A 144,179-nucleotide genomic window follows, 5' to 3' on the forward strand; every position below is an offset into this window, starting at 1 on the left:
GTATACCCACTGGATTGTGGCTTGAGTAAATGAGAGCACTAGGTAGTGGAACTAGTGTGTAGTTTCGCAGGATCGCGAACACTTTGGAAAAGGGAGCATTGGGTTCTGCAGGCCCGTGTGTAGACGCACCAGATTGTGTGTCAGATCTGCCCTAGGGTAGAACGGTCTGGGTCAGAGTGGCCGCGAGACCAACTGATGTGAATAAGTGTGGTGTAGGGTATGGATATCCCTAGTAATCGGTGAGTATTCTTAGTATCCCTATAGATTTAGTGGTGTTCTTAATAATATGAGCTTGTATATTGCGAGTTCCCTATCCTCAGGTAGGTACCAGGTGCCTGGATATAGAGGAGTCCTGAGGACGGAAGGTGAGTACGTTTTGGCTGGGTCACAGGGGCCCCTGGGGGCTGATCCCACCTACACAGAAAATCCAGCCATTACATTTTGGCGTAGTCGTCATCTTACGAATCCTGTGTGACCTCCATGTGCTTAGAGAGTTTCCCATGTGTTCTGAGGGAATGCCCTGAACGCTAGTTCCATCTGGCGTAATGTTGCAGTTTATGTAGCCTGTTAGACCCTTTGGCTTGAACAGTTGCAGCGTGAGGAGATTGTATTACATCATGGCATTTGGTTTATTCAGGGTGGAAGGAATGGTTTTCATCTTGGTGTTTAAACTGTCAGAGTTGAAGGATGGCATTACATGAGGAAGCCAGTTACATCTATGTGATGGTCCAATTGTATAAATGTGTGTAAAATATGCTTTTAAATTGCCCATTCAATTGCTTGCTGCATCTGCTTATGCTGTGCAATGTGAAATGTGTTCATTGTTCTATGATCTGTGGAGTTCTGTGAATATAGCTCCTTGTAAATATGACTTGTGAATAGCGCCATATTAATGTGGCTTGTGAGGTGCATGTTCTCATGTTGATCTATTGTGTTCCTTGTGCATTGCGCCTTGGAAATGTTGTTTGTGAAAAGCTTGTCTTGTAAATATGACTTGTGAATAGCGCCATATTTTTGTGACTTGTGAGGTGCATGTTCTCATGTTGATCTATTGTGTTCCTTGTGCATTACGCCTTGGATACATTGTTTGTGAAAAGCTTGTCTTGTAAATATGGCTTGTGAATAGCGCCATGTGGTCATGGCTTGGACAGGGCATGTTATCATTACGTTTGGCAGGAGAGAGCTGGATCTTTCTCGGGTGCTTGGGGATAACGTTTTTGAAAATATGTACGTGTCATTTGTAAACGTGAAGAAATGTGCTAATGATTTTCCCATGTATAAATGGACGTTGGGAAATGTTTCTATTTGAGCTGCCAAAGGGTTAATATCTTGAGTTGCGATGGCAGCCTTTATTTTTTACATGCTGTCAACATGCATGGTTATCTGACCTGACTATAAAAGTCAGTGAATTATTTTAAGGATTTTTGATGGTTTGATTTTTTTTTTTTTTTTTTGGTTCCTTGGTCAGCCTACGTACTTTGTCAGTTTCTTGACGGAAAGGTAACATCTTGTGTTTTGAGAAGGGTTCTGTTCATTTCACATTCCTTTTGAAATGCGTCTACGAATTTGTGTGGGTTCACCTTGGAACTGAAGTGGTTATAAATCAACCAGTCTGTTTACGGAGAAAGCTGTGTTCTTTTAAAATGAGAGAAATGTTACAAAGATAGCCCGTTAGAGTGCACGCTACGAGCTGTTTTCATTAATTATTTCTGTGAGGGGTTTCCATCTAGACAGGAATGTGTTGGTTTAAGAATAATAAATCTTGCCCGACGGTGCATGGTAACATGTGCTTTTAATTAGTGGAATGCAACCATGTGCCTTTGAAAGAGGGAAAAAAGTTAAAATGCAACATTATTATTTTCCCAAATGTGAATTAAAATGTATGCTTTTATAAATGTGTCATAAAAAAATTAACTTAAATACAATGTTGAAATGTATCTGCATTTTATGTTGTTTTACAAATTATTTCTCTTTGACAAATGGACCATGTTAATTCGTTTCTCAAATGCAACATGTATAATATTGTATGCCAAAGGTAGTTTCCCCTTTCTAAATAAGTGACGTCTTTTTAAAAAAAAAACTGGAGCTTTTTTAATTGGCAATACACTGTAACAGAATTGTTTTTTGTTAAATTCGAGCTTCCGTTAGTTACAAAATAAGGCATGTGAAATTTGTTTTTTGACCTTGGCGGCAGACCAGCTGGTTTGTGCCTTCATTCTGCAAGTTTCGATCACGTCCCAGTGTGTTATGATTGGCTACAGTTCAATTTTCTTCCGCGCACGGCTTGTTTATTTAAGGGCGGGGTGGCCTGGCTCTTCCCTTGGAGTTAGTTAGTTTGATGGGCCTGGGCGGACTTCTCTGACCAGGGAAAATGGGAGGCTTGCAGTGCCCTGCTGATGCTGTCACCATTTGGGCGGTACTCCAAAATTTTTTTTCACACTGTAGCCTAGCTCCTGCCCTGAAGGGTGGGACTGGCTTAGTTAGGATTAGGGTATGTTAGGCCCTGCGCTAAAAGTTATTAAAAGTTAAATTTTGAATGTTTTTAATTAATTAGGATATTTTTTTTTTTTTTTTTTTTTTTCAATAATGAAAGGCACCCGGGGTGCTTTTTAAATGGAAAATTTTATTTTACAAGAATAATGATACTTGTTCTCTTGTTCCTAGGTTGCTGGGGTGTGCGTCTGCCCACTCCCCTCCCACTCCTTTTATTTGTTTTAGCTTTTTATTTTCATGTTTTTATTTTAGTTTATTATTTTTGGATGATGGAACCAGACCAGACCAGACCAGACCGGGTGATGGATGGCCGCATTGGAGGAAGTGTCCAGGATGCAGGGTGGTGGCCTACACTGAAGAATTTGGACATTGAATAATACCTTGGACAATCAGGCCCCACTTTTTAAAAAAAAAATACATGTCACCTATTTAATTTCCTAGCCTGCATTTTTTGTTGACATCACTACGAGCAGGCCCCACTTTTAAAGAACAAAAAAAAAAAAACTAAAACATGTTTTATTTGTAACAGTATTATAAAAGAATTTGGACATTGAATAATCCCTTGGACAATCAGGCCCCACTTTTAAAGCAAAAAAACGTGCCACCTATTATAGTTTTTCTGTTTTCTTCAAAACAGTTTTTTAAGGACTTTTTTGAATGGCGGTGCCCACATGTGTTCTTAAATGGGGTTGTTGTAGTTTTTTACTGTTTTTACATTTTCACCTTGATTGATCAATGGGTGGTTACCTTAAAATTTGGATTGTTCTGGGTGGTGTGTCTTTTAGTATGATTATGTATTAATGTTTGCCCAGACCTTGCAACTGTATTTCTCAGATTTCACTTTAAATTGACAAATGTCAGCAGGTAGGCCTCATTTAGGCCTATTGTTATTTTCATCTCACATACTAGCACCTACACCAATAGTTTCATGTGTCATCATTAGCTTAAGTTGCCTATAGTACGTAAGGCTCATTTAGGCCCTTTCTTGTTTTCTCATTAGAAGTTGTAACACATTTAGTTCTTAAATTGACATTAGTAGGTAGGCCTCATTTAGCCTTAAGTTGTCCGAAGTAGGCCCCATTTAGGTCCCTTGCTGTTTTCATTCAACACATAAGTCCCTACATCACTAGATTTCACCAGTTATCATTAGAAGTTGAGGAACATTTAGTTTGAGGATGCTTTGGTTAGTTTCTGTTGTTATCAGATCCAATCTCAGATATGTTTCAGCATTCAAGTCAAGGGTGCTTTGATTTGTTTTTAGGTTTTTATTCCCTACAATTGAGTTTCAGGTGGAATTTCCTTGAGTTGTCATTCTTTTTAGGGAGTTTTTTTTTTAGGTTTTGACTTGTTGATAGATTGTGTTGATGTTTGTTTATTTAGATGTTATTGTTTGTCAGATGTTCGCAAGATAGGGATCTAAGGGTGGATGGCAGAGATATTTGGCAGTGATATAGATCTTAATCTTGCTCACATCTAGGATAGGTATTTTTAGCCTATGTTGGATAGATTATGTTGATGTTTGTTTAGATGGTTGTTGTTGTTTATAAGATGCTCGCAAGATAAGGATCTAGGGTGCAGTGTAATGGCAGTGTTTTTGGCTCTATTTAGCAGTGATATAGATCATTATTCTTGCTCGCATCTAGTATAGGTATTCTTAGCCTGTGTTGGCCCTTTTAAGCCCTTTTTCCAGACCTAGAAGAGGATAGCTGCTTAATATGCCTTTATTCTTGACTTTAACCTGTCTATTGCCTATTGGCTTTGACATATTAGACATATTGGTATGGTTTATGTAGGTATTCTGACAGAGCTAAGGAGCATTTCACCCCTTTCAGGCCTAAAGCTAGAGAGACTCCATCTTGATGGAAGCAGAGAGGCTTTTTAGGGCAAAAGCAATGTTTATAGTTATAACTGTTGTTCGCCCTAAGCGGACCGGAGAGAACCGGCCAGAGCTGAATCTAATCAGGAATTGTTCCCGGGCTCAGTTCTCTAGACGAAACAAGCAGACTGGTCACTGTGGGAGCGTCTAGCGCAAGGAGCCTGGTGCATGGGATTGGTGGGAAGAAGCTGCTGGCTGGAACTTTCCATGAGGAAACAGCATTCTATATTTGTGAAGTGCAGAGGCGGAGTCAGTCAGTCAAGCAGAGGGCAGTCGAGGAGAGAGTCCAGCAGTGGAGTGGAGTTGGCAGAGAGAGAGAGAGGGTTCAGTCTGGAGAAGAGCTGAGTTGAATAGTGAGCTGGAACTGAAGGAAGCAGTCAGAAGCAGTTGCTTATCAGGAGGAGGTGTGAATAGCTGGAGTCTGAAGTAATGCCTTTTAGAAGAGATAGAGGAGAGCTCGTGGATTAACCTATGGGAGCAGATGGAATTGGACATTGGCGCAGAGACAGAGTGAATAAGATAGTGGAATGAACGGTGATCAGAGCGGCAGGAACCATTAAGATTGAAGACGGAAGGTGGAGAGACAGTTCGTGTGGGGGAGAGGAGTCCAGAGACAGAGCGATCAGCGCAGAGGTGTACCCAAGAGTGCAGGAGAGAGAGGAGAGAGAGCATGAGATGAGCCAAGGCACAGACGAGAGAGGAACCCAGATGACAGCTAGAACAAGACTTCACACTAATCAGGTGATATTGTTTTCATCACATTAGCTACACTTTATGTCTAATCTTTCCCCTTTTAGCGGAGTGTTCCTGTTATGTGTAATCCTTCTCTTTTAAGTGGTGTGTTCTACCTATAGCCTTTGTTAGATTTGTATAAATGTTTATATTACTAAAATAAATGATCCCCAGTTTATAACAAACTGGTGTGTAGCCCCTATTCTTGTTCACTGAAGGTAAATGAAGCTTCTAGGTGAGTACTAGATATGTGAATGGATGAGTAATCCCAATCAGGTAAGTGGTGATCACATAAATAGGGAGTGAGTGGACCTTTGATGCCAAGAGCAGGTAATACACAATAATCTGGAACCACATTCAAAGTTATTATTGTAGTTTCATCCCGAGTAGACAGCTGAGATAATATCCCAATATATATATATATATGTATAGGTGTTCATAGGAATGTGGTCGTCGTTGATATGCGGCGTTAATGAGAGCACTGGGGGGTTGAACCAGTGTGTATACCCACTGGATTGTGGCTTGAGTAAATGAGAGCACTAGGTAGTGGAACTAGTGTGTAGTTTCGCAGGATCGCGAACACTTTGGAAAAGGGAGCATTGGGTTCTGCAGGCCCGTGTGTAGACGCACCAGATTGTGTGTCAGATCTGCCCTAGGGTAGAACGGTCTGGGTCAGAGTGGCCGCGAGACCAACTGATGTGAATAAGTGTGGTGTAGGGTATGGATATCCCTAGTAATCGGTGAGTATTCTTAGTATCCCTATAGATTTAGTGGTGTTCTTAATAATATGAGCTTGTATATTGCGAGTTCCCTATCCTCAGGTAGGTACCAGGTGCCTGGATATAGAGGAGTCCTGAGGACGGAAGGTGAGTACGTTTTGGCTGGGTCACAGGGGCCCCTGGGGGCTGATCCCACCTACACAGAAAATCCAGCCATTACAGGGGCTTCTCGACCCTTATGGATATGGGCTTCTTGACCCTTATGGAAAGAGGCTTCTTGACCCTTACGGATAGGGGCTTGTTGACCCTCATGGATAAGGGCTTCTTGGCCATCATGGATAGGGGCTCTTGGCCCTCATGGATAGGGGCTTCTCGCCCCCTATGGAAAGGGGCTTCTCGACCCTTATGGATAGGGGCTTTTTGACTCATATGGATATGGGGCTTAAGGGTTCTTTCCCCCTCTGTATAGGGGATTCTTTACTTTTATGGATAAGGGCTTCCTGGCCCTCATGGATAGGGGATTCATGGCCCTCATGGATAAGGCCTTCTTGACCCTTATGGATATGGACTTCTTGACCCTTATGGATAGGGGCTTCTTGACCTTTACGGATAGGGGCTTGTTGACCCTCATGGATAGGGGCTTCTTGGCCCTCATGGATAGGGTCTTCTTGGCCCTCATGGATAGGGGCTTCTTGGCCTTCATGGATAGGGCCTTCTTACCATAATGGATAGAGGTTTCTTGGTCCTTATGGATAGGGGCTCCTTGACTCTTATGGATAGCGGTTCCTTAAACCTTTTAAATATGGGCTTCTTCACCCTTATGGATAGGGGCTTGTTGACCTTCCTGAATAGGGGCTTGTTGGCCCTCATGGTTAGGGGCAGCTTGGCACTTATGAATAGGGGCTTCTTGACCCTTCTGGATAGGAGCTTCTTGACACTTCTGGATAGGGGCTTCTTGACACTTCTGGATAGGGGCTTCTTGACACTTCTGGATAGGGGCTTCTTGACACTTCTGGATAGGGGCTTCTTGACACTTCTGGATAGGGGCTTCTTGACACTTCTGGATAGGGGCTTCTTGACACTTCTGGATAGGGGCTTCTTGACACTTCTGGATAGGGGCTTCTTGACACTTCTGGATAGGGGCTTCTTGACACTTCTGGATAGGGGCTTCTTGACACTTCTGGATAGGGGCTTCTCGACTCTTATGGAAAGAGGCTTGTTGACCCTTACAGATAGGGGCTTTTTTACCCTTATTGATAGGGGGCTTCTCGACCCTTATGGACAGGGGCTTGTTGATCCTCATGGATAGGGGCCTATTGACCCTTCTGGATAGGGGCCTATTGACCCTTCTGGATAGGGGCCTATTGACCCTTCTGGATAGGGGCTACCTATGAGAAGCCTCTGCTGTGGTGAGAGCGAACGTCCCTGTGGCTTCAAATGGGACCTCTACAGTGGACCCACCACTACCACCCCAAGGAAGTCTGTCCCAGGTGATCCATCGACAGGCGGACTTGTCAAGGAGCTGCAACGTTCCATGCAGATTCACGAGGCACGCTGAGGTTCTTTTCAAGTCAGTAAAGACACTTCCTAAGGTGCAGCCACACTCTACCTGCAGCGCTGCCAGTTGTGGTGGCGTCTGTCTTATAGGGACAGCGGCATGTGGCCACGCCTCGTTACCATATGTAGTTTATAGGGTTTCCTCTTCTCATGCCTCTGCCAGAATATATCTGGGAAGACTGCTAGGGTGTGGTCATAAGGTTCTTTGCATTAGACAGCAGAGCTATCCAACAGATTCCAAGGATCTAATCTGACAGTCTAACCTTAGAGACAGAAGAGTTGTCTCACAGGTTAGATTGATCGTGCAGGCTTTGACTTGGGGCAGCAGTGCTATCTGACAGGTCAGGTGGACTGTACGGGCTCTGGCTTTAGACAGCAGTGCTATTTGACAGGTCAGGTGGACTGTACGGGCTCTGGCTTTAGACAGCAGTGCTATCTGACAGGTCAGATGGGTTGTAAGGGCTCTGGCTTTAGACAGCAGTGCTATCTGACAGGTCAGATGGGTTGTAAGGGCTCTGGCTTTAGACAGCAGTGCTATCTGACAGGTTAGATGGATTGTAAGGGCTCTGGCTTTAGACTCCCGACATCGCCATCGCCATCCCAGAGGGCTACAAGATCGTCCGGAGGGACCGAAACGCCAACCAGATGGGAGGAGGCATCGCCATCATCCACAGGAGCACCATCCGTCTCACGACCAGCACCGACAACTCCCTGACCACCGCCGAACACCTGCATTTCCAGATCCACACCAACCCGAACACCACCCTCAGAGGCACCCTGATCTACCGACCCCCTGGACCACGCACACAATTCAGCGAGGACATCGCCGACTTCGTCAGCCCACATGCCCTCCCCTCCGCTGACTACATCCTCCTGGGAGACCTCAACTTCCATCTGGAGAACAACAACGACCGCAACACCAGCACCCTGCTCGACAACCTCACCAACCTGGGACTCAAGCAACTGGTGTCCACCCCCACCCACCTCGCCGGACACACACTCGACGCTGTCTTCTCATCCAGCAAGGACATCAACTTCAGCCGCACCACAGAGCTTCAATGGACGGACCACAGCTGCGTCCACTTCACCTTCAAGAAAACAACGACCCACCACCACCAGCAACAGACCGCCCGCAGAAGCTGGAACAAGATCACAGCAGACCAGCTCGCCACCTCCCTGAGCCAGCACCCTCCTGCCAGCTCAGCGAACCCCAGCCAGGCCGCCGACAACCTCACGAAGTGGATCAGCAACTGCGCGGACGAACTCGCCCCACTGAGGACCCCGCCCAGCAGACCCGGCAGCAAGAAAGCCCCATGGTTCACCGACGAACTCAAGAGCTCCAAGAAGAACTGCCGAGCCCTCGAGAAAGTCTGGAGAAGGGAACCGACACCGGACAACAGGACCTCCTTCAAACTTGCCACCCGGAAACACCACCAGCTGATCCGCGCCGCCAAGAAAACAGCATTCAAGGACCGGTTGGACAACAACGCACACAACTGCAAGGAACTCTTCAACATCGTCAAAGAGCTTTCCAACCCCAGCGCAGGAAACAACGACATCACCCCATCGCAAGACCTCTGCAACTCCCTGGCTTCATACTTCCACAACAAGATCGCGGACATACACAACAGCTTCAACAACCAACCAACGCACACCATGACCGAACAACCACCCCCCACCACCACCCTCCGCGCCTGGACCCCGATCAGCACCGAAGACACCATCCGCACGATGAACTCCATCCACTCCGGATCACCGACCGACCCCTGCCCTCACCACGTCTTCAACAAAGCCGACGCTGTCATCGCACCCCACCTGCGAGACATCATCAACACATCCCTCGACACCACCATCTTCCCCGAGAGCTGGAAACACGCCGAACTCAGCGCCCTACTCAAGAAACCAACAGCGGACCCCACCGACCTCAAGAATTACCGCCCCATCTCGCTCCTCCCGTTTCCAGCCAAAGTCATCGAGAAGACCGTCAACAAGCAGATGGCCGCTTTCCTCGAGACGAACGGATCCCTCGACCCCTCACAGTCCGGCTTCCGAGCCAACCACAGCACCGAGACCGCCCTCATCGCCGCCACCGACGACATCCGAGCCCTGATGGACAATGGAGAAACAGCGGCCCTCATCCTCCTAGACCTCTCCGCGGCATTCGACACGGTCTGCCACCGCACCCTAGTACGGCGCCTCAGCAACGTCGGAATCCAGGACAAGGCGCTGGAGTGGATCACCTCCTTCCTCGACGGGAGAACACAGAGAGTCCGCCTACCACCGTACAAGTCAGAGGCCACCGAAGTCATCTGCGGCGTCCCCCAAGGATCATCTCTGAGCCCCACCCTCTTCAACGTCTACATGAGCCCCCTCGCGGCCATCGTACGCAAACACAACCTCAGCATAATCTCCTACGCCGACGACACCCAGCTGATCCTCTCCCTGACCAACGACCCCGCCGCCGCCAGAGCCAACCTGCACGAAGGGATGAAAGAGGTAGCCGAGTGGATGACGACCAGCCGCCTGAAACTGAACTCGGACAAGACGGAGGTCCTCATCCTGGGCTCCTCTCCCTCCGCCTGGGACGACTCCTGGTGGCCTCCCGCCCTGGGCACCGCACCCAAACCGACACACCATGCACGCAACCTGGGCTTCATCCTGGACTCCTCCCTCTCCATGACCAGGCAAGTCAACAACGTCTCCTCGGCATGCTTCAACATCCTACGCATGCTACGGAAGATCTTCTGGTGGATCCCCACCGAGACCAGGAAGACCGTCACCCAGGCCCTCGTCACCAGCCGACTGGACTACGGCAACGCCCTCTACGCCGGGACCACCGCCAAGCTCCAGAAGAGACTCCAGCGGATCCAGAACGCCTCAGCCAGACTCATCCTCGACATCCCACGAACCAGCCACATCTCCGGACATCTGCGAGACCTTCACTGGCTCCCCGTCAACAAAAGAATCACCTTCCGCCTCCTCACCCATGCACACAAAGCCCTACACGACCAAGGCCCGAGCTACCTCAACAGCCGAGTCAACTTCTACGCTCCCAAACGCCACCTCCGATCAGCCAACCACGCCCTCGCCGCCGTCCCCCGCATCCGAAGAGCGACTACAGGAGGAAGGTCCTTCTCCCACCTGGCCGCCAAGACCTGGAACTCCCTCCCGACCGACCTGCGCCTGACCCAAGACCACCTCTCCTTCAGGAAGAAGCTGAAGACCTGGCTGTTCGAGCAGTAGCGGCTCCCCCCCCCCAGCGCCTTGAGACCCCACGGGTATGTAGTGCGCTTTATAAGTGTCACTGATTGATTGATTGATTGAGACAGCAGAGCTATCTGACAGGTCAAATGGGTTGTAAGGGCTCTGGCTTTAGACAGCAGTGCTATCTGACAGGTCAGGTGGACTGTACGGGCTCTGGCTTTAGACAGCAGAGCTATCTGACAGGTTAGATGGATTGTACGGGCTCTGGCATTAGACAGCAGTGCTATCTGACAGGTTAGATGGGTTGTAAGGGCTCTGGCTTTAGACAGCAGAGCTAACTGACAGGTCAGATGGGTTGTAAGGGCTCTGGCTTTATACAGCAGTGCTATCTGACAGGTCAGATGGGTTGTAAGGGCTCTGGCTTTAGACAGCAGTGCTATCTGACAGGTTAGATGGATTGTAAGGGCTCTGGCTTTAGACAGCAGTGCTATCTGACAGGTTAGATGGATTGTAAGGGCTCTGGCATTAGACAGCAGTGCTATCTGACAGGTTAGATGGATTGTAAGGGCTCTGGCTTTAGACAGCAGAGCTATCTGACAGGTCAAATGGGTTGTAAGGGCTCTGGCTTTAGACAGCAGTGCTATCTGACAGGTCAGGTGGACTGTACGGGCTCTGGCTTTAGACAGCAGAGCTATCTGACAGGTTAGATGGATTGTACGGGCTCTGGCATTAGACAGCAGTGCTATCTGACAGGTTAGATGGGTTGTAAGGGCTCTGGCTTTAGACAGCAGAGCTAACTGACAGGTCAGATGGGTTGTAAGGGCTCTGGCTTTAGACAGCAGTGCTATCTGACAGGTCAGATGGGTTGTAAGGGCTCTGGCTTTAGACAGCAGTGCTATCTGACAGGTTAGATGGATTGTAAGGGCTCTGGCTTTAGACAGCAGTGCTATCTGACAGGTTAGATGGATTGTAAGGGCTCTGGCATTAGACAGCAGTGCTATCTGACAGGTTAGATGGATTGTAAGGGCTCTGGCTTTAGACAGCAGAGCTATCTGACAGGTCAAATGGGTTGTAAGGGCTCTGGCTTTAGACAGCAGTGCTATCTGACAGGTCAGGTGGACTGTACGGGCTCTGGCTTTAGACAGCAGAGCTATCTGACAGGTTAGATGGATTGTACGGGCTCTGGCATTAGACAGCAGTGCTATCTGACAGGTTAGATGGATTGTAAGGGCTCTGGCTTTAGACAGCAGAGCTATCTGACAGGTCAGATGGGTTGTAAGGGCTCTGGCTTTAGACAGCAGTGCTATCTGACAGGTTAGATGGATTGTAAGGGCTCTGGCTTTAGACAGCAGTTCTATCTGACAGGTTAGATGGGTTGTAAGGGCTCTGGCTTTAGACAGCAGAGCTATCTGACAGGTTAGATGGACTGTACGGGCTCTGCCATTAGACAGCAGAGCTATCTGACAGGCCAGATGGGTTTTAAGGGGTCTGGCTTTAGACAGCAGAGCTATCTGACAGGTCAGATGGATTGTATGGGCTCTGGCTTAAGACAGCAGAGCTATCTGACAGGTTAGATGGATTGTAAGGGCTCTGCCATTAGACAGCAGTGTTATCTAACAGTTCAGACAGTTCGGGTGAGCTTTGGGTCTAGACAGCAGAGTCATCTGACAGGTTAGACAGATCGCACAGAGTTTAGATTGGGTCAGCAGAGCTATCTCATAGGTGACACTGAACTTAGGGACTTTGGCATAAAATCGCAGGTCTGCCTGTCTGACAACGGAGGGCCTGCATGCTCGGACCTCATACAGCAGAGCTACCCCTGTAGGGACCCCGAAGGTGGGATTTGGACTACAGACAGCAAACTATCGCACCGACGCAGGTCTCGACAGGAGAGCTATCTCTGCACTCGAGGGGGTGGAGTGGCGTGTGTGTGTGTGCATGTGAGTGTCTACACTTCTACGCCTGTGTGTCTGTCTGTGTGTGCATCTGTGTATTGCTCTATGTTGTGAATGTGTATGTGTGTGCATAAATGCGCGTTTGTTATCTGGTAGAGAACGGGCAGAGAGGGGTGCGTGTGTGATGTATGTTTGGGCATCTGATTTTTGCTCTGTGTGTAGACGCGTGGGTGCAGCTGTGTGTTGCTGTGTGTGTGTGAGGGCACGCGTGTGTGAATGTGTGTGTTTCACGTGTGAGTGAATGTATGGGGGGTGTGGGGGTTGCGCCAGTGGCAGACTTCCTCTCTTTCCACAGCCGCCTGCATGGCACTCTCCTCACACATCCTGTTCCTTGAGAGAGAGGTGTAGGTGTGGGTATGTGTGTGTGTGCGTGTGCACGTGTGAGCGTGTGTGCGTGCGCAGCGCACACTTCCTCTCGCTCCACAGCCGCCCGCATGGCCCTCTTTTCACGCGCCCTGGTCCTGGAGAGGGAGGGAGGTGTGTGTGTGTGTGTGTGTGTGTGTGGGTGCACGTGTGCGCGTGTGAGGGTGTGTGCGTTCGCAGCGCACACTTCCTCTCTCTCCACAGCCGCCTGCATGGCCCTCTCTTCCTGGGGAGGGACAGGTGAGGGCCCGGACATCCTGCCAGGTGCGGGCTGGCTGCATTCCACCCGCACACCCCACGGCCCCCTGAGCCCAGGGTGGGCTGTGATCAGCCTTGTGATACACTCTGGAGGTGAGATGCGTGGGCACAAGCTCACACAGAGCCCTGCAGCCTCAGAGGGGCGCTGTGACTGCGCGTGCGTTGCCTCCTGGGTGGGTACACCCCTCCCCCAGCCCTCACTGGTGCCTGGTAGGGCAGGGCTGGACTGGCCTCCGGGCACTGCCCGGTCGGCTAAACGAGCAATGAATGTGCTGTGATTTTCAAAGCAGAACAAAGTGCCCACGCATTGCCCCTTTGAAGCCGCCCATCTGCAGTGAGGTGGGTCGATTGGGGTAGATTAAAGTGGGGGATATTGTAGCGGGGTAGAGTGGAGCAGATTTGGGTAGATTGTGGTAGGGTGGTGTAAACTGGAGTGGGTTAGACTTCAGTGGGGTAGATTGATGTAGAGTGGAGTAGGGTAGATTTGAGTGAGGTAAACTGGGGTAGATTGGAATTAGAGTGGGGTAGATTGGAGTGGGGTAGGGTGGAGTGGGTTAGATTGGGGTAGATTGGGGTAGAGTTGAGGTAGATTGGGGAAGGGTGGAGTGGGGTAGAGTAGATTGGGGTAGGGTGGAGTGGGGTAGAGTAGATTGGGGTAGGGTGGAGTGGGGTAGAGTAGATTGGGGTAGGGTGGAGTGGGGTTGGGGTAGGGTGGAGTGGGGTAGAGTAGATTGGGGTAGGGTGGAGTGGGGTAGAGTAGATTGGGGTAGGGTGGAGTGGGGTAAAGTAGATGTGGGTGCAGTAGATTGGGGTAGAGTAAATCAATCAATCGATCACGGAATTGTGAAGCAAGCTACTCACCGAGAGGGTCTCAAGGAGGCAGCTCCAGGTCAGTTATAGAACCAGGTCTTGAGGCTCTTCCTGAAGGTGTGCAGAGTGGGGGCGTGTCTAATGTTGATAGGGAGCTCGATCCAGGTCTTTGCCGTCATGTAGGAGATGGCTCTTCCACCCGTTCTTGCCCTGTGGATGCATGGGATTTTGGCGAAGGCACGGTCGGCAGATCAGAGGTTTCTCTTGGGTACGTGGATGGAGACTCTATGGTTGAGATATTGGGGTCCGGTGTTGTGGAGGCATTTGTAGGTGTGGGTGAGTATCTTAAAGGTTACTCTCTTCTCGAAGGGGATCCAGTGGATGTCTTGCAGGTGTTGTGTGATGTGTTCATGTCGAGGGATGCCGAGGATGAGTCTGGCTGCGGTGTTCTGTATAGTCTGGAGCTGGGGGGCGGGGGGGGGGCAGAGATTTGTTGCTTCCGGCATAGAAGGCGTTTCCATAGTCCAGTCTGCTGCTTATGAGTGCGTGGGTGACGGTCATTCTGGACTCGGGGAGGATCCATTTGAGGGTCTTGGGAAGGATGCGGAGGATCTGTCGGTTCATAGTGAGGGAGGAGTCGAGTATGATACTGAGGTTGCAGGCGCGGTCTGTGCGGGTAGGGGGGCTGCAGAGGGCAGAGGGGAGGGTCCGAGCATGAGGACTTCTGTCTTCTCTGAGTCGAGCTTCAGGCAGCTGCTGCTCATCCAGGATGCAACGTCCTTCATTCCTTCCTGGAGGCTGAGTTTGGTGGTGTTGGGGTCCTTGGTGAGGTAGAGGATGAGCTGGGTGTCGTCGGCGTAGGATACTTTGCTGAGTCCATGCTGTCTGACAATGGCGGCAAGGGGGGCTATGTAGATGTTGAAGAGCGTTTGACTGAGCGACAATCCCTGGGGGACTCTGCAGTTGATCTCTGTGGATTCAGAGAGGAAGGGTATAAGTCTGATTCTTTGGGTTCTGCCAGTGAGGAAGGAGCGGGGCGAGTCGAGGGTGGCTCCCTGTATGCCGGAGTCAGAGAGTCTGGCGGTGAGAGTGTGGTCGGAGATGGTGTTGAAGGCTGCAGAGAGGTCAAGCAGGATCAGGGCCACGGTGTTGCCTTGATCAAGGAGGGTGTGGGTGTTGTCTGTGGTGGCGAGTAGGGCGGTCACGTTGCTCTGGTTGCTGCGGTTGCTGCAGAATCCGGATTTGTAAGAGTCGAGGATGGAGTTCTTTTCGATGAAGTTCGTTAGTTGGGAGTTGATAATCTTTGGCCGTGAAGGTGAGGAGAGAGTTGGGTTGGTGGTTCTTGAGGTCCGTCTGATCTGCTGAGGGCTTCTTGAGGTAGGGCTTGACTTCTGCACGTTTCCATTCATTGGGGAATGTGCCTGCTTCGGAGGTGGGGTTGATGGTGCATCGTAGCTCAGGTACCTTTAATGGTTGATGCAGTGTCTTTGGTGGTGACTGGGGTCCAGGAGGAGATGGTAGGCTGGCTGTCATTGCTCGGGGGAGGAAGGGGTTTGGTGTACGGAGTTTGTTTGTTGAAGTTGTCATAAAGGGATCTTATCTTCAGGTGGAAGTAGGAGCCGAGTTTATTGCAGAGGCCTGGGAGGGTGTGACATCCTTGGCCTTGCTGGGGGGCTTGGTGAATTCCTGAATGATGCTGAAGTGTTCCTTGGAGTTGCTGGTGTCGGAATGGATTTTGTTTCAGATGAAGGTCCTTTTGGTGGATCTGATGAGTTGGTAATATTCCGTTATGGCGTTCTTGTAGGTGGGACGGTCTTCTGAGGGTTTGCTGTTTCTCCATACCTTCTGGAGACATCTGCAGGTGTGTCTGGATTCTTGGAGGTCGGCGGTGAACCAGGTGGCCTTACTGGTGCGCTGTCTGTCAGGATTGTGGAGGGGGCAAGCTTGTCTGCGCAGTTGGTGATCCATCTCTGCGGAGTTGGGGTCGGTTGAGGTGGGTGGGGGATCATGGATGAGGGTGGAGTTGAGGTGCTCCTCGGTGACCATGCTCCTGTTCCTTCGCAGAGGGTGTGGTATAGGTTTGGGGGCAGTGGCTTTGTCAAAAGAGAAGTGTACGCAGTGGTGGTCCGTCCAAAGGGGTTGCGTGGTGTGACTGAAGTGGATGTTGTTACCTCCTGCGAAGATGGGGTTGAGGGTGTGTCCTGCCTTGTGGGTGGGGGTAGTGACGAGCTGTTTCTGTATGAGGTTGGTGAGGTTGTCCATGAGGGTGGCGAAGTTGGGGTCGCTGAGGTTGTTGAGGTCTCCGATGAGCATGTAGTCCATGGAGGCGATGGCGTGGTGCACGGAGGTCAGCGATGGTAATGGTGAACGAGGTTTAAGGTCCAGGGATCTGTAGGCGAGGGTGCTGCGTAGGGTCATTCTGGGGCTTGGCTGGATACTGGAGTTGGAGGTTTTTGGTGCTGGATAGGGAGTCACTCGTGCGATGGCGAGTCCTCCTCCTGGTCGGTTGGGGCGGTCCTTCCTCTGGATCTTGTATCCGTCGGAGATGATGGTGGCGATGTCAGGGACAGAAGTGGGGTTGGTCTAGGTTCTGGTGAAGAAGGCGACGTCTGGCGTGAGGGTGTCGAGGAGGTCCCAGATCTCTACAGCATGCCTGTGCAGGGAGCACACGTTGAGGAGGATGCAACTCAGGACTTCGAGGGTGCTGGCATCTGGCAAGAGTGCAGCAGCCATGGGGGTGCCGAGGATGGTGAAGGATTGTCAGCAGTGTCAGCAGGAGAACTGGGCGTGGATGGTGTTCGGCGTAGACAGCTGGTAGTTGTTGTTCCTTCCGGGGTTGAGTGCGTGAAGGTTAGCTGAGTCATAATGGTGTGTGGTCGGAGAGCCAGGGTCCCTGGTGCTGGTGGCGGCCGGGTCACGGCCAGGCACAGACGGGCTTGCCGTTGGCGCACGGCTGCCATTAAATAGGGAAGGGGGAGAAAAGCGCGGCAGGGAGGCGGGAACCGGGGGGGGGGGTCGATGGGGGCAGCAGCAGTGGGATAGGAAACGGGCATAAATAGGCAAAAATATACAGAAAGACAGAAAATAACAAATACAAAGGCACAATAACAAAAAGATAGATGAAAGACAGAAAATGGGCACAAACACAAAGACAGACAACAGCGGACCAGCAGAAGAGCAAGGCTCTCCCACTGGACCACCAGGGATGAGGCGTAGCAGGAGTCTGCGTCCTGAGCTCCTCAGAAGCGGTCGCTCCCCACGCTGCTCCCTGCTCTGGATCTGGTAACGTAGCGCTATACTGCCAGACTGCTCTTTACCTCTGAAATTGCTCTTTACCTCTGAAATCAGTTGCGCTTTGCTCGCATTGCTCCTGCATTTATTTGTGCCTAATTGTAATTGTATCGTAGCGCTATACTGCTGAGCTGCGCATTAATTGATACTCGATTGTGCATAGCTGCCTTTACCTGCTTGATTAATCTGTGCCGGATTGTGCCGGTGACGCTTCCCTTTTCATAGCGATTGTTGGGGTCCCAGTCTCGTCCTGTTTGGCCTTTGGCTTGCTGCCATTTTGTTGTTTGTTGTTGTGCCTCCCAGCCCGGCCCTCCACCCCGCTCCCGCCTCCCAGCTGACCCACCCTCGCTTCGCCCCCCCCACTATCCACTTATGTCAGAGCAGCTTACGCGCAGCGTTCACGCGCAGCGTTCACGCGCAGCGGACGCGACCCATGCGCGCCGAAGGTGCGCAAAAGGTAAGCCCGTCTACGCCCGTCCGCGCCTGGACCGCACCCAGCGCTAGACCCCCTGGACCCTGCAAAATCCACTCCTCCCGCATAACGTACGACGCTGCAACCCTCTCAGCACTTAACCCCGGCCGACTCCCAAATTGCTACCAAGCTGCCCCAGGACTCACCCATGGACCCTTCACCTGCCACTCCTGCAAGTTCGACTGCATCAGGACCCGCACCAAATCCACAAACTCCAAACAGAGCTCCGACACTAACCACCTGAAGTGCATCCTGCTCAACACCCGCTCGGTCCACAGACACGCCACTGAACTTTGGAACCTACTCGACACCACTTCGCCGGACGTCGCCTTTCTTACAGAAACCTGGATGAACGCCTCATCAGCACCCGACATCGCCATAGCCATCCTGGACGACTACAAGATCATCCAAAAGGACTGCATCAGCCAAACAGGAGGAGGCATTGCCATCGTCCATAGGAACACCATCCGCATCACAACCAGTTCCGACGATAACCTTGCAGCCGCCGAACACCTTCACTTCCAGATCCACACCGACCCCAAGACCACACTCAAAGGCACCCTCATCTACAGGCCACCAGGACCCCGCACACAATTCAACAAAGACATCACTGAATTCATCAGCCCACACTCCCTCCCCTCCGAGGACTACATTCTACTGGGAGACCTCAACTTCCACCTGGAAAAGAACAACGACAGCAACACCACCACCCTTCTGGACAACCTCACCAATCTCGGACTCAAAGAACTTGTTGACACCCCCACGCACTATGGCGGACACAAGCTCGACCCAATCTTCACCTCCAGCAAGCACATCTCCTTCAATCACACCACAGCTCTCCATTGGAAGGACCACAGCTGTTCACTTCAACTACAAAAAGACTACGTCCCACAACCACCCACAACCAATTCCCCGCAGAAACTGGAACAAAATTACCACCGACCAGCTCTTCACATCGCTCCACCAAAATCCTCCTGCCAAATCATTGGACCCAATCCAAGCAGCCACCAACCTCACACAATGGATCACCCACAGCGCGGACGAATTAGCACCCTTGAAAAACCATCAAATGAAGAAAGGCAGCAAAAAAGCCCCCTGGTTCAATGATGACCTTGAGAAATCCAAGAAGATCTGTTGCACCCTCGAAAAAGCCTGGCGTAAAAACCCAACCACTGACAACCTGGCCACCTTCAAGAATGCCACCCGCAAACACCACCAACTGATCCGATCTACCAAGAAATCAGCATTCAAGGATCGACTCGACAACAACGCCCACAACAGCAAAGAACTATTTAACATCGTCAAAGAGTTTACCAACCCCACCGCCGGCACCAACGACATCACTCCCTCCCAAGACCTCTGCGACTCTCTAGCCTCGTTCTTCCACAACAAAATCGCAGACATACATAACAGCTTTGGAGACCAGTCCACCCCACCCACCTCCGAACTAAAACCCCCCTCCAACAACCTTTACGCCTGGAACCCAATCACCACTGAAGACACCATCCGCCTGATGAACACCATCCACTCAGGATCGCCAACCGACCCATGTCCCCACCACATTTTCAACAAAGCAAACTCCATTATCGCACCCCATCTCCAAGAAGTCATCAACTGCTCCCTCAACTCCGCTACCTTCCCGGAAAGCTGGAAACATGCCGAACTCAGCACCCTCCTGAAGAAACCCACAGCAGACCCCACTGAACTTAAGAACTACCGCCCCATTTCGCTCCTCCCATTCCCTGCCAAAGTCATTGAGAAAGCCGTCAACAGTCAGCTCGCCGCCTTCCTCGAATCCAACAAATCCCTCGACCCTTCACAGTCTGGTTTCCGAGCCAAACACAGCACCGAGACCGCCCTCATCGCAGCAACAGACGACATCCGAACGCTACTGGACAACGGAGAAACAGCTGCCCTCATCCTACTTGACCTCTCCGCAGCCTTCGACAGTCTGTCATAGCACCCTCATACAACGCCTCGGCAACGTCGGAATACAAGGAAAAGCACTGGACTGGATCATCTCGTTACTCGCCAGAAGACCCCAGAGAGTACGCCTCCCCCCTTTTAGATCAGAGGCCACCGAAGTCATCTGCGGCGTACAACAAGGATCATCACTCAGTCCCACCCTCTTCAACATATACATGAGTCCCCTCGCATCCATCGCGCGCCAACACAACCTCAACATCATCTCCTACGCAGACGACACCCAGCTGATCCTCTCCCTCACCAAAGACCCAAACACCGCCAAAACCAACCTACACGAAGGGATGAAAGAAGTAGCCGAGTGGATGAAGAACAGCCGTTTAAAACTGAACTCGGACAAAACGGAAGTCCTCATCTTAGGATCATCCCCCTCCACATGGGACGACTCATGGTGGCCACCGGCCCTGGGAACCGCACCCATACCAATGGATCACGCACGTAAGCTGGGCTTCATCCTGGACTCCTCCCTCTCGATGACCAGACAAGTCAACGCCGTATCATCATCATGCTTCAACATCCTACGTATGCTCAAAAAAATCTTCCGTTGGATCCCCACCGAAACAAGAAAGACGGTCACCCATGCACTGGTCACAAGCCGACTGGACTACGGAAACACCCTTTACGCTGCAACCACAGCCAAACTACAGAAAAAACTCCAACGCATCCAAAACGCCTCAGCAAGACTCATCCTAGACGTCCCCCACCAAGCTCACATTTCCGGTCACCTGAAAGACCTCCACTGACTCCCCGTCAACAAGAGAATAACGTTCCGTCTCCTCACCCACTCACACAAAGCCCTCTACGACCTAGGACCCGAATACCTCAACACACGCCTGTCCTTTTACACCCCCACCCGCCAATCAAGCCCTCGCCGCAATTCCACGCATCCAAAGATCCACCATGGGGGGAAGATCCTTCTCCTACTTAGCGGCCAAGACCTGGAATTCTCTCCCCCCCCACCTCCGCCTTACACAGAACCACCTCTCCTTCAGAAAACAACTAAAAACTTGGATATTCGATAAGTAAAGTACCCCCCTTCCCTCAAGCGCCTTGAGACCCTCTGGGTGAGTAGTGCGCTATACAAATTTTAAACTTGAACTTGAACTTGAGGAGGGCCTTGAACGCCTACCTTCTCAGAGAGGTGTAGGGGGCAGCGGCAGAACAGAGGAGCTGCGGAGGCAGAGAGTAGAGTCCCGGACCAGGAGGACAGAGGGCTTGCTTCACTCCAATCTACCCCAATTTACCCCACTTCAGGTCTTGCTGAAGTGGGGTAGATTGGGGTAGATTGCAGTGGAGTGGGGTAGATTGAAATGGGGTATATTACAAAGCAGCAGCTGTTACAGTCAGGGCCGGACTGGCCGTAATGGGCACTGGGCATCTCCCAGGTGGGCCACCAGGGTGGGGGCTGGTTTTGGGCCTCTGGGGGCCGTTTTGTTACCGGGGGCCGGTAATATCGGCCCCCATAACAAAATCATCCAAAACCACCCCCCGGGCCGGGAGCCTGCCTAGCAGTTTGCCAGGGCCGGTTTCGGTTCCCAGTCCGGCCCTGGTCACTGTGGAACACGCAAACATGCAGCATTCATGATAACCGCATGTAATGACCAGGTCACATAGACGCATCTGGTCCTACAGCAGGGTGCCTGCCGGCGACCCTGTTGTTTCTCAGTTCGATGCAGTCTCCATGCCGGGATTTGTAATGGGAACAGTGAACGAGCGTTTACGGCTGCTGATTGAAAACAGCACCGCCTGAAGCCCACCCACAGCGGTGCATTAATGGCTCAACAACAGCAACAATGTAGCGGTGTCGCTTAACATCCTGTGATTCTGGGAAAATTACTTATTTTCCTGGCTTAAATAAATGAAGGTGACCTTGTGTATTGTCACTAGTGCTCACATAAGGCGTCCAATACTTTCCGGTCAGGTTGAGTTTCTGCTATATAATAATGCACAAAAATATATTCCTCAATTTTTAGTGGGAGCCGCTGGCGGACACTTGTTAAGTTAACTCAATGTGCACTTCATCCTTGCTCCAGACAAACACAAGGAAGTCACGCAGTAAGTGACGACTGCAAGTGCTGCCCAATCAGAAAGCAGCAAAGAATAGTGATAAGGGTGCCAACGAGTAGTAAGTAATGGGCGGGATTTAAGCCGCTTTTAGTGAGTTTTTTAGATACAGTAGGTCGTTGCCAAGCGACATTGCATGCGCTGCCTGCAGGCTCAACCTAAAAAATACTCCAGGATTCGTAAATTGAGGATCAATATGTGGCAACAGAAAGCAGGTGGATTCACAAGGGGCAAAGCCATAAAAAGTGGACCCTGGCAGTCAAGTTACGCATTCATTTGTTTTAAAACTCTTCCCCAAAGAAATGGGCCACAAGGACCATAGTGACAGCAAATCTGTTTTGGCTTAATTGGTGACAAAGAGGCTGTAGTCTGAAAAATCTTAGAGGCTTGACGCACCTGAGGCATGACCTTTGTGTGCCTAACAGTTTTTAGGGGATAATTATGCCAAGTTAACTGTTGTGGTTGTTAATGCACTTACTGGACAGATCTGGGTTTTGTCTAGTCACAGTTTTGACTCATAATGTAACATAAAGGGTCAATGTACTTGCTGCACCGCAGATCACGCAACTTGCAGATTACAGATTTTTATTTTATATAGGTAGCTCAGTGGGTTACTGCTATTGTCACAGAAGTCTCTTTGTTACTTGAAGTTTACAAGTTACAATCCTTTAATATGACACAGCAAGGTGTGAACTGGTATCAAGAGCTGCATGAAAACTGCAAGGCAGGGGTTTAGAAACATGTTATTTTTCTCAATATTTTGTTATTTTACGGTTGCTAAAAAGAATTCCTTTGGGTAGTAATAAAGTGTTATTGGAATAGACAACCCCAGTCTATGCTGTGCTTTAAATCCTGACTTTGAATCTCCCCGCTCACCACAAGCTGTCAACTCACCTTCCCCCTCACACCACAACCTGCCCACCCACTACCCCCTCACACCACAACCCGCCCACCCACCCCCTCTCACCACAAACCTTCTACTCATTCCCCTCTCACCACAACCCACCCATGCACCACCCCTCACACCACAAGCTGTCAACTCACCTTCCCCCTCACACCACATCCCGCTCACCCACCACCCCCTCACCACCCCCTCACACCAGAGCCCACCCACTCACCACTCCCTCACACCACAACCCACCCACCACACACTTACACCATAATCTGCCCACTCACACCACAGCCCACCCACTCACCACTCCCTCACAGCACAACCCACCCACCACCCACTTACACCATAATCCGCCCACTCACTGCCATCTCACACGACAACCTGTCCACTCACCGCCCCCTCACACCAAAACTCATCCACTCACCACCCCATCATACTACAACCCACCCACCCACCACCCTCACACACCACAATCCACCCACTCACCCCCTCACACCACAACCCACCCACTCACCACCCCCTCACACCACAACCCTCCAACTCACCATCCCCTCACACCACAACCCACTCGCTCACCATCCCCATCACACCACAACCCACCCACTCACCACCCTCTCACACCACATAACCCACTCACCACCCTCTCACACCACATAACCCACTCACCACCCCCTCACACAACATGCCCACTCACCACACCCTCATACAACAAGCTGTCCACCCACCAACCCTCTCACACCACAAGCTGAACACTCACCACTGCCTCATGCCACAACCCGCCCACTCACCACCTCCTCACACCACAAGCTGTCAACTCACCTTCCCCCTCACACCGCATCCCGCTCACCCACCACCCCTCAAATCACAACCCGCCCACTTACTACGCCCTTACACCACAACCCATCCACTCACCACCCCCTCACACCAAAACTCATCCACTCACTACCCCCTCATACTACAACCCACCCATCCACCACCCACTCACACCACAATCCACCCACTCACCCCCTCACACCACAACCCACCCACTCACCACCCCCTCACACCACAACCCTTCAACTCACCATCCCCTCACACCACAACCCACTCACTCACCATCCCCATCACACCACAACCCACCCACTCACCACCCTCTCACACCACATAACCCACTCACCACCCTCTCACACCACATAACCCACTCACCACCCCCTCACACAACATGCCCACTCACCACACCCTCACACAACAAGCTGTCCACCCACCAACACTCTCACACCACAAGCTGAACACTCACCACTGCCTCATGCCACAACCCGCCCACTCACCACCTCCTCACACCACAAGCTGTCAACTCACCTTTCCCCTCACACCGCAACCCGCTCACCCACCACCCCTCAAATCACAACCCACCCACTTACTACCCCCTTACACCACAACCTGCCCACTCACCACCCCCTCACACCACAACCCACACACTCACCACCCCCTTACACCACAACCCTCCCACTCACCACACCCCCTCACACCACAGCCCACCACTCACCACCACCCCCTTACACCACAACCTGCCCACTCACCACCCCCTCACACCACAACCCACCCACTCACCACCTCCCCCTCACACCACAACCCACCCACTCACCACCCCCTTACACCACAGCCCACCACTCACCGCCCCCTTACACCACAACCTGCCCACTCATCACCTCCCCCTCACACCACAACCCACCCACTCACCACCTCCCCCTCACACCACAACCCACCACTCACCACACCCCCTCACACCACAACCCACCACTCACCACACCCCATCACACCACAACCCACCCACTCACCACCCCCTCAAACCACAGCCCACCACTCACCACCCCCTTACACCACAACCTGCCCACTCATCACCTCCCCCTCACACCACAACCCACCCACTCACCACCTCCCCCTCACACCACAACCCACCACTCACCACACCCCCTCACACCACAACCCACCATTCACCACACCCCATCCCACCACAACCCACCCACTCACCACCCCCTTACACCACAGCCCACCACTCACCACCCCCTTACACCACAACCTGCCCACTCATCACCTCCCCCTCACACCACAACCCACCCACTCACCACCTCCCCCTCACACCAAAACCCACCACTCACCACACCCCCTCACACCACAACCCACCACTCACCACACCCCATCACACCACAACCCACTCACTCACCACCCCCTTACACCACAGCCCACCACTCACCACCCCCTTACACCACAACCTGCCCACTCATCACCTCCCCCTCACACCACAACCCACCCACTACCACCTCCCCCTCACACCACAACCCACCACTCACCACACCCCCTCACACCACAACCCACCACTCACCACACCCCATCACACCACAACCCACCCACTCACCACCCCCTTACACCACAGCCCACCACTCACCACCCCCTTACACCACAACCCACCACTCACCACCCCCTTACACCACAACCTGCCCACTCATCACCTCCCCCTCACCATACCCACTAGGAGAGGATAAAATGTATAAAGCGCGCCTATACCCGAGGGTGTCAAGGAGCTAAGCTGGTGGAGGGGAGGAGTATAAGAAAGCCAACTAGGATGAGAAAAGCCATGTTTTCAGCAGCTTTCTAAAAGGCAGAAGAAAGTCTGCATTAGAAATGGAGGAAGGCAGAGAGTTCCAAAGTTTGGCAGCCGCTACCGAGAAGGAGTAACCACCCACCTGGCCCTGCGGTATCTTGGAGAGATGCATTTTTTCTGGGAGGAGGATCTCAGAACTCTCCTGGGGGTATACCATTGGACAGGGCCGGACTGGGAACCGAAACCGGCCCTGACAAACTGCTCGGCCGGGCCCCCCTGCGGGATGGGGGGTGGGGGGGGCAGCCAAGCTGTTTGCTTATAGGGAGCTAATATTGCCAACCCCTGGTAACAAAAACGTCCCCCGGTGGCCCAAAACTGGCCCCCACCCTGGGGGCCCACTGGGGAAACGCCTGGTGCCTGCTACGGCCAGTCCGGCCCTGCCATTGGAACATGGTTTGCAACTGTAGCGAGCCTTTACTATGCACAGCTTTGTATATCGTTCTCAGAACCTTGAAGGAGATACGTTGCTTAATGGGAAGCCAGTGCAAGGCGCGAATCCCCTCCCTGGGAGATAGTTGCTTTGGAATGTTCAGGATCAGCCTTGCTGCAGCGTTCAGAACAACCTGGAGTTTGTTCATTGAAGTCGCATTGAAGTTGAGGTATAAGGCATTGCAATCTCAAAACCGGGAGGTGATAAGTGCGATGATGTTGGACCGATGCAATTCAGGCGGGATGAAGGGTAACACCTTTCTGAGGATCTTTAAAATATAGAAACAAGTAAGGACCGTACCCCTAGATTTTTAACTAACCGAGCTGGGGCAGGAAGGGACCACATTCTGTAGGCCACCTGGCACTTGACCAGATAGAGTTCTGTACGCCAAAAACCAGTATCTCGGTCTTATCAGCCTTGATCTTGAGGGAGGTACTCTTCACCCAGCAGATGATGCTTGCCATACACTGGTGGAATTTCTCAGCAACCAATTGTGAATCATTAAAGATGGAAGCAATGATTTGAGTATCGTCCGCATATGAGACCACCTGGAAACCAAATTATCTCACCGGCTCAGCCAGGGGGGAGTCACATAAATGTTAAATAGGGTGGGGCTCAGGGAGGAGCATGGGAGGTGGAAGGCCTTAGCTCTAAAACCTCTGCAGCTAACGATATTCGTTCTCCCCAATGCTGGACCATGCACGTTGGGGAGATGTTCTTGAAAGCTGCCGGGACCCCTTCACACCCCAATCCACCGACTCACTATCCCTCACACTGCAACCTGCCCACTCACCACCTCCCCTCACCATACCCCCTCACACCACAACATGCCCATTCACCACCCCCTCACACCACAACATGCCCATTCATCACCCCCTCACACCACAACATGCCCATTCACCACCCTCTCACACCACAACATGCCAATTCACCACCCACTCACACCACAACATGCCCATTCACCACCCCCTTACACCACAACATGCCCATTCACACCACAACATGCCCATTCACCACCCCCTCACACTACAACCCACCACTCACCATACCTCCTCACACCACAACCCACCACTCACCACACCCCCTCACTCCACAACCCACCACTCACCACACCCCTCACACCAAAACCCATCACTCACCACACCCCCTCACACCACAACCCGCCACTCACCACACCCCCTCACACCACAACCCACCACTCACCACACCCCCTCACACCACAGCCCACCACTCACCACACCCCCTCATACCACAACATGCCCATTCATCACCCCCTCACACCACAACCCACCACTCACCACACCCCCTCACACCACAACCCACCACTCACCACACCCCCTCACACCACAACCTACAACTCACCACACACCCTCACACCACAACCCACCAGTCACCACACCCCCTCACACCACAACCCTCCCACTCACCATACCCCCTCACACCACAACTCACCACTCACCACACCCCCTCACAAAACAGCCCACCACTCACCACACCCCCTCACACCACAACCCACCACTCACCACACCCCCTCACACCACAACATGCCCATTCACCACCCCCTCACACCACAACATGCCCATTCACCACCCCCTCACACCACAACCCACCACTCACCAAACCCCCTCACACCACAACCCACCACTCACCACACCCCCTCACACCACAACCCACCACTCACCACACCCCCTCACACCACAACCCACCACTCACCACACCCCCTCACACCACAACCCACCACTCATCACACCCCTTGACACCACAACCCACCATTTACCACACCGCCTCACACCAGAACCCACCACTCACCACACCCCCTCACACCACAACCCATCACTCACCACAACGCTCACACCAGAACCCACCTCTCATCACACCCCTTGACACCACAGCCCACCACTTACCACACCGCCTCACACCAGAACCCACCACTCACCACACACCCCCTCTCACCACAACCCATCACTCACCACAGCCCTCATACCACAACCCACCACTCACCACACCCCCTCACACCACAACCCACACCCCCTCATACCGCAACCCACCACTCATCACACCCCCTCACACCACAACATGCCTATTCACCACCCCCCACACCACAACCCACCACTCACCATACCCCCTCACACCACAACCCACCACTCACCACACCCCCTCACACCACAACCCACCACTCACCACACCCCCTCATGCCACAACCAACCCCTCCCACCACAACCCACCATTCACCACACCCCCTCACACCACAACCCACCAATCACCACACACCCTCACACCACAACCCTCCCACTCACCATACCCCCTCACACCAAAACCCACGACTCACCACACCCCCTCACACCACAACCCACCACTCACCACACCCCCTCACACCACAACATGCCCCTTCACCACCCCCTCACACCACAACATGCCCATTCACTACCCCCTCACACCACAACCCACCACTCACCAAACCCCCTTACAGCACAACCCACCACTCACCACACCCTCTCACACCACAACCCACCACTCACCACACCCCCTCACACCACATCCCACCACTCACCACACCCCCTCACACCACAACCCACCACTCATCACACCCCTTGACACCACAACCCACCACTTACCACACCGCCTCACACCAGAACCCACCACTCACCACACCCCCTCACACCACAACCCATCACTCACCACAACGCTCACACCAGAACCCACCTCTCATCACACCCCTTGACACCACAACCCACCACTTACCACACCGCCTCACACGAGAACCCACCACTCACCACACCCCCTCTCACCACAACCCATCACTCACCACAGCCCTCATACCACAACCCACCACTCACCACACCCCCTCACACCACAACCCACCACTCACCACACCCCCTCATACCGCAACCCACCACTCATCACACCCCCTCACACCACAACATGCCTATTCACCACCCCCCACACCACAACCCACCACTCACCATACCCCCTCACACCACAACCCACCACTCACCACACCCCCTCACACCACAACCCACCACTCACCACACCCCCTCATGCCACAACCCACCCCCTCCCACCACAGCCCACCATTCACCACACCCCCTCACACCACAACCCACCAATCACCACACACCCTCACACCACAACCCTCCCACTCACCATACCCCCTCACACCAAAACCCACGACTAACCACATCCCCTCACACCACAACCCACCACTCACCACACCCCCTCACAGCACAACCCACCACTCACCACACCCCCTCACACCACAACATGCCCATTCACCACCCCCTCACACCACAACCCACCACTCACCACACCCCCTCACACCACAACCCACCACTGGCCATTTCAGTGTGTATTTACTTTTGCCCGTGTCTCCTCCCCGATCCCGCCTCCCAGCTGACCCCCCCACGCTCCGCCCCCTCCACTCTCCATTTATGCCAGATTAATCAACGTGCAGCGTCCACGCGCAGCGGTCACGCCGAAGGTGCGCCAAAGGTAAGCCCGTCTACGCCCGTACGCGCCTGGCCCGTGCCCAGCGCCTGTCCCCCTGGTCCCCACTACTCCCAACCCACTAAATTCACATATGATGCTGCTACTCTCCACGCCCTCAACCCCGGACGCACACCACTATGCTGCGAAAACACTCCAGGACGTACCCACGGCCCATTCGCCTGCCTCTCCTGCAAGTACAACTGCTCCAGAACCCTCACCAAATCCACTCCCTCCATACAAAGCACCGACTCTGACCGCCTGAAATCCATACTGCTTAACACCCGCTCAGTCCACAGACACGCAACTGAACTCTGGGACCTACTCGACTCTGCGTCACCGACATCGCCTTCCTCACAGAAACATGGATGAACACATCTTCAGCACCCGACATCGCCATAGCCATACCGGACTCGTACAAGATTACCCGTAAAGACCGCACCATTCAGACAGGAGGAGGCATCGCCATCATTCATAGGAACACCATCAAAATCACGACTAGCTCCGACGACAATCTTACAACCGCCGAACATCTCCACTTTCAGATCCACACCGACCCTAGGACCACACTCAGAGGCACCCTCATTTACAGGCCTCCAGGCACCCGCACTCAATTCAGCGATGACATCACAGAATTCATCACCCCACATGCCCTCGCCTCCGAGAACTACATTCTGTTAGGAGACCTCAATTACCACCTTGAAAACAAACACGACAGCAACACCACCACCCTTCTGGACAACCTGAACAACCTCGGAGTCAAACAACTTGTTGATACCCCCACCCATATAGCCGGACACACGCTCGACCCTATCTTCACCTCCAGCAAGCACATCTCCTTCGACCGCACCACAGCTCTCCACTGGACGGACCACAGCTGTGTACACTTCAGCTACAAAACCACCCTGACCCACAACCGCCCACAACCTATTCCTCAGAGAAACTGGAACAAAATCACCTCCGACCAACTCCTCGCTTCACTCAACCAAAACCCTCCCACCCTCTCATTGGACCCTAACCAAGCGGCCACCAATCTCAAGCAATGGATCACCCACAGTGCTGACGAATTAGCACCCCTGAAAAAGCACCAGATCAAATCAGCAAGCAAAAAGGCTCCCTGGTTCAATGATGACCTAAAAAAATCCAAGAAGCTATGCCGCAGCCTGGAGAAAACATGGAGAAAAAACCCAACCACCGACAACATGGCCACCCTCAAGGCAGCCACCTGCAAACACCACCAACTGATTCGATCCACCAAGAAATCAGCATTCAAGGATCGTCTCGACAACAACACTCACAATAGCAAGGAACTTTTCAACATCGTCAAAGAATTCACCAACCCCACCGCAGCATCCAACGACATCACTCCCTCCCAAGACCTCTGCGATGCGTTATCCTCCTTCTTCTACAACAAAATCGCCGAAATCCACAACAGCTTCGAGAATACTCCCAGCGATCAACACTCCCCAGCCCCCTCAGATCCTACTCCACCAACTAACATCCTTTGCGCCTGGAACCCAATCACCACTGAAGACACCATCCGCCTAATGAACTCCATCCACTCTGGCTCGCCAACCGACCCCTGCCCCCACCACATCTTCAACAAAGCCGACTCCATCATCGCACCCCATCTCCGTGATGTAATCAACTGCTCGTTCAACTCTGCCACCTTCCCAGAAAGCTGGAAACATGCCGAACTCAGCGCCCTTTTGAAGAAACCCACAGCAGACCCCTCTGAACTTAAAAACTACCAACGCATATCCCTCCTCCCATTCCCGGCCAAAGTCATTGAGAAAGCCGTCAACAGACAGCTCGCCGCCTTCCTTGAATCCAACAACTCCCTCGACCCCTCTCAGTCCGGATTTCGGGCCAAACACAGCACCGAAACCGCCCTCATTGCAGCAACAGACGACATCCGAAACCTACTGGACAACGGAGAAACAGTGGCCCTCATTCTACTCGACCTCTCAGCCGCTTTCGACACAGTCTGCCACAGCACCCTCATACAACGCCTCAGCAACATCGGCATTCAAGGCAAAGCCTTGGACTGGATCACCTCATTCCTAGCTGGGAGAACTCAGAGAGTCCGACTTCCCCCATTCAACTCAGAGGCCACTGAAGTCATCTGTGGAGTCCCACAAGGATCCTCACTCAGTCCCACCCTCTTCAACGTCTACATGAGCCCACTCGAATCCATCGCGCGTCAACATAACCTTAACATCATCTCCTACGCTGACGACACCCAGCTGATCCTTCCCTCACCAAAGACCCCAACACCGCCAAAACCAATCTGCACGAAGGCATGAAAGAAGTAGCCGAATGGATGAAACGCAGCCGCCTAAAACTCAACTCAGACAAAACGGAGGTGCTCATCCTAGGATCTTCCCCATCTGCCTGGGACGACTCGTGGTGGCCTTCCGCTCTGGGCACAGCACCCACACCCACAGACCATGCATGTAACCTTGGCTTCATCCTAGACTCCTCTCTCTCGATGTCCAGACAAGTCAACGCAGTCTCATCCTCCTGCTTCAACGTACTTCGCATTCTCAAAAAGATCTTCTGCTGGATCCCCCTCAAGACAAGAAAGACCATCACCCACGCACTGGTCACAAGTCGACTGGATTATGGTAATACATTATACGCAGGAATCACAGCAAAATTACATAAAAAACTCCAACGCATCCAAAACGCATCAGCGAGACTCATATTAGACGTCCCTCGCCAAGATCACATCACCGGACACCTAAAAGACCTCCACTGGCTTCCCGTCAACAAAAGAATTCCGTTCCGTCTTCTCACCCACTCACACAAGGCCCTCTACAATCTAGGACCCGAATGCCTCAGCACTCGACTGTCCTTCTACAAACCCACCCGCCAACTAAGATCGTCCAATCAAGCCCTCGCCGCAGTCCCGCGCATCCGAAAATCCACCATGGGCAGCAGATCCTTCTCCTTCCTGGCTGCCAAGACCTGGAACTCACTCCCCACTCACCTCCGCCTTACTCAAAACCACATCACCTTCAGAAAAGAACTTAAAACCTGGCTATTCGACAAATAATTAACCCCTTCCCCAAGCGCCTTGAGACCCTCTGGGTGAGTAGCGCGCTATACAAATGCCCGAACTTGAACACCACAACCCACCACTCACCACACCCCCTCACACCACAACACACCACTCACCACACCCCCTCACACCACAACATGCCCATTCACCACCCCCTCACACCACAACCCACCACTCACCAAACCCCCTCACACCACAACCAACCACTCACCACACCCCCTCACACCAGAACCCACCACTCACCACACCCCCTCACACCACAACATGCCCATTCACCACCCCCTCACACCACAACATGCCCATTCACCACCCCCTCACACCACAACATGCCCATTCACCACCCTCTTACACCACAACATGCCCATTCACCACCCCCTCACACCACAACATGCCCATTCACCACCCCCTCACACCACAACCCACCACGCACCATACCTTCTCACACCACAACCTCCCACTCACCACACCCCTCACTCCACAACACATCACTCAACACAACCCCTCACACCACAACCCGCCACTCAAATTCAAATTCAAATTCAAATAAAGCTTTATTTCGATATAAAGTTTTCATATCATAAAAGCATACATATTAAAATACATCGAAAGCACAATACGGATTTCATTATATGTCACAAACAGCCAGTATCATTACAATTTTGGATGAAAGAAGGGGAAATAATGATCATATTCATACACAAAAAAAAAAAATAATAATAATACAATAAATACTTTTAATTTTTTTTTTAATTGTAGTAATCAGAGAGCCCTATGAGTTAAAACATTTTTTAAAAAGATATATACAGTCAGTTCATTGAATTTCTAAATTTCACCAATAATTTCAAAAATTTTATTAGAGTAAAGATTAATTTCGGGGTTTCCATCCTTTGTAGTTTAAAAAACGCCTCTCTACAAGAACGGATCCCCCACTCTTTGAGAATTGGTTAATTTTTCTGGGAACATGATAAAATTTACAGAATAAAGTGCAGTGCAAATTTGATTGGATGGCCACATCATCACAGGGACAGGGCAGCATTTGTCTCGACCAATGGTGTTTTTATTTGTTTTAGACCTCTCTATATGTTTTCTTATTTTAAACATTAGAGTGTAATGGTCTCCATGCACATCGTCCATTGTTTTCCATAAGGAGAGCAAAGTGGCATGTGATTTAGAAAAAAGGGTAAAATCAACCACAGAATTTGAGCCTCTTCCATGGAAAGAAGTTTGAAAAGGTAGTGACGGTGAGCATAATTCATTTACAAAATCTAAATTAAAATAGAAAAGAAAACTATTTAAAGTATCTCCTAGTTTTGAGTGGCTAAAGTGATTCTGGGTATCATCCATTATACAATCTAGGCCACAAAGTTCCTTTCTCCCATACTGGCAGATATTGCAATTAAAATCACCCAACCAGGCAATCATACATTCCTTGTTAGTACGTTCTTTCAATGTAACAACTGCATGGGTTAGGCCATTTAATACTTGGTTTAAGGCATCAGGAGCTAAATTATTGTAAACATTTATTATAATAAGGTTAAGGGAGTTACCCCATCCGAACATAACTATCTGGTAGGAATCTTTTGGGATGTGTGTCAGCACAGTTAGTCCACTATTGATACTGAGATATGTTACCAAACCGCCCTTGTTTCTGCCATGATTTGTCACCAAGGCCGGAGCGTGGAAGGTCTGGTACCCTAGTAAATGCACTGGGTTTAAGGCCCAGGTTTCTTGAAAACAAAGGATTGAATGAGTATTCACCATATCCAACTACGATTGTGATGCAGTTTTCGTCGCAAGGCCGGCCACACTCCAACTAAGTATGGAATGTACAATATAAGCAGGGGTAAGAATGGAGGAGTTGGAGAGGGCCTCTACATTTATCTGACCACCAGGGGTACACTTTTCAGGCAGGGATGCAATATCAACAAGTTCTACAAATTCTACCTTCCCACCAATACCCTCCATTACAGTTGCAGGGTAGTTAGTAGGAAAAATTAAACACTTTCCACTATCCGTGTGCATACAATTTGAAATCACAGATTTGACATCGTGCAATGAATCCTCCGCCCTACCCCAATCATCCTTTGTATCAATGAAAGAGGAAGTGGTCTCCATATCATACAAATTCAGCGAACAAAGAGTGACATCATTACGAGTCCCACTAATCTCCGCTAAAGGAACACAGCCATTCTCCCACATACTGATTTCTGACTCAAAGGGACTACTTCTTAATGGAGAAGTAACAATGGAAGGGACAGTTCTGTTGACTTCATCTAATGTAGCAGAAACAATCAGACAATCTTGAGTAACCTCTATATCAAGAGTTGGCATAACCAGTCATTCATTGAAGTCGAGCCCAGAGAGGGGTTCATACAGGTTTTGTAAGGGGATGTTCCAGAACTCATTAGGATTAACAAGGTGACCAAATTGGTATTTGGAGGAAAATATCTGGGGGGAAACTGACGTCCAAGAGAAGGGGAAAAAGTATTTGTATAATTTGCAGAAAAGGAAGGATGTGGAAGATGGTGTACCAAATTTAAAGGATGTGAAACACGGTGTACTACATTTAGGGGGTTAAAGTGTCGACGATTTGGTGGTTGGTTAGGGGGTATTAACAGAGCTTCAGGGTAAAAATAGCTCAGATTACGAGTAGAAAGGCCCCCCTCCGTTCTTCCCGGGAACCAATCACTTATATGTGTGACCACTCTGTGATCCCTAAAATTAATCATCACGACATCCCCCTCGATGTCTTTGGGTCTAGGGCCCACCCACTTACATCGTCTAACGGAGATTATGTCTCCGTTTAGGTGTGGGGGAAGGGGCCTATTTTTTCCCAACCAGAAAATAACTTTGTTTTTAAGATTTGCCACAACCCACCACTCACCACACCCCCTCACACCACAACCCACCACTCACCACACCCCCTCACACCACAACCTACAACTCACCACACCCCCTCACACCACAACCCACCAGTCACCACACCCCCTCACACCACAACCCACCACTCACCACACCCCCTCACACCACAACCTACAACTCACCACACCCCCTCACACCACAACCCACCAGTCACCACACCCCCTCACACCACAACCCTCCCACTCACCATACCCCCTCACACCACAACCCACCACTCACCACACCCCCTCACACCACAACCCACCACTCACCACACCCCCTCACACCACACCCCACCACTCACCACACCCCCTCACACCACAACATGCCCATTCACCACCCCCTCACACCACAACATGCCCATTCACCACCCCCTCACACCACAACTCACCACTCACCAAACCCCCTCACACCACAACCCACCACTCACCACACCCCCTCACACCACAACCCACCACTCACCAAACCCCCTCACACCACAACCCACCACTCACCACACCCCCTCACACCACAACCCACCACTCACCACACCCCCTCACACCACAACCCTCCCACTCACCACACCCCCTCACACCACAACATGCCCATTCACCGCCCCCTCATACCACAACCCACCACTCACCAAACCCCCTCACACCACAACCCACCACTCACCACACCCCCTCACACCACAACCTACAACTCACCACACCCCCTCACACCACAACCCACCAGTCACCACACCCCCTCACACCACAACCCTCCCACTCACCATACCCCCTCACACCACAACCCACCACTCACCACACCCCCTCACACCACAACCCACCACTCACCACACCCCCTCACACCACACCCCACCACTCACCACACCCCCTCACACCACAACATGCCCATTCACCACCCCCTCACACCACAACATGCCCATTCACCACCCCCTCACACCACAACCCACCACTCACCAAACCCCCTCACACCACAACCCACCACTCACCACACCCCCTCACACCACAACCCACCACTCACCAAACCCCCTCACACCACAACCCACCACTCACCACACCCCCTCACACCACAACCCACCACTCACCACACCCCCTCACACCACAACCCACCACTCACCACACCCCTTGACACCACAACCCTCCCACTCACCACACCCCCTCACACCACAACATGCCCATTCACCACCCCCTCATACCACAACCCACCACTCACCAAACCCCCTCACACCACAACCCACCACTCACCAAACCCCCTCACACCACAACCCACCACTCACCACACCCCCTCACACCACAACCCACCACTCACCAAACCCCCTCACACCACAACCCACCACTCACCACACCCCCTCACACCACAACCCACCATTCACCACACCCCCTCACACCACAACCCACCACTCACCACACCCCTTGACACCACAACCCTCCCACTCACCACACCCCCTCACACCACAACATGCCCATTCACCACCCCTCATACCACAACCCACCACTCACCTCACCCCCTCACACCACAACCCTCCCACTCACCATACCCCCTCACACCACAACCCTACCACTGACCACCCCTTCACACCACCCGCCTACTCACTATCCCCCTCACACCACCACATCCTGCCCACTCACCACCTCCCCTCACCATACCCTCACACACGATAACCTGCCCACTCACCACCTACCCACTCACCATATCCATTCACATCACAACCCACCCACTCACCATACCCCCTCACACCACAACTTGCCCACTCACCGCTTACCCCTCACACCACATACCGCCCACTCAGCTGCAGCTGCTGAATTTTATTTTCCTTTGGTGATGTAATAGTTTGACAGCTGTGTACCTGCTTAACACATCGCTGTGTGTGATCTGCAGAGAGGCCAAGCAATGGATGTGCATACATGCTGAGTATCTTTAGGACCTACGGACGCACTGTGAGAGGCTCGCACTACCTTCACACAGGGACTGCATATGACTGGAGGACTGGGTTTAGAATCGCATCACTCTTTTCTCAAGTTAAAGACATGAACAGAGATCCGTTCCAAAGTCAGTTTTATTACCCGGTCCACTTAAAGCCCGTACCATATAATGTAATGGGTTAAGGGTATTAAAAGCCTTTCTAGCGCTCTCTTGTGTTATGGCAGCCAGGCGCTTGGCACGTGGCCACGGACAGACTAGGGTGACCAACTGGCATTGGTACAAATTCAGGACGGTGAGTGTAAAAATTCAGGACAAAGGGTCGAATTTCAGGACACAAATTCAGGACAGGAGGTCAAAATTCAGGACAAAACTTCAGGACAATTGGATACGTTTTACAGACACATCAGAGGTCGCGCAATAGTATATAAGTAAGCCCAGCCATATCCAAACATATTCAACAATTAGCAAATCTATCCCCCATGCATCCTTCCATCTATCATTTCACTCATCCATCCCTCCATCCACCCTTTCACTCATCCATCCATTATCCATCTATCCACGCTTTCACCCTATCCATCTGTACACTCATCCATCCACTCTTCCACCCATCCATCCATTCACTCATCCATCCAGCCATTTACCCTTTCACCCATCCAGCCATCCTTTCACTTACTCATCCATCCACTCACTCTTCACCCATTCACCCTTTTAGTCATCCATCCATCCTCCCTTTCTCTCTCCATCAACCCTTTCACTTAGCCATCCTTCCTTCCATCCATCCACCCACTCATCCATCTACTAATCCACTCATGAATCCATCCATTGACCCTATCACTCATCCATCCTTTCTCTCATCCATTTATCCTTTCACTCCTTCACTCATCTATTTATTCTTTTGTCCATCTACCCTCCCTTTCACTCACTCATCCATCCTTGCATCCACCCTTTCACTCATTCGTCCATCCATTCACCCTTGCATTTATCAATTCATCAACCCATCCATCATGTCACTCATCCATCCACCCACTCACTCACTCATCATCCACCTTTTCACTCATCCATGCTTTCACTCACCCATCCACCCTTTTACCCATCCAGCTACACTTCCACCTATACATCCAGCTATTTCCCTTTTCTCTCTTCCATCCTTCCGCTCACTCATCAATCCATCCATCCTCTCTCATTATCCATCTATTCAATCTTTCACTCATCCATTCACCCTTTCACTAATTCATCCAGCCATCCAGCCATCCCTTCACTTACTCACTCGCCCACCTTTTCATATTAATTTTGAGCTGAGCCTTTTTGACAAGAGGCCCATCAAGCACTTCACTTGTGCTGTATGAGCCATTCCAGGACTGGGACAGAAGCCACCCAGGCCAGAGACAGGCTCCACCACCCGCGGGGGGGGGGATTTGGGGGGACAGGAGCCATCACAGGCAGCGGGGGTGGGAGAGCCATCACTGGGGCGGGAAAGGAGCCATCACAGGAGGGGGAACAGGATCCACCAGGGTGGGCACAGGGGTGGGCATGCAGTATTCTAGTATAATCTTGGTCTCTTTCAGGGTGGGGTAGGGCTCCTCACTGCCTCCTGGTCAAGACAACGAGAAATCAGGCTCTTTCCAAAATATTAGTTTTGCCACCCCCCACTGTGATGTACAGTACTTACAGGAGATACTCCAGGAGACTGATTGTCCTCCATACTTTGTTAATCTGTGTGGGTGCGATTGTGCCATTTCTTTATTTTATTAAATTAAGACTGCATGTTTGAAGAACCGAGGTTTGTTCACAATGTAGTGACAATATTTAAGCTCTGTGAAGAGAACCAGTGCTGCGCCGTCCTGTAATCAGGGCCGGTTCTAGGATGTTTGGGGCCCTGGGCTGAAAGGAAATGTGTGAAGCCCTCCTAATTCGCAGAGACATGGCGCATTCAGGGCTGTTTGCATCTCAATAGATGCCCCCTGCTCCTGAAGCTGCAACCCCTCCCTCTCAGCCACCTTCAAGCACCTCTTAACGGGTCATCAAGGGCTGAAGGTGTGAGGGGTGGGGGCTGCAGGTTCAGGAGCAGGGGCATCTATTCAGATGCAAACAGCCCTGAATGCGTCATGTCAAGTCAAGAAGGGAGGTGGGTGGAAGCTGTGCCGGCTTTAGGGATGTGCCCCCGTGCCCGGTTAAAATTATGGACAAATGGCGTCCGTTAAAGAATCCTTCACGGACAACGGACAGACGGCCGAAATTACGGACTGTCCGTGAAATTTACGGACGGTTGGTCACCCTAGGACAGACAGGTCCCACTAATCTGCCTGATCCGCATTTGTGGGTCGGGAGTCCCGCGGGCCACTCAGTCTAATCCGAATTAGCTCCAGATTAGCCCCCCGTGGAGCCTCCTAGGCCGCCGACCACCCCCCTGTCCCGGAGCCGGCCCGGCCTCGTCCGGCTCACGGTCCCACCCAGTCCAGGCGGATCTTACTTGTTTCCCTGCCGCCGCCTCTTTTCTTCTTATCCCGGTGTGTTTCTGCCCGGGCTCAGGACTTTTTTCTGATCCCTGTTTCTGACCCCCCCCCCCCCCCCCCCCGCTCCCCCCTCCCACCAAAATAACCCCGCACGAGTTCAGAAGACCGAAGCGCCTTAGAGAGGCCTTTACACTTTGTTCTCACCTTGTCCATTTGCTGTTAGTTCGCAGCAGAGGTCAGAGGTCACGGTGTCGTCTGACAAACTGGTGTTCATTTAACAAAGATTTGTGTTGATTTTCCTTTTAATTGATTTTGCGTCTGGCATTTTGAGTCATCTGAGCCCGGGCGCAGTGCCCCTGGGGTACAGGAAGTGGCAAATATTTTCTTTCGCACAACATTTAAATACTTCAAAATGAAATAAACATATTTCAAAATATAGTAGCAGCAACAAAACGTCCATCCGTTTTTTGAACTTCAGAAGTGTGACGGATGCAGAGATTTTTATAGGGTCGAAATAATCCGCCCACTTCACTTGTCGATGCACACATGACGGCAGTAATCTGCTTTTCGCGCTCGCCCGCCGGGCCCGGGGGGGGGGGGGGGGGGGGAGTTATCTGTGATGCTGCATGTCTGAGCCTCAGAGCCGAGACCTCCGGGGCCCCCCTGCCAGCCGAGGGGGCGCTGCCCTCCGAGGGGTGCCACCTGCCCCGGAGAGGGCAATCACCATCTGTTCACCTGTTGAGACTGTACAGAGGGCGGACGGGATCCTGAAATAGAGCATTATGGGATGCCGCCTGTGTCTGACCTGGCCTCTCTGTCTTTGTTCTCTTAATAATCGTCCAGGGATCCCCGAGGCGGCTCCGAACACACCTGCTTTCTTTTGATATTTACTGTTTAAAGTGTGTAGAGTTATTTTCTTCTTTACTTTCCTTTTCTTTCTTTCCTCTTTCTCTCTCTTCTTCCTAATGGTCTACCAAATGCCCTGTTTCGGCACGACCCTCCATTCTTTTCTCGCCTCCTGACTCCCCTTTTTAACAAAGCCATAACATGCGGTTTGATTCCTGAGTCTTGGAGAGGAAGTATCCTTAACCCAATCCACAAGTCGGGTTATCGCTCGGATCCCTCCAATTACAGATTAATCGCATTGATAGATGTGGAGGCGAAACTATACGCATCTAATCTTTTGGTTGAGCTAGAGGCTTGGGTCAGCAGATCAAACTTAATACCCTACACGCAAACTGGATTCCGGGCAGGGATGGGCACCCTCACCAATATTTCAGCGGTTACTCTCATAGCCAATCAGTCATTTGCAAAATCTAGGCCCTTGTACGCCTGCTTTATCGACCTAAAAGCAGCTTTCGATAAAGTTTCAAGAGCCAATTTATGGGCAAAAATGCAAGACTGGGGGGTTCCGCCACGACTCCTGAAGGCCATCATCAATCTATACTCACATACGTGGGTACAAATCAAGAAAGGAGATGGGTCCAGTTTAACCGGCAAAATTCCAACATCCAATGGACTAAAACAGGGTTGCGTATTGGCACCCTGTCTATTTAACATCTACACCTCCGATCTTGATAAGCGCCTCAGGTTAATCCAAGCAGACCCTCCAAAATTGGAAAAAAAACGATCCCTTGTGTCCAATATGCCGATGACATCGTCCTGCTAGCACAAACTCCCATAGGCCTACAGAAACTGATCACAGAACTAGAAGACTACGCCACCTCGAACCAACTCACGATTAACCATAAAAAAACAAAAGTTATGTGTTTCTCGAAATCTATTAAAACACAGAAAGGTCAAACTTTTTCCTGGAATTTGGGTGAGCATCAATTGACAAGGGTTACGTGCTATAAATACCTGGGCTTTCAGCTAGATTGTAAGCTCAACTTCAAATCACACTTGGACCAAGGTCGCTTGAAAGCCAAACAACTGTTGTTCGCTTTTAAAAACTCTAAGGAAAAAACTTATAGGATGCTCCACCGCCCACCTGCTTAAAGTGATTGCTGCAAAATTTTTACCTTCCATTTCATACGGCTCAGAAATTCTGAATACTAAAGATGCCACAGTCCTAAATACAGAACAATCTACACTATTTAAGAGACTGTTCACAATTCCGCTACACACCTCACAGGCACAAATCCGCCTAGAATATGGTCTAAAAAATCAGATTATGGCCAGACAAGGCGCCCTAGTAAAATACTACTGGAGGATGAGGGAGGCAGAAGATAACACCCTAGCCCAATATTGTTGGGTCGAGATTGAAAACCAAAAGAGCCTAGCTAACTCAACTACAGCAGCCCTGAAGGAATCCCTGTCGGCATTACTTTTAGAGGATGCTTGGCTCACCCTCACAACGTACTCCGGTTTTTAAATCGTAGTCAATAATGCTATCAAACGGACCTCTTTATTAACTGATAAAACGTCCTTCGCAAAAAAACATCATGCCTGGGCTGTGATAAAGGATTACCAAAGGCTGAAGCCTCAACAATACCTTTTGGAACAATTCTCCCACCAGAAAAAACATTATCTGACTTTGATACGCATGGGGTCTTTCCCCTCAAAGGATTTGACCCCAAAATGGAAACAAACATGGCCAACCAAGGAGTGTCGTTTCTGTGGTCAAGGGGAAGAGTCACTACTACATTTTCTATGTACTTGCTCTTTTTTATTGGAAGCCCGAAAATCCATTCTCCGGGAGGCTCTAAGGAAGGAACAAATAAGAACATGTAGAGCAGCGGTCATTAAATGTCTCGGAGGATCGTCAATTCCTCTGTCCTGTAGAGCCATAATACTATGGAAAATCGCAGCAAAAGAACTGGCAAAATGCGACCCTGCCAAGCAGCCAACTAATTAGCAGATTTCTTCCAAATGCATTGTTATATTCGTCATTATTTTTAAAATAAGTATCTCCTTATTCAGACATCAACCTCAAGCCTTTTTAGGTTTTTAAAAATGTATATTCTAAAGCACGGTGTTTTATGATGGTTGTCCATCCTTTTATGATTTTTTTAATGAATCAAATAAAAGTATATTTGACTTGACTTTCCTCTTTCTCTCTCTTCTTTATTCGCATGTTTTATTTATCTAAGCAATACAACCACTTTCATGAAATTGTTTTTTCTTCTTAATGAATTATTTGGGTATTACATTTAACTTAGTTATTGCATGAAATATACTTTTATTTATGAATTGCGCATATTGGTATTTGTTATAAGACTTGTTGTATTGTTTTAATTACAATCTTAATTATCTGTATTCCTTTATTAAAACAATAAAGAATATTGGAACTAAAAAAAGTGTGTAAAGTTAAGGTGGAAACAAAAATTCCCGGTTTAGGTGATTTCCGAATTTCTCCTCCTGCCAGAACATTCAAATACCGGTCATGACAGTGATAGCCCGCCAGGTGGCAGCCTGGCGTCTGTGAGTGGCCGTGCCCAGCACACTTGACTCTCACCATATATTTGGGACGGTGTGTTCCATAATGCACCGCAGGACACACACTGCTGCCCACGAGACCGGGGGAAGCGGTTTATCATGTGCTGTGTTGGGAGACTTCACCGGCTGCTGAACTCACCCCCTGTCCGGGGGCCGCTCAGATTCATTTAAACCCCTGAGCTCACCCCTGGGCAGCTGCGGCTGAGAGACGTCAGGATTTATCAAAGGAACAAGCGAAAGCACGAAGAAGGACCAAACCAGCTGAACAAGAAGAAACCCCTTGGGCTGGTAAGGTACAGTCTGGGAAGAGCTGGGCTGAGTACAGATGCAACGTCAGAATGGATAGCAGCCTTACATACCCACAGGCAAGCTGCGCCCATGTCTCTTTTTATGTCTCCCACCCTTGTCCTACTTCTCAGACTTCCACAGTGACCTTCCTTAAGTCTGATCCTGTTTATTACTGTGTCACGTGCAGTCTCCAGAGCAGACTCGTACAATTAATGCATCACAGACAACACAGTTTGTAGCGATTCAAAGAAATATTTAAAAAGATATTTTCCACACCAAGAATTTCGTTAACCTCTGTTATGCATTTATTACATATTCACAATCAATTTTCATACAATATACAAATTTAAAAAAAAAACATTATACATTTCATAAAAAGATTTTTAAAAAACAAGAATCTTTTTCATCGCTACAAACTGTGTTGTCTGTGTAAATTCATTCTCGTAAAAACTAATGTTTATGTTTGAATTTAAAATATTTATGTTTAAAAATGCTTTTAAGATACACTCTCCCATATACGCTAATCACTGAAAACTTGGTCACTGCCGAAATATTACATTGTTGATCCATAGACTCTGCCTCCCAAGTTGAAGTTTGCTTTTAGAGATTATTATCTTGAACCTTGTAACTTTACCTTTCCCGCCGAAATAACGGCATGCTAGTTCGTGGGTAAAATACTCAACCTGTGTGGTTTCTTTGTTGAGGGGACGCCCAAGTCTGTTTTAGAGTTACTATCCCCCCAGTCCCCAATTAACTTGTGTGGGGTCCTCCTTTTATTTCTCAGTTGCATGAGGAAGCAGCCCACAGATCCAATAGTTCGTGGCATTGGCGGCAAGGTTGTGTTGATGCAGCAATTGTACAAATGAATTGTTCCAGAATTCTTTGCGCCGTTCTTGGAGTTGGGGTGAAAGCGAAATGAGATAATGTTCTTTCTTGGTGGTGGGCTGCACAGTCGGTATCATTGTCTTGTGAGCGGGAGCACTTTCTTCCATGATCCAAACTGTGACCATGAGCAAGAGGCAGTTGAGGGAGGCAGTGAAGAGTGCGATTGTTCTTGTGCTATGCAACTTGGCAGTCTTGGGGTCTTTACGGTGGGTCTTCGGACATCCGGGATCTTCCATCACCTTCAAGAGGCTCGGTGACGGGCAGGACCACATACTTTGTCTGCCGTCTCTCCTGGTAGCCTTTGTAGTGTTAGCTACCGCTCTGAGATTTTTGACTTAGTTAATGGTCTGCTTGGCCGAAGCACTCTCCTTTCATCGCAAGTTGTACCCTTTTCTGGTTGGTACAGTGGGATCTGGAAATTCTGCCAATTCAAGTGTCTCTGTTTCTGGGTAACAACTCAGGGCTGGTCGGTCTTTCGTCAGGAGCTCTTCTTGGGTGTCCACGTTTTCGGTCGCTGTCAGGGTTGAGGATATCCTTCGACAATGGTGTGAAAGCAGCCAATTTCATTTTCCTTCTACTCGAAGTGCAGTTCGGGTAGGGATCAAGACTTGCCAGGGGCCCGTCCATCTGGGTTCCAAGCTTTTTGTTCTTTGGAAATTTCGGATCAACACGTAGTCCCCAGGTCGGATGTCGTGTCCGGGGCCCCTGGATGTGTCTGGTATGGCTTACTGCACCTGTTGGTGGATAACAGTTAGTGTTCTCGTTAAATTGTGCAGATAATCAGACATTAGGATGTCCGGGACATCATGGATGGATGTCGGCTTTGGCGCGGCCCAAATATTCATAGGCCGGCCGAAGACGACTTTGTACGGAGTTAGGTGGTCTTTGGTTGGAGTGGAGCGCATTGATAGCAATGCCAGTGGGAGGGCATCAGGCCAGTTCAGTCCTGTGGTGGCAACTATCTTCGCTAGCTTGAGTTTTAGTGTGGCGTTGTGTCGTTCTACCAGGCCTGCAGATTGGGGGTGGAAGACTGCGTGAAATTTCTGTTTTACACCCAACCCTTTCAGTATGAGTTGGATAACTTCGGCTACGAAGTGGGGGCCATTGTTGCTCCAAAAAATTCTACAAAGGCCGTAGCGTGGGAAAAACTTCTTCAACAACACCTTGGCAGTAGTGATGGTGGTGTTGTCTCGAGTGGGGTAAGTTTCCAACCATTTGCTAAACGCACACACAATCACTAGCACGTATTTTAGACCATGCCACCTCTCTAGCTGAATGTAATCCATTTGGATGATTTCGAAGGGATGGTCTGGGACCCCAAACCCTCCCCGAGGTACTACAGTCCCTTTCCCTGGGTTGGGTTGCAGGCATATCATGCACTGCTGAACTAGGCGTTTCGCTGCGTCTGATATTTTATCATTGTGCCATACTCTGGTGACTAGCTCAGTCATTGGGGCCGATCCTATGTGTGCAGGTGAGTGTGCCATGGTCAGTATGGGGAGCAGGTAAGCATTGGGCAGCAACCATTTGTCCGTGTCTTTCGTCCTCCAGCAGCCTTCATCGTCTTTTAGTCCCACCTGTGCCCATTCAGTCAGCTCATGTGGTGTACTTGTCGATTAGATGTCTTTTATAGTCTCCCTAGCATCTGTCCATTTCTCTGCTTGTGACCTGTCACGTACATTTGTGTTGTCGTTCTGTTTTCGGCTGTGGTTCCGGCAGTGATGTCGGCCAGTGCATTTCCCTGTCCTACAATGTCCGTCACTTTCTTGTGTGCCTGGCATTTGATTACGGCCAGTTGTTTGGGGAGGAGGACTGCTTCAGTCAGGGCGGAGACTAGATCTCCGTGTAAGATCGGTGTGCCGTGTGAGGTCAGGAATCCCCATTCCCTCCATAGAAGCCCAAAATGGTGAACCACCCCGAAGGCATACTGGCTGTCCGTATATATGTTCGCTGTCGTCCCTGCTGCTAAAATACACGCTCGTGTAAGGGCAATTAGTTCTGCCGCCTGTGCGGATCGTTGGGTAATGCGGGCGGTTTCAACAACAGTTCGGGCGGTGGTAACAGCATATGCAGCTGAGGTGGTTCCATCAGGGAGTTTGATACATGAGCCATCTACCCATAGCTCTCCGTCAGGTTCTGGGAAGGCAGTGTCTCGGAGGTCGACCCTACTCTTAGTCTGTTCGTCAGTGAGGGTCACACAGTCATGCAGGGGAGTGACATTGGGGTCGTTCTCAGCTAGTGGTGACAAGGTAGCCGGGTTTAAGTGGTACATTGCTTCAAGGTAATGTGTGGTGCCAATAGTGTCAGTTTGTATCCAGTCAGTCGTGCGCTGGTCAGGTGTTGAGTCTTGGTTTGGTTCAGGAGGGTGTCAACAGCATGGGGTACTAACACTGTAAGGGGGTTTGAAAGTACAATTCCCTCACTCTGTCGTATTGAGACGGAGGCAGCTGCTGCAGCTCGTAGGCAAGCTGGTAAAGCTCTGGCTACGGTCTCAAGAGTGGCAGAGAAGTAAGCACAAGGGCGTTGTTTGGGGCCAATGGATTGTGTTAGGACAGATAAAGCACATCCCTCCCTTTCGTGGGTGTAGAGGGAGAAGGGTTTGGATTAGTCTGGGGTTCCTAGAACGGGTCCCGAACAGAGGGCATCTCGTAACTCTTTGAAGGAGGTTTGGCATTCGGGGATCCAAGGGAGCGGGAAGTGAGTATCTTTGGCCAGAAGGGAAAGTAAGGGTTTAACAATGAGACTGAAGTTCGGCAACCACTGTTGGCAGAATGAGGTGAGGCCTACCAGAGAGCGGACTTGCTTCTGGTTCTTAGGGATGGGGGTTTCCAAAATGGTCTGGATTCTGTCGGGCGTGAGTCTCCATCCTTCTTTAGACAAGAGGTGGCCTAAGTATGTTACTTGGGGGTTGCAAAACTGTAATTTCTTTCGGGAAACCTTGTGACCATTCTCTGCAAGGAAATGTAGGAGTTGGATGGTGGCTGTGACTGCGAGCGGAGTGGTGTCGGCTGCTAGAAGGATGTCATCTACGTACTGTATCAACCACCACTCTGTCCGGTAACTGAACTGCATCTAACTGCCTCTTGAGCACCCGGCTATAAATGCTCGGACTTTCGGTGTACCCTTGGGGTGCTGTACAAAATCTATATGAGCGGGATTTTAGGGTAAATCCAAAGAGGTAGCGGCTGTCTTGGTGGATGGGTATGGAGAAAAAGGCGTTTTTTAGGTCAATCACCGTGAATGTGGTGGCAGTGGACGGGATCAGGGTTAGAATGGTGGTGATGTCAGAGACTACGGGGTACTGTGGCACAACTATTTTGTTGATCTCACGTAGGTCAATGATGAAGCGGTACGCTTTCTCATCTCCCCCTCTCCTTGCCTTTTGATAATCGGTAAGATAGGGCTGTTGCAAATGTTGCTGACTACTTCCTCTACCACTCCTGCATTCACTAAGGACTGGATAATTTCTACCAATACTTTCTCGCCTTCGGGTGATATTTTGTACTGCGGTATTTTCGGTAGCGTTGCGTCCTGTTGTACAGTCACATGCACTGGGTCTATCATCATCCGTCCTACGTCTGAGTCTGCCTTTGCCCATAAGTAAGAAGGTAAAGTTTCAAGCAGAGACATGTTGGCATCCGTTATGGAGTACATGTGTCGTGAGGGACAAGGTCTGAGCAGGTTGGGATTGTCGTACAAAATGACTCAGACTCCAACAGGTGAGCATCTAACAGTTGCTCGAAAATGTTTCAGCAAGTCAAGACCCATAATGGCATCGGGGGTATTGGAGGAAAGAAGGAATGTCGTGTCAGTGATATTATTTTCCAGATCAAAAGGGATTGGTGTGGACAAGGGATTAGTGGAGGGCATACCATCAAAACCTATTTATGTTACGTGTGAGCCAGACAAGGATGCCCTTGGAATCAGTCGTTTGGATAATGCACTACGTGTTGCTCCAGTGTCCACCAGAAATGGAGACTTTGTGCCCAGGACCTTAGCGGTGACATAAGGGCCTTGCTGGTCAACATAGTCAAGTCAAGTCAAGTCAAAATATTTATATAGCGCACTATATACCCAGAGGGTCTCAGGCGCTTGAAGAAGGGTGGGGAACTACTTGTCGAATATCCAAGTTTTAAGTTGCTTTCTGAATGCTATGTGGTTCTGAGTGAGACGAAGGTGAGTGGGAAGTGAGTTCCAGGTCTTAGCTGCCAGGTAGGAGAAGGATCTACCTCCCATGGTGGTTTTGTTGATGCGAGGTACGATAGCAAGGGCTTGGTTGGAAGATCGCCGCTGGCGGGGGGGGGTGTAGAAGGAGAGTCGTGTGTTGAGGCATTCGGGTCCAAGGTCGTAAAGTGCATTGTGAGCGTGGGTCAGGAGGCGGAAAGTAATCCTCTTATTGACGGGGAGCCAGTGGAGGTTTTTCAGGTGACCAGAGATGTGTTCTTTGCGCGGGATGTCTAGTATGAGCCTGGCTGAAGCGTTCTGAATGCGTTGGAGTTTTTTCTGGAGTTTAGCTGTGGTACCGGCGTATAGGGTGTTTCCGTAGTCCAGGCGGCTCGTGACTAGTGCGTGGGTGACCGTTTTTCTAGTTTCGGTGGGGATCCAGCGAAATGTTTTTTTGAGCATGCGAAGAATGTTGAAGCAGGATGATGAAACGGCGTTGACTTGTCTGGTCATCGAGAGTGAGGAGTCCAGGATGACGCCCAGGTTTCGTGCGTGGTTCGTCGGGGTGGGTGCTTTTCCAAGGGCCTCTGGCCACCAAGAGTCATCCCAGGCGGAGGGGGAGGTGCCTAGGATGAGGACTTCTGTTTTGTCTGAGTTCAGTTTCAGACGGCTGTGCTTCATCCACTCGGCTACTTCTTTCATTCTTTCGTGTAAATTGGTTTTGGCGGTGTTAGGGTCTTTGGTGAGTGAAAGGATCAGTTGAGTGTCGTCCGCGTATGAGATGATGTTGAGATTGTGTTGTCGAGCGATGGCCGCAAGGGGGCTCATGTAAACGTTGAAGAGGGTGGGGCTGAGTGAGGATCCTTGTGGCACGCCGCAGATGACCTCAGAGGCGTCTGACTTGAATGGTGGGAGGCGGACTCTCTGGGTTCTTCCGGTGAGGAACGAGGTGATCCATTGCAATGCTTTTCCTTGGATTCCGACGTTATGCTGTTCTAATTAACGTTAGAACAGCATACTCTTTCTAGCCTTAATTGTACTTAGAATGAATGTAGCGGTATAAAAACAAATATCAGGTGCAAAAAGTAGGATCATAGCCGCATTAATGGTATTGGTTTCATACTTCTTAAACAAAGGTTTGGGATAAACAATCCTAAAACGCAGAAACAGATCACAAAGAAACAGAAAGTGCAAAGTGCTCTGTTTTGTAATCCCATCACAGGGACAGGGGGAAACGGTGTTGTAATTTGACAGCAATTAGGTTAAGCATTAGCAGAAGACATCCTGTATTTAGAGGCTATCTTGTCCGTTTTGTGGAATCCATTTTGTATTTGTCAGCCATTTTGTTTGCCATGTGCTATCATGTGCTCGCCATGTGCTCTGTCCTACCTTCCTGTTAACTTCTCTTGAAATCTGCCTAGAGACGCGATATATTTAGCCGTTTCTGCTTCGCACATGCTCAGTTGAGCTTGCAGCTGTCCCCAGTCTGTAACTGTCAGGATGTGTCCACCAGAATTAGAAAACTAGTTTTGTACTTGTACCGCCTTCATTTGAGCCCCTGTGTGGATATAAAAGGACCAAGCTCCTTCCATTCAGTGTGCTACGTCATACATTACCAAAGGGTGTTGTGTGAATGTAGTACCACCTCATGAGGTTTAATAAACTCTGTATTTTCTATTCCAGTTTCTGTGTCAACTTCTTCCTATTGGTCTGAGGACTCTGTGCAGAGAAGGGCGAATCCCTTGCACTGGTAGGCCTTGCTGAGGCTCACCACCACAACGGGGTACCGATTCATCATAGGGAATCCAACCAGGTGAGCCTCAATCTTGTAAGTACATAACAATGGGAAGATCTTCTAACAAACGAAAGATAGGCTTGAAAACTCATCGTATCAATATATAGATGGCAAAACTGATACGTGGTTTGTTCCCTTACTGATTCTCTCCTGCGTGCATTCTTGTGGGACAGGAAAGCGGCTAGAGCTGCCCACTTTGCTGCTGGGGCAGTAGGTTCGAGTCTCAAAGTCACATGATTCAAAACATGAATGTTCATGGCGCCCTCATACCTTCCGTGGAGTCCCCCCTATTTAAAACTACAAAAAAAACAGAGGGCCATATTATCAAGAAAGGGCGATACATTATCGCCGCTTTTATCGTCAGGAAACTGCCACTAAAGCGGCGATAATGGCTTGATAATATGTCCTTGTGAATTCCCATAGCAGCCCATGTTCTGGTGTTAACCCGGGCTGCTATGGTAATCCACAAAGGCATATTATCAAGCCCATTATCGCCGCTTTAGCAGCAGTTTCCTGCCGATAAAAGCGGCGATAATGTATCGCCCTTTCTTGATAATTTAATGGCCCTCAGTTCTTAAAAGATGAGACTGAAAGAACTATAACGAGGCTCTTTGAAGTTACATCACCGACAGGGAAAGGTCAGAGGTAATTTTCGTTTTCATCCTTAGGGCGAGGGCAAAAATGGAGAGCGCGATAGGGACCGTCTCAGCACCTGCATAACCCGGCCCACTTAAATCCCTGTAGTGGCATCAGAAGGTTCCCCTGTGAGAGGCAGTTACTATTGGTGGCGGTTAGGTCAGGGGATAGACATGTAAAGCCAGGCCTATACATCCATGTAGGTTAAAGACCGCCCTCTTCGCATACGTACCGCAGAGAAAGCACCATAAGTTATCTGATCACCTACAACACTTTAATAGCATCACAATGTCAAATGTGTGCCCCTGAAAGTTCAAGCCCATGCAGGTGGATAAGTAAACAAAATGATCGCAGCAGCGTGGAGGGCCAGCACTTCCTGGTGGAAGCACACAACTTCTGCCCAATCAAGACTTGTTCCTGGCTCCCAGCAGGTGGGCGGAGGCAGAGCCCTTCTGTAGTGATACTCACATCATTGTCTGGTGTCAGTAGCTGTCAAGCCAGACCACAATTCACATTTAAAAGGGTTCTGTGGGGCCTACTAATCCTCGTCTTTGCCAGCCGAAGAAACAAGCACCGGCAAAGCCAACAGGTCTCACCTGTAGGAGAGCTATTGGCTTTGTCAATGTCTTTTAACCATGTTGTACAACAGCTCAGCGGCTGTGCAGCATGACTGAAAGTTGGAAAAAAAGTGCTATGACGCAGCCAGTGCTACCTGCATCAGAGGGCTCTTTTTTTCTGGCGGGTGCAGCGAGGCAAGCAACAATGCGGGAGGGATGGGGCAATGCAACACAACACAGGAGGGGCACAGAAGGGGGAGGAAGCAAAGGAGAAAGCAACACAACATGGGAGGGGATGAGGCAAACAACACAATGTAGGAAAGGGTGGAGCCAACAAGGACAGCGAGGGGGGGCGGGAGGGGGAAACCAGCATGCGGGACAGTGGAAGGAGGGTGGGGGGAGAAGAATCCGACAGACGGTGTCAAAAAGGCAGGAGGAATCAAGCAACACCAAGGACAGCGGGAAGAGGGCTGGAGCAAAAAGCAACATGACGAACTGAGGACATGCACTCTTAGGGAGCACTTTCACAAAAAGTAGCTCGAAAGTGCAAGCACTACAAAGACATGGGCAAGGAAGCAGTACTTGGGCCATGCTCTGGGGAATGAATGAATGAAACAGCACTTCTATAGCGTATAGCTACACGGAGGCACCCCAGTGCTGAAGCGGATCACTGAGGTAGAAGAGAACACTTAGGGGAAAAGCCACGTCTGGAACTGTTTACGAAGGCCAGATGGTTAGGTTCCTTTCTTAAGTACAGAGTACCATAATCTGGCGGCATTATAAGAAAAGAGCCAGCCGCCACTTTTGGCCTTCTTGATCCTGGGTACAACTGCCAGATAGAGCTCATCTGAGCGCAGCCGCCTGTTCGCCGGGTAGAGCTAAACCATATAATGATTGATTGGTGAACCATTCCCTTCCAGCGAATTGTGTGTAACGCACAGAGCCTTGAAGTTGGTTCTCTCCTGAATAGGGAGCCAGTGGAGGGGCTGCAGGGCGGGCTTCGCAGAGTGCCGATTCAAGATCCCTATGAGCATCCTTGCTGCGCAGTTCTGCACTATCTGGAGTTTTGCGATTGCCGAGCTCGGCACACCTAGATATATGGCATTGCCGTAATCTATCCGAGATAAGATGAGTGCCTGGATCATCAGCTTTTTGTCCTGGAAGGGAGGAAGGGGGAGCACTTTGCGAAGTATCCTGAGGATGCCATAGCAAGAGGCTATAACCGCCCTGGCCTGAACTTTAAAGCTGAGGTCCTGATCCGTCCAGATACCCAGGCTCTTCATCTCAGTGTTAGGGGCAGGAGCAGGGCCATACTAGCTGGCCACATTCAGAGGATTACCACGAACCATAAGCTCAGTCTTTTCGCCATTCAATTTTAAAGAGAAAGTCAAGGCGGCACAGGTTGACTGAAGAGGAGCAAGCAAATGAAAGCACAGAGGAAGCCAACCAATGGCAAGCAAGGGGCGGGCTCTACGCCCCATGTACGTCAGCAAGATGTCTCACAATTGACAGCAAATGCAAAGTCTAAAGATATTGCACCTCCATGCTTGTCCCACTCTTGAGCTTCAACGCAACATCAGTGACATGAGCCAAAGTCACACCGTGGATATGTTACTACCCACATCTACGGTAAATAACAGCAGTTCACCGCCCTGACTGTAGTTATGGTAGAGTCGCAGGTGATGGTGAAAACAAAGGGGTAACTATCAGCTGTTAGTGCCCTGCAGGTGAGGGCTGGAGACGCAGACACACAGAATAGGGAGCGCTGCGGGGGCCGCCTCTCACCTGGATGAAAACGTACAGTGTCAGCTTCCGGCACACTGATGCCTCTCTGGACCCCACCAGCCCATTGCATCTGCTGAAAGGAATCCCAATCAAGTACAGCAAGACTGTTTTGGTTTCTCTACCTTTCTTTATATCATTGGATATTTGGCATTACTCCCACCGAAGGCAAGCGCAGCAGTCCCGACAGCTGTAGTGTAGTTCCTATATCCCTGATAGGCTCTGCGCATTGGAATAATATTCACTATAGTTTTGACATAGGACTGAGGTCAGTATGTCTCTATCGAGTATATTAAACCTAATTATTTGTGTGTGCCAGCTAACTCAGAGGTCACTAGAAACTTCTGGAATGAACAAGAAGGGATTTGTTTCTGACAACCACCTAAACATGACAACTTTTTTTCCCTTAGAGTAGAACAATATCTTCAGAGTCGTGGAAACAACAAATTACAGTTTCACACAGTCAATCATGCGTGCTTTGTTTCTACAGAGTTGCACAGAAATAGAGAGACAGGCGTTTTCAATAAAATGGTTTATTGAACAGTCTTATTTCTCATGCAAGAGATATGAACTGCATAAATCGTAAGACAGAATGCAAAGTATAAAATGTACAGCGTTAGCAGTAAGATAAAATAATACTGTAATAGCAATGTTTGTTGCTATGACATATATTTATTAAAATACATACATAAATAACACAGGCTAAAATACTCAACTGGTGCTTCTAAAATAATCCTACCCCAGTGTACCTAACGTAAGTCTAGTACAAGGGAAGAAGTAGGTGCTGTCCTAGTCTGGTTTAGTTATGCCAAGAGTTGCCAAAAGTTTCTCTAGGTTCTAGTCTGCTCCATACATTAGAATGTGAGAGGTTGATATCACTTTCCCAGGACTCGATCTCTAACACCCCGCAAGGGGAGTCAAAAACACTGGAGCTGATTCTCTGTGAGGAGGATGACAGCGTCTGGTCAGTGCGGGACTTGGGGACTTGACTTCCTTCGGGACTTGCTGTGGCGAGCCGTGTCGTGCTAGTAGATAGTCAAACCACACCGTGCCTTGCTATAGCAAGTGAAGGCATATTTATAGCTTGAAGCTGTTTAGGAATGCCAGTATTGACATACAAGTCGGGCATAAGAACGTCATGAATGAACCCCTAAGGAATAGATGTTCATGCATAATAAATGTGTTCTTGGTGAAATCAATATCCAGGAAAGGGGAAGTCTTAAAGGCTTAAGAGTCTGGTTTTCCAGGAACTCGTTGTGACGAAGAGGATTGGATGTAGTTGATCCTCTATGTTGGAATTCCTGCCTACCATCTCCATCGGTTGCAGCTGGTGCAAAACCAGGCGGCTAGACTAATCTTTCATCAGCCCAAATTCCAACATGTCTCGCCCCTGATGAAAAGATTACACTGGCTCCCCGTAGCCTACCGCTGCCTGTTCAAACATGGCTGCACGGTTTTAAGGCACTATCAGAACTAGCCCCGGCCTTTACTACATCTAGCCTTCAGCGCTATACCCCCTCTAGAGACCTTCGATCGGCTTCTCACAACCTGCTGTCGACCCCTCGGTTCAGACGCAAAAAGCATGGTGGTTCATGTTTTTCTCTTTTTGGCCCCCACGATGTGGAATTCTCTTCCTATCTCCCTCAGGATCTTCCCTCACTATGCTTGCTTCCGTAAACTACTCAAGACTCACCTGTTTCAGTTAGCCTATTGAGTTACTGTGTCGTTCTGTTTCCCCGCAACTGTTTTGAGCGCCATGAAACCGATTGGTGACTGTGCGCGGTATAAGCATTTTTAACATAACATAACATAACCATGCCTGTACTTGGTTAGCATGAGCAATGCCTAAATAAGGACTGGATTTCTATGCCTAAATAAGGGCAATATGAATTATACCTATATAAGGGCATGAATCGGGAAATCTATATACGGTATTTAAATCGACACACAGCACAGCCTTCGGGTACCAACTGCTGCTGGAGATGAGGGGGAGTGAGTGCCATGGAAGGATGGAGATGGGTTTCCAGCCAGACATTCAGGTGAGAGGGACTCCTGCCCCTGCAGGGATGCTTCCCTCCTGCCCCTGCAGGGCTGCCTTCTTGCTCACAGCACATCAGAAGAATACTGAGAGCTGCCAGCTCCAGAAGTGTCCTTTGGAGGTCTTTACTGTTAAATATAGCCGCAAAGGGAGTATTATAATTGGCCGATCAGCCAATATTCCACTCTAGGCGATAATGCTGTTTATCATCAGTAGCCCTGAGACAAAGACACTGTTTCATTTTATTTGAATAACCAAGATATGGCCTTTGTGTACGTCACTGTCCAAGGGTAGCGATTGCGAGCAGTCAAGGTGCCGCTTACGTTTAAATTTATTTTGACAAGCAGGTTATTGCGTATGGCTCAGGATAACAATGTTTTGTAAACTGTTAAATGGATATTTTGACGGCTGCTAATGTATTTATTTTTTTTGCCCAGTGCTAGTCTGTGCATTAATTTGTCAAGCCCTGGAGTCTATTTCACGAGTGTTACGCTGCGCTCCCAGTCACAGGTCACGCTTCATATGGAGGTTTCACAGATGTGCCTCTTAGCCCCACATTAGCCTTCCAAATTATATCACTTTTGTGTGGTCAAGATACAAACTACTCCAAGGGTGTCCAGCATAGGTCCAGGAGGGCCATATCCATATCTTATTTTAGGATAAGAACCATCTGTAAGAAATCGAGTTGTTTGTTGAGGAGGGTAGTAGTCCACCTCCGGTATTTACCACAGTCCTTGTTAGGGTGAATCCTTAAAGTTACTAAATGAACCTAAACTCAACCCCCTGGTTGTCAACGCACAGAGCAGACAGGCTTAATTTAGAGGCAACAGTAATAAAGTAAAAATGCAAAAACAATGAAAATCACTAAATGAATTAGAAAAAATAGAGTTAAATAAAAAACTTAAAATGGCACCAAAGGAGAAAAATCAAATAACAGGGGATGAATTCTTAATGTTTTAAGAAGAAATAGCGCCAAGAAGCCCAAAGCACCAATGATGGTCGATACTCCACCCAGGTTCCTCCTGGACAAAGATTTGACCTTCTGACTTTCCTCGTTTGAGTCCCAATCCTGCACAGGAGTACACATTAGAAGCCCCCCAGGACCTCAGGGACTTGGAGACTCATACGGTGGCAGGCAGATACCAACAGGAATTTCTGGTGGAGGCCCAGCTGCCCATGGTCAGACGGGCAGTTGCAGGAAAAAGCCTCTTCTAGCTAGTTGGTGTCTCTGTAGCTTTAGTAGGAGGTCAGCCTTATGACCCGGGGAGTACACTCCGTTGTCCTGAGTACAAGAAGGAGAGCAGGGTGAGTCTTCTGGGTTCTTCTCAGATCTCAGACAGAAGGTTCAGTCCTCTTCTGATCTTCCACAGGCCTAGGAGTGTTCTGAAGTGGGTGCCCGGAGATGCCACGTTTATACCTGGCACAAGTTAGTAGGTGTGATTGACCTCATGAGGACATCATAACCAATGGAAAAAAGTTTCTTGGTGCAAACCCTACCCATTTTGGGCATCTGGAAGGCAAAACTTGGGCTCTGCGCTGGGAGTGGGTGTGGGGAGTGTAATATAATAACCTTAGGATCCTGCCACATCTAACTCCCACATCCAGTTTTAGGCAGTCCCTATCCCCACAACACCCTCAGAGACAGTGGTCTGGTAGAAAAAACTGTTTTCAGCAACCAGGCATGGGATACTGAGAACTGGTTTGTCTTCCTTCCTTCACCTTTTGAAGTGCACCCCAAATTTTATATATAAACCCAGCAGGCCTGTCAAACAGGCAGTGACACTGTAATGTAGAAAAGAGGCCCACTGTGATTGGGGCCTGACTGGCTGGGCAGAGAAAAGAATAGCCGAAGTGTCCGCTAACATTTGCATGACAGGGGAGGCCTCTTTGAGGTGCATCTCAGGTGTTGTGTGAAAAGCCCCAGCAGACCTGTCAAGCAAGATGTGACTGATGTTCAAACAGGAGTTGATGCTTTGATGTCTAAAAGGATCCTCCCAGCATCCCTTGCATATTCGGTCAGTTTCAGAAGAGTCATCTCTGCCCATTCAGGTTGGCCGATTGTTTTGTTCTTGGAAGCAAGTTCACACCTCATTCACACCTATGTAAGTGCTAATTACTGGCTGAAATGAGAGAGCAAATGCAGATTTAGCTTCAAGGAAATTCTTGCAGGGCAAGGGTGACTATCTATAAGTTGACTTTCCGTAATAATTTGAAAAAATTAAGAGTACATAATTGAATTGGATTTTACTAACTATTAAAAGTAGGTGTTACAATATTTTTCCTTCTAGACCCATTCTCGAGGTACAGTATTAGTATTTATTACTGCTTCCCAGTGATTTACTATGGAATATTGAACCCTTCTACAGTGAAAATAGCTTAGAGAGGCCACTCACTGTAAGGATATGTTAACAATTAAACTTTTGCTTGTCTTACTTTTCAATACCATGCACCCTTCCTTATGGGCAATAAGGCCTACTTAGAGGTGACTTATGAACTCTAAAGGGAAAGTTTAGGCCTCTCAAAAGAGGTTATTTCGACAGCCAAAATTTGCAGTTAAAACCTGCACAGCCAGGCTGCGTTTGGCAGGCCGCAGTCATGTTTACAATGTCCCTGTAATGGTTGGCGCAATTGATGCTGCAGTCCACTTGCAACATTTAATTTACAGGACCAGGATTCACGGTGGCACCTTATACTAGGGACTTATTCGTATGTTAAATATTCCAATCAAGTCTATGCCAATTTCATCATGCTGAAGGGAGGAGCACAAGCATGTTACCACTGGTTGTTATGTTATGTTAAAAACATTTATGCCGCGCTCGGTCACCAGACAGTTTCATGGCGCTCAAAACAATTACGGGAGAACAGTGCACCGAAGTTACTCATAGGCTAAATGGAAAAAGTGAGTTTTAAGCAATTTACGAAAGCAAACATAACTGGGGCAAAGTCTGATGGAAATCGGAAGGGAATTCCACAATGTGGGGGCCAAGAAAGAAAAGCTCAGGCCACCATGTTTTTTACGTTTATACCTAGGGACCATCAACAAGTTGTGTGAAGTGGACCGTAGATCTCTCGAAGGAGCATAACGCTGGAGACTGGACGTAATGAAAGCAGGAGTTTGATCGGCAAGAGCCTTGAAGACAGTACAGCCAAGTTTAAACATGCAGCGATGAGCCACTGGGAGCCAATGCAATCTCCTTAACAGGGGCGAGACATGTTGGTATTTAGGCTGATGAAAGACAAGTCTTGCTGCCTGGTTTTGCACCAGCTGCAGCCGATGAAGATGGGAAGCAGGTATCCCAACATAGAGGGATTTAGCGTAGTCAATCCGGGAGGTGACACGAGCCATAATGACGAGAATGAGTGCCTCGGTGGTAAGAAACCTACAAATTTTGCGAATCCTGCGCAGATGGAAAAAACAGGATGATGTAACTGCATTATTTGAGGCCTCATAGATAGGTCACTACATATGATTACGCCGAGGCTCTTTACCGAATTGACAGGGCTGGGCGGGGGCCCGAGGGAAGAGGGCCAAAAGCTGGAATTCCAAGGGTTAGCCAACCCACCCATCAACACCAACTCGGTCTTGTTGGGATTGAGCTTCAGCTGGCAGTAGTGCATCCACTCAGAGATGGCAAGCATGGTGGATTGAAAGTTAGTACAGGAGGAGGGGGTGGAATCAACAGGGAAATTCAACTGTAAATCGTCAGCGTAATTAAAAATGGTGACCGGGATGTGATGGAGGGAAGCTATGAGGGGTTGCATGTTAAGGTTAAATAAAAGTGGCGACGGAGCAGAGCCCTGAGGGACTCCGCAGGAGAGGGGGAAATAAGGGGCAGAGTAAGTGAACAAATGAACTGCCTGAGACCGCTGATGGAGAAAAGATCTAATCCACGTTAGAGCCATGCCCTGAATACCCTTGTTATTGACACGGTCGATCATGATGGCATGATCGACCGTGTCAAAGGCAGCCGACAAGTCCAGCAATACAAGTGCCTGGGCGATATTCTTGTCGGCGCCTTTCCTCAGCACATCCATCACGGCCAAAATGACAGCTTCGGTAGAGTGAGCTGGCCTAAAGCCAGCTCGCTGGTTATCCAAGAAGGAAGAGCCCTCAATGAATGCACTGAGACAACGAGTAACGTAGGTCTCCAAGATTTTCCGAAGATAGGGGAGAAGGGAGATCGGCCGGTAATTACTCAGCACCGAAGGATCGGCACCAGGCTACTTTAATATGGGAACTACAACCGCCTGTTTGAAACAGTCCGTTACCGTGCCGGTAGCGAGAGAGTTGTTAAGCAGTGCCAACAGGGGGTCTGGACAGGCCAGGAAGGCTTCTTTGAGGATTTGAGGGGGGCAAAATGTATGTATAGGCATTTATATAGCGCACTACTTACCCGTAGGGTCCCAAGGCGCTTCGACCGCTGCGAAACCCTTCCTGGCTTCCCTGAGAGATGGTCCCTTAGTGGGTATCTCCAGGGTGAGACCAGGCATCCCCGGCGGTCTGGTGGGGCCGTTAGTGAAGATGAGGCAAGCTAATGCCCAGAGTTGCCGAGTGTGATCGCTGATCAGAGTGGGCACCAAGGCGAGAGAATTATCGAGTCCGCTGACCCTGGTCCAGAAACCTGCCGCGCCGGGAATTGGACCCTGGTCCCGGGCCGTCCTCTGCTCTCGGGTCTGCCGCCTCTAACCTGTGAGCCACACAACAGTCATTAGGAGAGCCCGAGCTCACAGTGTTTAACAGAGAGATAAGCTCGGTTGGAGAGATGGGGGGAAAAACATCAAAAAGGCAAGGGTTCGTAGGGGATAGAGATGGAGGATAAGGGGAAGAAGGAAGAGGAATGTTGTTCTTTATGATGGTGATTTTATCAATAAAATATGAGTTAAGAGAATCACAGAGGGCTTGGGTAGGTTGTGGTTGTACACAAAAAATGTCCTTAGCCTTAGAGGCAGAGCCCATTATTTTCTGGGAAAAATGAGTGGTTTTGGCTAGTAAGATGGATTTTTTATACCCTTTCAACAGGTCGACATACACAATTTTAAGTTCTAGGTCGTAGTTACGCCGCCATCGGCGCTCAGCTTGGCGGAGGGCCAGTTTATCCAGTTTTAGTTGGTCTGTGAAACACCGCTGAGCGTCATGAGGACGTTTAGTTTCATAGTTTTTAGCGGGGCCACTTTCTTGTTGCCAGACACCAGCCATTGTTCAAGATGACAAGCCTGGCCAGCCACCGAGACCTGATCCCTGGGGGCTGTAGTAGCTAAAATGGAATGAAATTCTGCGAGATTGGCTCGTTTCCAATTACGAGCAGTGAAATTGGTAATAGGAGTCGGGTGAATGGGCAGAGTGAAGCTGAAAGTAAAAGAAATAAAAGAATGATCAGACCAAGAGCGAGGGTAAACTGAAGGAGGGGAAATGTCAAGATTGGTCGTCCAGACTTGGTCAAGAATATGACCTTTACTATGGGTGGCAACTGTTTTGTGCTGACTGCAGTTCAAGCCAAGTAGAAGATCAGAAAATTCCTCGGAGAGATTGCTTTCCCGAGGATCTGATGGCCAATAATTAAAGTCACCAATAATGAGAATTTTGGCATGATTAATAATTAGCTGGGAAACGAGGTCACCGAACTGTTGGGAGAAAAGGGGCATGTGATCAGGGGGTCTGTAAACAAGGACACAGATACAAGAAAACCTCGGAGAGGTAAATTTAAGAATGAGACATCAGTTTTAAAGAGAGTGGAAGTTTCAAGAGTAACAAATTTGTACTGGGAGCGGATTATAGCTGCGACCCCCCAACCTGCTCTCCCGGGGGCCCTATTAGATTGTAAAATGTAGTAGCCGGTGGGGATAGCAGCAAGGATGTCTGGGGCAGAGTCCTCTGTTAGCCAGGTCTCAGAGAGAAGAAGGATGTCCACTTTATTATCATCCAGCAACTGAAATATCTCGAGCTGGTGTTTCACCCGCGAGCGAGTATTAAGATAAACTACCGCCAGGGAATGTGGTCCAAGGGACCCTGCGCCGGGTAAGGTGATGGAAGAGTCACTGCAGTGTGTAAGAGACCTCAATGCAGGAATACCTGGTGGGGGACACTGGAAGATCGAAATGCCACAATCCTGGGCAGCGCCAACAGCACGGCAGTGAAGAGGCCCAGAGTGTTGGAGTGCGTAGAGATCCGTGGAAGAATAGGTGATCAGTTGGGCATAATGGCTGGCCGATGGCTGCAACCGGCCGCGGACGGGCGCAGACGGGCTTAACTTAGGCGCAACTTCGGCGCGAAGTCGGCGCGCCCGCTGCGCTCGTCCGCTGCGCTTCCGCCATGTTCCCATCTTAAATACACCTAAGGGAGGGAACAACTAGCACGCTAACCTGCGTGGAGAGAGTGGCAGGCAGGAAGTGGTGTGGGGCGTGTTGCTCGCAAAGAGACCCTCCGCTCAAAGGCACACAGCCGCGGCGGAACGGGGTCAGGAGCAGAAAGAGCAAACAAGTAAGTTCAGTTTAGGCAGTTTTAAAATTGCATCAAGTGTATTAAAATCACACCGAGACAATGAATATAGTAACAAACAGGAACACGAAGGAGGCTAAGCGCTATGTGCACTGTGAGCAGCCTGGTCGCCGCTATTGTCACAGGGAGCACTGAGGCCACCCCTAAAAATAGCTTAAGTTCCACAACAACTAGCACGCTAACCTGCGTGGAGAGAGTGGCAGGCAGGAAGCGGTGTGGGGCGTGTGGCTCGCAAAGAGACCCTCCGCTCAAAGGCACACAGCCGCGGCGGAACGGGGTCAGGAGCAGAAAGAGCAAACAAGTAAGTTCAGTTTAGGCAGTTTTAAAATTGCATCAAGTGTATTAAAATCACACAGAGACAATGAATATAGTAACAAACAGGAACACGAAGGAGGCTAAGCGCTATGTGCACTGCGAGCAGCCTGGTCGCCGCTATTGTCACTGGTTATCAGGGTTAAAGTGCACAGAGTTCTAAGCCGGCAAAAATAGGGCTTGGCAAAAGACAAACAAATCCGGAATAACCCTGCAAAAAGGGCTACATTTCCCAAAATATGTAAATGACTTGATTTAGATTAATTGTACGTGAACATGTTGTATTTGAAAAACCTAAAACTCTGGCAAAGATCAAGCCTTCTTGGCCCTACACTACACACTGCTGGGCAGCTGCATCATCCTTTTTGATTGTATTTAACATCTTAGTTAAACTAAGAGGCTCCCACTACTTTGTCAGCTCAAAGGTTACCAGTGGAAACTGCCCACACATTCAGGTCTCTAGAAGGGTACCTTGGTTGGCTTAGTTGCAGATGATGGATACCTCAACCCCTCCTTCTGCATGTGTAAAGTGATTAAGCAATTTTACATGTTAAAAAACATATAACCAATTCTCAAAAATGAACTTTTTGATTGAAAATATTAGGCAATGAGAGGGGTGATGATTTTGGGGTCCCCCCTAACCAAGGGGGAGGACCAAGCAGAGCATAAACAAAAAGCACATCTTGATGAATGATTCGGTAGTGGTCCGATCCTCTTAGGACCACCCCAAGCACAGTTATTGGAAAAAAACAATCCCAACTAAAGGCCCTGCAAAGCATTATGGGATGAGATTAGCATTGGGCAGTGAATCTTGTAGTATCCAATATCAAAATAATTCTACAAAGAGCTGCAGTTCAACTAGTCCTTACTAGATGTCCCTCAAGAGTCAAATGCAAAAGCGCTGAAATTATTTTACATCAAGCTGCAGTTCCACTAGTTGTTACTAGATGTCCCTCACAAGTCAAATGCAAAAGCATTGAAACCCTTTCATGAAGCTTTTGCATTTGACTCATGAGGGACATCTAGTAACGATGAGTAGAACTGCAGCTTGATTCAATGCTTTTGCATTTGACTCCTGGTAGTAAAGTGATAGATCTTTGGAATTTGAATCACAGGAAGACTTCCTGGCTTGTTACCAGCAGTTGTATAGGGTACGTTTATGTCATTTTACCATCTCATGCCTCGTTCCGGACCTGGGGGGTGGGTTTCTGCTTGAGCAGAGTTATAAAGGTCTAAAGTCACGGAGTCTGTCAGTGAAGAGAAGATGGGAGGGACGTCCCTGCATCACTCGGAGGATGAGGCCCTGTAAATGTCACAGATCTGGGTGATTCCACCACACAGACCTCAAGTTTTTGAGTAGTTTAGTATTCAAGAGAGCTTACCATGTTCACCTGTAAACTTCATTAGATAAGGAACAATAGGTTCATTAAATATAAAATCTTTGGGCGTGCACCTTTGCTTAGAAGGGCCCCTTTTTGTGTCCATAGACTTTGGGATTTATGACAGTAGGGGTTATCAAGAGCAGTATAGTATCTCGGTTGAAGTCTCACGATGTGAAAGGGTCTCACTTCGAAGTCACTGCTGCCAGGATTCCATCTAAGATTGAGAACCTGTTGCACATCCAAAGTCTGGCTCCATGTTTCTGTAGGTTCTGCTCAAGCTGTTGAGTGCCTTCATGTTTGCTTATCCTGCCATGTTGGCGCAACGCTTGTGATCTATTGTTGGAGTCGAGGGGTGTTTATGAAGATGTTACAGCTGGTGGTGCTGCCTGCACAGGCGTTTGTTACCTGTCTTGTCATGTCTTGACTCTGTCCTAGTGACACATCTGTACATGGCCGCATGAACCCTGATGAGATCTCATTCCATCATCCATCTCTGACTGACCTCCTGTTGGAAGTCTAGTTCTGATTATTCTGCAGACAGGTGTGAAGATGCAGCCAGCCGTAGCATTAATATACTCCATTCCTTGGAGTGCCTTGAATCTCCATAGACACATAAGCACACACCCATGCGCTACGATGAGTAAGTTATACCATAGTAATAAATCAGTGATGCTTCACTGGTGCTTGCACTAAAAGCAGCTCAACATCACCCTGAATGAATGGACCGATTACGTATCGGTTATCTTCGTTATCATGCCACACAATCCGGTCGAAGAATGTAAGAATGTAGGGACGGAGCAATGAATCTGGATCCAGGGTCACTGGTAAGAAACCAAACCTTTGCTTCTTGGGCCCTCATCCTCATCCCCTGAAATCTGATAGAGATGCTCAAAAAATACATGTGACATTAAACTGCGAAAACAGAGATGGATTTATTCAGACAAGTCCTTATGGCAACACAAAAAGATGATGGACAGAATGCGGAACATTGTCTTGATAAGCGGGGACGGGTTTTAGTACCCAGGAAGTAGTGGCGCTCAGGCAGAGTAAACGTAATGTGTATAATAAACTTACAAAATTCAGAATGGTGCTTTCATTGTTGCTGTAGATGCCGGTTGTGGGCTCTTTACTTGGAGTGAGAATTGAGAGGACACACACTCGTGCCTCGCCGGGCTTGAACCCGTCCGTTATTGACTGCCATCGCGATTACACGTTGAATTTTCATCATTGTAAACTATACTTGATGCACGATTAAAAGACAAGTCTAAGAACAAAGATTCCTTCGTGGGACTGTCCTATTTTGCTCCTAACACTTATCTATTGGATTATTTATTGCCTAAATGTGTGCACAAGTTTTCTGCTGAAGAATGCTGAACATTGTCAAACATTCACCCCAGTCACAGTTAAATGAGGTACATCCATTGCTTCTTTGCTGACCATGGGCCTGATTCACAGAACTAACCTAAGACAAATTCCTAAACTTACTACTTTTGGTATTCACAGAAGTTAGGATTTTGTCTTAAGACAGACTTAAGACAGACTTAAGACAGAATCCTAACTTAAGTCTTTCTTAAGTCTGTGTTAAGACAAAATCTTAACTTCTGTGAATACCAAAAGTAGTACGTTTAGGATTTTGTCTTAAGTTAGTTCTGTGAATTGGGCCCCATGCCATCTCAGTTTGGAGCCAGCCCTTTACTGGGTGTGAATGTTTGACATTCCATTCATCATCTTTCTGTGTTGCCATAGTCCCCAAGTAAGAAGGGTATGCCCGACGTCGGCCCGTGCTCACTATGCCTTTGGATTCAAGGTAGCCTGACTGATGAGAGGTGATACCTCGAAACTGTGTTCAAGGATGCTTGTTTTCAGTCCAGGGAGGACGTTGACTGGCAGTTGTGGCTGGACTGTTACCATGAGGAGTAGGGTCAAGATAGATTGGCATTGGCTACCGCTATCCCTGAGACACCGGCGCCCTTTCAAGCAGCCTTGCCTCCTCTCGGAGGAGAAAATTCTGGCCCTCCTCCTTACCTACATATCTGCCCCTGTAACTCCTAGTCCTCTTGACCTCACAGAGGAAGAAGCTTTAGACCTCCTCATAAGCTATGAATCTGCCCGGGCAACCCCTTGCCCTTTAGACTTGAATAATGAACACGTCATCCGCACGGTTGCACCCAACCCCAACAGGTCAGCTACCCTCCGTAATAGAGGAGTCGTTGATAGCAATCTAGCGCTAGTACCCATCTCTGCCCCTCCTCACGACACTCACTCCAACCTCTCACTATCCGGCCTCCTAATTAAATGCCACTCAGCAGTAAAGCATGCCGGCGATGTCGCCGATCTCATCCTGAGCCTAAAATCTGACTTGGCGATTCTGACTGAATCCTGGCTCAATTAATCCTCATCGCCCTGCCTAGACCTCTTAGTCCCCCTCCAACTACAACATAGTAAGACTGGACAGGCAGTCAAAAAAAAGGGGGAGGCATTGCTTGCATCTACCGCTCCAACCTCCTCATCACTGGACTCATGGCAGATCCCACAGACTCCTGTGAATACCTTGCACTTTCCATTTGCAGCAAGTCCACCCAACTGTGCAGACTGTACATCTTCTACCTTCCCCCAGGCAAGAAGGACACCTTCACTGACCACCTCATGGAAGTCATCACAGCAAAGGGTCCCCCCAACTCTAAAGACATTTTCCTAGGCAAATACAACCTGCACTGGAATGACCCACAGGTCAAAGCCATTAAAGACCTCCTGGCCCACCTAGCCCTTACCCAAGCCTGCACACTCCCAACCCATTCGAAGGGCACCACTTCAGACTGGATCATCGCTAAGGAATCAGCAGTCAATCTTATCTCCATAGGCCCATGCGATTAGTCTGACCACCATGCCATCACCTGCAGTCTGCCTGGCACCCTCAGGACTAGGCCACCACAACCTGAGATTCCCAAATGTTGGGTTTGTGACACCAAGAACCTTGATCACGGGAAACTGGTGGCTCGCTGCGAGACTGACACCCCCCCTCCCTCTCATCACTATGGTCAACGACCTCACTGAACATTACTCCACGACCTTATTCCACATTCTGGACGATATTGCTCCATTAAAACAAAAAAGAACCCAAATCAAAGTCAGGAACCCCTGGTTAAACGATTCATTCAACAATGAGAGGAGATCCCTTTGGCAGACACCCATCGGCGGCCCATCTAAAACTTCTCGCCAGGCCAGAAATGCCTATAACAGAAAAATCCTCCACTCAAAAAAAGAATTCTTCAGAACTGAACTGGAGAACTCTAAGAACAGACTTTGCAAGCTATTCGATATGGTCAAACACCAATCCAGCACACTGGCAAAAGCCTCTAAAGAAACCCCAAATCTCTAATTTCATGCGTGGAATTTTCTTCTCCGACAAATTCAGTGTTCTAGGAAACGTTCTCAGATCTGCCACTTACACCCAATCTCCTCCGCCTCTACCTCCTCTCTCTGCGCTTACCCCCCAGACCTCACCCAAAACCAAGAACCAAGCACACTGGTCCAACTTCAAGGTGTATGACGAACATGCCATCTCAAAAATTCTATCCTCCTTAAACCCAAACAACTACTTCAACGACCCTCTACCCACTAACTGCCTAGTCGCCATCTCTCAGGCTATCATCCCAAGTTGGACTGCAATAATCAATGCCTGCCTCCTACAGTGATCGATACCTAACTCTCTTAAAGCTGGCCAAGTCATCCCCATCTTTAAAAACAGACGCTGGATCCCGCTTCCCGGACTACTACAGACCTATATATAGTATACCACTCCTAGCCAAAGTTCTGGAGAATGTGTGCAACAGCAGCTGAGCCAACACATCATCAACTTCCGTTAATTAGGCAACTTCCAATCCGGGTTCAGACCTGGGCACAGCACTGAAACCACCCTCCTCCACATCGTGGATGATGCCCTCCAAGCCCTCGACCAAGGCAAAACCTGTCTCCTAATCCTCCTAGATCTATCCTCACTATTGAGACGGTCAACTATGAAAAACTCCTTGAACTCTTCCAAATCAGGATGGGGCTAGATGACCCCGTCCTTGAATGGTTTAGGTCCTCCCTCCAGAACCGCTCACAGAGATTCCTAATTACCGGTACTTTGTCCCCTCCCTCTAAGATCATGGTTGGTGTCCCCCAAGGATCAACCCTGTCCCCTCCTCTCTTCAACCTTTACCTTGCTAGCTGCAAGCTAGCTGAAGTGTGTCTCACCAGCAAGATCTTCTACCACATGTATGCTGACGACACCCAGATCTACATAAACATTTCTTCTCCTGAAGACATTCTTTCACTAAATGAGGCATTAAAGCTGACTGTCCACTGGCTCAGGCTCTCCTCTAACCAGCTCAAACTCAGCCACCAGCCTCATCCTCAACCCACCAGCCTGCATGCATGGCACGTTACACCTCACAAACCTTACAAAACTCAGCCACCAGCCTCGTCCTAAACCTACTAGCCCGCATGCATAGCACGTTACACCTCACAGACCTTACAAAACTCAGCCACCAGCCTCATCCTCAACCCACCAGCCTGCATGCATAGCACGTTACACCTCACAGACCTTACAAAACTCAGCCACCAGCCTCGTCCTAAACCTAGTAGCCTGCATGCATAGCAGGTTAAACCTCACAGACCTTACAAAACTCAGCCACCAACCTCGTCCTCAACTCACAAGCCTCCATGCATAGCACGTTACACCTCAAAGACCTTACAAAACTCAGCCACCACCCTCATCCTCAACCTACCAGCCTGCATGTATAGCACGTTACACCTCACAGACCTTACAAAAACTCAGCCACCAGCCTCATCCTCAACCCACCAGCCTGCATGCATAGCACGTTACACCTCACAGACCTTACAAAACTCAGCCACCAGCCTCATCCTCAACCCACCAGCCTGCATGCATAGCACGTTATACCTCACAGACCTTACAAAACTCAGCCACCAGCCTCATCCTCAACCCACCAGCCTGCATGCATAGCACGTTACACCTCACAGACCTTACTAAACTCAGCCACCACCCTCGTCCTCAAACCACCAGCCTGCATGCAAAGCACGTTACACCTCACAGACCTTACTAAACTCAGCCACCACCCTCGTCCTCAAACCACCAGCCTGCATGCATAGCACGTTACACCTCACAGACCTTTCAAATCTCAGCCACCAGCCTCGTCCTCAACCCACCAGCCTGCATGCATAGCAGGTTATATCTCACAGACCTTACACCAGTCTCATCTTCAACCCACCAGCATGCTTATATAGCACGCTACACCTCAAAGAGCTCGACTGACTTCCTGCAAATAAGCATCAGCCTTATGTACCTCAACAACAGCATAAACTTCCACAAACCTACCAGACATCTCTGTTAAGCCAGACTCCGACTTGCACCCGTCGTCCTTCATAAACAGAACCAGGTGCAGAGTTTGCGCCTTCTCCCATTTCGCTGATAAAGCCTGGGAGGATCTGCCCTTGTACAACAGAGCCTCCTGCTCAGTCTTGAATTCCCCAAGGAACTTAAGCCCTGCCTCTTCACCCACCCCGAGCCTGGCTCGGCCGTATAACTCCAGCTTCAGTGGCAGGATACCCTCCATGGTTACTTGCGTGCTGTATAAATACAAATAACATAACATAACATGGCATAACACAACACAACAAAACATTACATTCTGTTATGCACAGCACAACACAACATAACAACATAACATAACATTCTGTTATGCATGGCACAGCACAGCATAACATAGCACAGCACATTATAACATAACAAAGCACAGCATAGCAACATGACATAACACAACATAACTTTACACGTGCAGGAATATGAATTTGATAATGGCAATGAGGCGAACAGGAGCCTTCCTTGTGGCAGGGAAGTGGCAGCTGCCCCTAATTCTAGTCTTATGGACCATGGCAAACCGATGCAGTCATGTGTGAAGCAGGGTGGTTACGAGAGATTATTTATTCCCAAGAGGATAATGATGAACACTGTCTGCAGCTCCCAGCCAGCTACTGGCAAACCCATGGCCTGCACCACGGGTGAAGCGGGGAGGTTGCCCTCGCAGAATATCCAAGGTTTTACCCCCTCTCTGGAAGAGCAGTTAGGGCGCCAGCTTCTAATTTTAATATTTACCCAGTCTACCACCAAGTAGCCAGTATTAGCAGACATTAAGGTCTTCAGCAGTTGTCACAACATCTCTGCACCGGCACACAAGATAGTGGTTCAGCACTCAATTCCAAAATTGTTAAATGTATATAGTGAAACTTGAGTCTATTGTACACAATGTGTAACTTCAAGCAATGTCAACATCGAGGCTCAATAAACAGATGTGAAGATCATTTCTTCTTCCAGTAAATCTTTATTCATCTCTTTTTTCTAAAATCACCTCAATCGAACAGTAGCCAACGCGTTTCGTCCGCCAAGAACTTCTCCAGGGCTCAGTACACATGTTGTCATCATTTATACTTCTTAGTTTGATGACTATTTAAGTTGGTTGTTGTATATAAAAGTTTAGAGTGCAATTACTCCCGCTGTTTGCCAGTGTGGCGTCCGATTCAACCAAAAGACCATGGAAATAAGGCAACCTTTTGCCATTGCCTCCACGCTGTAATACAGATGCAGTGAAAGAGGCAAATACATAGTAATTGTACAAAGTGTCCCCCACTTTTAGCCCCCATTTTGCCTCGTAGGTGCTGGTTTTGTGACTGACAGCTCCCTCCTAGCCCTTAACCCCGGTCGCGCTCCCAACTGCGTCCAAGCCGCCCCTGGACAAACCCATGGACCTTTCCCCTGCTTCTCCTGCAAATTCAGCGGCACCGACAACATCTCCGCTACGACCACACCACAGATTCCCGACCCCAACCACCTACAATGCATCCTTCTCAACACCCGATCAGTCCACAGGCACGCCATTGACCTATGGAATCTACTAGACACCATTTCTCCTGACATCGCCTTCCTTACGGAAACATGGATGAATGCTTCCTCCGCACCAGACATCACCATTGCCATCCCTGAAGACTATAAGATCACTCGCAAAGACCGTACCAGCCACACAGGAGGAGGAATCGCTATCGTCCATAAGAAATCAATCCGCATATCAACCAGCTCTGACGCCAACCTCGCCAACTCTGAACACCTTCACTTCCAGATCCACATCGACCCCAAGACCACACTCAGAGGCACCCTCCTTTACAGACCACCAGGACCCCGCGCAAATTTCAGTGAAGACATCACGGACTTCATCACCCCACACGCCCTCCCCTCCGAGGACTACATCCTTTTGGGAGACCTCAACTTTCACCTTGAAAAGTACAACGACCGCAACACCACCACCCTTTTGGACAACCTCGCAAACCTCGGACTTAAACAACTTGTCACTACCCCCACCCACATCGCAGGTCACACACTCGATCCTATCTTCACCTCCAGCAACCATGTCTCCTTCAGCCACACCACAGCTCTCCTCTGGACTGACCACAGCTGCGTTCACTTCACCTACAACAAACCAAAACCCACCAACCACCTCCAACCAACTCTGCAAAGGAACTGGAACAAAATCACCACGGACCAAATCTCCGCATCGCTCCTTCAAAACACCCCAGCCCTCTCTTCTAACGCTAACGAAGCCGCCGCCAACCTCACCCTATGGTTATCCAACACCGCTAACACCTTAGCACCACTGAAAAAACGTCAAAACAAACCTGGCAGCAAGAAGGCCTCATGGTTCAACGATGATCTCAAGAAGTCCAAGAAACTCTGCCGCTCCCTTGAAAAGGCCTGGAAAAAAGACCCAACCACCAGCACCAAAGACGCCTTCAAAAACGCCACCCGCACTCACCACCAACTAATCCGAAAAGCCAAGAAAACAGCATTCAAGGATCGACTTGACAACAACGCTCACAACAGCAAGGAACTTTTCAACATCGTCAAGGAATTTTCCAATCCCTCGGCCAACTCCAACGACATCACCCCCTCTCAAACCCTCTGCGACTCCCTAGCCTCATTTTTCCACAACAAGATTGCAGACATCCACAACAGCTTTGACAACCAACCCGGAAACCAAGCGACCCTACCATTTGCTGATCATCTTCCCCCCGTGAACACCCTTAACGACTGGAACCCAATCTCCACTGAGGACACCATCCGCCTGATGAATTCCATCCACTCAGGATCCCCCACAGACCCATGCCCTCACCACATCTTCAACAAAGCAGACTCCGTCATAGCACCGCACCTCCGAGACGTCATCAACTGCTCCTTCAACTCCGCCACCTTCCCGGAAGACTGGAAACACGCTGAACTCACCGCCCTTCTGAAAAAACCCACAGCGGACCCCACCGAACTCAAAAATTACCGCCCCATCTCGCTTCTTCCATTCCCGGCCAAAGTCATCGAGAAAGCTGTCAACAACCAGCTCGCCACCTTCCTCGAAGCCAACAAATCCCTCGACCCCTCACAATCTGGCTTCCGAGCAAAACACAGCACTGAGACCGCCCTCATCGCAGCAACAGACGACATTCGAACTCTACTGGACAATGGAGACACAGTCGCCCTCATCCTCCTCGACCTATCTGCAGCATTCGACACAGTCTGCCACAGCACCCTTTTACAATGCCTCAATAACATCGGAATCCAAGGAAAAGCACTTGAATGGATCACCTCGTTCCTCACCGGAAGAACCCAGAGAGTCCGCCTTCCACCATTCAAGTCCGAGGCCTCTGAAGTCATCTGCGGCGTACCACAAGGATCCTCACTCAGTCCCACCCTCTTCAACGTATACATGAGCCCCCTCGCGGCCATCGCACGCCAACACAACCTCAACATCATCTCGTACGCGGATGACACTCAACTGATCCTTTCCCTCACCAATGACCCCAGCACCGCCAAAACCAACCTACACGAAGGAATGAAAGAAGTTGCCGAATGGATGAAACAAAGCCGTCTGAAACTGAACTCAGACAAAACAGAAGTCCTCATCTTAGGGACATCCCCCTCTGCATGGGACGACTCCTGGTGGCCGGAAGCCCTCGGAAAAGCACCCATCCCGACAGACCACGCACGGAACCTAGGCGTCATCCTGGATTCTTCACTCTCAATGAACAGACAAGTCAGCGCCGTATCCTCTTCCTGCTTCAACATTCTTCGCGTGCTCAGAAAAACATTTCGCTGGATCCCCTCCGAAACAAGGAAAACAGTCACCCACGCTCTGGTCACGAGCCGACTGGACTACAGAAACACCCTCTACGCAGGTACTACCGCAAAACTCTAGAAGAAACTCCAACAAATCCAAAACGCCTCAGCCAGACTCATATTAGACATCCCACGCAACGATCACATCTCTGGTCACCTTAAAGACCTCCACTGGCTACCCGTCAATAAGAGGATCACTTTCCGACTGCTTACCCACGCACACAAATCACTCTACGACATCGGTCCAGAATGCCTCAACTCACGACTGTCCTTCTACACCCCCTCCCGCCAACTACGTTCTTCCAGCCAAGCCCTCGCCACTGTACCTCGTATCAACAAGACCACCATGGGAGGCAGATCCTTTTCATACCTGGCTGCTAAAACATGGAACTCACTCCCCGCTTACCTTCGCCTTACCCAGAACCACTTAGCATTCAGAAAGCAACTTAAAACGTGGATATTTGACAAGTAATCCTCCTCCCCTTCCTAAGCGCCTTGAAACCCTCCGGGTATGTAGTGCGCTATATAAATTATTTGACTTGACTTGACTTGACGTGGGCTCTGCTAACCAGACCCAGGGCCTCTGCTCTGATTAAAAGTACATTATAATTGCATATAACTAGAATTGGCAATGAGAGACCCCTGTAAGTCCCTAGGTTATAATAAGGGGAATTCAAACTACCTATTAGTCCCTATTCACTAGTACATAATGGAGCAGGGAGTTTAGAGGCCTGGTAGATTTCTCACACTGGAGTGTGCACTGCTGTGTTGCTGCTGGTATTTTAAAAGCAACCCTGCTTTGCAGACTTTCTTTAAAAGTAATGCATATGCAACTTCAACTTTGGAATTAAAGGTACTTCTAAAGGAATGATCTACCTTATTTTTACATGTAAGTCATCCCTAAGGTTTAGAAGCCCCAGGGGTAGGGGGCCATATAACTATAAGCAGGGACATTATAAAAGATGTTTTATAAGTCCTGGTGAGAGAAAAAACTGCCAAATTAGTTTTTCCCATTGTAGATAACTAGCTCAATAGGCTTACATTGGAATATTTTATTTCAGCATCAATATTGATAGGAAGGAGCTCAAAATGTCATTCAAGGACTTAAATGATAGTTATTATAAACCCACTAAGTTACCACTGTTAGATTTATAGGGCCCGATTCACAGAATGAACTTAAGACTCAATCCTAATCTTACTACTATTTTGGTATTCACAGAATGAATCTACTAGTTTTGGCATTCACAGAATGAACTTACTACTTTTGGTATTCACAGAAGTTAGGATTTTGTCTTAAGTCTGTCTTAATTCAGTCTTAAGTCTGTCTTAAGTTTGTTTTAAGACAAAATCCTAACTTCTGTGAATACCAAAAGTAGTAAGTGCATTCTGTGAATTCCAAAATAATAGTAAGTTTAGGATTGAGTCTTAAGTTCATTCTGTGAATCGGGCCCATAATAACTATCACAGAAAATACGTTATTACATTTTCTTTTCTGTAAGCCAAAATCCAGCCTTCCTGCTGCCTTCTCCTGATTGGCTAGCCTTTCCAGGCTGAGCCAAGCTATCTGAATGTGATGTGAAGTAGCCAAAGGGTTTTCTGTTGGTGGAGAACTGTAGTGGCAGAAGCAGCAGAGAGGATCGGGTGGAGGAACCAGACTGGTCTTCAAAGGGAGAAGGACACTTTACGTCAGCACAGGTTCCCTCCAACATCCTGCAACCCCAGCCACACAGGGATGGAAGAGGAGTGTTGAGGTATCTGAGCCACACCCTTGGGTTGCCTTTGCCTTGTCTAAGCTCCAAAGAAAGATTTTCTCCATTTTTGGATTTTGGAATAAAAGTGTCTTCTGAGACAGGAATATGCCACACGTTGGAGGAAGTGCATCCCATTGTTCAGGCCCCCCCTGCTTGACACCCAGGACTACTGCATAAATATGGAAAAGCTGCATGGCAACGCCAATCTACTTCCTGAAACTACGAGGAGAAGAAATTACAAAGGTCTGCACTCTTAAATCCCATTGCTTCCTTCAAGAAGGATTAAGGAGTGGACCCTCTGCAAGCTACAGGTTAACTGAGCCCACCTGCATCCTCTCCACCAAGATGTTCCTAGCCTGGAATGCGTCCAGTGGATTTGGCCAGATGCATTGTGGGATTTGTAGTACCAAGGACCATCTCAGAGACTCCAAACCACTGGAATGGTGGACACTTTGAACCCTCATGGGGACCTTCTGGAAGAAGTTACAGAAGTTTGGTGAAGTTTTGGAACCTTTTTGTAAAAAGCTCCATAAGTTGACCGACTCAACGCCGGCGACCAGGCCTGAATTTAAGATTCGTCCTGCTGTAAGCTCCGGAGCTGCAGACTTCAAGGATTTCACAGGGGTATCACAGAACACCTAGACGATCGCATTGACAAAAATCTGGCCTGAAGAGGAGCCTTGCTTGACGTAGAGAGAAAAAGTTTCAGAATAAATTCTAAGTGAGAAGGTAAAATTTTGACCGTGGCCTCCCGCTTAGTGTATCCGACCAGGAATCCATTGTGGTCGGCCTCAAACTTTGACTTTTTCCTGTCCAAGAGTGAGCAGATGTCCTAATTTGGCGCTATTGTTGTTGTGCACTAAAATGTGTTTATTCTTAAAAAATTCATATCTCCAGTTCCCTACATTGGATATTTTCATAAAAATACAAACTATGGTTATACATTAGTTTTGTATTGGTGTTTTTAAATGTATTACCCACCTGTATCCTGCCTGCTCGTTGCCATCTACCAAGGGTTCAGCAAGGGATTCAATTATTGAGACCCCACCTGAACCTGTTATTTTGTTTGTGGCCTTAATACTGGCGGTAGGTCACTACTAAGAAACCCCTTTCCAACAAAAACAAAATGTTTTTTAAAAGTTGTACCTAGCCATCATATCTGACTCTACTGTCCTTCAAATAATTTGTGCATGGAGGGGAACTGCGATGATAGCACTTCCTGTCAATCTAGAGTGCTGTCCACAGGCCAGCGGACAACTCTACATTTTTGTAGTATTGTCCTTATCCATCTTGACTGGATTTACTTCTTCAAAACTCTGAATCAAGCCCATTGTTTTTTACTTCTGTCATGAAATTGAAATGAAGCCTCTTAAAGATACTATGTAGGTCTCTTCATAAAGAGCCCTAAGCAATTGTTTCCATTTTGATAAAATCATCCTAAATATTAGATGGCCCTATGTTACGGCGATAGCACTTTTCCATTTCTGCTTTTTACTTTTACAAATCATTGTCCTCAAGTGCTTTAGTCTGATTTGCTGACTTGAACCGAACCAGAATGAATAATTCCAAAATGCACAGATTTGTTGCAGAAAAAGAGATGTTCTCATAACACGTTAAACCCATATCTGGCTCCCGTACATTCCCAAGGCTTTGTGAGTAAAAGCGAGTATATAGCTTTAGAAGAGTAAACAGCTTTAACTAGTCTTGCAAAGGTTGTGATAATCTTCATTTTTAGTCGCATCTGCAGGTAAATGTGAAGAAGTAAGCCCCTCTTTGGAGCACCAGACCGCTCTATGAAGGGCCTCCTAAGTTGCCAGGTCTTGGCCCACGGTGTAATGGAGCGGCCTTCTGTGCCATGTCTTTTAAAATAACTTGGAATCCTTCAAATGTTTGGGGCTTTTAGACTTAAAGGTTAGTGCAAGCATCGCAGCCAGTTTTAGCACTAAGGGCCTCATGTTGCAAAATCACACGGTTTCTGACCACACAAATACTTACCATTATGCCCAAAACCCTCTCTTATCAGTTGGAGATTTCTTTAGACTCGTAAAATGATGTTTACGATTGTTTATGAATTGCAAATAGGCGGGTTCATGAAACGGGTTTCCTCCCTCTCTTTTCCAATTCAGAAAGGAATTGATTGATCATTTGTGACTGCAAATCTTGTTGCAAGCCATTGATGAGCTGATGGCCTCTAGTTGGGTGGCAACTAATTTGCAACGGGAAGGCGTCTCTTCAGGACGGATGCCTCATGGAGGGAGAGCTTTTCCAAAAACTGCCGGCTCATTGTGCAGTATCTCTACTATTTAGACAATGACCAGACAAATATAGAAGTTGTTCTGCTTTTTTCACAGCAGATGGACAAACAGGCAGAATCTCTACTTTTCAGCCAGCAGCCACATAAATATTTAAGTTTTCCTGCTATTCGCACGGCTGTCAGATGCCCAGTGCAGAATATATACTACTTAACCAGCTGCAGGGTAAGAAGTGAAGTCTTTCTGCTATGTGCAAGGCCGCCAGCCACACAGTGCAGAATCTCTACTGTTTATCCAGCGGGTGAGTAAATAGTGACGTTTTCAGCTAATTGCATGGAGCCAGCGGGACAGAGCAAAATCTCTACAATTTAGTCAGCAGTCATGTAAATAGTCAGCAGTCATGTAAATATTTAAGTTTCCTCCTACTTGTACCACCACCAGAAAGACAGTGTGGAGTCTCTACTATTTAACCAGTTGCCGGTTAAATTGTGAATTATTTCTGCTATTTATACGGCTGTGAGCCGAACAGTTTAGAATCTCAACTGTTTCGCATGTGGGCAGGTAAATGGTGACGTTTCTCTGCAATTTGCACCGTCGTCTGCAAAGCAGTCAGACTATTAGCCAGTGGTCAGGTAAATAGAGAAGTTTCTTTTCTATTTTCAAGGTTGCCAGCCAAATAGTAAATCATTTCTACTATTTAGCCAGTGATTGAGTAAATAGAAGAAAAGAAATCCCGATTTATCTGAAGGCCTGGTAAATAGCTACTAACATTTGTTAATTATTGGGAAGCAGCAGGGACATGCCTCTGGGCACTGGTAGGCCTGATTATTAACCGCATCGCTGCTGCGGTGATTTTTGCGCTGTGCGGCTTTTTTCGCAAAAGCGCGTTACATGACGAGCTCAGCTCGTCATCAGCACACGCCACCCGTGGCTGATGACGAGCTGAGCTCGTCATCAGCATCAAAGGGGTTAAGAAGTTCAGATTGTGTAGTTTAGTATTGATCATTGCCAACGAGCGTTCGGCCGTTTATACAGCAGTTATTTGCTTTTCAAGGATGTGTGTTTGTGGCAAAACAGCTGGGATCATCACCTTCAATGCAGCTGATAGTTCTTACCAATTTGTTTGGTTATTTTGAATTTGGTCTTCTTCTGGGGAGATGATTTCCTCTGAGGTTTGTAAAAAATCTAATGCACTTGATTCAAGAAGGATCTTCATCTGTTATTTGATAAGCGATTGGCTCTGTGGTCTAGGTGAGTGACAGGTGGTGTTTCGTTCGCACCATAGTATTTAAGTCTACTTGGACCGTTGCTCATTTTCATTTACAGTTTGGGTGGTTTTGTTGGTCGCCAGCTCTGATATCCAGAGGGCTGGGCATTCCTGGTTTTTGATGGAATATGTAAGGGAAGCCTTTGCCTTGTAGCATCTGTACAAGCTAATAAAACTAAAAAGTGAGTATAGAAATCTATTTAGATGTTAGACCTAGTGGCTTTCAATTTATCATGACCTTTTGAGTGGCTTTATGTCACTGTGTATCATGGGGGCCTGAAATGTATTACATTTTTTGGGGATTTGCTCCTGCAGGGGTATTGATAGAGGTTTTATTAGTTTTGTCGGTCTCCAGAGGGTTTAGCTTTGCGTGAGAGGATCTATACATTTTGGGACAGATGTATGAAGCATCTAATTAGTGATTCCTAATTGCAACAAATAGAACCTCGCAATTAAGAAATCACTATTCAAAATGCAAGATAGTAGTTGCATCAACAATTTGAGAATCAGTATTTGTTTGGTGTGCTACTTAGGTAATCGCATTCTGCAACGTCATAAATTGTGAATTCTGTCAGAATTAGTGGCTGTCGTATTTTGTCATAGCCTGATGACCTCATAACTGAAAATTGATGCTCAATTGGAAACAGCAGTGTGTGCATGCTGGAGATTGTGGACTAATAAACAGAAAGAATGCCAATGCTGTATCCCTATTTGACTAGATAACCATAAAACATACGAATTGCACACTACGGTTCGTTGACAAGTTTTGTCTGAAAAAATCTCTTTTTTTATTTTAGATTGATATTTCTCAAAAGGTAATTTGGTTATTATCTCACCACTTTAACACGAAATACAAGACCTCCTATACAAATTAACACAAATACAAAAAACATTTAGGCAAATTAACATATATACAATATTTATTCATTCAAATGCAGTCATACCTTCTCATACATACACAGCCATCCACATATTCATATATATACACTGGAATTACAATCTTCACAGTACGCCATCAAAGGTCACTTTTATTAAATAAAGTTTTTGTTGAAAAGATTCAAGATCAATCCTTCTGCTTTAATGGCACTAATAGTCTATTAGTATAAAATAAAAAAAGAGATTTATTCAGACAAAACTTGTCAACGAACCATAGTGTGCAATTCGTATGGTTCATGGTTATCTAGTAAAATAGAGATACAGGGTCCGATTCACAGAATGAATTTAGGACTCAATCCTAAACTTACTACTACTTTGGTATTCTCAGAATGCACTTACTACTTTTGGCATGCACAGAATGAACTTACTACATTTGGTATTCACAGAAGTTAGGATTTTGTCTTAAGTTTGTCTTAAAACAAACTTAAGACAGACTTAAGACAAACTTAAGACAGACTTAAGACAGACTTAAGACAAAATCCTAACTTAAGTCTGTCTTAAGTCTGTCTTAAGTTTGTCTTAAGACAAACTTAAGACAGAATCCTAACTTCTGTGAATACCAAAAGTAGTAAGTGCATTCTGTGAATACCAAAATAGTAGTAAGTTTAGGATTGAGTCTTAAGTTCATTCTGTGAATCGGGCCTACAGTATTGGCATTCGTTCTGTTTATTAGTAGCTAGTGGCTCAGCCTTGCTGTTGGGGCCCAGACCCAGTGGTGGTTTTTTCGGAGATTGTGGACAGCATCCAAACAACATCGACCTGTGTGGGTGGCATCCACCCATAAAGATTTCGAATGTCAAGGAAGGATACAGAGAAGGAGGCTGGGGCCTGGAAACGCAAAATATAATATTCAAGACAAGAACTGGAAATATTGACAGAGCAGTGTGCTAGGCCCCATGACAAACCTTTTGGGAAATCATCCCTCACAGTGCCTTTATCACAAAAAAATTAAATATGGAAAGCAATACAGAAAAAAATCAACTCTGTTGGTGTGATGCAGAGATCCATTCAGAGAAATCAGAAAACGATGGCAAGAGCTCAGATCATGGATGAACGAGAAGGTTGCAAACTGCCTAATCGAGGCGAGAGCTACTGGAGGAGGTCCGCCACTGCCCAAATTAACTGCGATAGACAAACTGGTAAAAACTACTCTGAGGTCAGATTCAGTAAAACTGATGCACCTGACATTCCAGGAGCCTCTCTAGGGAAATATAAGATAGCTTTGTTGCGTACAAACATATATGTGGTTAGGCAGTGTCAAAACACATACATTATACAACCTTTTTAATTCTTGTATATATATAAATAGGGAATGGAATCCACATAATAGTGTACATTAAAAAGCAGTGATTGTTCATAGTGCATCATGGTAGATGTAGTGAAAACACATTAACACATTAGCTTGAGTACAACACATTTATTAATCATGATTCCATTTTCTAACAGATATCCAGGCTCATGGAAGTGATGTGTCAGAAGCCGAGGCACTTGTGAAATCTCACGGACCAATTAATCTTCATAGCCAGGGCACAGCACTCTAAGCGGAATATATACATGACAGAGTCACAGAGCATACACATTTAGTGTAAGAAGTGTGTGGAAGAGACACACAGCGTGTCACCCAGGAAACTGTAGGGAGGCTAAGACAAATCCGGTCGATGTGGAATTTGCACTCGCTTGTTGCCAACACACAATCCTAACAAATTCTGGGAATTGCTCATAGTGACGAAAATGTGCAATTCTTTGGAGGTTTTAAGGTGCAATGCTGAAGGTTCAGAACCTGGAATGAAAAGACAAACATGAAGAAAATCATTACATTTGTTTTTCAAAATATTCAACGTCCTCATGCTTGAACCCAGATTTGCATGAAGGAAAAGCTAGACTTTTTATTTGTCATTTGTTATTTTTGGTGTGTTTAGGGTAACAACACACATGGTATACCTTTCATTTGATATTATTATAAGGCACACATATACCTTTTGTACCTCATCATTTACATTTTGTGTCAGAGAGTAATGTTACATTACTTTGCTTACATATGTTACCATATCTGAAAGTAAAGCGAGACTATGGTTTACCAACTACAAAGCATTTGTATTATTATGCTAAAATGATTTGGTTCATTTATAACTTACCCTTAGTGAGGCGTCCGCGGCCTTGGGCTGTTCTTGAGTCATCATCTTGTTGAGGTGCTGATGGCTCTTTGCCGTCTTCATCAGACTCTGACTCAGACATCCAAACTTTCAATTCTTTCTGAGTCACTATATTGTGAAGAATTGCACATGTTGACACCATTTTACGACTGATTTCTGGAGAATATTGTAAGACATCACCACACCAATAGAGACGTCGGACTTTACTTTTTAAATGTCCAAAGGTCCTCTTGTACTTCTATGTGCAACATTGTGCCGACGCTCAATCCGTGTAGAAGAGTTCAGATAGCAGTCATTATCCATGGGCATAACCGCTATTGTATTGTCGTTCTTATAGAATAAGAAAACTTCCAAGCTCTGGGTTACAGCTGCTGGACTTACTGAAAGGCTGTTGGTTTTTCTTCCATTTTACCTCTTGGGTGCTGCTGGGCGTGAGTGTTCACACAGATTGTTTCCCTGACTTGTGCTGTCGGTGGGCTAATCTTGCCGGTGGTTTGGGATACTCCTTCCCTCAAAGAGCTCGGAGTCTTGTGCAAGTCAGGGCTATCGATGTGTGGGGGATGAAGCAAGGGCTCTTCTCCAGATGTAGCTAGCGTTATTTCATGGACTTGTGAGGATTGGGGACAGTGCTGGCATAGTTTGATGGTTTCTCACACTAATTTCTTTAGTTTTCTGTGCTTTATAATAGGGATTCCCTGCAGATCCTCATAGTTTGCGATGGACATAGTTACAGGAGGCCCACTTGGCTCTTTTTTTTTTAAGTTGAGCTTTCTCTTCCTTCCTATTTGGGGTCTTGTTGCTTATGTTCAGGTGGAAAGTTTTGTTTTAATGTCAATACTTTTTTACTTTTTTCTAAATCATCCTGTCGTTGCTGTTGGAGTTTGGATGAGGAATGTGTCCGTTCAATACCATGCTCTTCTGAAGTTTTTAGATCACATCTTTTAATGTGATTGGTATATGAAGGGGGTTGTGGCTCAGTTTCTAATGTTTTATTTCCTATGAAAGGGAGGGAATAACATTTCCTTTTTGAGTTAAAGTTGGGTGCAGTTTGATTTCTTGTCAAACTTGTATTTCTTTGCTTTTGAGTCATTTGTCTCTTATGCTGTTCTTTTATTAAATACAAGGCTTAACTTCTTCTTTTAATATATCATTGTGCAGCAGGTTTCCTTGATTTTGGGCTGCAGCAAAATCCTTATATTCTTTTGTCTGTGTTTATTTGCTTTTTTGTCGTTGTGTTTGCAGATTCATTTGCCAAAGGCAATAAGTCCATTGTTGAGGTGCGTGATGGATCTTCCCCTAAAAGCCAGAGATTTTCATAGAGTTTCGATCATGTTTTTTTTTATATGTAAGCATATCCTTAGAGAGTGATCAGGCTCGAGGTGAGAAATTAGAATGCCCCACTTGACAAATCTTGGTTTTTGTATCGTAATGCAGTCAAACACATTCTTGTATTTTTTTACCATTGGTATGGTTTTTCTACTTTCTCCTTTCAATGCAGAAAGAAATGCTATTTTTTTATTGATTCTTCCTAAAAAAAAAAAAATTGGGACATTCTGGAGATACGTCAGGAGTTTGAAAATGTTGCTTTATTCAAGTACTCATGTTCCCTCTAAAATTGTATTGCGGTTCAAAAAGAATTAAAAAAGACTCAAGCTCTGGGTTACAGCTGGTGGACTTGCTGAAAGGGTGTTGACTTTTCTCCTATTTTACCTATTGGGTGTTCCTTGGCCTGAGTGCTGGCACAGATACCTTCCCTGTCATGTGCTGTCAGTGTGATAATCTTGCTGGTGGTTTGGGATACTCCCTATCTCAAAGAGCTCGGAGACATGTACAAGTCAGGCGCATCCATGTGCAGGGGATGAAGTGAGGGCTCTTTCCCAAATTTAGCTAGCGTTATATTTTGGACTGGTGAGGACTGAGGACAGTGCTGGCATAGTTTGTTGAGGTTTTATCATTGTGTTAAATGACCCTGAGCATGATGCAGACTATCAGTCAGATATCTGCATCTGCTCCGCTGGTCGAATGATGAAGGGGGAAATGGTGACTGCAGGAAATGGGGGTAGCGAGGACAAAGCAGAGAAGATTCCAGTAGAGCTTCCATGGTCAGAGAGGACACAACAGGCGAGTTGGGGAGGCCAAGCAGTTTTAAGCCCAGACAGCAGGGTAGCAGGGATGGACAAGGACATGGGGTGGTTCAGAGGGGAGCTATTCACATAGCAGCTGCCATTGGTCTCAACTGAACGCGTCCACTCCAGAGTCTCAGCGACTCCAGGAGACATGGGAAGCCAGACAACTGGGAAGATCAAGAGGAAAGCAAAGCGTCTCATTATGTGTCTACACAAAGCACGCAGCGGAGGGGGCCAATTAACAGCTTTGACCTGGAATATAAATGGACTTGGGAACAAAACAAAGAGATGCGTAGAGGTTCACAAGTGACATGAAGGGGCAATGTTACAAGAAACACACCAGAAGGGAAACAACTGTGAGGACGGACGAGGGAAATTCCTTTGGTGGATTCCTTTTGGCAAAAGGTCTATCTGACATCTAGACAACCAGAACGCCAGGGCATGACAAAAGACTTTCCACTCCCGAGCATGCAACAGTTTATCAAATATCGATCATTACATTGGGAGAGTCAGTACACCAGACTGATAGCAAACGAGATCTCAAATCACTCACAGATGTGGGCCAAGCTGCAGGACCCATATGTGGATAGACACAGGGCATGCACTCAAGACCTATGGTACCTCAAACATAGAAGCATCACTCAGGAGTTGAGAAAAGGCACTGTCCACTACTTTGAAGAAAACTTGGATACAGTCACCTCAGAGCTCATAGCAAGGGAAGCCTACATGGTGGTCCTGAGGGGCTTCAAAAGAGTGTAAATAAAAGACTAAGCCATTACTGAGGCTACGACAGCAAGAGTAAGGGGACCCGGCTGATAATGAGGAGAGAACCACCGCCTTGGTTTCGCAGTACTACCTAAATGAGGTAGTCACTAAACCAGGGAGGTTACTGTATGGCTGAGCAAGAAAGGGATAGAAATTTGGTATAGGAAATACGGAGGAAGAAGGAGCCGCCCGTCAAGAGGCAAACAGAAATAATGGCAGGAATCGCAAGTTACTATCAAGACCTATATCGGTCAATCACGAGCAAGTTATCAAGTGACACAGGAGGCTTCCTCAAACATATACAACTCCTGGTCCCGATGCCAAAGGAAACAAAATAAATAGATGAAGACATACTGTAAAGTGAGACAATTAGGACCATCAAAGACATTAATCTGGGAAAGCTCCAGGGCTGAACAAATTTCCAATATAACTATATAAAAGAATGGCTTCGAGTCGCACAAGAGACAGATGTTCCTTAAAGCCAATGAAATAAGCCAGTTACCCTATGACCAGCAGTTATCTATGGTTGTGGCAGTCCTGAAACACAGGAACCCAGCAGATTGATGTGACTTTCTACAGGCCTATATCACTGCTTAACACTAGCGAAAGTACTGGCCACTCGACTAAGGCAGCTCATCTTTAAATTGGTGCACATGGACCGGTTGGGCTTCATGTCTCAAGGGGCAGTAGGCTGAACCTCAAACACCTAAATGGCAACCTTACTAGATTGAGGGCTCACTGAGTAGACTCAGCCGTGCAATATCTTTACACCGCAAAAGTCTTCAACACTCTGGAGAGGACATGCCTACCTGAAGTATTAGAAAGAGTGGCTAAAAGGTCAAGGTCTTCAACACTCTGGAGAGGACATACCTATCTGAAGTGTTGGAAAGAGAGAGGAAAACGTCAAGGTCTTCAACACTCTGGAGAGGATACACCTTCCTGAAGTGTTAGAAAGAGTGGGGAAAACGTCAAGGTCTTCAACACTCTGGAGAGGACATACCTACCTGAATTGTTGGAAAGAGTGGCTAAAAGGACAAGGTCTTCAACACTCTGTGGAAGAAATACCTACCTGAAGTGTTGGAAAGAGTGGGGGAAAGGTCAAGGTATTCAACACTCTGGGGAGGTCATACCTACCTGAAGTGTTGGAAAGAGTGGGGGAACGGTCAAGGTATTCAACACTCTGGGGAGGTCATACCTACCTGAAGTGTTGGAAAGAGTGTGGAAAAGGCCAAGGTCCTTAACCCTCTGGAGATGACATACCTATCTGAAGTGTAGGAAAAAGAGGCTAAAAGGTCAAAGTCTTCAACAGTCTGGAGAGGACATATCTACATGAAGTGTTGGAAAAAGTGGCTAAAAGGTCAAGGTCTTCAACACTCTGTGGAGGAAATACCTACCTGAAGTGTTGGAAAGAGTGGGGGGGAGTCAAGGTCTTCAACACACTGGAAAGAACATACCTACCTGAAGTTTTGGAAAGAGTGGCTAAAATTGTCAAGGTCTTCAACACTCTGGAGAGGACATACCTACCTGGTGTGTTGGAAAGAGTGGCTAAAAGGTCAAGGTCCTCAACACTCTGGAGAGGACATACCTACCTGATGTGTTGGAAAGAGTGGCTAAAAGGTCAAGGTCCTCAACACTCTGGAGAGGACATACCTAGCTGAAGTGTTGGAAAGAGTGTGGAAAAGGCCAAGGTCTTTAACACTCTGGAGATGACATACCTATCTGAAGTGTTGGAAAGAGTGGCTAAAAGGTCAAAGTCTTCCATGTACTGGAGAGGACATACCTACCTGAAGTGTTGGAAAGAGTGGTTAAAAGGTCAAGGTCTTCAACAGTCTGGAGAGGACATATCTACATGAAGTGTTGGAAACAGTGGCTAAAATGTCACGGTCTTCAACATTCTGAAGAGGACATACTTACCTGAGGTGTTGGAAAGAGTGACTAAAACGTCAAGGTCTTCAACACTCTGAAGAGGACATACCTACCTGAGGTGTTGGAAAGAGTGACTAAAACGTCAAGGTCTTCAACACTCTGGAGAGGACATATCTACATGAAGTGTTGGAAAGACGGTCTAAAAGGTCAAGGTCTTCAAAACTCTGGAGAGGACATACCTACCTGAAGTGTTGCAAAGAGTGGCTAAAAGGTCATGGTCTTCAACACTCTGGAGAGGATATACCTATCTGAAGTGTTGGAAAGAGTGGCTAAAAGGTCAAGGTCTTTAACAATCTGGAGAGGACACACCTACCTGAAGTGTTAGAAAGAGTGGCTAAAAGATCACGGTCTTCAACACTTTGGTGAGGACATACCTATCTGAAGTGTTGGAAAGAGTGGGTAAAAGGTCAAGGTATTCAACACTCTGGGGAGGTCATACCTACCTGAATGAAGTGTTGGAAAGAATGGGGGGTGGGGGGGTCAAGGTTTTCAACACTCTGGAGAGGACATACCTACCTAAAGTGTTGGAAAGAGTAGGGGAAAGGTCAAGTTCTTCACCACTCTGGGGAGGTCATACCTACCTGAAGTGTTGGGAAGAATGGGGGGAGTCAAGGTCTTCAACACTCTGGAGAGGACATACCTTTCTGAGGTGTTGGAAAGAGTGGCTAAAAGGCCAAGTTCTTCAGCACTCTGGAGAGGACATACCTACCCGATGTCTTGAAAAGAGTGGGGAAATGATCAAGGTCTTCAACACCCTGGAGAGGACATAACGAACTGAAGTGTTGGAAAGAGAGAGGAAAAGGTCAATGTCTTCAACATTATGGAGAGGACATATCTACATGAAGTGTTAGAAAGACGGGCTAAAGTGTCAAGGTCTTCAAAACTCTGGAGAGGACATACCAACCTTAAGTGTTAGAAAGAGTGGCTAAAAGGTCAAGTCTTCAACACTCTGTAGAGAAATACCTACCTGAATTGTTGGAAAGAGTGGGGGAAAGGTCAAGTTCTTCACCACTCTCGGGAGGTCATACCTACCTGAAGTGTTGGAAAGAATGGGGGGAGTCAAGGTCTTCAACACTCTGGAGAGGACATACCTATCTGAAGTGTTAGAAATAGTGGCTAAAATTGTCAAGGTCTTCAACAATCTGGATAGGACGTACTTACCTGAAGTTTTGGAAAGAGAGAGGAAAAGGTCAAGGTCCTCAACACTCTGGAGTGGACATACCTTTCTGAGGTGTTGGAAAGAGTGGCTATAAGGTCAAGGTCTTCAGCACTCTGGAGAGGACATACCTACCCGATGTCTTGAAAAGAGTGGCTAAAAGGTCAAGTTCTTCAACACTCTGGAGAGGACATACCTACCTGAAGGGTTAGAAAGGGTGGCTAAAAGTCAAGTTCTTCAACACTCTGGAGAGGACATACCTACCTGAAGTGTTGGAAAGAGTGGGGAAATGATCAAGGTTTTCAAAACTCTGGAGAGGACATACCTACCTGACGCGTTGGAAAGAATGGGGGGGGGGTCAAGGTCTTCAACACTCTGGAGAGGACATACCTACCTGAAGTGTTTCAAAAAGTGGGGGAAAAGTCAAGGTCTTCAACACTCTGGGGAGGTCATACCTACCTGAAGTGTTGGAAAGAGTGGGAGTGAGTCAAGGTCTTCAACACCCTGGAGAGGACATACCTACCTGAAGTGTTTCAAAAAGTGGGGGAAAAGTCAAGGTCTTCAACACTCTGGGGAGGTCATACCTACCTGAAGCGTTGGAAAGAGTGGGAGTGAGTCAAGGTCTTCAACACTCTGGAGAGGACATACCTACCTGAAGTGTTGGAAAGAGAGGGGAAAAGGTCAAGGTCTTCAACACTCTGGAGTGGACATACCTACCTGAAGTGTTGGAAAGAATGGGTAAAAGGTCAAAAGTTCATAAAGGGTCAAGATCTTCAACACTGTGTAGAGGAAATACCTACCTGAAGTGTTGAAAAGAGTGGGAGAAAGTTCAAGGTCTTCAACACTCTGGAGAGGGCATACCTATATGAAGTGTTTGAAAGAGTGGCTAAAATTGTCAAGGTCTTCAACACTCTGGAGAGGACATACTTACCTGCAGTGTTGGAAAGAGAGGGTAAAAGGTCAAAGTCTTCAACACTCTGTGGAGGAAGTACCTACCTGAAGTGTTGAAAAGAGTGCAGGAAAGGTCAAGGTCTTCAACACTGTGGGGAAGTCATACCTACCTGAAGTGTTGGAAAGAGTGGCTAAAATTGTCAAGGTGTTCAACACTCTGGAGAGGACATAGCTACCTGAACTGTTGGAAAGAGTGGCTAAAATTGTCAAGGTCTTTAACATTCTGGAGAGGACATACCTACCTGAAGTGTTGGAAAGAGTGGGGGGGAAGTCAAGGTCTTCAAACACTCTGGAGAGAACATACCTATCTGAAATGTTGGAAAGAGTCGCTAAAACGTCAAGGTCTTCAATAATATGGAGAGGAAACACTTACCTGAAGTGTTGGAAAGAGAGGGGAAAAGGTCAAGGTCTTCAACACTCTGGAGAGAACATACCTACCTGAAATGTTGGAAAGAGTGGCTAAAATTGTCAAGGTCTTTAACAATCTGGATAGGACGTACCTACCTGAAGTTTTGGAAAGAGAGAGGAAAAGGTCAAGGTCCTCAACACTCTGGAGTGGACATACGTTTCTGAGGTGTTGGAAAGAGTGGTATAATGTCAAGGTCTTCAACTCTCTGGAGAGGACATACCTACCCTGATGTGTTAGAAAGGGTGGCTAAAAGGCCAAATTCTTCAGCACTCTGGAGAGGACATACCTACCTGACGCGTTGGAAAGAGTGGCTAAAAGGTCAAGGTCTTCAACACCCTGGAGAGGACATACCTACCTGAAGTGTTGGAAAAAGTGGGGGAAAAGTCAAGGTCTTCAACACTCCGGTGAGGTCATACCTACCTGAAGTGTTGGAAAGAGTGGGGGGGGGGGAGTCAAGGTCTTCAACACTCTGGAGAGGACATACCTACCTGAAGTGTTAGAAAGAGAGGGGAAAAGGTGAAGGTCCTCAACACTCTGGAGTGGACATACCTACCTGAAGTGTTGGAAAGAATGGGTAAAAGGTCAAAAGTTCATAAAGTGTCAAGATCTTCAACACTGTGTAGAGGAAATACCTACCTGAAGTGTTGAAAAGAGTGGGAGAAAGGTCAAGGTCTTCAACACTCTGGGGAGGTCATACCTACCTGAAGTGTTGGAAAGAGTGGGGTGAAGTCAAGGTCTTCAACACTCTGGAGAGGGTAATACCTACATGAAGTGTTTGAAAGAGTGGCTAAAATTGTCAAGGTCTTCAACACTCTGGAGAGGACATACCTACCTGAAGTGTTGGAAATAGTGGCTAGAATTGTCAAGGTCTTCAACATTCTGGAGAGGACATACTTACCTGCAGTGTTGGAAAGAGAGGGGAAAGGGTCAATGTCTTTAACACTCTTTAGAGGAAATACCTACCTGAAGTGTTGAAAAAAGTGGCTAAAATTGTCAAGGTGTTCAACACTCAGGAGAGGACATACCTACCTGAACTGTTGGAAATAGTGGCTAAAATTGTGAAGGCCTTTAACACTCTGGAGAGGACATACCTACCTGAAATGTTGGAAAGAGTGGCTAAAACGTCAAGGTCTTCAATAATATGGAGAGGAAACACCTACCTGAAGTGTTGGAAAGAGAGGGGAAAAGGTCAAAGTCTTCAACACTCTGGAGAGAACATACCTACCTGAAATGTTAGAAAGAGTGGCTAAAAGGTCAAGGTCGTCAATAATCTGGAGAGGAAACACCTACCTGAAGTGTTGGAAAGAGAGGGGAAAAGATCAAGGTCTTCAACACTCTGGAGTGGATATACCTTTCTGAGGTGTTGGAAAGAGTGGCTATAAGGTCAAGGTCTTCAACACCCTGGAGAGGACATACCTACGTGAAGTGTTGGAAAAAGTGGGGGAAAAGTCAAGGTCTTCAACACTCTGGGGAGGTCATACCTACCTGAAGTGATGGAAAGAGTGGGGGAAAAGTCAAGGTCTTCAACACTCTGGGGAGGTCATACCTACCTGAAGTGTTGGAAAGAGTGGGGGAAAAGTCAAGGTCTTCAACACTCTGGAGTGGACATACCTACCTGAAGTGTTGGAAAGAATGGGTAAAAGGTCAAAAGTTTATAAAGGGTCAAGATCTTCAACACTCTGTAGAGGAAATACCTACCTGAAGTGTTGAAAAGAGTGGGAGAAAGGTCAAGGTCTTCAACACTCTGGGGAGGTCAAACCTACCTGAAGTGTTGGAAAGAGTGGGGTGAAGTCAAGGTCTTCAAGTGCTTGAAAGAGCTGCTAAAATTGTCAAGGTCTTCAAAACTCTGGAGAGGACATACCTACCTGAAGTGTTGGAAATAGTGGCTAGAATTGTCAAGGTCTTCAACATTCTGGAGAGGACACACCTACCTGCAGTGTTGGAAAGAGAGGGGAAAAGGTCAAGGTCTTCAACACTCTGTGGAGGAAATACCTACCTGAAGTGTTGAAAAGAGTGCCGGAAAGGTTAAGGTCTTCAATACTCTGGGGAGGTCTTACATACCTGAATTGTTGGAAAGAGTGGCTAAAATTGTCAAGGTGTTCAACACTCTGGAGAAGACATACCTACCTAAAGTGTTGGAATGAGAGGCTAAAAGTGATGGAAAGAGTGGCTAAAATTGTCAAGGTTTTCAACACTATGGAGAGGACATACCTACCTGAAGTGTTGGAAATAGTGGCTAAAATTGTCAAGGTCTTTAACACTCTGGAGAGGACATACCTACCTGAAGTGTTGTAAAGAGTGGGGGGGAAGTCAAGGTCTTCAAACACTCTGGAGAGAACATACCTACCTGAAGTGTTGGAAAGAGGGGATACAATTGTCAAGGTCTTCAACAGTCTGGAGAGGATATACCTACCTGAAGTGTTGGAAAGAGAGGGGAAAAAGTCAAGGCCTTTAACACTCTGGAGAGAACATACCTACTTGAAATGTTGGAAAGAGTGGCTAAAAGGTCAAGGTCTTCAATAATCTGGAGAGGAAACCCCTACCTGAAGTGTTGGAAAGAGTGGCTAAAAGGTCAAGGTCTTCAACACTCTGTAGAGGAAATACCTACCTGAAGTATTGGAAAGAGTGGGGGAAAAGTCAAGGTATTCAACACTCTGTAGAGGTTATACCTACCTGAAGTGTTGGAAAGAGTGGGGGGGAGTAAGGTCTTCAAACACTCTGGAGAGAACATACCTACCTGAAGTGTTGGAAAGAGAGGGAAAAAGGTCAAGGTCTTCAATAATCTGGAGAGGAAACACCTACCTGTAGTGTTGGAAAGAGTGGCTAAAAGGTCAAGGTCTTCAACACTCTGGAGAGGACATACCTATCGGAAGTGTTAAAAAGAGTGGCTAAAAGATCAAGGTCTTCAACACTCTGTAGAGGAAACACCTACCTGAAGTGTTGGAAAGAATGGGGGGGAGTCAAGGTCTTCAAAAGTCTGGGGAGGATATACCTACCTGAAGTGTAGGAGATAGTGGCTAAAATTGTGAAGGTCTTCAACACTCTGGAGAAGACATACCTACCTGAAGTGTTGGAAAGAGAGGGGAAAAGGTCAAGGTCTTCAACATTCTGAAGAGGAAATACCTACCTGAAGTGTTGGAAAGAGTGGGGGAAAGGTCAAGGTCTTGAACACTCTGGGGAGGTCATACCTACCTGAAGTGTTGGTAAGAGTGGGGGGGGAAGTCAAGGTCTTCAAACACTCTGGAGAGAACATACCTACCTGAAGTGTTGGAAATAGTGGCTAAAATTGTCAAGGTCTTCAACACTTTGGAGAGGACATACCTACCTGAAGTGCTGGAAAGAGAGGGGAAAAGGTCAAGGTCTTCATCACTCTGGAGAAGACATACCTACCTGAAGTTCTGGAAAGAGTGCGGAAAAGGTCAAGGTCTTCAACACTTTGGAGAGAACATACCTACCTGAAATGTTGGAAAGAGTGGCTAAAAGGTCAAGGTCTTCAATAATCTGAAGAGGCACACCTACCTGAAGTGTTGGAATGAGTGGCTAAAAGGTCAAGGTCTTCAACACTCTGGAGAGGACATACCTATCGGAAGTGTTAAAAAGAGTGGCTAAAGGGTCAAAGTCTTCAACACTTTGTAGAGGAAATACCTACCTGAAGTGTTGGAAAGAGTGGGGGGGAAGTCAAGGTCTTCAACACTCTGGAGAGGATATACCTACCTGAAGTGTTGGAAATAGTGGCTAAACTTGTCAATGTCTTCAACACTCTGGAGAGGACATACCTACCTAAAGTGTTGGAAAGAGAGGGGAAAGGGTCAAGGTCTTCAACATTCTGAAGAGGACATACCTACCTGAAGTGTTGGAAAGAGAGGGGAAAAGGTCAAGGTCTTCAACACTCTGGAGAGGACATACCTACCTGAAGTGTTGGAGATAGTGGCTAAAATTGTCAAGGTCTTCAACCCTCTGGAGAAGACATACCTACCTGAAGTGTTGGAAATATTGGCTAAAAGTGTCAAGGTCTTTAACACTCTGGAGAGGACATACCTACCTGAAGTGTTGGAAAGAGAGGGAAAAGTTAAAGGTCTTCGACATTCTGAAGAGGACATACCTACCTGAAGTGTTGGAAAGAGAGGGGAAAAGGTCAAGGTCTTCAACACTCTGGAGAGGACATACCTACCTGAAGTGTTGGGCGGAGTGCCTAAAAGGTCACAGTCTTCAACACTCTGGAGAGGACATACCTACCTGAAGTGTTGGAAAGAGAGGGGAAAATGTCAAGGTCTTCAACATTCTGAAGAGGACATACCTACCTGAAGTGTTGTAAAGAGAGGGGAAAAGGTCAAGGTCTTCAACACTCTGGAGAAGACATACCTATCTGACGTTTTGGAAAGAGTGGCTAAAAGGTCAAGGTCTTCAATAATCTGGAGAGGAAATACCTACCTGAAGTTTTGGAAAGAGTGGCTAAAATTGTCAAGGTCTTCAACACTGTGGAGAGGAAATACCTACCTGAAGTGTTGGAAATAGTGGGGGGGAAGTCAAGGTCTTCAACACTCTGGAGAGGATATACCTACCTGAAGTGTTGGAAATAGTGGCTAAAATTGTCAAGGTCTTCAACACTCTGGAGAGGCCATATCTACCTGAAGTGTTGGAAAGAGTGAGGGGGGAAGTCAAGGTCTTCAACACTCTGGAGAGGACATACCTACCTAAAGTGTTGGAGATAGTGGGTAAAAGGTCAAAAGTGGGTAAAAGGTCAAGATCTTCTACTCTCCGGAGAGAACATACCTATCTGAGGTGTTGGAAAGAGTAGGGAAAAGGTCAAGATTTTCAACACTCTGTAGAGGAAATACCTACCTGAACTGTTGGAAAGAGTGGGGGAAATGTCAAGGTATTCAACACTCTGGGGAGGTCATACCTACCTGAAGTGTTGGAAAGAGTGAGGGGGGAAGTCAAGGTCTTCAACACTCTGGAGAGGACATACCTACCTGAAGTTTTGGAAAGAGAGAGGAAAAGGTCAAGTGTATTCAACAGTCTCGAGTCGACATACCTACCTGAAGTGCTGAAAAGAGTGGCTAAAATTGTCAAGGTGTTCAACACTCTGGAGAGGACATACCTACCTGAAGTGTTGGAAAGAGTGGGGGGGAGTCAAGGTCTTCAAACACTCTGGAACGGACATACCTACCTGAAGTGTTGGAGATAGTGTCCGAAATTGTCAAGGTCTTCAACACTCTGGAGAAGACATACCTACCTGAAGTGTTGGAAAGAGTGGGGGAAAAGGTCAAGGTCTTCAACAGTCTCGAGTCAACATACCTACCTGAAGTGCTGAAAAGAGTGGCTAAAATTGTCACGGTGTTCAACACTCTGGAGAGGCCATACCTACCTAAAGTGTTGGAGATAGTGGCTAAAATTGTCAAGGTCTTCAACACTCTGGAGAAGACATACCTACCTGAAGTGTTGAAAAGAGAGGGGAAAAGGTCAAGGTCTTCATCACTCTGGAGAAGACATACCTACCTGAAGTTTTGGAAAGAGTGCGGAAAAGGTCAAGGTCTTCAACACTCTGGAGAGAACATACCTACCTGAAGTGTTGGAATGAGTGGCTAAAAGGTCAAGGTCTTCAACACTCTGGAGAGGACATACCTACCTGAAATGTTGGAAAGAGTGGCTAAAAGGTCAAGGTCTTCAATAATCTGGAGAGGCACACCTACCTGAAGTGTTGGAATGAGTGGCTAAAAGGGCAAGGTCTTCAACACTCTGGAGAGGACATACCTATCGGAAGTGTTAAAAAGAGTGGCTAAAAGGTCAAAGTCTTCAACACTTTGTAGAGGAAATACCTACCTGAAGTGTTGGAAAGAGTGGGGGGGAAGTCAAGGTCTTCAACACTCTGGAGAGGATATACCTACCTGAAGTGTTGGAAATAGTGGCTAAAATTGTCAATGTCTTCAACACTCTGGAGAGGACATACCTACCTAAAGTGTTGGAAAGAGAGGGGAAAAGGTCAAGGTCTTCAACATTCTGAAGAGGACATACCTACCTGAAGTGTTGGAAAGAGAGGGGAAAATGTCAAGGTCTTCAACACTCTGGAGAGGACATACCTACCTGAAGTGTTGGAGATAGTAGCTAAAATTGTCAAGGTCTTCAACCCTCTGGAGAAGACATACCTACCTGAAGTGTTGGAAATATTGGCTAAAAGTGTCAAGGTCGTTAACACTCTGGAGAGGACATACCTACCTGAAGTGTTGGAAAGAGAGGGAAAAGGTAAAGGTCTTCGACATTCTGAAGAGGACATACCTACCTGAAGTGTTGGAAAGAGAGGGGAAAAGGTCAAGGTCTTCAACACTCTGGAGAGGACATACCTACCTGAAGTGTTGGAAAGAGAGGGGAAAATGTCAAGGTCTTCAACATTCTGAAGAGGACATACCTACCTGAAGTGTTGGAAAGAGAGGGGAAAAGGTCAAGGTCTTCAATAATCTGGAGAGGAAATACCTACCTGAAGTTTTGGAAAGAGTGGCTAAAATTGTCAAGGTCTTCAACACTGTGGAGAGGAAATACCTACCTGAAGTGTTGGAAATAGTGGGGGGGAAGTCAAGGTTTTCAACACTCTGGAGAGGATATACCTACCTGAAGTGTTGGAAATAGTGGCTAAAATTGTCAAGGTCTTCAACACTCTGGAGAGGCCATATCTACCTGAAGTATTGGAAAGAGTGGGTAAAAGGTCAAAAGTGGGTAAAAGGTCAAGATCTTCTACTCTCCGGAGAGAACATACCTATCTGAAGTGTTGGAAAGAGTAGGGAAAAGGTCAAGGTTTTCAACACTCTGTAGAGGAAATACCTACCTGAACTGTTGGAAAGAGTGGGGGAAATGTCAAGGTATTCAACACTCTGGGGAGGTCATACCTACCTGAAGTGTTGGAAAGAGTGAGGGGGGAAGTCAAGGTCTTCAACACTCTGGAGAGGACATACCTACCTAAAGTTTTGGAAAGAGAGAGGAAAAGGTCAAGTGTATTCAACAGTCTCGAGTCGACATACCTACCTGAAGTGCTGAAAAGAGTGTCCAAAATTGTCAAGGTCTTCAACACTCTGGAGAAGACATACCTACCTGAAGTGTTGGAAAGAGTGGCTAAAAGGTCAAGGTCTTCAATAATCTGGAGAGGCACACCTACCTGAAGTGTTGGAAAGAGTGGGGGAAATGTGAAGGTCTTCAACACTCTGGGGAGGTCATACCTACCTGAAGTGTTGGAAATAGTGGCTAAAATTGTCAAGGTCTTCAACACTCTGTAGAGGACATACCTACCTAAAGTGTTGGAAACAGAGGGGAAAAGGTCAAGGTCTTCAACAGTCTCGAGTCAACATACCTACCTGAAGTGCTGAAAAGAGTGGCTAAAATTGTCACGGTGTTCAACACTCTGGAGAGGCCATACCTACCTAAAGTGTTGGAGATAGTGGCTAAAATTGTCAAGGTCTTCAACACTCTGGAGAATACATACCTACCTGAAGTGTTGGAAAGAGAGGGGAAAAGGTCAAGGTCTTCAACATTCTGAAGAGGAAATACCTACCTGAAGTGTTGGAAAGAGTGGCTAAAATTGTCAATGTCTTCAACACTCTGGAGAGGACATACCTACCTAAAGTGTTGGAAAGAGAGGGGAAAAGGTCAAGGTCTTCAACATTCTGAAGAGGACATACCTACCTGAAGTGTTGGAAAGAGAGGGGAAAATGTCAAGGTCTTCAACACTCTGGAGAGGACATACCTACCTGAAGTGTTGGAGATAGTAGCTAAAATTGTCAAGGTCTTCAACCCTCTGGAGAAGACATACCTACCTGAAGTGTTGGAAATATTGGCTAAAAGTGTCAAGGTCTTTAACACTCTGGAGAGGACATACCTACCTGAAGTGTTGGAAAGAGAGGGAAAAGGTAAAGGTCTTCGACATTCTGAAGAGGACATACCTACCTGAAGTGTTGGAAAGAGAGGGGAAAAGGTCAAGGTCTTCAACACTCTGGAGAGGACATACCTACCTGAAGTGTTGGAAAGAGAGGGGAAAATGTCAAGGTCTTCAACATTCTGAAGAGGACATACCTACCTGAAGTGTTGGAAAGAGAGGGGAAAAGGTCAAGGTCTTCAACAGTCTCGAGTCAACATACCTACCTGAAGTGCTGAAAAGAGTGGCTAAAATTGTCACGGTGTTCAACACTCTGGAGAGGCCATACCTACCTAAAGTGTTGGAGATAGTGGCTAAAATTGTCAAGGTCTTCAACACTCTGGAGAATACATACCTACCTGAAGTGTTGGAAAGAGAGGGGAAAAGGTCAAGGTCTTCAACATTCTGAAGAGGAAATACCTACCTGAAGTGTTGGAAAGAGTGGGGGAAAGGTCAAGGTCTTGAACACTCTGGGGAGGTCATACCTACCTGAAGTGTTGGAAAGAGTGGGGGGGGGAGTCAAGGTCTTCAAACACTCTGGAGAGAACATACCTACCTGAAGTGTTGGAAATAGTGGCTAAAATTGTCAAGGTCTTCAACACTTTGGAGAGGACATACCTACCTGAAGTGCTGGAAAGAGAGGGGAAAAGGTCAAGGTCTTCATCACTCTGGAGAAGACATACCTACCTGAAGTTTTGGAAAGAGTGCGGAAAAGGTCAAGGTCTTCAACACTCTGGAGAGGCACACCTACCTGAAGTGTTAAAATGAGTGGCTAAAAGGTCAAGGTCTTCAACACTCTGGAGAGGACATACCTATCGGAAGTGTTAAAAAGAGTGGCTAAAGGGTCAAAGTCTTCAACACTTTGTAGAGGAAATACCTACCTGAAGTGTTGTAAAGAGTGGGGTTGAAGTCAAGGTCTTCGACACTCTGGAGAGGATATACCTACCTGAAGTGTTGGAAATAGTGGCTAAAATTGTCAATGTCTTCAACACTCTGGAGAGGACATACCTACCTAAAGTGTTGGAAAGAGAGGGGAAAAGGTCAAGGTCTTCAACATTCTGAAGAGGACATACCTACCTGAAGTGTTGGAAAGAGAGGGGAAAAGGTCAAGGTCTTCAACACTCTGGAGAGGACATACCTACCTGAAGTGTTGGAGATAGTGGCTAAAATTGTCAAGGTCTTCAACCCTCTGGAGAAGACATACCTACCTGAAGTGTTGGAAATATTGGCTAAAAGTGTCAAGGTCTTTAACACTCTGGAGAGGACATACCTACCTGAAGTGTTGGAAAGAGAGGGAAAAGGTAAAGGTCTTCGACATTCTGAAGAGGACATACCTACCTGAAGTGTTGGAAAGAGAGGGGAAAAGGTCAAGGTCTTCAACACTCTGGAGAGGACATACCTACCTGAAGTGTTGGGCGGAGTGCCTAAAAGGTCACAGTCTTCAACACTCTGGAGAGGACATACCTACCTGAAGTGTTGGAAAGAGAGGGGAAAATGTCAAGGTCTTCAACATTCTGAAGAGGACATACCTACCTGAAGTGTTGGAAAGAGAGGGGAAAAGGTCAAGGTCTTCAACACTCTGGAGAAGACATACCTATCTGACGTTTTGGAAAGAGTGGCTAAAAGGTCAAGGTCTTCAATAATCTGGAGAGGAAGTACCTACCTGAAGTTTTGGAAAGAGTGGCTAAAATTGTCAAGGCCTTCAACACTGTGGAGAGGAAATACCTACCTGAAGTGTTGGAAATAGTGGGGGGGGAGTCAAGGTCTTCAACACTCTGGAGAGGATATACCTACCTGAAGTGTTAGAAATAGTGGCTAAAATTGTCAAGGTCTTCAACACTCTGGAGAGGCCATATCTACCTGAAGTATTGGAAAGAGTGGGTAAAAGGTCAAAAGTGGGTAAAAGGTCAAGATCTTAGACTCTCCGGAGAGAACATACCTATCTGAAGTGTTGGAAAGAGTAGGGAAAAGGTCAAGGTTTTCAACACTCTGTAGAGGAAATACCTACCTGAACTGTTGGAAAGAGTGGGGGAAATGTCAAGGTATTCAACACTCTGGGGAGGTCATACCTACCTGAAGTGTTGGAAAGAGTGAGGGGGAAGTCAAGGTCTTCAACACTCTTGAGAGGATATACCTATATGAAGTGTTAGAAATAGTGGCTAAAATTGTCAAGGTCTCTAACACTCTGGAGAGGACCTACCTACCTGAGGTTTTGGAAAGAGAGAGGAAAAGGTCAAGGTATTCAACACTCTGGACTGGACATACCTACCTATGGTGTTGGAAAGAGTGGGTAAAAGGCCAAAAGTAGGTAAAAGGTCAAGATCTTCAACCTTCCGGAGAGAACCTACCTATCTGAAGTGTTGGAAAGAGTGGGGAAAAGGTCAGGGTCTTCAACACTCTGGAGAGGACATACCTACCTGATGTCTTGAAAAGAGTGGCTAAAAGGTCAAGGTCTTCAACACTCTGGAGAGGAGATACCTACCTGTACTGTGTTGGAAAGAGTGGCTAAAAGGTCAAGGTTCATAACACTCTGGAGAGGACATACCTACCTGAAGTGTTGGAAAGAGTGGGGGAAAGGTCAAGGTCTTCAACACCCTGGAGAGGACATACCTATCTAAAGTGTTGGATAGAGTGTCTAAAAGGTGAAGGTCTTCAACCCTCTGGGGAGGTCATACCTACCTGAAGTGTTGGAAATAGTGGCTAAAATTGTCAAGGTCTTTAACACTATGGAGAGGACATACCTACCTGAAGTGTTGGAAAGAGAGGGGAAAAGGTCAAGGTCTTCAACACTCTGGAGTGGACATACCTATCTGAAGTATTAGAAAGAGTGGGTAAAAGGTCAAAAGTGGGTAAAAGGTCAAGATCTTCAACACTCGCGGGAGGTCATACCTACCTGAAGTGTTGGAAAGAGTGGCTAAAATTGTCAAGGTCTTCAACACTGTGGAGCGGACATACCTACCTGAAGTGTTGGAAAGAATAGGCAAAAGGTCAAGGTCTTCAACACTCTGGAGTGGACATACCTACCTGAAGTGTTGGAAAGAGTGGGTAAAAGGTCAAAAGTGGGTAAAAGGTCAAGATCTTCAACACTCCAGAGAGAACATACCTACCTGAAGTGTTGGAAAGAGTGGGTAAAAGGTCAAAAGTGGGTAAAAGGTCAAGATCTTCAACACTCCGGAGAGAACATACCTATCTGAAGTGTTGGAAAGAGTAGGGAAAAGGTCAAGGTTTTCAACACTCTGTAGAGGAAATACCTACCTGAACTGTTGGAAAGAGTGGGCGAAAGGTCAAGGTATTCAACACTCTGGGGAGGTCATACCTACCTGAAGTGTTGGAAAGAGTGAGGGGGGAAGTCAAGGTCTTCAACACTCTTGAGAGGATATACCTATATGAAGTGTTAGAAATAGTGGCTACAATTATCAAGGTCTTCAACACTCTGGAGAGGACAAACCTACCTGAGGTTTTGGAAAGAGAGAGGAAAAGGTCAAGGTATTCAACACTCTGGACTGGACATACCTACCTATAGTGTTGGAAAGAGTGGGTAAAAGGTCAAAAGTGGGTAAAAGGTCAAGATCTTCAACCTTCCGGAGAGAACATACCTATCTGAAGTGTTGGAAAGAGTGGGGAAAAGGTCATGGTCTTCAACACTCTGGAGAGGACATACCTACTTTTACTGTGTTGGAAAGAGTGGCTAAAAGGTCAAGGTTCACAACACTCTGGAGAGGACATACCTACCTGAAGTGTTGGAAAGAGTGTGGAAAAGGTCAAGGTCTTCAACACTCTGGAGAGGACATACCTACCTGAAGTGTTGGAAAGAGTGTCTAAAAGGTCAAGGTCTTTAACACTCTGGAGAGGACATACCTACCTGAAGTGTTGGAAAGAGAGGGGAAAAGGTCAAGGTCTTCAACATTCTGAAGGGGAAATACCTACCTGAAGTGTTGGAAAGAGTGGGGGAAAGGTTAAGGTCTTCAATACTCTGGTGAGGTCATACCTACCTGAAGTGTTGGAAAGAGTGGGGGGAGTCAAGGTCTTCAAACACTCTGGAAAGGACATACCTACCTGAAATTTTGGAAATAGTGGCTACAATTGTCAAGGTCTTTAGCACTATGGACAGGACATACCTACCTGAAGTGTTGGAAAGAGAGGGGAAAAGGTCAAGGTCTTCAACATTCTGAAGAGGACATACCTATCTGACGTTTTGGAAAGAGTAGGGAAAAGGTCAAGGTCTTCAACACTCTGGAGAAGACATACCTACCTGAAGTGTTGGAAAGAGTGGGTAAAAGGTCAAAAGTGGGTAAAAGGTCAAGATCTTCAACACTCCGGAGAGAACATACCTATCTGAAGTGTTGGAAAGAGTAGTGAAAAGGTCAAGGTTTTCAACACTATGTAGAGGAAATACCTACCTGAAGTGTTAGAAAGAGTGGGGGGAAGTCAAGGTCTTCAACACTCTGGAGAGGATATACCTACCTGAAGTTTTGGTAAGAGAGAGGAAAAGGCCAAGTTATTTACCACTTTGGACTGGACATAGCTACCTAAAGTGTTGGAAAGAGTGGGTAAAAGGTCAATAGTGGGTAAAAGGTCAAGATCCTCAACCTTTCGGAGAGAACATACCTCTCTGAAGAGTTGGAAAGAGTGGGGAAAAGGTCAAGGTCTTCAACAATCTAGAGAGGACATTCCTATCTGAAGTGTTGGAAAGAGTGGGGGAAAGGTCAAGGTCTTCAACACTCCTGGGGAGGACATACCTGCCTGATGTCTTGAAAAGAGTGGCTAAAAGGTCAAGGTCTTCAACACTCTGGAGAGGACATACCTACCTGAAGTGTTGGAAAGAGTGGCTAAAAGGTCAATCTCCCAGCAGTGGTTAAAGGTCCTCTATCATCAAGCAATGGCAAGGGTAAAAGTAAATGTTACTATATTGTACCTCTTTCGGACTGGAGAGGGGTACGAGACACATATGTCTTCTATCCCCATTGCTATTTGTGCTTTCGCTGGAACCCCTGCCCTGCTCAGTCAGGGAAGACCTGCTGTTTTGGGTCCCTGGGAGGTGAGGTACAGAGAAACCATACCAATAGTTCTGGAGGGATTTAAATATTGAAAGATATGTGTAATATTTGTACTAGGCCAGAGGACAATGTTAAAAATGGTCATCCTGTCCGAACTCCGTAATGCGATCCACAATCCCCTGTACAGGATCCTGCCAGAATACTTTAGTAAGCTGCAGACAAGTAGCCTGCACTCAGATGGGAAAGATGTCTGATCGATGAGCCCCATGCCCCCCATGCGGCCTGGCAGAGGTGAAATGAATCCATCCCTGAGGCAGCACCCAGCCACATACAGCACCCGATGTGTAGTTAAACCCACAGGGGAGGCCTCCTGACTGCCTTTTTCTCCTCTGCGCTCATTACCTGAACACAAGATGACAACGGCCGTCTTACAGCCTACTGAGTGATTGCTTAACTGAAAGAGATGACCTCGGGTAGACCTTTTGTCCAAAGACGCGACAAAGGTGAATACAGCTAAATTAACCTTGCAATCCCTAACCACAGAATACAAGAAGAACTGTGGGGACTTGTTTCTTTATACTCTTACCTCCCACATTTGAACTAAAGGACTTAGCGAACTAGATGTGAGCGGTGCTCAGGTGCATTTTTCCCAGAGTGGGCCTGTATAGCACGGATGCCTCCTTGTGCTTTCCTATGATGTCCTGTCGGCTTCATACCTTTGACTGCTACTGTCCCTAAGATTTGGCTAGATCATTTTGGAGGTCGACCTGGATGATCCTTTCATGGCAAGACTACTGATCTGTTGAATGCCAAGTAAGTCCAGGAGACAGAAGTGGCTTGGTGAGTACTGAGGATCCTCTGGCCCTGCGGCAGACCAGCCCCCCCAAATTTCAATCCAGCTGCATTAACCAAGGCCCCTTGATGGCTAGCAATAAAAGAGAGTTGGGAACCCCCATAACAAAGAAGAATCTAAACATTTGCCTAGGTCACCTGCCTGATAAACCTTCCAATACGATGATACAAATGCATAAGTCCGAAAGGACAGCTTCAATCTCTTGTGAGTGACTAATGAAATAGAGGCATGGGTGACCTAGTGGCAAACAACGAAGATGACATACTTACCATGAGCAAAGAGGTCAAGAACATAATGGATTCCCAATCTAATAAGGTTGAAAAATCAAGGCTCTCTGGGAAAATTGAAAGATTTGGAAGACGGATCACAGTGAGATAATGTGCTGATCCGGAACGTTTCAGAACAGAGGAATGAGATGAAATCATCCTGTACTGTAAGTCTCTTTTCCAAATTGTACTCGAAGAGGGCCCATCACATAAATCCCATAATCCAGGCACATCGAGTAAGAGCACCACGGGAAGCACCTGGTGTCTGCCCCAGAAACATTATAGTTAAGCGAGGTCCTCCCACCTAAAGGACATTGTTAATGTGAGAAGTCAAGAAATTAGATCTGCTCATTTTTCGAGAAAGTACCCGACCTTTTCTAGGATGTTTCACATGTGGTCATGAACAAATGACGCATGCTATCCTTAGTGACTCCTGAGGTTCATAGATGGAAAATATTCCCTTTGCAATGTAGTTTCAGCTATACTCTAAATCCCATATGATCTGCACAGTAGAGGAGGTACAGAAATTGCTGGGTCTATCTAGAAGCAGCCCAAGTACCATTGAAAGGACCAATGATAGCCCACCAAGGAACAAGAAAGCAAAGAGAGAGCCCACAATCCCGTATGAAGGGAGCAGTCAATCGCCCCTGGAAATCTTAAGGCAGGTAGGAGAATATTTATGGTACCCACTAATCGAAAATTGGACACGCAAGGGCAGGGACTTTAAGGAGGGCCACAGGTGTGCTACAGGTGAATAGAGAGCAGAATGGCTCTCACTAGGCATGTACCATTCACCCTCCAACCTCTCGACCAAGAAAGGCTCACTAGACTAACGATCTATGTCAGGATCCAACTACAGAGGCACAAGGCCCAAGCCCTCAACTCTACGTGCTTCTATCAGAGGGACAGTCCCAGTGCGTTGGACCAAACTGTGGAGCTGATGCACCCGTCCAGCCCGGTGTGCTACTGTATGAATATGAGAGATGTAGGTTTGCGCTCTGGCATGAGGCAGCTGGGGGTGGGGGGCGTCTAGGGATGGGAGATGGCAGGTTACATTGTGCAAGAGGGAGGAGCTGGTTGTCCTTCCCATCGAAATAGGGGTTTTTGAGGGAGTGGAAGGTGTTGGGGAGTTGGGGTTGGGGGGAGGATGGGAGTCAAGTTTTGGAGTACGGAATTGTATCACAGGTGACACCAGGTCTGACCCAGAGCAAGAAATAAGGGTCTGACATGCCTCAAACATTGAACCTGGGTAAACAGACATGGATGGGTGCATGTTGGTGGGACAGCAGGTCTATGAGTGGAGGGGCCGCCCCTATAAGAGGGAAAGCATATGGCAGCAATGAAGAATGCACCAGGGACAATAGAGGTCTGGCCCTTGTGTGAGGCAAAAAAGGAAACCACTGACAGGATAGTGGAGAACGGGAACAACCGCTTGGAGCTGCCAGAGCAAAGAGGTTTGGTGTGCTAATCTTGCCGGGTGCTTGAGGTACTCCTTTCTTCAAGAAACTTGAGGACATGCACAAGCGAGGCCTCTCCATGTGCAGGGGATAAGGAGAGGGCTCTTCCACAGATTTATGTAGTGCAATTCGATGGACTGATGGAGCGGGAGTAGAGCTGGGGTGTTTTGACGGAGATTTGTTGCACTATTTTTGCATTTCTATTGTGTCTTATAAAAAGGATGCATTGCAGTACCTGACAGATTGGAATGGATTTTGTTACCGGAGGTCCCTGTCACTCTTTTTTTCTGTTGATTTGGCTCTTACTCCCCATTATGGGGTCTTGTGTTCATGATAAAAGTTAATGCTTTTTCCATCTCAATCAGTAGAGCTTGATGGATGTGGGTGGGGATTGGGGTGATCCAATCTCACGCTCCTCTGAAGATGTTGGATCCCAGCTTTCAACATGATCCGTTTGTGAATGGGATTGTTTCTTTAAAGGTATGACTTAAATGTTGTTTTCAATTTATCATTGTGCTCCTAGTGTCCTTGACTTTCTGCTGCAGCAACGTCCCCCTCTTTTTAGTCTGTTGCTTGTTGCCACTGTATTTGCAGACTTGTTTGCCAAAGGCAATGGATTCTTGGTTGATTTGGGCGATGAATCTACCACTACAAGCTCAGGCTTTTTCACAGGGTTTGATTGTTTGTTTTTTTTTGTCTCATGCTGGAGGCAAAATTGGACAGTGAGTCATCGCAAAACTTGTGAACATTGGTCTCCAGAGGGTTATGCTAGGTGAACCGTAGCTTGGTATCTCTATCCGATTTGTTGCTGTTGCAAATTGTGTCACACCAATGCCTCTCAAGTCTTGCCTTTGCGCAAGATGGTAGCGGTCTCAGAGAGTCTTCAAATTCCCTAGTTTGCTCTGATTTTTTCAATTTTGATTGGCGCAATGCTGCAGTTTTACCAATTTAGGGTCCATTTTTGGAGTTGAATTTGGCTGGCTGAGAGGGAGATTCAGTTTGAATGTGCCCAACACTGATTGGAATATTGATGGAACATTCCCAATGTGTTAAGTACTGGGGGCAGGGACATGCCCATGGGCACTGGTTGGTCTTATCTTGCGGCCAAATTATTAAGGAGTCTAGATTTTGCAGAATGTTCTGCCCTCAATGCAGAGGTTAGTTGCCTTTCAAACAATTAGATGTCCTCCGGAAGAACTCTAGAGAACTACAATGACAGGAGAAAGGTAAATACTGTAAGTTAACTTTAGTTAGTCACATTAACAAGAGTAAATACAACATTTAACAAGAGTAAAGACAACAGCTGCCCTGATTAACTGTGTGAGTTTCTCATGGTGTGGACTGACAGGTTCAGTTTTTTTTGCTCAAACATACACAATAATTCAGGCTCTAAGGCAAAGAAGAACACTGCTCCAGTCATGGACCCTGCAATGTGCCGGCCTTTGACTGGCCAATAGTAGCGGCTTCCATCCCAGAAATTATATGCCGGAGGCGGCCTCTTTCCCCAAGAAGGCAAATGCAGTCTCATTCTCTGTGTAGGGCAGGCGCCAGTGTAGGACAGACCTGGCCATGTCGGTTTCGTATCAGTCTGTCACATACGATCTTACATTCTTTTCAAGTTAACCTTGTGTATGACAATGAACCTTTAAACAGAAGAGCTGCTTGTGTAACCACTTAGGGCCAGGTGTACAAAGCTTTTGTGAGGTCTCAAACGTCCCAAATCGCAGAATAGGGTCGTTTGTGACCTCCAAATAACATTTTTTTAATGTACAAAGGCCCAATTTGAAATTAAGTAATCTATTACTGAATTGCAAGGATTCGGTATTAGTAAGGGGCATGTTTAGTGCGTCCCTTCCTAATACCGAATCTCAGTGGTATGGTGAATGTTTTGCAACTGAAATGAGGTTGCAAAACATTCACATTTTTCCACCTACTTCAAGTAGGTGGTAACACATTTACGAATGGAAAGAGGCTCCCTCAGGACCCATTCCCCTGTGAGAATATTTGCAAAAACATTTTTCAAGAGCAGTCAGCGGTCTCACAAACCACGGCCTACTCCTAGATTGCTGTACATCATATGTAAACTTTAAATGCCTCCGAGATTGTTTGATAAGAGGCAACTGAATGAGAAAGGCAATTAAATGAGAAAGGCAATGTTTTATGGATTAAGACTACAACTCTAGCCATGAATGAGCTATAGGAAGCAAAGTAATGTGTGGTTCCCCAGTGATGCACAAAGTTATCCCTGTCCCAAGGTATCAGGGGCATTGCTTGAAGAAAAACCACTTCTGCCTGTGTCTCTCTAAATATGCGAGTATCAATCTGCATTTTTAGGGTTACCAATTTTCTTGTACCTTACATGTCATACACCGAATTGTATTTGCCACCCTTGAAAAGGAAAAGCATAGCGGACATTAAATAACCGGATGCAAATATCCATCAACAGTGGTGTAATGAAGGTCAAGTAGTTCCAGACCACTCGCTCCTCAGTGAATGCCGCCAAACCAAAATTGCAAATGAAACCAAACCCCTTTCCTCCCACCTCCTGGACTGATAGCCCAACCATCAGTGACAACTGAAAAACTCAGCAACTCAGTTCAGAACAGCAAACTTGTGCTCAGCACAGGAGACTAGAACGTTAGAGCCAGCTACCGACACCACAGCTCAGTGCAGCACAACTGTGATTTGAGATTATATACTTGGGGCATATTTACAAGCCCCTTGCGCCACTGGAGTGTCACTTTTTTAATGCTCCAGTGGCGCGCAGTGCAGGACAATATCTACAAGTCCCTGTAAAGCCGCTCTGTGTGGCTTTTCTTGGCTTTGTAGATAAGGTGAAAGACCACACAGCACAATTCACTGAGTTGCCTTATATTCAGGAAGGGACGCGTTCCCATGCAACACCCTTGGATATTGACACTGCCCCAGATTTACAACACAGCGTGAATCTGGGGCAGTGCGAAAAATAATATGCCTCCCCAGAGCAGACTTAGCAAGAAGAAATGTTTATATTTCTCCTAGTTTTTTCCTCTTTCCATGTGTGCTGCAGTGAAAGAGCATAGCACCTCTTGTGATTGTGTTTATGCAGGAAGGTGTCCTTTGCTACTCACATATAATCATGCCAACAACACAGACACCTTGCACCATGGTGCAACGGCGCCTGCGTTGGCGCACGTCTGCAATTTATGATTTAGCACTGACTGAAAGAATTGGAATGCCCTGTATCTTGTAAATGCAGTGCATTTGTGTCCTTTCAAATTGGCATAGGACAGCGGAGCAAAATGAGTTGCGTGCTGCCCTAGACTAATTCTTTGTAAATATGGCTGTTGAATTTTGCAACAGACGACTAAGGCAGGGTGGAACATCAGGTTGTTGTAACGGTTATTGTGCGGACCACCTACAGGTGTATAGCTGAGACACACTGCCCTCCATCACTGTCAGCACATCAGAGCTAAGTGTCCACTCCAGGGGAAGTCGTTTGTTAAGGAATAGTTAAGGTTAGGCGTCATTGGGGGCATTCCTGGTAGGAATGCATTTGCTGATTGGACACCAGCAAAAAACAGCCAAAACAAATAACTTTACCCCTGCAGTGCATTCCGGTGAAAGCAATCAATCTCAGCAAAGGTGGTCAAACCCGAGAGACAGCATTCCAAACATGCAATGTACATATGTAACTGCAATAACTATATGAAAAGACCCCAGTCTCATAAAATTACATCCCATATCTCACATACAGTGGAATCTGCCAACATAAGAATGTGCCAGACATTGCATCACCTCTCTAAAATCAGACAACAAATACAGTGGACTTTCACAAGTAAGAAGTTACTTTCCAGCAACGATTAGCATTAAAGCGTGCAGCACGTTTTCACAAATGTAAACTTTCTAACTATTTTAAAAAGTTCAGGCAAGTAGTGTCACATTAGAAAGTCATTTTATATCAGCCCTGATTAAAATCTTCTAAAACATGCAAATTTCAGTTCGGTAAACATAACAGCCCACTTAACTTCTCTCTCATCTTGTGCTGGGGCATACTCCTGATAAATAAAATTGATGTAAAATCTACCAGTCAAATTTCTCAATGAATCCGCAGAAAGCAGCAGCCTGCGACCGTGCTCTATGAAAAGCAGGGAGACACTGTGACTTGAATCACATCAACAGGTCTTTTTACTGCTTATGCTGAACAGGTCACATCACAGAGCGGATCAATTTGGACGGGTGGCGGGGTACGCACTGAACAAAGCTAAGACTCAAATCACACACAATACACATACAGAATGCACAGATCCTCGGGTGATGGCAGAGGGGGTATATTTGGGAGTGTCTATCACTGCAGACCTAGATCAGCTGGTGGAAATAATCATCAGTCCGATAATAAGTAAGGCTAAGCAAGACCTGGACAGGGTACACAATATTCATATGTCTATAGTCGCTCGAGTAAACTTTTTAAAAATGAATCTCCTCCCAAAGTTTTTATATTTATTTAGATCAATGCCCCTATTCTTTAATGTTAGCTGGTTTAATTTAATAGAACAAATATTTAACCGATTTATTTGGTCCCATAGCAAAACCAGAAGAGCACTGAGATTCATGTCGCTACCACGGGGGCGGGGGGGCTGGCCCATGCCGGACTTGAAACTGTATTACTGGGCAGCAGCGCTACAACAACTGACAAGTCTTCTGGGGGGGCAGAAATGGAGGAAGCACACCACACAGGGTCCACGGAGATCTACGGATTGGTGTTAGGAGCGGAGGTAGAGAATGTGCTTCTGAAACAAACAGAGCCGAGTTTCTTTAAAAAAAAACAAATCTAAAACAGTGGAAGCGGCGTATAAGATCTGGAGGGCTTTCAAGAAGAGTTTTGGCCTGAGTAGATTTAACGCCCATACCAGATTGGTGAAGAATCCCACATTACCACAGGATCTATTTGGGGATGCAATCTTTGGGGAGTGGGAAAGACTTGGGATTAAGAAGGGGGGGATCTCATAGGCCCTGAGGGTATGCGTCAATTTCCGGTACTCCAAGGGGTATTTGGAATGAGCTCAAGAAGCTTTTTTAAGTACCTACAGGCAAGAAGCTTTTTGGCGGGCATGACAGGTGGGGCACGAGGTTTTGAAAGTAACACAATACTGCAAGTCATTGAGGAGGGACACGGTTGTACAATTAGAAGATTGTACGCAGAGCTAATCAAGAACAGAGATGATCACTTAGAAAAGGTTGAATTGAAACGGATGAATAGAATAGGGACAGCGCGGGATGTTTGGGAAATCATTAAAGTTTGGTCATGAAATTCTCTGCTCCTCGGCCCTGCAAGCACAGCACTATAAAACCTTGTATACGCTGTATTACACACCTGCCGAAATAGCTCAATGGGGGGGTACGCAGGGAATACCCTGTCCTAGATGCGACAGCACTGATGGCGATATAATTCATATGTTTGTTACCTGCCCAGATCTGCGGCCCTTAATGGAAGGTATGGAAGTATTTTTGGACAGGGCATTAAAAGTGCAAGTTAAATTAACACCAGAGCTGGTTATGTAGGGGGTCTCAAGCGAGACTCCTTGCTGTAGTCAGGAATACTTTCTATTTGTAGCAATGGTAGTCTTTCGCTTGTGTATTGCGACAGCCTGGAAGGATAGAATACCTCCCACGACGCAGCAATGGGTAGCCAGGTTGCTGCACAGCTGTAATTAAGAAAACTCGATTTATGCTCGACGGGGAAAAAGGGGAGAGCAAAGGGGCAGCAAATATGGGCTCCAATTAAACAAATGGAGGGAAGGGGTGGGGTAACTTTTGCAAAATGTATGTTTTATTCTTACCTGTCTTCTCTCCTTCTCGTCTCTCTAATACTCCTCCATCTTTTCCCTCTCCATTATCAGCCAAGGCTTCCCAGATTTGTCCTTCATATTTTTATTTACTTTATTTGCGAATTCTCTATACAAAATGGATCTGTAATTTAATGGAATGTTTTTAATGATTGCTCCTGTTCAGAGTTTAAATGGAATTGTCCTGTGGGGGAGGGGAAGGGGGGTTAAAACTGTAGCAAAATTTTCAATTAAAAAAATGTAAAAAAAAAAAAAAAAAGGAATGTTCCCGACATTGCATCACCTCTCTAAAATCAGACAACAAATACAGTGGACTTTCACAAGTAAGAAATTACTTTCCAGCAACGATTAGCATTAAAACGTGCAACACGTTTTCACAAACGTAAACTTTCTAGCTATTTAAAAAAGTTTAGGCAAGTAGTGTCACAATATAAAGTCATTTTATATCAGCCCTGATTAAAATCTTCTAAAACATGCAATTTTCAGTCAGGTAAACCTAACAGCCCACTTAACTTCTCTCTCATCTTGTGCTGGGACATACTCCTGATAAATAAAATTGATCTAAAACCTACCAGTCAAATTTGTCAAGTGAATCCGCAGAAAGCAGCAGCCTGCGACCATGCTCTATGAAAAGCAGGGAGACACTGTGACTTGAATCACATCAACAGGTCTTTTTACGGCTTATGCTGAACAGGTCACAATGAGGAACTCATCATTCACACTATGACATCACCAAACAGCACAGAGCTTCAGGCTAGCAGTGCCCCTAACGCCATGGCAACGAAGGAAGCACTGGTACAGGAAAGTTCACCTATTTCTAATGAATTATTAGACAGATTTTGTTTTCATATTTGTTGTCAATTTATAAATCACTGTCCACTACTCAATTCAATTTAGAATGTACCTTAAATGAATGCCTCTGGCACTTGTTAACATCAAGTTAAAAATAATTTAGTAAAAGTAAGACTAGTGGATAAAAACAAAGAGTTTCTAAGGGCCTCATTTACAAACTTTTGATGCACGGCAGCGCTGCATGCCTTTCTGCTGTTCTGTTGTGCGTCAAAAGAAAATGTCAGGAATGTGCCTTATCTATAAGATACACCGCATTCCGTCCTTCTCCCATGGGCGGTGCACAAACAGCAGCCATGCACAAACACAGACATCCTTGCGTCATGTTGCAAGGATGCCAGCATTGCGGTATAATTGTTTTTGTACATGAACGGACACCTTCCTGCAAAAAAAGCAATAATTCATGGCATTTTCCTCTTTCTATGCGTGCTGCACAATGCATCAAGCATAGAAAGTGAAAAAAACTAGGAGGAGTGAAGGTGTTTCTCCTTGTTGTGCCACTCCCATACCTCCCATGGGGAGGTGTAGGATTATGACGCAATTCCAGATTTGCGATTCCACGTAAATATGGAAATGCTTCAGATTCCATGGGTGTTGCGTGGGAAAACCCGCAGCAACACACATGGAACTCACCTTTAACGCAGTGTCCTACATGAAAGGGGCACACGTTTACAATGCCATGAAAAGCCACGCACGGTGGCTTTGCGTGGCCTTGGTATTATGCTGTGACACTTTGGGGGTCATTAGGATGGCTGCCCGCCACCCTATCGGGAAACGGGACCACCCGCCATAAGGGCGGGGGTCCCGTGGGGGCAATTAGGATGCGCCCGCCACAGTGGCGGGCACATCATGCATTCCTGTGATTGTGGCAGGTGGGGCACTCAGCACCGCCCGTCACAATGCCAGGAAGGCACGTTGTGCACTTCCATTCACTACATGGCAGGCACCTCACGGTGGAACTGCTGGGGGGTACCATAGGTACCCCCCATGTGCACCCCCCACGGAAAGGCATGTCCCCGCCTGCATAGTAATATGGATCGCGGTGTCTAACAGACACTGCCACCATATTAAACCCTTTTCCACCCGGTCAACTCGTTGACTGGCCGGAAAAGCGATCTGCCCGTGATCCTAATGGGCCCCTTTGTGCTACCGAAGCATCAAAAAAGTGATGATCCAGCAGTGCAAAAGTGCCACTGGGGGCTCGTAAATGAGGCCCCAAGTGTCCAGCCAATAAAGAAGGTGTAATAATCACTTTTCATAAATAACACTGTACACCGCGGCTGTCATAGAGACACACCCAAGAGTAAGAAATCCTTGCATTTGGAAGTGCTCCTTTTCATTCACAATTAAGCACGTGCAGATTTTTGCTTCATTCAATGAAGTTCCTGATATATTTTTTGTTAACTATCGTGCAGCTGCCCGGTAGTACCACAAAAGCTTGACTTCTTAATCTGGTGCCCATGTAAAGCACACTAATCCCCCTCGGGCCAAGCTCGCACTATATAAAACTTCAAAAAAATAATAATTAAAAAAAGCATATTAGGATTTTATCCCGAGCAGGAAAAGCCAGCTTCAATGACTCAGTAGAGGCCAGTGGTGAGCGGTTGCACTCATTCCCACTCTGAACAAGCGGAACGGGCATCAGTACCCTTGACATTGGCACAAAAGACTCCCAGGAAAGGCACCTGTGTGTGTCTCACGTGCCACCTAGTTTCAATCTGTGATCTTGCCGAAGTCCCTGACAGATTGTGGGGCTTTGTCGGCTTACATACTACTAATGGAGCACGGATTCAAGAAAACAAAACTTGCTCAAAGAAATCCCTCATTAACAGTACTACTCATAAGAAATAGTAAAGAAAAGGAAATTAATATACACACACAACATTTACATATGGGGAAAAGAGCTTTACGCATGCTTAAATAATGAAAATAGAATGCAACGCGACTAAACCTCGCTTTAAACTGGAAAACGCTTTTGCACATGTGCGAATTTGAACTACGTAGATAGTAACGTGACTAACCCGTTTTGAGAGGGAAAACTCTCACGCATGCGCAGAAAGTACTAACATTAGGACCTGAGGCACCGCGGGCTTGGCATATGCTTTCCTGAATCTAAAAAGAGCTCTCGCTGCTAATGTTTTTTCTTAACGAAGGAAAAAATAACATGGGATAGAGTAGAAGTGGGTGGTGAACAGTGAAAATCAATTATTTGAAAAATGTAACATCTGTTTATCATTCCTTTACTAATAGTGTACGTTTGGGCCTCATGTGGCATACAAGAGAAAAGATGACAACAAAAATGGAGGCCAGCTAGACCCGCTGACCGAGTCACTGACAGGCTGCCAAGAGCCAAGGACATCTTCTCGACTGTGGAACTGTATTGAAATGTATTTTAAATTGTAACATTAAATACATGTGAAAGAAGTGAGACAGTGTATTAAATGAGCTAAAGGGAATGGGTTTGTTACACAAAAGAGTTTATTAAGAAATTAAACATGTCAGCGTGAGGTGATGACAAAACCTCTGTCCCTGCCCAATCAGAGTTCGTACTTCGTCAAGACTTGTAACTTTTGAGGGTGGGACGTGCAGAAATGAAGACTATAACTAGAGTGACTTAAATGTTAAGAGTTGTCATGCATCTAAGCGAGGCAAACATGAGTGCAAGAAAGAGAGATGCAAGAATTACTGCTGCTGAGGAAAGAAAGAACAAACTGGGAAGATTCACCTCTGAAAGACACTTGATTAGATCGAAGATTCTGGAAGAATAGCGAGGAGGGAGAGAGTGTAAGTGAGGGATGTGGCCCCGTGCATCGGGTCTGTAGAGAAGTTTAGTAAGTATTTACCCTGTCCTGGGTCTGTCCTATAGCCTTTGTCTCCTGAGTCTTAATCAGGAGACCTCCACCAGCCCTTTTTGGCCAGAGAGTTGGTTTTCCGTAATCATCTTTGGGTAATTATCATTCTGTCTTAAATTTGCATTTCTTCTGCAAATGTATGATATATTGTGTCTTTTGTCTCTTCATCTATCCTCTCTTAATGCATCAATTTTGCTGACTGAGTCTGTGAATCAGACGTGAATCAAACTTATATTGCTAAATGATTTTTTTCTCTTCTATTGAAATTTGATGGTGTTTGCACTGTTAATTTGTATTAATGAGTGTTCACTTATGACTGAGATTTAGATAAACGTTATTGAATCTTATCCAGAGTCTGTGGTTACTTCACTAAGATCTCTAAGTTTAGTTTGTTAAATTGTTCACATCACCATCAACTACTCAACTAATGGGACATCGACCAAAGGAAGACTGTTGACCTGTGAAGAGTAGTTAGACATAGAATACAAATGTCTCAGGTGCAATACTGTAACTCCTGTGAGTTAGCGAATCAAGATCAAAGTAAATTACAAAACTTGACTCCCAGCCAAACAGCCAGGGAACTTGAATATGTTTTTGGGCACATTGAATTTTTCATTTGTTTGTGATGTATTCGCCCCTGGCCTTTCGTTGGATCACTATTGTCCACATAGGATTACTTGCAATTCTGCCCCTCCGCAGCCCATCTCACAGCGGTCCCGAATAGGTTTCAGGCCGGCTAGTTCCCAACCTATATTTATTTTTCATTTTAAAGGTTTTATAAAGCGCTGGCTGGACCCGGAGGTATCAGAGCGCTTTACATGAGCATCAGATCATAGTTACAGGTTACATCGTTACAAAGGTTACACAGTTATTAGAGCATGGCAACATAGTTACTTGCAAGGTCGATATAAACAATAAGAACAAATACGAAAGGGGAAAAGCGAGCAAGGGGAAAGATTCAGGGGAGGGGGAAGGAGCTGGGGAAGTAGATAGGTAATGAAGGTGGGTCTGTGAAACACGACAGCCACACCCTGGGAGAGGGGGACATCTGGGGCTTCTGTTCTTTGCTTCCTCAAGCAATGAAGTACATCAGCAGGACCTAGTACTAATAGTAATAATATCACCTGCCTTTCTACCAGTGTCCTACTGTCATCTACAAAAATTACAGGCAAGGGTGCCCATTGGGGAACAATTATATACGGTACAGTTAATTTACATGGGAATGGATCCAGGGGAAGAAAGCCAAGGAGACAATAAATCAACAAAAATGCAGTGAATTTGAAATGTTACTCATGTTAGACATATTGTAATTCATACATACAATCACAAAAAGAGGAAGCACTGTGTAACATTAAATGCCTTGTAACCAAAAATATATAGTGTGTCAGTGCTCGTTAAATTCTGGTGACGACGCAGGTGTCACGTGAGTGGGTATATACAGCGATCGTGGTAGGCGCAAATAAAACAATAAGTGAATTTTCAAAGGTCTTTACACAGTTTGAGATACCCCAACAAGTAATGCTTTATGATTACAAAAATTTAGGGTGGGGTATTCACAATAGAGAAGCGCCAGGGGTTCCGCTGTGGAAGTCAACGGTGTTTCTGGCCAGTAGGGAAGTTAGGCCATCATCAGGACTTGGTTACAAAGTTTACAGAAACAGTGTCATGGATCAGAAACGGGCTATATCCGGAGGGGCAAAAATTGTCCACAGTAATAAATCTCATTCACTGCCTGACTAATCCCGGCATGAGATTTTTTCTGCCAGCTCCTGAACGCAAATCCATTGTGGGTATCCGGGAACTGCCACTTACCCCCTTCCCAGTCTTACTGTGGACAATTCTTTCCCTTCCTGGATACAGCCTGTTTCTGATCCATGACAGTGTGATAACTTTCTAAAAGTGGCATTTTCAAAATTGTAATTTAAAATCTGACCTCATCGTAAGAGAGGATTTTTCATTGCAATTCCAAAGACACAAAACATAAACTGGATACCCGTTTCCATTTGGAAGTTACAGCTAATTAAATGTAATAAGGTAACACCAATGTTTCCTATGGGAGAGGTAGGCCTTGTAGTGCCAAAAAATGAATTTAAGAGTTTGTTACTACCAGGACAAGCAAAGTTTAAAAGTACATGTCCAAATTTGAATTATACTTCACCTTGCCCTCTGAGCTCTCCAGGGCCTACCCTAGTGGTGACTTATATGTATTAAAAAGGAAGGTTTGAGACTGGCAAGCCGTTTATTTTACCAGGTAGAAATGGCAGTTTAAAACTGCTCACACAGGCTGTAATTGCAGGCCTGGGACAGGTTTGAAGGACTACTCAAGTGCACCTGGATACATGTAATATCCCTTTACTATGGAATTACAAGTAAGTTAAATATGCCATTTGGGTATAATCCAATCTTACCATGTTCTGGGAGAGAGCACAAGCACTTTGGCACTGGTTAGCAGTGTAAAGTTTGCAGAAGCCTGAGGCCAGCAAAACAAGACCAATAAAAATGGAGGAGGAAGGCAAAAAGTTTGGGAGTGATACTGCAGAGGGGGCCAGTTCCAACACTTTGCCTCGCCACGTTTTTCTCAGCTCCAACCATGTTGTTTCTGTCGCCTTGTTGCTTCCCCCGTCTCCATGTTGGTCTACCTTTCTATGAGCTTGTGTGCTCCCTCAGTGTGTGCTCCCTCAGTGTCTGTGCTGCTCTGTCTTCCCGTGTCCTTCAGTGCTTCTCTCTATGTTCCCTGGTCTCATCATGTACTTCTCTGCCCCTCCCATGTTGTTTCCGTCCCACAGGTTGCGCTTTCCATGCCCTTGTACCCAATTTCACACCTGCATTGGGTCCCCTGTTTGCTTCTTCACCCCACCCCCCAGCTTTTTTTTATTTCTTTTTAGGTACTGATGCAACTCTGTAAATATCAAAAAAATCCTTTTGTGGTATGCACATCTTCAACATGACGTGGCTAACCACATCCATTTTTTTTCTTTATTTATTTCATCTTTAAAGTGCGTCCACAGATTAAACTTTAATACCACAACAATCAATCATAACTAAATACAGTGAATTGAAAATAATACCAAACTTGATTACAGCAAGCAAAATACATTATAGTGAATACAAATAGGTCAAATTATATCAAGAAAGCACCCAAAAACCTAATTAAATGATAACAAAAATTCACAGTGGAAGGGTTTAAAAAATGTTAAGTGCTTCTTTGTGCGTTACTACAGAATACCTTAATATGACAGGATAGAAAAAAAAATTCTGTAGATAAAAAAAGGTTAGGACAGAACAAAAAGCACATGATTCAAATGGTGTTTAACAACTCCACAATATTGACATCATGGATGTGGGGAGACCCCATCCTTCTTGATCCACACATTATCACCCCACAGCATTTGGTTAAACCTGAATTTCATGAAAACTCGACGCCCAAGGGGACAAATAATGGACTTTAAATACAATTGCATCTCACCACTTCTTGCAAGTATACAGCCGAGCTGTAATATTATTTCTAAACAATGTTGAAAATGAAGCTGGAAACTTCTAATTCTAGCACGCATTTTTAAGTGACACTTTAAGGCGCTACTATGTAGACACAATAACACCTCATCATGATTTAAGACAAACTGTGGTATACAACAGGAGTAAACAGACCTAAAAGTGTAAATCTTTTTATTATCCCACGCAAGTTACTACCAAGTTAAATTTTTCGATGCGTTTTTGGGACTCCTGAAAAATTATTGAAAATATTAAATTATTTGGCAGTGAGCACAGACGGTAATACCCTTCAAGCCCAGCTCAAGACAAATCCTTTCAACAGAGCTGGAGGAGCTTACACCAAGGTAGCTCTTCCATGAAACAGATTCAATATTGGAGATAAACGAAGAAAGCACCCTTACTTCTATTCCATACAAAGCAACAGGAACCACGCTAGCAATATTCACCTTTAACAGCAAAATAATGTCCTTCCTTCTTTGTACAACAAAAAAAACGTAAAAGGCCAATTCTTGTAGACTTTGGTTTTGCAGCCTGAGGGGTATTATATGGGACCCAAGAAACATTATTTGAGATGTTTGCACCTAAATATGTGTTCACTTTTATCACCTCCAATTTTTTTCAAGTCCCAAATCCGGTATAACGGAAGAAGAAGATGCATACAGAGCACAAAAATGAGAATATGAAAGATTTTCGGCAATAGAAGTTGGAGTTTTGATGTGATCTCTACCCAAACTTCTGTTTATTATGAGTCAGAATATACGCATATCGCAAGAAGAACCCGCAGACTGAAGATCAGATCATAACTTTGCGTCTTCGGTTGATTTATTGATTTTCCTTTCTAACTTAAAACATTTGGTAGGTCTAGATCTCTGGGAGATATCCAGATGCCTAGGAGTCCTGGTGTACATTTTTTATTTCATTACAAAGTATCCAGGAGCCAGCACAGGAATGCCTCAAATTTAGTGACATCCAAAGACGTCTCGGGATAGTACTCGATCGGCACCTTAACTATAAGCATTATTTGGTATCAAGGCAAGTAAAAGCAAACCAGCTGCCATTTGAATTCAAAATCTTACAAAAAACTTAGAGACTGTTCAATAAATCATTCACTGAAGGTCGTAGCAGCTAAATTCTTGCCCTCAATCTCGTACAGATCGGAACTGCTTAAAACTCATGATGTATCAGGTTTGAACACCACTCCATCTAGCTTTTTCAAGAAATTATTTTCGGTCCCATGATGCACATAACAAGCTCACATCAGGCTGGAGTTTGGGTTAAAAATCCAGATTCAATCAAGACAAGGCGCCCTCATAACATTTTACTGGAAAATAAGGGCAGCAGGAGAGGCAAACTCCCTCGTCCATCATTGTTGGCTGGAAATCGAACAACAATCTACACAAAAGAACTCAGCTCACTTTGTTGTACTGCAATCACTTACCTCTCTAAAGTTAGAAGAGACTTGGCACACAGTATCCACCTACTCCGAGTTGAAACACACTACTAACAAAGCCATCACTGCTAATAGACAAAGCAACCTTGACGAGCAAAAACTATGTGTGGCTGGCGATGCCAACATATAAAACTCTAAAACCTCAACTGTACTTCCTGGACCACTTCTCAAGATCAAAAAAAGTTCAACCTGATGTTATTGAGGCTCGGACCCAGCTCAAGATTTAACACCAAAGTGGAAATGGTCTTGGCCAACCCTGGACTGTCACCCCTGCGGTTATAGTAACAAATCATTGCTCCGTCTATTGTGCACCTGCCCGGAGTTACTACCCCTCCAGAAAACTCTTTTACTGCCAACATTGAAGCAACAACAAATAAGAACCCGCAGAACTGCCGTGATAAAATCATTTGGAGGATTGACTGTACAACTGGCATGCAAGGCTGTGAAGGTTCTGAGCTTAGCAGCAAAGGAGCTAGAAAAGAGAGACAGATAAATCCAGCCTGTCCGTTGGGGAAATTTGCTTCTCCTGTTTATTTTAAACTAAAGCTAGGTCCAGCATTAAGCCTTGTAAAGCAGTATTTTTAATTAACAAGTCAGTTTGAGCCATAAAAAAATAAGGTCATTTAAAGTCAGCAACCCTATAGTCACTGAATAGAAAATGAAATACAGAGAGGCGCACTGTTCACAGCGCCAACATCAAACCTGAACTAATCTAATGGGAAATCAGAGAACTTGCAGAGGGACACGAGCAACCAACACATAGGCACATTGCTCACTTCGGACAAACATTGTCAATCGATATGATTATTGCATCAGCACTTTATTGCTTATTTACGTCACGGTATCACCTGCTCGCTTTCACTTGCGTTACGATGTTGGACTGTGTGCGGTTGGATAAACTCGTACGCATTAGATCTTTCGTCTACTGACTTCAGGGCTAGTAGCCCTAGGCTTATAGGAAGTCTAAGGAAAGTTGTTGCATTATCAGCTTCAGACTTTATATTAACTAGATTGAAACCTAATATTTAAACTTGTACAAAAGTCTAATTATTTTAAGTACATCTTTGGCTGTATCGCATTGCTTTTATGATTTTGAATGAAATCGAATGAAGCATATGTTTCCATTTTATTCATGTCTCTCACCTCTTCTTTCACTTCCACCTGACTACTCTTAGCCATTTCTTTTGGGTCCTTTACTATTCGTTTGGCATTTTCCACCTGGCCATGGGACGGGGAATTCTCGAGCTGTGTCCCACACGTTTGATGCAATGCTCACCCAAGATCTGGCTGGAGGTCAGCTGTGTTCCTCTGTCCATAATCAACTGCTGGGGTACACAGATATATGCATGAGTGCTTTGATAGCACTGGTGGTAGTGACAGTTGTCATAAAAATAAATCCCAGCCATTTGGAATGAACGGCTGCAATGACAGCAGCATAAATCTGACTGACATGGGAACATGCAAACGGTTCCATGAAATCTAGACACACCTTCACGCAGGGTGCACCCGGATCACCAAGATGTTGCTCTTCCCCACCCGCAGCTACCTTTAACCTTTTCTCACTTTCTCTGCATACCAGACATCCAATCACATGTCTGAATACCTCTGCCTCCATCCTCCAGAACCTCTCCTCCAGCTTTTTCTTTGTCATTGGCTGTCCCAAATGACCTTGATGTGCTAAATTAATCAGCTTCCCTCTCACCTCCTGAGGAGGTACAGATCTTTCTCCTCTCAGTATCAGTTCTTCCCCACATATTGTCAACTCCTCCACCACTTTCTGATATGGTTTTACAGACACTGAACCCTCTCTCCGTGTACCCTTGTGAATCGTCTTCCTGGCTTCTTTCAAAATCTCGCTGATAACCATTCAGCATTAGCGACAGCTTTGTACACGCCTTCCTTTCCATCATCCATACATGCCACAACCTCCTCCACCTCAAACCCCCCAAACAATTCACTCCTATTATCTAGTCATGTAAGTCAATCTGCGCTGCATTTCCTTCACCCCAGAATGTATTCAATTACACAGTTAAAACTCTGCAGTCTGACTGCACATCTTGCTAACCTACCAGTGCTTACGTCCGTGCCGGCATGCCTCAGAATTATCAACAGAGCTTTGTGATTCATCCTGAAGACCTCATTGGCTCCCCATACCCACATTCTGAAATGTCTCACTCCCATCACTGCTGCCAATACCTCTCGCTCAATGAACGAAGAGTTATTTTCTGAAGAATTCAGAGCTCTAGCAGCCAAGGCTAGAGTCGTGTCTCGGCCATTGTGTTTGTTTATGGCCCCAATCCCAGAAGTATCTGCATCGGCAACAGCAACTATGGCTTGTCTGTTTGTGTCAGCAGGTGTGAGCATGCCCGCGTCTGCTATCTCACGCTCGAGTCCTTGAACTGCCCAAATGTATTCTTTGCCCCGAGCAAATTGAACTTTTATTACTATCACCCTGAAATCCATTCGTTGTTTTCCGCAATAGCACTCACAAACTTTGAATTATGTAATATTAAACCCATGAAAGATCTGAGCGGATCTTTGTTGCACCAAGTTCGGCCTCTTCAGCCACGCAAAGTGTTTCTTATCACTGTTCTTTGAAAGTTTTATTTTGAACTTCTTCCAAAGCGTGTGCTTCCTCATGCTGGTCATCCTAGATTTTACTAGTGATATGTTTAGAAGCCACATCTACTGATCCCATTCTGCCTCTGTGTTCATGCCATACACGGATGGAGTAACTTTCTTTCCTACACTTCCTGCATTATTTTTCAAATTAGTTGATTCAGAACCATGATCTGAGCTCCCACTCCAATGACGGTTCCTTTGAATTGAGATTCGATTCATACTTTGATGTGTGTTATGTCCGTTGGCTTCAGCGCTTGGATTCTTGTGCCGTGCACTTCAGTGTGCTGCTTATTTGTGTGTCTTAATAGCTTTGCTGTTATTCCTCAACTGAATGAGCAGGTGACCGAGTGTACGCTCGTGCTTTGTTAGTCACTTATATAGGGAAGTGGGTTTCTATAGCGGTACCCCTCCCCATTTGTTGCCTGCCTTCTGATGCAACTTTGACTGTAGAGCACTGGGTTCCCGCTAATCAGGTTCCCAGTACCAGTGTTCTTTCGCCAAAACGATAGTATTGTTTCTACAACTGGCACCGCTTGCTCACATATAATTCCCTTGTTAAAGGTAGCAATGATACCAAGGGCCTTGTAACCAGAGAGGGTCTTTACGGGCTGCAGCATGTATTGTGCCACCATAAGGGACCCCTCACCAAACACAGACATGGCGCCACTGCAGCCTGCGTGTTTTGGTGCAGATAAAAGTGAAGTCTCGACATAGTGCACATCCCCGCATGCCTGGCAGCGCTGCAAGAGGCTTAGGTAAGTCACTTCTACAGCACACCTCACAGCCCTATAGCAGGGGCACCATACCTCTTGTGAGGGCATAGCTGAGTGAGCAGATATGCCCTTATATGGTGTCTAAATCCATTCTTAGACACTATAAGTGCACAGTGAAGCCACACTGAGTACGTGGGCTGGAAGCTTGCCATTATGGGTTCCACAGCTCCATGATGGCTTCACTGGTATCAAACATCTCAGTTTAATAAACTCACACCAATGCTAGTGTTGGATTTATTAAAATATGCACCCAGTGGGAACTTCAGATGTACCCTCTGTAATCCGACCAACTCGCTAGCGTGTGCCTGACTGGTCCTTGCCAGCCTGCCGCCTCTGGGCATGTTTCTGACCCCCTAAGGTGGGAGGCATTTGCTCTCGTGGGTCAGAATCCAGCCTGCTCTGGGTGGAGGTGCTTCACACATACCACGAAGCAGGATAAGCATAGAAGGCGGTGAGCCTCAAAGGCTTCCTGCCCATTGTTATGCTGACAAGGGGCCTTTCCAGCCAGTGGAGATGCCCGTCCTCCTATCCAAGGCCTCTTTTGTTGGCAATGTTGACGAGAAAATAAGTAAGCGGGAGAGGTATGACCCCTCTGAGCCAAGACCACCCCTACGGTGTCCTGAGCTGAAGTGACCTCTCCTTACAGAATCCTCCATCTTTCTCCTATCATGATCAGTTCTTCATCACATACTGTCAACTCCTCCACCACCTTGCACTATCGTTTGACAGACGCAGACACTGAACCCTCTCTCCATGTCCCCTTGTGAATCGCCTTTCTAGCTTCTTTCAAAATCTCGTCCTTATCCATCGCTGCTAGCCAATCAGCATTAGTGACAGCTTTATACACGCCATCCTTTACGTCATCCAAACATGTTGTTTTGGAGGACTGTAGCCAAAAGGGTTAAGGGATATGCCCCTTCCCCTGAGGGAGTGGACATGCAAAGGGTTTAGACACCCTAAAAACCAACCTACACGAAGGAATGAAAGAAGTTGCCGAATGGATGAAAGAAAGCCGTCTGAAACTGAACTCAGACAAAACAGAAGTCCTCATCTTAGGTACATCCCCCTCTGCATGGGACGACTCCTGGTGGCCGGAAGCCCTCGGAAAAGCACCCATCCCGACAGACCACGCACGGAACCTAGGCGTCATCCTGGATTCTTCACTCTCAATGAACAGACAAGTCAGCGCCATATCCTCTTCCTGCTTCAACATTCTTCGCATGCTCAGAAAAACCTTTCGCTGGATCCCCTCCGAAACAAGGAAAATAGTCACCCACGCACTGGTCACGAGCCGACTGGACTACGGTAACACCCTCTACGCAGGTACTACCGCAAAACTCCAGAAGAAACTCCAACGAATCCAAAACGCCTCAGCCAGACTCATATTAGACATCCCTCGCAACGATCATATCTCGGGTCACCTTAAAGACCTCCACTGGCTACCCGTCAATAAGAGGATCACTTTCAGACTGCTTACCCACGCACACAAATCACTCTACGACATCGGTCCAGAATGCCTCAACTCACGACTGTCCTTCTACTCCCCCTCCCGCCAACTACGTTCTTCCAACCAAGCCCTCGCCACTGTACCGCGCATCAACAAGACCACCATGGGAGGCAGATCCTTTTCATACCTGGCTGCTAAAACATAGAACTCTCTCCCCGCGTACCTTTGCCTTACCCAGAACCACCTAGCATTCAGAAAACAACTTAAAACATGGATATTTGAAAAGTAATCCTCCTCCCCTTCCTAAGCGCCTTGAAACCCTCCGGGTATGTAGTGCGCTATATAAATTCCTTGACTTGACTTGACTTACCTTCTGATCCCGGTAATACCCCTGAAATTAGTATTTAATCCTGAGATTACTGATGACCTACGTAGAGGAGGACAAATGAGGGCCATGCAGCAGCGAAGACTGACTTGGCCCCTGGGCTACTGGCCTGTCTACAGTCCTCAGAGACCCTGATAAAGAAGAGTGACTCATCTCACAGCCCAGCAACGCCCAGAACCCTGGGAGGGCAGCCTACCTTTCTAAAAAGACTCCTAACCTCTTATGCACAGAGGACCTGTCCCGAAGGAAAACAACTTTAAATACTAAGTGGTCTGCCGGCGGTACCATGAAACCGAGTACCTCTTAACCCGACGCTCACGGCCCAGGTTCCAGTGGCCCACCGATCCAGCAATGGTTCTCTAGCAATTTAGAGCAAGAGTCCATCATGGATTGACCACTTTCGAACTCCAGTCCGACACCTGCAGCCTCTGCACGACAGCCCCCCCAACCGCAACGTGCATTGGTCCGCTAGTGACACCCTTGCATCCGGAGCCCCTGGGCCCTGGGGAGATCATATGATGGTGTCCCGAAGCTCCAGCACAACTGTACTTACCTGTGCAGCTGTAGGTTTCTGTCGCTGGGTCTCCTGGCCTGAGCCTGCAGCCTTTTTCAAACTTTGAGATTTTCTATTTGATTGCATCGGGTGCCCGACGCTGTGTTGGCCCTCTGCACCCAGCCTCCCCTGTGCCGCTGAGGGTGTAAGTTTGGTGCTGCCTTGTGTCCACCCTGTGCTTAACTTAACCCTCAGAGACTGGGTTCCAAAACTGTGCTACTCACCTGCACGTAGTACCACTTTGATTGCCCTTTCTCTGTGGGATAACAATAGAACCAGGTCCGAAGCTTGACCTCTGCACCCGGTTGTCCCAGTGGTGCAGTTTCTTCACTAACCTGAACCTTGCCTGGTCCTGATCCATCATACAAAAGCTCAATAATGTACATGGTTTACTTACCTGCATATTGCTGATTGAGTTTCCTCCCATAGGATAAGACTGTATTGATTGAAAAATGCACTGTGCCCACTTTTTACATTGAAAAACAATGATATTGCAAAACTCATTTCACGGCAAAAAAGTTTCTTTGGTTCAAAGAAATAAATATATAAAAAGTAATATTTTTACAAACCATTGGTCTCGGAGTCTCGGATTTAGTCATGAAGTGTGTTTGCTCATTACTTGCCTGTGAGTACAACAAATGCTTAGCACTGCCCTCTGATAAGCCTAACTGCTCGCCCACACTGTCACAAAAGAGAGCGTTAGTCTTATCTCTGTGAGCCTCTGTAAAGCCTCTGAGGACCCACTGGACTCTGTGCACACGATACCTTACTTTGGTATAGTATATACAGAGCCAGCTTCCTACATTGGTGGCAGCGGTGGGATGTAAAGCCTCTGGGGACCCACTGGACTCCGTGCACACTATACCTTACTTTGGTATAGTATATACAGAGCCAGATTCCTACAATGGTGGATCAGCTCTGGGGTCTACGACTTTGCCTTTGCTGAAGCACTCTGACAACAAGTGGCCACATGACTACAATCCAACATTGCCTTTAGATTCAAGTGTATTTTTGAACTGACAATTTTTCAAAATTTTCACATTTTTGTTAGGCCTTTGCTAAGTCCCGTTCGCATTTTTAAAAGTTATAAGCCCGCTTTAGTTATGGGATAAAAGTTTAATGCTTTTATAAACAAGCATTTGCAATGCAATAGGTCTCGCATTAGGAAAGTTTGAGCTATTGGTATTGTAAATGACAAATATTTTATTTATGTGTTGGTTTTGAAAATTGCGAAATTAATAGCTTTGTCATTTACAATGCCAATAGTTTTAACTTTCGCAAACGTGACACCTATAGCATTTGTAATGCATTATGTATTGTATTTACATGACTTAGATGTATTAATATTACAAATAACAATGGCTTTTATTTTTTTTAAATAATTAATACTTAAATAAAAGTTATTGAAATTTATAATGGCAATAGCTTAAACTTTTGTAAATAACTTTTGGGGAGATTATGTTCAGTGTATTTTATTGTGATGAAAATCCATGAACAGCAGTGAAATATTAACAATTTTTTGTGACATTTGTAAGAAAGCTTTGAAACATTGACAGAAAACATATTAGAATCAGTTGTTGTTGAATGGTTGCACAGAGTGATGCTGTGGCGTTCAGTGGTGCTGTGTGATGCTGTGGTCTTCAAAGGTGCTGAGTGATGCTGTGGTCTTCAGTGGTGCTGAGTGATGCTGTGGCCTTCAGTGGTGCTGAGTGATGCTGTGGCGTTCAGTGGTGCTGATTGATACTGTGGCAATCAGTGGTGCTGAGGGATGCCGTGGCATTGAGTGGTGCTGAGTGATGCTGTGGCATTCAGTAGTGCTGTGGCATTGAGTGGTGCTGAGTGATGCTATGGCATTGAGTGATGCTGTCGCGTTGAGTGATGCTGTGGCATTGAGTGATGCTGTGATGTTGAGTGATGCTGTTGCATTGAGAGCTGCTGTGGCGTTGAGTGGTGCTGTGGCATTGAGTGGTGCTGTGGCGTTGAGTGGTGCTGTGGCGTTGAGTGGTGCTGTGGCGTTGAGTGGTGCTGTGGCATTGAGTGGTGCTGTGGCATTGAATGGTGCTGTGGTGTTGAGGGGTGCTGTGGCATTCAGTGGTGCTGAGTGATTCTGTGGCGCTGAGTGATGCTGTGGCGTTGAGTGATGCTGTGGCATTGAGTGATGCTGTGGCGTTGAGTGATGCTGTGGTGTTGAGTGGTGCTGTGGCATTGAGTGGTGCTGTGGCGTTGAGGGGTGCTGTGGAGTTGTGCTGTAGTGTTTGGTGGTGCTGTGGTGTTGAGTGGTGCTGTGGTGTTGAGTGGTACTGTGGTGTTGAGTGGTACTGTGGTGTTGAGTGGTGATGTGGTGTTGAGTGGTGCTGTGGTGTCGAGTGGTGCTGTGGTGTCGAGTGGTACTGTGGTGTCGAGTGGTGCTGTGGCATTGAGTGGTGCTGTGGCATTGAGGGGTGCTGTGGAGTGGTGCTGTGGTGTTGAGTGATGCTGTGGTGTTGAGTGGTGCTGTGGTGTTGAGTGGTGTTGAGTGGTGCTGTGGTGTTGAGTGGTGCTGTGGTGTTGAGTGGTGCTGTGGTGTTGAGTGGTGCTGTGGCGTTGAGTGGTGCTGAGTGATGCTGTGGCATTGTGATGCTGTGACGTTGAGTGATGCTGTGGCGTTGAGTAATGCTGTGGCGTTTAGTAATGCTGTAGCGTTGAGTGATGCTGTGGCGTTGAAGGGTGCTGTGGCGTTGAAGTGGTGCTGTGGCATTGAGTGATGCTGTGATGGTGAGGGATGCTGTGGCGTTGAGCAATGCTGTGGCCTTGAGTAATGCTGTGGTGTTGAGTAATGCTGTAGCATAGCGTGGTGCTGTGGCATAGAGTGGTGCTATGGCGTTGAGGGGTGCTGTGGCATTCAGTGGTGCTGAGTGATGCTGTGGCAGTGAGTGATGCTGTGGTGTTCAGTGATGCTGTGGCGTTCAGTGATGCTTTGGCATTCAGTAATGCAGTGGCGTTAAGTGATGCTGTGGCGTGGAGTGATGCAGGCAGGCATCGTGGGCAGACGTCGGGGTTTGTGGTGCACGCGCAATAAGCCTGGCGAGGATACAACCTGACATTAAAACTGCTCGTTTTATGCACAGGGTAGAATTATAACCCGGGAGGCAGCCTGCCTTGGAAGAAGGCACAGCTGCTACCTCCGGATTATGCAAACAAACACATGTAACATGACATTCTGAGGCCAGAGACAAACCGCTGCCTGTGAAGGAAGCACATGTACTTAACGAATTCCACCCCAAGTGTGTTTGTTTTCCAACATGCCTGTGATCTCATGACACAAAGCTGCTGAAACCCGGGCATCCCAACCACTTGGCCAAACTCTCGCACCTCTTCATTATTTTTCCGTCGGAGTAGCCTTTTGGTAACACAAATGCAGAGGGTTTCAAAATGCGCTTATGTATTCAAGGGGTGAGAAAACAATCTAGGGTGTGAGAAATCATACATCACAGGAGCTGCAATCAATACGAGTGACTGGCAGTTTTTGTTGGCCATCCATCAGGAGAGTCACATGCAGTCTCTATAACATGCAAACTCATCTTGAAACAAACGTACACTGCTAGGCTAAACAGGGACTTACAGGACAACTTTCACATAATGCAATCGCAGGTCCAAATGCAATTCTGACTCAGTAGCGTCAAGAAGGCAACGCTGGAACAAAATCCAATAGTTTCACTGACAATTACTGCAGGCAGAAAGAGTGCAAGATAAGACACGCAACAGTTGATTCCGCACTGTCAGGATGGGGCGGGTGAGTGACACAAATGTGAGTGTTCCTGTGATCGTCTGGCAGAAACAACTTTCAATGAGTATGGCAGAAAATCTTGTCAGTTGCTGAAGAGTCAGATATACATTAAACTGTAGGTGAGTTTAATGAACTAGGTTATTGTTAATATGAGCAATTTAACATACTGTATGTTTCTACTGAAATACCTTCGGGACGTGTTTGCGCTGTAAAAAAATGCAAATCAACCCAGCAAATAATGCAGCTGCTTCAGCCGCTCCATTTCGCCTTTTTATTCTTTTGCCCATGCTGCACAGCTGATGTCATGGAGTCAACATGATTGCTTTTTTAGTCAGCCCCCACTATGTCCCCAAATAAATTATCACCGCCGACGGGCCCGGGATTCCAGAGGAAACGTTGTGCCCGCCTCCCTGCTCGGGGCCGCGCTGCCATTGGCGGACCCCTGCGGCAGGAAGCCAGGCAACGGGAGAGAAGACGTAGGCCGAGCCAGAAGAAAGAAGGAAGTCCCGCCTGCTGCTGGGCTATGATTGGCTGCCCGCCGGAATGGAGCAAAGAAGCCGAGTCCTCCCGCGGCCCGGGGCTCCCTGGGGCCGCCCCAGAGAAGAGAAATTCTGCGTAGCCGGTGAGTGAGGTCCGGTGCTGGTGTGTGTGTGTATGTGTGTGTGTGTATGTGTGCGTGTGCGATTGCGGCGGCGGGGGGAGGGGGGTCTTTGTATGTGTGCGTGCATGTGTGTAGGTGCGCTGGTGTGTGTGTGTGGGGTCTCTGTGTGTGCGTGTAGGTGCGCTAGTGTGTGTGTAGGTGCGGGGGCGGGGGGGGGGTGCCTGTGTATGCGTGTGGCTGTGTATGCGTGTGGCTGTGATGTGCGCATGCGTGAGTGTGGGTGCGCGTGCACGCAGCTGAATCCAGCCGGGGAGAAGCGCGTGGCAGTTTCTTGTCCGTCATTCCCCCGCGTCAGCTAGCTATAGTTCTCCACCTGGACCGCATCCTTCGGATGCGTGTTCCCAGGCTCGACCTAAAAAGGACACAACTTTAGTAAAATAATGGGCGATACAGAGTATGTAGTAGTGGTACTCCAGCTGGATCCAGCTTCCCCTGACAACTTCAGACCTATCTCCAACATTCCGCTCTTAGCAAAAGTGATGGAGAAATATGTGCAGCAGCAGTGAAGTCAACACATCAACAACTTCCACCTGCTCGATGACTTCCAATCCGGATTTAGACCAGGGCACAGCACCGAAACCACTATGCTCCACATCGTTGATGATGCTCTCCAAGCCCTTGACCAAGGCAAAACCTGTCCCCTAATCCTCCTGGACCTATCCTCGGCCTTCGACATGGTCAACCATGAAAAACTTCTTGAACGCCTCAAACTCAGGATGGGATTGGATGGCACTGTTCTAGATTGGTTCAGGTCCTTCCTCCAAAACCGGTCCCAGGGATTCCTTATCAACGGCAACCTATCGGCACCATCCCCTGTCACGGTTGGAGTCCCGCAAGGTTCAACCCTGTCCCCCACCCTCTTCAACCTCGACCTGGAACCGCTTACCGAGGTATTACGCACTGCTAATATCTCCTACAATATGTACGCTAATGACACTCAGATCTACATCAAAACCTGATCTCTCGAAGAGATTCTCTCCCTGAAAAAAGTCTTGAAACTCACTGTCCAATGACTTGCATCCAATGAACTCAAACTCAACGCAAACAAAACAGAATTTCTCCTGATCTCCCCGCCCAATAATAACCTCGAGATTAAATCATGGATCAGGTCTATCACAGCCTTAAACTATCCACCAACCATTGTGTATTTGGCCAAATCCTTGGGAATCACCTCGACAGCAACCTGAACATGCAGAGTGAGGAAGAGCTGCTGATCCCTATATGCCTCGTCGGAGCACACTGGGAGATTTTGTGGTGGCTGCACTCCCATCGTGATCCCTGAATGAGCGGTGAGCGAGATGCTGCATACTGCGACCGGAGGAGCTCGGTCGGGACCCTCGTTGCGGACACATGGTCCCCTGGAAGGCACAATTCTTACATCCGGTGAGACGTGGGCGTACTTAAACTGGGTGTGGTTTAACAGGCAGCAGGAGTAATTTCAGTAACCGACAGCCTGCACCGGCTAGAAAAGTCAAACAAAAAGGTCTCTGCTTCCAGATACCTAAGAGCCTTGCTAAAAACGCAGTCAGCACACACTGGGGTTGACTGTGAGAAATATGTTATTATGTATAAAAAAGGAAGAATTGCTCCTTTTTTAGGTGTCCCCTCACTCACCGGGGTTGCCCCACGGTGACATGCTTCATCATTGGGGCCATCCCAGTCCTCTACGGGCTGGGGCGTGCTACGACTTGCGAAGTTACGTAGGAGCACTTTTAAGGACTATGTGTGGTGCATGTGTAATTGTGGGGAGTGGACTATGTGATGTAGGTTAAAAAATACCTGCCCAGTAGGTTTTCAATAAATTTTTTTCTGGCTTCTAGGTGGTAACATTAAAAACGGGGTGGGGAGATAGGCTGCCCTAAACTTAATGTGTCCAGATGTACCTATCAACTCCTATAGTCGACATGTTTCGTGCGTACCCCAAGCACTTCTTCGGGACTACACAGGGACCAGCCCTGTGTTCGCCACTCCTTAACTCTTCAATGAGATATTATAGAAATTAACTCTCAACTGCAGCAAACTCTATTAAGTGCATGCAACAATACCTACGTATTTTGTTCCAAAAAACACGTGGTTCTTTTCAAGAGACCTAACTGGGCCCCATGGAGTCGGAGGGGTATCGATATCCTAGCAACTTTGTGCACCGGATACCTCCTGCATTTAGGCACCTACTTGTGTCCCTCCGGTCCGGATGTTAGCAAGGCTCTTAGGTATCTGGAAACAGAGACCTTTTTGTTTGACTTAATTTCTGGAGGGCGAGCCTAGCTAACAATCCTCTAACTCCCTTTCTTATTTGTTGACCGGCTAGAAAAGGGCAGCGAACCGGAGCCTTAGCTGACCCTAAAATGGCGGCTGGCACTCAGCAGAAGACGGAATAAAGGAAAGGGGTTTTGCACTAGGTGCCCCAGCAACATCCAATACCTCAGTGCAGCAGGAGGGGTTTTAAAGTAGAAGGGGCTCTGTGCCTTCCCCATAGACCAACAAGCACTGACAGCGCTCAGCAGTGAAAATTGCAGTACTATACATCACCCCTGCCAGTCTCCAATTGCAAGTGCTCAGAAAGACTTAATCAGCAGGCATTTACTTATTAGGCCCTAAAAGAATTCCTAAGGATAGCCCTGGGAGGCAGTGGGGACCCTCGGAAGCGGAGTTCGCTGGCCATGACTGGTAGAAAGCACGCTGCTACCCTGGTCATCCTGGTTGCCATGTTGGAAGGGGTGCCCATTGACTCATCATGCCTGATCTTCGGACTCTGCACAGAGGGAGCCCGAAGTGCTTCATACCTACATTCGATCTTGAGGTAGCGATGGATCCCATCTATTTTGCACGTTTCAATTGTCCATGTTCCTTGCGCTGAGCTGCTGCATACGTTCGGTTCTTCAGTGGATGCGCCCCAAAGCCAGGTCTGTGGTAAAGGGCATGGGGACCACAATGATCTTTTGGCAAGCACATTTTTTTCCCTCCCTGTTACTACCTGTTGATCCCTTGTCTGACCTTAAAATGGCTGTCACTGTGTTCCCTACCACGTCGTGCTACTCCTCTGAGAATAAACCGGACTTCGAGCAGTGCTCAAATTCATCCCCCATCCGTCCTACCCTTCAGGATACTGAACTTGTGATCCTACCTCTGACCGTGGAGACCTAGCCTTTGGCCGATGCCCGGTAGAGCTACTTGATAGCTATAGCGGGGATGGGCTGTGAACTATTTCTTCGGCCCTCACCTACCCAGCCAGACACTGGGCATACCTTACTTTGTCTCTCCATCATACTCTTCCCCCTACCCCTTTACTCCACCCACTTTCTCCTTTACGCCCCATTTATTCCTCCTCTTTGCTCTCTTACTGTTTTCCCATTGAGACCTAGCCGCCTGACTGACGCCTGTTGGAGCTACCTGATAGCTATAGAGGAGATGGGCTGTGGTCTTCCCCCTCAGCCTTTACCTACCCAGCAGGACTTTGGACAGACTCTCCTTCGTCCCTCCATCCATCTTATCTCCATCCTTTCCCCCTCCTATACCCCACCTTCTTTCCCTTCAAGCTCCATTTACTTTGTCTTCTGACGTGGAAATGTTATCGTGAACTGATGTAACTTGTAACTGATATAATTTTGTAACTTTGTGGATCCTTATGTAAAGCGCTCTGATACCTCCGTGTCTAGCCAGCGCTATATAAATCTCAAATAAATAAATAAATACATTTGATGGGCAAATCAACCAGATTCCACCTGCGCTACCGTAGGAAATTAAAACCCTTCCTCAATGCTCCAGACCTAAAAATGGAAGTCCAAGCACTAGTCATCTCCAGACTGGAATATGGTTGTTCTACCCTCTTGGGGTTACCCAAGATCTCCCTGGAACTCTAAGCGCCTGCCTCAATGCGGTGCACAAACTTGTGCTCTCTGGAGGAATCAGAAACACCTGATTTGCCAGAGACCTCCTGTTCCGACCTGCACGCTTTCGGTAAAAAAAAGACTTATAATTGGGCTTTATCTGGGGCTGCTCCAAGAATAGGGAACTCTCTCCCACCTGACATCAGAAGAATCCCCTCTCTGACTCGCTTCAAAAGGGAGGCCAAAACCTTCCTTATGGGTAAATTTCTAGCTTTATCCTGGCCTCCACCATCACCATGGCCCAGATACATGGCCGGCTATTGCCTCCCTTCGGATTATCTAGTTACCCCATCAGAAACTTGGAGCCTTGTTCTGAACATTTGTAAATATAATCTGTAGTATGTTATCGTGTCATATGTCATGCATCCTGCACCTTGTCCCCTACTGCTCGATCCGTAACTGGTTGATGTTAAACCTGTTCTGTTTATTGCTATATTTTCATGTAAAGCGATCTGATATCCTAACAGGTCAAGTTGGCGCTCTATAAAACTCATAAATAAATAAATAAGCAGACACTTTACCTCCATCTTGGCATAAAAGAGCTAAGGACCCTCTTTACACCCACGAACCTCCTCCCAGAAGGAGAAAGTAGTGATACAGGGAACCATTCCCAACCTCCTCACCTCCGCGACCTCCCGTGGCTCCCTGTCGAAAGAAAAATAAACTTCAAACTGCTCACACACTCCTACAAATCCCTCCACAACATCGGACCCCAATACATCAACGACCGAATCTCCTTTCACGCACCTACGAGAAACCTCTGCTCCACCGACCGCGCCTTAGCTACAGTCCCTCGCATCCACAGGGCCAGAGCAGGTGGCAGATCCTTCTCCTACATCATGGCCAAGACCTGGAACGAACTCCCCCTTCACCTCTGACGGATCTCGACACTGCACCAATTCAGAAAGGAACTCAAGAACTGGCTCTTCGATTGACCCTAACGGAGCTGCTCACCCCCCCCCCCCCCAGCGCCTTGAGACCTCACAGGTGAGGAGTGCGCTCTACAAAACCCCGATTGATTGATTGATTGACTGATTGAGCTCTGAGGGGCATTTTAGGGTGCAAGGTTGGGTAGTATGTAGGGGTAGTAAGAGTTTCTAGGGTGCAGAGAAGGCTAGTGTATAAGGATACTAAAGGGATGGGTAGTATGCAGGGATAGTAAAAAACGTTTAGAGTTCAGTGTTGTGAAGAAAATTAGTTTTCACTAGGTCCTATTAATTTCCTTACATTCCTACATTCCTTGCCATCTCGTGACAAAACCCTGCCTACAGCCTCCATTTCTGCTGACGCTGAAAACTATCACATACCCAAGCCCCTCTGTTCTTTGCAGTTAGCCAATTCATCACCAGAAACCCATGAGACACCTACGCCCTGTGTAAACAAGCTTGCTTTCATCTTCTGCTCCCTGCTTGGTAAACATCCTTGACGCCGTGATCAGGTTATCTGGACAATGGTCTGAATGCCGAGCCTTGATCAGGTCATCAACTACAAACACCGCCTTGATCAGGTCATCAACTACAAACACCGCCCTGATTGAACAATGGATTGAATGCCAAAAAAGTGGAATAAAAATGTATATAAGGCTTGTTGGCTGTGGAGTAAAGCAGCAGCCTCCTGGGTTTTGTCTCTGACTAGATTGGAACTCTGTTCCATAGCCCGGGCTATTGTAATAAAGGTGGTTCTCTCTGCAGACAAAGGTTTCCAGGTCCACTTTATTATATAAGGAGGGTAAGAGTAGACTCGGGTGATTCCCGCACCGCCAAGCCCCCACTCCTCCTTGAGGTGGGCTTTTCTTGGTTCAACAGTTGGGTAGTAGATAGGGGTAGTAAGATGTTTTACGGTTCAGGGGTGTGTGGTTTTGAATTATAGTAACTGTTTTTTTAGGGCTCGGGGTTGGGTATTGTATAAGCAGTTTTGAGGGATTTTTAGGGTTCACTGGTCGCTAAACTTCTCATAAGTGATGTAGTTTGGTCATAAGTAGTGCATGTCGATTATCTCACTGACGTATAGTAGGCGAATTTCAGTCTTTTTTGTTTTTTAAACATTTTGTTGTGTGAGGCATTTTGACCTACCTATAATATCATTTTAACCTTTGTTTTTCTCAGAGAATTTATAAGACTTTTTTCCATGTAGGTTAAGGTGTTTTTTAAATATCTATCTATAACGCCACTTTAACCTTTGTTTTTTTCTATGAAATTTGTATTTATTTAAATTTTTTACATAGGTTACAGTCTTTTTCCATCCCGAACTATAACATCACTTTCTGAGTTTTTTTATCATGTACAGCCAATTCGCAGCTGCGCACACCTTTCATCTATGCAGAGCCATGGGGCCAGTAGCAAGGCTTGGTGTCAAGATGTGCCCTGCACCCAACTCCGCATGGTTGGCCAACCCATTCATGCTATTGGCCTTTTAATGCAACCTGTTTCTGTCTACATACAACATGCAGTTGTATACAGAAGGTAGTGGATACTCTTTTTGTTTCTGTGTGTTTTTGTGTTGTTTTTCTCACTATTTAAAATATTTTGTAACCGTTTTCAACTATTACTTTTGTAACTTTTTTCATATTTGTTAGAAATGGGGGTCTCTAGTTGTCAAAAGTAGGTACCTTGGTCCAAATAGGGACCCTTGCTTCTAGTCAGGGTAAGGGGGATATACTCTTAAAATAACCCCTGCAAACCCCCTTGGTAGCTTGGCACGAGCAGTCAGGCTTATCTCAGAGGCAGTGTGTAAAGCATTTGTGAACACATACAGTAATACAGTGAAAACACTGCAAATGAACACCACACCAGTTTAGAAAAATAAGTAATTTTATAAAAACCAAAACAAGACCAAACAACTACAACACACAATACAGTATTAAAAATAAGGCTTTGAAATGGTAGAAATAGTTCAGTTCAATGCATTTTGTAAATGTGACACTTTTCCCACAAAGTATCTTAGATGCGTCATGCAAAACAAACAAAATGGCCGCAGGGAAGGGGATGCATCAGTTCCTGACACGCAGGGAAGGCGATGCTTTGGTCCCTTGCTTCGGGGGAAGTATGCCTCAGTTCCTTACTGCAGCACAAGGAAGGTGATGCATCAGTTCCTTACCGGAGAGGAGGTGATGCGTCAGTTTCTTACTGCGTGGGGAGGTGATGGATCGGTTTCTTACTGCGTCCCCCAACGATGCGACAGTCTTTGCGTCTCGATGCGCTGTGTCAATCTGGTACGATGCGTGGTTTTGTGCAGCTGCACAGCAGGCTTGCGCCAGGATATGGTTGCACCCCATGTGTCGTGGGGCAATTTCTCGAGCTACGGCAGTTGCTGCAATGGTTTCTTTGGCGATGCGTCGGAAACAGGTGAGGATGTGACACTCTTCTTTGACATTCCGTTGATATTCCTGCTCCCAGCAACAAGCAGTCTCTGGAGGTCTTAATCAGCAGCAGGCACTTCTTTTCAGGTTGGAATTCCCAGCAAGGAAATTCAGGGGAGCTGGTGGTGAAGTCTTTGTGACACTGAGACTTCAGAGCAGGAGGCAAGCTCAGTTTCAAGCCCTTGGAGATCTTTTCTTCAAGCAGGTGACAAAGCAAACAGCAAAGTCCTTCTTCTCCTTTCCTTGGCAGCAAGCAGCCACTGCAGACCAACCCCAGACAGCAAACAGCACAGGGGCAATATTCCTCCTCAGCTTATCAGGCTCTTCTCCTTGGCAAAGGTTACTCTTGAATTCCCACAAGTGATCTAAAGTAACCCTGCCATTGATCTTAGTGCGTAGCTGATGGCACTGTGTATTTGACTGCATTGTGCAATAACTGCAAATGGCATCCCGCACAGTGCCAGTTATGATAAAATAAGTATCTCTATCTTTATTTGCTAAAAGTGAATCTGAAGAATTAACAAGCAGTGAGAGAGTTGATGATTTTGGGATCCTCCCTAACCTAGGGAGAGAACCGAGCAGATACCTTGAAAACAAAAAGCACATCTTATTGAATGATTCGGTGGTGGTCCCATCCTCTTAGGACCACCCCAAGCACAGTTATTGGCAAAGAAACAATCCCAACCAAAGGCCCTGCAAAGCATTATGGATGAGATTAGCAGTGGGCAGTGAATATTATAGTATCCAATATTAAAGTAATTCTTACATCAAGCTGCAGTTCCACTAGTTTTACTAGATGTCCCTCACGAGTCAAATACAAAAGCATTTAAACCCTTTTATGAAGCTTTTGCATTTGACTCATTCTGCCCTATAATGACAAAATGTCTTTATATACCCTTGTAGCCGGCTCTGCCGGGCCATTAAAACCCCACTCTAAAATAAAGGGCCCAAGCTGAAAGACAGCACTTATTATAAGGCAGAGGTCCTTTAATAACCACTATAGGCTAATGGCTGTGTGCAGTGTGGGGTTGGGCACAGCATCTGACCTGCGACCAGGTCCTGCACCCAATCCTCTATTGGCAACTGTTCCTTCCATGAGTGACCAACCCTCTACACTGCACGGCTTGTGGCCGTGTGAAGTGGGGGATTGGCGCTTTGGCCATGTGTAACATGGAATTGGGCACGGGGCCTGACTGGTGGCTAGGCCATGTGCCCAAACCTCTGCATGTGGCCAACCCACGGCTGCACACAGCCTTCATCCCTCAAGAGGGCTAGCTGCATGCCAGGCCTGTGGTCAGGCCCTGTGTCCAACCCCACACAGGTGAGTAATCCCCAAACTAGGAGACCAGCCACCGAATGCACACAGCCTTAAATCGTATGTGGTATGTGGTATGCGGTATGCGGTTGGCTGCTTAAGCTGTGCACATTTCTCAAAATGGAGGAAAAGATTTACACCAAATAGTGAAAAGCACGCTTTCTGAGTAATGTTCTATCTTTCTGCTGAATTTGGTGCAATTCCGTTCAACTGTATTTTTCTGTAAAATTCCCTACGTTTCCTATAGGAATTAACGTGGAAAACAATGTTTTGGAATTCCCTATTTTTCTTGACGGATCACGCCAAAACTTTCCAGAAAGGAGATGTAGTGGCTGAACTTTGTTTTAAAAAATGTTAAAAGATTTGTGAAGATTTATCAGACCCATTCACCGAGCCATACTATGGCCCAGGGGTTCCCACCGGGCCTGCTTCACTGTGGTACCCCAGGGTCCCCAAACCCCAGGACCCCCACCCGGCTGGAGTAGAAAGTTGCTCACACCAGGTGTTAGCTCAAAACGTTTCTCCCTGCAGCTCTCTCACGGGCATAGAAACCTAGAATTGTTCCTGCAGGAGCAAAAGAAAACTTCTCCGATGGACGGGTGCCACTCCGGCTCCTGCTGCACCTGGGATGGGTGCTGGCAAGGGAGCCAGAGGGGCTGCGGGTCCCTTGGGATCCCCTCCCTGTGGCCCCAACAAAACAAATGCTATGGGGTGCTCCTGGTTGGCAACAGAGCACCCCAATGTCAAAAAAGTTGGCTACTGTGCTTGCAGGGAGCCGGTGGGGCCACAGGGCCCTGGGGTTCCCCCCGCAGTCTCTAACAAAAGTGAAAGATGAGTGATTACAGAAATACCCAAACAATTCAATTAAAAACAATAAATTAACAATAAATGAGTGGCTGGAGGTGCTCCCCCATTATTCACTGCTCCAAGCAAGGAGCGCCCCATAATGCGCTGCGAGGGCATTTAATGATTATTTTGAGAATGATGTTGCCCATAGAAGGGGCACAGACACCACCAAGCATTTTTTAAATGCTGTGTGGGCTGCAGGGAGTGCCACAGCAATATGTAAAAAGCAGTAATGGCCTTATTACCGACTAGGCAGTTGGACCGCCAGGCCACAGTGTCGGCGGTCGGGAGAACGCTACCAGGACGTTGGCATCCTGACTTCCGCATTGGAGTTTACGGCGGCATGCTGCGGCTGACAAAGAGAGCCTGTCTTCCCTGGACCGGAATCAAGCATCGTAGGACCGGTTTCTGGCTATCAGCTGTCTTCAGCCAGGATAGCTTGACTCCAGTGGCGTGGAGAGCACGGGACTCACGTTATTGGATCTAAGCGCTGCGTTTGATACGGTATGCCTCAAAACCCTACTACATCGACTTTTCGACCTAGGAGTGTCAGGAAACGCTCTAGCATGGCTAGGATCATTCCTGAGCGAAAGGACTTTTCAAGTCTTTGACGGAGACGCTATCTCCGCAAGAAAACCACTGGACTGTGGGGTACCGCAGGGCTCATCACTTAGCCCCACACTGTTCAATCTGTACATGAGGCCGCTAGCTGAGATTGTGCGTCCATATGGCATTAAGATCATTACATATGCCGACGACACTCTGCTGGTGGTCTCTCTTGCACAGAAGAACCGTGAACCGGCGCAGGCCAACCTAATGACCTGTATGGAAGAGATCAGGAGTTGGATGACAGCATCCTCCCACAAACTCAATGGTGATAAAACCGATCTCATGCTGCTCGGCCCCCCAGCTTTGTCCAACATCGACCGACTATGGCCCAGTAGTCTGGGCAGACCCCTTATCCCAAAAGACAGCATCAAAAGTTTAGGGGTCTGGCTATACAAATCTCTAACCCTCAACACTCAAGCAACAAAAACATCGGCAACCTGTTTCGGGATTATCAGGATGCTAACGAAAATCCTACCACTCCTCCCCTTTGAAGCCAGACAAATCGTCATACAAGCTCTAATCCAATCCCGATTGGGTTCAACAACGCGCTTTACCTAGGGGCACCAGAATATGTGCTGCAAAAACTCCAACGGACCCAGAATTGCGCTGCACGCACGCTGCTCCAGATTTCACGCAGAGAATCAGTGGCACCTGGATTGAGGACCCTACACTGGCTCCCTGTCAGGGACAGAATACCATTCAAAGCCATGTGCATATCCCACCAAGCATTCTGGAGAACCGGCCCCAAAAATCAACCACTCCCTGCACAGCTTGAAAGGAAAAATTTCCAGCCTTTATAAGTTCAATATTTTATTCCTTGTTTTTCGCAATTCATACGTTCAGCTTGACTTCATTCACCAATAACAGCTAAAAAACGTAGGGGCATATTAGCAAGGCGGCGATATGAAAGTATCGCTGATTTTTTGTCCGTTTTCGGCCGAGAAGCGGCGATAATTTCATCGCCCTATTGGCAAGCTGTTGCTAACAGCAGTTAGCGACAGCTTTTAGGCGATAGAGAGCGGTTTGGGGCCCGCTTTGCATGTTAGCGATATTTATCGCTAATGACATGCACAGTGGGCGTACCCAACCTGATAGCGACTGAAAGCAGTCGCTAACATCGCTATCGCCTAATATCAAAGCAGGCGTAGCGATAAAAAATTTGCGCTAAGCGCGAATATCGCTGAAAACTAACGCCTGCTCAGACCACTTCTTAACCTGTATATCCAATGGGAGTTGGACATTCAGGTTAAGACCCTATTGGTGTTAATGCCTGAATATCGCTGGATTTCCAGCGATATTCAGGCATTGAGCTGCTATCGCCGGATATTTTATCGCATTTGAGATATACGTTGCTAATAGCACGTTATCTCTGCGATAAAATCCGGCGATAGAAAAAATGTCGCTAAGCTTATTTAGCGATAAATATCGCTAGTTGCTGATAATATGCCCCTTAATTCCAATGCACTTTGGGCCTTGGAGATGCCTTTCGTCAGGGTAAGTAGGTAAATGTTCCTAACAAGGGGCGTCGGGTGGCGTTGAGTTTGAATCCTTATTTAACTGCTTTTTAAGGGGTAGAGTTCAGTTTAGTATCAGGTTTATGCAGTGAACACTAGGTATGTCGAGCGTTTGCTTCGTTACGCGGGCAGGATGGCAGGTTTGAAGCCGATGAAGGAGTGGAGGAGGTCTCCGCGTGGAGTAAACTCCTCGATAGCACAAAGGGGGTATTTTTTAACATGTTTACAAAGGGCAGTGTCTGGTTTAATGAATCGATTCAATCACAACAAAATGTATTGTTGTAAAACTCATCTAAGTGTTGAAGCCTGTTAAACTAACATGGGTTTTTATGTTATTCCTATATTTATACAGCTATCCCCTAACGAAAGGCATCTCCAAGGCCCGAAATTCTTTTGGATTAGGGGGCATATTAGCAAAGGCGATATCGCCGCTTTAGAAGGACTTTTTCCCGCTAAAGCGGCAATATTTTTATCGCCCTATTAGCAGGCTGTCGCTAACAGCAGTTAGCGACAGCTTATAGGCGATAGCTACAGGTTTGGGGCCCGCTTTGCATGTCAGCAATATTTATCGCTAATCACATGCAAATTGGGCGTACCCAACTTGTTAGAGATTGAAAGCAGTTTCTAACACAGCTATCGCCTATTAGCAAGGCAGCCGAAGCGATTAAAAAAGTCGCGCTAAGCGCGATTATTGCCAGAACCTAACGCCTGCTCAGACCATGACTTAACCTGAATATCCAATGGCAGGTGGATATTCAGGTTAAGTCCCCATTAGCGTTAATGCCTGAATATCGCTGTATTGAGCCGCTATCGCCGGATATTTTATCGCTTTAGAGATAAACGTTGCTAATAGCATGTTATCTCTGCAATAATATCTGGCGATAGGCGGCGATTAAAAAAATGTGCTAAGCGCATTTAGCGATAATTATCGCTATTTTGTTGCTAATATGCCCCTACGTTTTTTTGCTGTTATTGGTGGATTAAATGTCCCCACGTGTAGCAGTAAGAGGCCTGGGTGGGCACAACTGCCTCATGAGAAGCAAGTGGGGCTTTGGATGGCATAGTCGTAAATAAATGAAGTCAAGCTGAAGGTATGAATTGCGAAAAACAAGGAATAAAATATTGAACTTATAACGGCTGGAAGTTTTCCCTGTCTGCTTGTGGCACACCAATGCCAGGGTACCCGGCACTCACTTCTTTGGACAGTGCAGGACCAGTGTGTCAAAATCACTGGACTGAAGTGTAACTGACTCTCTCAATCCACACCGACCACTCAGAGGCACCAGCTTGGCATGAGGGTCCCCCTTTCAGAGACACAGGCCGCATCTATGACTGACCCTGCCCCAGCCCCAGCAGCCCTTCCATGGACACCCGCCTGCGTGTGGTCATTCTTTTAGAGGCAGGCCTGGCTGGCAGACCCTGTCAGCCTGGCATGGGCCTAGGCGCCCCCATGCCACCAGTTCAGAGGCACGGCCTGGCATAGCCTAGGCGCCCCCATGCCCCAGGTGCCCCCATGCCCCCAGTTCAGAGGCACGGCCTGGCATGACCCTAGGCGCCCCCATGCCCCCAGCTCAGAGGCACGGCCTGGCATGACCTTAGGTGCCCCCTGTGAGAAGGTGGCCTGATATGCAGTGCTCACTATTCTAGTGAACACTATGTATCAGTCCAGCAACCCTTATTGATGATTGGTTGTAAGTCAACCTTATAGACCAGCTATCCTAGTAGCATGGATACGAGCAGTCTAAGGCTAAAGACTCGAGAGGGCGTGTTAAGCCAGCTGTTTACCACACATATACCCCTTAAACACCAAGTGAAAGGACACCACACAAGTGTTATGAAAATAAACAGTTATTTATTAAAGATCACAACAGCCCTGTACTCTTTATGAGGACAGGGTACTGAGCACAAACCAAAACTCTTACAAAAATACTTAAGTTAGCACAGTATATACAAATGCCCGAGGGGCACGGGAAACCATATACTCTGAAAGTGGAATGTGAAATTCCTAGCAGGTAAGTACAGTACTAATAGCTTTTGGAATCGCTAGGACTTGACTAGGGAATCGTTAGATTACTTCTAGGAGGCCTAGGGGACTCGGGTGCAGTGTGTGCACTCTCACGCGAGATGCGGACAAAAGTCTATGGTAGCTAGAAATTGAAAAGTTAGTGTTCTCGGGCGAACCCGACCTGGTAGGGAGAAAACGAAAGTAGATTCTGACCCTTGGATAGTGAGGCTATGCTGGGGCACCGAAATGCCGAAGTTACCTAGCCCAGGGGCTGCAGCTGCATAGGTCTGAAAAGACGTCGGGAATCCTCGTAGACGGACCAGGAGCCGGAAGAAAAGATGCTGGCCGGTGACCAGTGGAGAAAGTTCAGTTGGATCCAAGCCTGGATCTCGAAGATAGATGACACCTGAAAGCAGAGGGGACCAAGTTCGAGACTACTAGCCAGTAGTCAGTGGGCACCAGGAGGGCACCGGATGGTAGCCACCTCGACAAGGTGAGTGGGTGACGCTTGAGCTCGAAGATCTCGCGGACCAGGAGGCGTTGTCGGCGACCAGGATGGAGGATCGAGCTGTCCCACGAAGATAGAAGCTGTCGGCGTCGCTGGACCCAGGATTGGGCAACAAAGCCTTGGCAAATTCAAGCCCACGCGGTGGACTCAAAATGGCGTCTGGAGTGGACCAGGAGGGTCCGGGGTGCCTCTCTTCAAGAAGGAAGCAAGGGCCAGTCTGGAGCAACCAGACCAGCAGTCGTGAAGTCGTCGGGCGTCGTTCAGAAGGCCACAAGCCAGCCGGCTAGTAGCCAAACAACGCGGTGCACAGCAAACAGCAGAAGGGCCCCACGCAGATCGTGGAGATGCAGGGAGGCTGACCTTGGGTGCTGGAGCTGCGCAGGGTCGGGGCTTCTCGGACCCCAAAGCACTCACCAGTGGAGGACACGGTGGGCTTGCAGTAAAGATGTCGTGCAGTCTTGGCGATCGTCGGTCCCTCGAGGTCTCGTCGCACTCACGGTTCTCAGCTTGGCTGTAGAGGTGAGTAGAGGTCAGAGGTGCCAGGGAAGCCGGGTCTCGTCGAGCTGGGTCGTCGGATTCGTGATGAAGGACTTGCAGCAGACCGCAGTGTTCTTTAGGATGGTGCCCGCTTGATGCAGGGTGACTACTCCTTAGCCACAAGGGAGAATCTTGAAGAAGAAATCGTGAAGTCCTTTCGAAGAAAGTGGTATCTTGATTCCAAAGATGATCTAATTTGAACAGGGGGCCCGCTCCTATCTTTATACTAAAAAAGGGGGCTGACCCGGTGACTAGGTCCTGCCTATGGGTGAGACCAGGAGGGGGGTGGTTACACCCCTCTCCCCTGCCGGACTTCCCCAGGCCAGGGCCTGGTGTGCCCCTGGAACTGGTTCTGACTGGCCTATGCGTAGTGAGCACCGGGGTGCCACTCAGCAGTCACCTTCCTGAAAAGCCCTGCCTACCCAGGATACACAAAACCATGTCTGGGACGGTGCTAGCACCGCCCCGGACAGGAAACCCTTTGTCCAGGCCTCCCTCGCTGGAAGGACTCCCAGCAGCAGGAGGTCAGACTCGTGTCTGTGGTGGCAGCATCCATTTTGTGGAGCTGAGGCTTCAGTTAACTTTAACCGGGGTTCACAGTTACATACATGTCGTGTCCCTCTAGAAGGGTGGAATGCTAACCCCGTCGCCAGAATTGGCGAGGGGTTAGTATTCCAATTCGTATGACACCTTACTCGACATGTTTTGATAAAGCAATACCAAAGATAGCATTTAACCGCGAGGATTATAATGCACTTAAGAGTATATGGTATGCGATATCATGGAACAGCTATTAGGACTTGATTCCGCAAGCTGCAGACAGGCTCAGCTCATGCCAGAGCACCATCTCACACGATTCCAAGCACTCTGCCTTCAGGATTGTCAAGGCCTGCCATAGGAGTGACTGATAGGAATCTGTGTGTCCATTTTAGGGTTAGGTATAGGTATACTACACCTACAGCAAAGGGTGATTACACGACTTTGCCCCAGCTGTCATGCAGCCAGTTGTGTCAAATTTAGGAGGCCAGCCAGGGGTGGCATAATACATGCTGCAGCCCCTGGCAGGCCTGGGTACACCCATGCCCTGAGTTACAGGGTCTGATAGGGTGGCCCAGTACCAATTGGTAGATGCACCCAGGGTACATGTTGTAATTTAGAAAGAGAACAGCCAGGCTGTGGGTCTGATTGGCAGGCCCACAGCCAGAGAAAGTCGTAAACCAG

The 144,179-nt window shown here is 47.2% G+C and overlaps 1 long non-coding RNA gene across 1 annotated transcript; it reads left to right on the forward strand.

The window, feature by feature from the left end:
- Window positions 1–42,997: 42,997 nt before the first annotated feature.
- LOC147736613 (uncharacterized) lies at window positions 42,998–113,576 on the forward strand. The gene is made up of 3 exons (XR_015307625.1): window positions 42,998–43,352; window positions 50,008–50,137; window positions 112,629–113,576. It is a non-coding gene; the product is annotated as an uncharacterized LOC147736613 (long non-coding RNA).
- The last annotated feature ends 30,603 nt before the right edge of the window (window positions 113,577–144,179 follow it).

Source organism: Lissotriton vulgaris, chromosome 1_2 (genome assembly GCF_964263255.1).
Source record: "Lissotriton vulgaris chromosome 1_2, aLisVul1.2, whole genome shotgun sequence".
NCBI lineage: Eukaryota > Metazoa > Chordata > Amphibia > Caudata > Salamandridae > Lissotriton > Lissotriton vulgaris.